This window comes from Symphalangus syndactylus, chromosome X, assembly GCF_028878055.3.
Source record: "Symphalangus syndactylus isolate Jambi chromosome X, NHGRI_mSymSyn1-v2.1_pri, whole genome shotgun sequence".
Taxonomy (NCBI): domain Eukaryota; kingdom Metazoa; phylum Chordata; class Mammalia; order Primates; family Hylobatidae; genus Symphalangus; species Symphalangus syndactylus.
This window is the reverse complement of record NC_072447.2, coordinates 2,771,632-2,915,810: the sequence shown is the minus strand read 5'-3', so window position 1 is coordinate 2,915,810 and position 144,179 is coordinate 2,771,632.

Genomic DNA, 144,179 nt, shown 5'->3' with positions numbered 1-144,179 from the left:
GCGCTAAGTGGGTAATAGTGGAAAAAAGAATATGTTCAAATATAAACTACACAGAAGCATTGTATGAAACTTCTTTCTGTTCTGTGCATTCAACTAACAGAGTTGAACCTTACTTTTGATTGAGCCGTTCTGAAACACTCTTTCTGTAGAAACTGCAATTGGACATTTTGAGCGCTAGGAGGCCTATGTTGGGAAAAAGAATGTCTACAAATAAAAACTACACAGAAGAATTGTGTGAAACTTCTTTCTGTTCTGTTTGTTCAACTAAAAGAGTTGAACCTTAGTTTTCATTGAGCCGTTCTGAAACACTCTTTCTGTAGAAAATGCAAGTGGAGATTCGGAGCGCTAAGAGGGTAATAGTGGAAAAAGGAATGTCTCCAAATATAAACTACACAGAATCATTCTGTGAAACTTCTTTCTGATCTTTGCATTCAGCTAACAGAGTTAAACCATACTTTTGATTGAGCAGATCTGAAGACTCTTTCTGTAGAAAATGCAACTGGACATTTGGAGGGCTAAGAGAGTAGTAGTGGAAAAAGGAATATATTCAAATATAAACTACACAGAAGCATTCTGTGAAACTTCTTTCTGATCTGAGCATTCAGCTAACAGAGTTAAACCATACTTTTGATTGAGCAGTTTTGAAACACTCTGTCTGTAGAAAATGCAACTGGACATTCGTAGCGCTAAGTGGGTAATAGTGGAAAAAAGAATATGTTCAAATATAAACTACACAGAAGCATTGTATGAAACTTCTTTCTGTTCTGTGCATTCAACTAACAGAGTTGAACCTTACTTTTGATTGAGCCTTTCTGAAACACTCTTTCTGTAGAAACTGCAATTGGACATTCTGAGCGCTAAGAGGCCTCTATTGGGAAAAATAGTATCTTCAAATAAAAACTACACAGAAGCATTGTGTGAAACTTATATCTGATATGTTCATTAAGCTAACAGAGTTAAACCATACTTTTTATTGCGCAGTTCTGAACACTCTTTCTGTAGAAAATGCAAGTGGACATTCGGAGCGCTAAGCGGGTAATAGTGGAAAAAGGAATATATTCAAATATAAACTACACAGTAGCATTCTGTGAAAATTCTTTCTGTTCTGTGCATTCAACTAACAGAGTTGAACCTTACTTTTGATTCAGCCGTTCTGAAACACTCTTTCTGTAGAAACTGCAATTGGACATGCTAAGCGCTAAGAGGCCTACATGGGGAAAAAGAATATCTTCAAATAAAAACTACACAGATGCATTCTGTGAAACTTATTTCTGATCTGTAAATTCAGTTAACAGAGATAAAGCATATTTTTGATTGAGCAGTTATGAAACACTCTTTTTGTAGAAAATGCAAGTGGAGATTCGGAGCGCTAAGAGGATAATAGTGGAAAAAGGAATGTCTTCAAATATAAACTACACAGAATCATTCGGTGAAACTTCTTTCTGATCTGTGCATTCAGCTAACAGAGTTAAACCATACTTTTGATTGAGCAGATCTGAACACTCTTTCTGTAGAAAATGCAACTGGACATTTGGAGCGCTAAGAGCGTAGTAGTGGAAAAAGGAATATATTCAAATATAAACTACACAGAAGCATTCTGTGAAACTTCTTTCTGATCTGAGCATTCAGCTAACAGAGTTAAACCACACTTTTGATTGAGCAGTTTTGAAACACTCTGTCTGTAGGAAATGCAACTGGACATTCGTAGCGCTAAGTGGGTATAGTGGAAAAAAGAATATGTTCAAATATAAACTACACAGAAGCATTGTATGAAACTTCTTTCTGTTCTGTGCATTCAACTAACAGAGTTGAACCTTACTTTTGATTGAGCCGTTCTGAAACACTCTTTCTGTAGAAACTGCAATTGGACATTCTGAGCGCTAAGAGGCCTATATTGGGAAAAAGAATGTCTACAAATAAAAACTACACAGCAGCATTGTGTGAAACTTATTTCTGATATGTTCATTAAGCTAACAGAGTTAAACCATACTTTTGATTGCACAGTTCTGAACACTCTTTCTGTAGAAAATGCAAGTGGACATTCGGAGCGCTAAGAGGGTAATAGTGGAAAAAGGAATATATTCAAATATAAACTACACAGTAGCATTCTGTGAAAATTCTTTCTGTTCTGTGCATTCAACTAACAGAGTTAAACCTTACTTTTGATTGAGCCGTTCTGAAACACTCTTTCTGTAGAAACTGCAATTGGACATGCTAAGCGCTAAGAGGCCTACATTGGGAAAAAGAATATCTTCAAATAAAAACTACACAGATGCATTCTGTGAAACTTATTTCTGATCTGTAAATTCAGTTAACAGAGATAAAACATATTTTTGATTGAGCAGATATGAAACACTCTTTTTGTAGAAAATGCAAGTGGAGATTCGGAGCGCTAAGAGGGTAATAGTGGAAAAAGGAATGTCTTCAAATATAAACTACACAGAATCATTCGGTGAAACTTCTTTCTGATCTGTGCATTCAGCTAACAGAGTTAAACCATACTTTTGATTGAGCAGATCTGAACACTCTTTCTGTAGAAAATGCAACTGGACATTTGGAGCGCTAAGAGCGTAGTAGTGGAAAAAGGAATATATTCAAATATAAACTACACAGAAGCATTCTGTGAAACTTCTTTCTGATCTGAGAATTCAGCTAACAGAGTTAAACCATACTTTTGATTGAGCAGTTTTGAAACACTCTGTCTGTAGAAAATGCAACTGGACATTTGGAGCGCTAAGAGCGTAGTAGTGGAAAAAGGAATATATTCAAATATAAACTACACAGAAGCATTTTGTGAAACTTCTTTCTGATCTGAGCATTCAGCTAACAGAGTTAAACCATACTTTTGATTGAGCAGTTTTGAAACACTCTGTCTGTAGAAAATGCAACTGGACATTCGTAGCGCTAAGTGGGTAATAGTGGAAAAAAGAATATGTTCAAATATGAACTACACAGAAGCATTGTATGAAACTTCTTTCTGTTCTGTGCATTCAACTAACAGAGTTGAACCTTACTTTTGATTGAGCCGTTCTGAAACACTCTTTCTGTAGAAACTGCAATTGGACATTCTGAGCGCTAAGAGGCTTATATTGGGAAAAAGAATGTCTACAAATAAAAACTACACAGAAGAATTGTGTGAAACTTCTTTCTGTTCTGTTTGATCAACTAAAAGTGTTGAACCTTAGTTTTGATTGAGCCGTTCTGAAACACTCTTTCTGTAGAAAATGCAAGTGGAGATTCGGAGCGCTAAGAAGATAATAGTGGAAAAGGGAATGTCTTCAAATATAAACTACACAGAATCATTCGGTGAAACTTCTTTCTGATCTGTGCATTCAGCTAACAGAGTTAAACCATACTTTTGATTGAGCAGATCTGAACACTCTTTCTGTAGAAAATGCAACTGGACATTTGGAGCGCTAAGAGCGTAGTAGTGGAAAAAGGAATATATTCAAATATAAACTACACAGAAGCATTCTGTGAAACTAATTTCTGATCTGAGCATTCAGCTAACAGAAGTAAACCATACTTTTGATTGAGCAGTTTTGAAACACTCTGTCTGTAGAAAATGCAACTGGACATTCGTAGCGCTAAGTGGGTAATAGTGGAAAAAAGAATATGTTCAAATATAAACTACACAGAAGCATTGTATGAAATTTCTTTCTGTTCTGTGCATTCATCTAACAGAGTTGAACCTTACTTTTGATTGAGCCGTTCTGAAACACTCTTTCTGTAGAAACTGCAATTGGACATTCTGAGCGCTAAGAGGCCTATATTGGGAAAAAGAATGTCTACAAATAAAAACTACACAGAAGAATTGTGTGAAACATCTTTCTGTTCTGTTTGTTCAACTAAAAGAGTTGAACCTTATTTTGATTGAGCCGTTCTGAAACACTCTTTCTGTAGAAAATGCAAGTGGAGATTCGGAGCGCTAAGAGGGTAATAGTGGAAAAAGGAATGTCTCCAAATATAAACTACACTGAATCATTCTGTGAAACTTCTTTCTGATCTGTGCATTCAGCTAACAGAATTAAACCATACTTTTGATTGAGCACATCTGAACACTATTTCTGTAGAAAATGCAACTGGACATTTGGAGCGCTAAGAGAGTAGTAGTGGAAAAAGGAATATATTCAAATATAAACTACACAGAAGCATTCTGTGAAACTTCTTTCTGATCTGAGCATTCAGCTAACAGAATTAAACCATACTTTTGATTGAGCAGTTTTGAAACACTCTGTCTGTAGAAAATGCAACTGGACATTCGTAGCGCTAAGTGGGTAATAGTGGAAAAAAGAATATGTTCAAATATAAACTACACAGAAGCATTGTATGAAACTTCTTTCTGTTCTGTGCATTCAACTAACAGAGTTGAACCTTACTTTTGATTGAGCCTTTCTGAAACACTCTTTCTTTAGAAACTGCAATTGGACATTCTGAGCGCTAAGAGGCCTCTATTGGGAAAAATAATATCTTCAAATAAAAACTACACAGAAGCATTGTGTGAAACTTATTTCTGATATGTTCATTAAGCTAACAGAGTTATACCATACTTTGGATTGCGCAGTTCTGAAAACTCTTTCTGTAGAAAATGCAAGTGGACATTCGGAGCGCTAAGAGGGTAATAGTGGAAAAAGGAATATATTCAAATATAAACTACACAGTAGCATTCTGTGAAAATTCTTTCTGTTCTGTGCATTCAGCTAACAGAGTTGAACCTTACTTTTGATTGAGCCGTTCTGAAACACTCTTTCTGTAGAAACTGCAATTGGACATGCTAAGCGCTAAGAGGCCTACATTGGGAAAAAGAATATCTTCAAATAAAAACTACACAGATGCATTCTGTGAAACTTATTTCTGATCTGTAAATTCAGTTAACAGAGATAAAACATATTTTTGATTGAGCAGTTATGAAACACTCTTTTTGTAGAAAATGCAAGTGGAGATTCGGAGCGCTAAGGGGGTAATAGTGGAAAAAGGAATGTCTTCAAATATAAACTACACAGAATAATTCGGTTAAACTTCTTTCTGATCTGTGCATTCAGCTAACAGAGTTAAACCATACTTTTGATTGAGCAGATCTGAACACTCTTTCTGTAGAAAATGCAACTGGACATTTGGAGCGCTAAGAGCGTAGTAGTGGAAAAAGGAATATATTCAAATAGAAACTACACAGAAGCATTCTGTGAAACTTCTTTCTGATCTGAGCATTCAGCTAACAGAGTTAAACCATACTTTTGATTGAGCAGTTTTGAAACACTCTGTCTGTAGAAAATGCAACTGGACATTCGTAGCGCTAAGTGGGTAATAGTGGAAAAAAGAATATGTTCAAATATAAACTACACAGAAGCATTGTATGAAACATCTTTCTGTTCTGTGCATTCAACTAACAGAGTTGAACTTTACTTTTGATTGAGCCGTTCTGAAACACTCTTTCTGTAGAAACTGCAATTGGACATTCTGAGCGCTAAGAGGCCTATATTGGGAAAAAGAATGTCTACAAATAAAAACTACACAGAAGAATTGTGTGAAACTTCTTTCTGTTCTGTTTGTTCAACTAAAAGAGTTGAACCTTAGTTTTGATTGAGCCGTTCTGAAACACTCTTTCTGTAGAAAATGCAAGTGGAGATTCGGAGCGCTAAGAGTGTAATAGTGGAAAAAGGAATGTCTCCAAATATAAACTACACAGAATCATTCTGTGAAACTTCTTTCTGATCTGTGCATTCAGCTAACAGAGTTAAACCATACTTTTGATTGAGCAGATCTGAACACTCTTTCTGTAGAAAATGCAACTGGACATTTGGAGCGCCAAGAGAGTAGTAGTGGAAAAAGTAATATATTCAAATATAAACTACACAGAAGCATTCTGTGAAACTTCTTTCTGATCTGAGCATTCAGCTAACAGAGTTAAACCATACTTTTGATTGAGCAGTTTTGAAACATTCTGTCTGTAGAAAATGCAACTGGACATTCGTAGCGCTAAGTGGGTAATAGTGGAAAAAAGAATATGTTCAAATATAAACTACACAGAAGCATTGTATGAAACTTCTTTCTGTTCTGTGCATTCAACTAACAGAGTTGAACCATACTTTTGATTGAGCCTTTCTGAAACACTCTTTCTGTAGAAACTGCAATTGGACATTCTGAGCGCTAAGAGGCCTCTATTGGGAAAAATAATATTTTCAAATAAAAACTTCACAGAAGCATTGTGTGAAACTTATTTCTGATATGTTCATTAAGCTAACAAATTTAAACCATACTTTTGATTGCGCAGTTCTGAACACTCTTTCTGTAGAAAATGCAAGTGGACATTCGGAGCGCTAAGAGGGTAATAGTGGAAAAAGGAATATATTCAAATATAAACTACACAGTAGCATTCTGTGAAAATCCTTTCTGTTCTGTGCATTCAACTAACAGAGTTGAACCTTACTTTTGATTGAGCCGTTCTGAAACACTCTTTCTGTAGAAACTGCAATTGGACATGCTAAGCGCTAAGAGGCCTACATTGGGATAAAGAATATCTTCAAATAAAAACTACACAGATGCATTCTGTGAAACTTATTCCTGATCTGTAAATTCAGTTAACAGAGATAAAACATATTTTTGATTGAGCAGTTATGAAACACTCTTTTTGTAGAAAATGCAAGTGGAGATTCGGAGCGCTAAGAGGGTAATAGTGGAAAAAGGAATGTCTTCAAATATAAACTACACAGAATCATTCGGTGAAACTTCTTTCTGATCTGTGCATTCAGCTAACAGAGTTGAACCATACTTTTGATTGAGCAGATCTGAACACTCTTTCTGTAGAAAATGCAACTGGACAATTGGAGCGCTAAGAGCGTAGTAGTGGAAAAAGGAATATATTCAAATATAAACTACACAGAAGCATTCTGTGAAACTTCTTTCTGATCTGAGCATTCAGCTAACAGAGTTAAACCATACTTTTGATTGAGCAGTTTTGAAATACTCTGTCTGTAGAAAATGCAACTGGACATTCGTAGCGCTAAGTGGGTAATAGTGGAAAAAAGAATATGTTCAAGTATGAACTACACAGAAGCATTGTATGAGACTTCTTTCTGTTCCGTGCATTCAACTAACAGAGTTGAACCTTACTTTTGATTGAGCCGTTCTGAAACACTCTTTCTGTAGAAACTGCTATTGGACATTCTGAGCGCTAAGAGGCCTATATTGGGAAAAAGAATGTCTACAAATAAAAACTACACAGAAGAATTGTGTGAAACTTCTTTCTGTTCTGTTTGTTCAACTAAAAGAGTTGAACCTTAGTTTTGATTGAGCCGTTCTGAAACACTCTTTCTGTAGAAAATGCAAGTGGAGATTCGGAGCGCTAAGAGGGTAATAGTGGAAAAAGGAATGTCTCCAAATATAAACTACACAGAATCATTCTGTGAAACTTCTTTCTGATCTGTGCATTCAGCTAACAGAGTTAAACCATACTTTTGATTGAGCAGATCTGAACACTCTTTCTGTAGAAAATGCAACTGGACATTTGGAGCGCTAAGAGAGTAGTAGTGGAAAAAGGAATATATTCAAATATAAACTACACAGAAGCATTCTGTGAAACTTATTTCTGATCTGAGCATTCAGCTAACAGAGTTAAACGATACTTTGGTTGAGCAGTTTTGAAACACTCTGTCTGTAGAAAATGCAACTGGACATTCGTTGCGCTAAGTGGGAAATAGTGGAAAAAAGAATATGTTCAAATATAAACTACACAGAAGCATTGTATGAAAATTCTTTCTGTTCTGTGCATTCAACTAACAGAGTTGAACCTTTCTTTTGATTGAGCCTTTCTGAAACACTCTTTCTGTAGAAACTGCAATTGGACATTCTGAGCGCTAAGAGGCCTCTATTGGGAAAAATAATATCTTCAGATAAAAACTACACAGAAGCATTGTGTGAAACTTATTTCTGATATGTTCATTAAGCTAACAGAGTTAAACCATACTTTTGATTGCGCAGTTTTGAACACTCTTTCTGTAGAAAATGCAAGTGGACATTCGGAGCGCTAAGAGGGTAATAGTGGAAAAAGGAATATATTCAAATATAAACTACACAGTAGCATTCTGTGAAAATTCTTTCTGTTCTGTGCATTCAACTAACAGAGTTGAACCTTACTTTTGATTGAGCCGTTCTGAAACACTCTTTCTGTAGAAACTGCAATTGGACATGCTAAGCGCTAAGAGGCCTACATTGGGAAAAAGAATATCTTCAAATAAAAACTACACAGATGCATTCTGTGAAACTTATTTCTGATCTGTAAATTCAGTTAACAGAGATAAAACATATTTTTGATTGAGCAGTTATGAAACACTCTTTTTGTAGAAAATGCAAGTGGAGATTCGGAGCTCTAAGAGGGTAATAGTGGAAAAAGGAATGTCTTCAAATATAAACTACACAGAATCATTCGGTGAAACTTCTTTCTGATCTGTGCATTCAGCTAACAGCGTTAAACCATACTTTTGATTGAGCAGATCTGAACACTCTTTCTGTAGAAAATGCAACTGTACATTTGGAGCGCTAAGAGCGTATTAGTGGAAAAAGGAATATATTCAAATATAAACTACACAGAAGCATTCTGTGAAACTTCTTTCTGATCTGAGCATTCAGCTAACAGAGTTAAACCATACTTTTGATTGAGCAGTTTTGAAACACTCTGTCTGTAGAAAATGCAACTGGACATTCGTAGCGCTAAGTGGGTAATAGTGGAAAAAAGAATATGTTCAAATATAAACTACACAGAAGCATTGTATGAAACTTCTTTCTATTCTGTGCATTCAACTAACAGAGTTGAACCTTACTTTTGATTGAGCCGTTCTGAAACACTCTTTCTGTAGAAACTGCAATTGGACATTCTGAGCGCTAAGAGGCCTATATTGGGAAAAAGAATGTCTACAAATAAAAACTACACAGAAGAATTGTGTGAAACTTCTTTCTGTTCTGTTTGTTCAACTAAAAGAGTTGAACCTTAGATTTGATTGAGCCGTTCTGAAACACTCTTTCTGTAGAAAATGCAAGTGGAGATTCGGAGCGCTAAGAGGGTAATAGTGGAAAAAGGAATGTCTCCAAATATAAACTACACAGAATCATTCTGTGAAACTTCTTTCTGATCTGTGCATTCAGCTAACAGAGTTAAACCATACTTTTGATTGAGCAGATCTGAACACTCTTTCTGTAGAAAATGCAACTGGACATTTGGAGCGCTAAGAGAGTAGTAGTGGAAAAAGGAATATATTCAAATATAAACTACACAGAAGCATTCTGTGAAACTTCTTTCTGATCTGAGCATTCAGCTAACAGAGTTAAACCATACTTTTGATTGAGCAGTTTTGAAACACTCTGTCTGTAGAAAATGCAACTGGACATTCGTAGCGCTAAGTGGGTAATAGTGGAAAAAAGAATATGTTCAAATATAAACTACACAGAAGCATTGTATGAAACTTCTTTCTGTTCTGTGCATTCAACTAACAGAGTTGAACCTTACTTTTGATTGAGCCTTTCTGAAACACTCTTTCTGTAGAAACTGCAATTGGACATTCTGAGCGCTAAGAGGCCTCTATTGGGAAAAGTAATATCTTCAAATAAAAACTACACAGAAGCATTGTGTGAAACTTATTTCTGATATATTCATTAATCTAACAGAGTTAAACCATACTTTGGATTGCGCAGTTCTGAACACTCTTTCTGTAGAAAATGCAAGTGGACATTCGGAGCGCTAAGAGGGTAATAGTGGAAAAAGGAATATATTCAAATATAAACTACACAGTAGCATTCTGTGAAAATTCTTTCCGTTCTGTACATTCAACTAACAGAGTTGAACCTTACTTTTGATTGAGCCGTTCTGAAACACTCTTTCTGTAGAAACTGCAATTGGACATGCTAAGCGCTAAGAGGCCTACATTGGGAAAAATAATATCTTCAAATAAAAACTACACAGATGCATTCTGTGAAACTTATTTCTGATCTGTAAATTCAGTTAACAGAGATAAAACATATTTTTGATTGAGCAGTTATGAAACACTCTTTTTGTAGAAAATGCAAGTGGAGATTCGGAGCGCTAAGAGGGTAATAGTGGAAAAAGGAATGTCTTCAAATATAAACTACACAGAATCATTCGGTGAAACTTCTTTCTGATCTGTGCATTCAGCTAACAGAGTTAAACCATACTTTTTATTGAGCAGATCTGAACACTCTTTCTGTAGAAAATGCAACTGGACATTTGGAGCGCTAAGAGCGTAGTAGTGGAAAAAGGAATATATTCAAATATAAACTACACAGAAGCATTCTGTGAAACTTCTTTCTAATCTGAGCATTCAGCTAACAGAGTTAAACCATACTTTTGATTGAGCAGTTTTGAAACACTCTGTCTGTAGAAAATGCAACTGGACATTCGTAGCGCTAAGTGGGTAATAGTGGAAAAAAGAATATGTTCAAATATGAACTACACAGAAGCATTGTATGAAACTTCTTTCTGTTCTGTGCATTCAACTAACAGAGTTGAACCTTACTTTTGATTAAGCCGTTCTGAAACACTCTTTCTGTAGAAACTGCAATTGGACATTCTGAGCGCTAAGAGGCCTAAATTGGGAAAAAGAATGTCTACAAATAAAAACTACACAGAAGAATTGTGTGAAACTTCTGTCTGTTCTGTTTGTTCAACTAAAAGAGTTGAACCTTAGTTTTGATTGAGCCGTTCTGAAACACTCTTTCTGTAGAAAATGCAAGTGGAGATTCGGAGCGCTAAGAGGGTAATAGTGGAAAAAGGAATGTCTTCAAATATAAACTACACAGAATCATTCGGTGAAACTTCTTTCTGATCTGTGCATTCAGCTAACAGAGTTAAACCATACTTTTGATTGAGCAGATCTGAACACTCTTTCTGTAGAAAATGCAACTGGACATTTGGAGCGCTAAGAGCGTAGTAGTGGAAAAAGGAATATATTCAAATATAAACTACACAGAAGCATTCTGTGAAACTTCTTTCTGATCTGAGCATTCACCTAACAGAGTTAAACCATACTTTTGATTGAGCAGTTTTGAAACACTCTGTCTGTAGAAAATGCAACTGGACATTCGTAGCGCTAAGTGGGTAATAGTGGAAAAAAGAATATGTTCAAATATAAACTACACAGAAGCATTGTATGAAACTTCTTTCTGTTCTGTGCATTCAACTAACAGAGTTGAACCTTACTTTTGATTGAGCCGTTCTGAAACACTCTTTCTGTAGAAACTGCAATTGGACATTCTGAGCGCTAAGAGGCCTATATTGGGAAAAAGAATGTCTACAAATAAAAACTACACAGAAGAATTGTGTGAAACTTCTTTCTGTTCTGTTTGTTCAACTAAAAGAGTTGAAACTTAGTTTTGATTGAGCCGTTCTGAAACACTGTTTCTGTAGAAAATGCAAGTGGAGTTTCGGAGCGCTAAGAGGGTAATAGTGGAAAAAGGAATGTCTCCAAATATAAACTACACAGAATCATTCTGTGAAACTTCTTTCTGATCTGTGCATTCAGCTAACAGAGTTAAACCATACTTTTGATTGAGCAGATCTGAACACTCTTTCTGTAGAAAATGCAACTGGACATTTGGAGCGCTAAGAGAGTAGTAGTGGAAAAAGGAATATATTCAAATATAAACTACACAGAAGCATTCTGTGAAACTTCTTTCTGATCTGAGCATTCAGCTAACAGAGTTAAACCATACTTTTGATTGAGCAGTTTTGAAACACTCTGTCTGTAGAAAATGCAACTGGACATTCGTAGCGCTAAGTGGGTAATAGTGGAAAAAAGTATATGTTCATATATAAGCTACACAGAAGCATTGTATGAAACTTCTTTCTGTTCTGTGCATTCAACTAACAGAGTTGAACCTTACTTTTGATTGAGCCTTTCTGAAACACTCTTTCTGTAGAAACTGCAATTGGACATTCTGAGCGCTAAGAGGCCTCTATTGGGAAAAATAATATCTTCAGATAAAAACTACACAGAAGCATTGTGTGAAACTTATTTCTGATATGTTCATTAAGCTAACAGAGTTAAACCATACTTTTGATTGCGCAGTTCTGAACACTCTTTCTGTAGAAAATGCAAGTGGACATTCGGATCGCTAAGAGGGTAATAGTGGAAAAAGTAATATATTCAAATATAAACTACACAGTAGCATTCTGTGAAAATTCCTTCTGTTCTGTGCATTCAACTAAGAGAGTTGAACCTTACTTTTGATTGAGCCGTTCTGAAACACTCCTTCTGTAGAAACTGCAATTGGACATGCTAAGCGCTAAGAGGCCTACATTGGGAAAAAGAATACCTTCAAATAAAAACTACACAGATGCATTCTGCAAAACTTATTTCTGATCTGTAAATTCAGTTAACAGAGATAAAACATATTTTTGATTGAGCAGTTATGAAACACTCTTTTTGTAGAAAATGCAAGTGGAGATTCGGAGCGCTAAGAGGGTAATAGTGGAAAAAGGAATGTCTTCAAATATAAACTACACAGAATCATTCGGTGAAACTTCTTTCTGATCTGTGCATTCAGCTAACAGAGTTAAACCATACTTTTGATTGAGCAGATCTGAACACTCTTTCTGTAGAAAATGCAACTGGACATTTGGAGCGCTAAGAGCGTAGTAGTGGAAAAAGGAATATATTCAAATATAAACTACACAGAAGCATTCTGTGAAACTTTTTTCTGATCTGAGCATTCAGCTAACAGAGATAAACCATACTTTTGATTGAGCAGTTTTGAAACACTCTGTCTGTAGAAAATGCAACTGGACATTCGTAGCGCTAAGTGGGTAATAGTGGAAAAAAGAATATGTTCAAATATAAACTACACAGAAGCATTGTATGAAACTTCTTTCTGTTCTGTGCATTCAACTAACAGAGTTGAACCTTACTTTTGATTGAGCCGTTCTGAAACACTCTTTCTGTAGTAACTGCAATTGGACATTCTGAGCGCTAAGAGGCCTATATTGGGAAAAAGAATGTCTACAAATAAAAACTACACAGAAGAATTGTGTGAAACTTCTTTCTGTTCTGTTTGTTCAACTAAAAGAGTTGAACCTTAGTTTTGATTGAGCCGTTCTGAAACACTCTTTCTGTAGAAAATGCAAGTGGAGATTCGGAGCGCTAAGAGGGTAATAGTGGAAAAAGGAATGTCTCCAAATATAAACTACACAGAATCATTCTGTGAAACTTCTTTCTGATCTGTGCATTCAGCTAACAGAGTTAAACCATACTTTTGATTGAGCAGATCTGAACACTCTTTCTGTAGAAAATGCAACTGGACATTTGGAGCGCTAAGAGAGTAGTAGTGGAAAAAGGAATATATTCAAATATAAACTACACAGAAGCATTCTGTGAAACTTCTTTCTGATCTGAGCATTCAGCTAACATAGTTAAACCATACTTTTGATTGAGCAGTTTTGAAACACTCTGTCTGTAGAAAATGCAACTGGACATTCGTAGCGCTAAGTGGGTAATAGTGGAAAAAAGAATATGTTCAAATATAAACTACACAGAAGCATTGTATGAAACTTCTTTCTGTTCTGTGCATTCAACTAACAGAGTTGAACCTTACTTTTCATTGAGCCTTTCTGAAACACTCTTTCTGTAGAAACTGCAATTGGACATTCTGAGCGCTAAGAGGCCTCTATTGGGAAAAGTAATATCTTCAAATAAAAACTACACAGAAGCATTGTGTGAAACTTATTTCTGATATATTCATTAATCTAACAGAGTTAAACCATACTTTGGATTGCGCAGTTCTGAACACTCTTTCTGTAGAAAATGCAAGTGGACATTCGGAGCGCTAAGAGGGTAATAGTGGAAAAAGGAATATATTCAAATATAAACTACACAGTAGCATTCTGTGAAAATTCTTTCTGTTCTGTGCATTCAACTAACAGAGTTGAACCTTACTTTTGATTGAGCCGTTCTGAAACACTCTTTCTGTAGAAACTGCAATTGGACATGCTAAGCGCTAAGAGGCCTACATTGGGAAAAATAATATCTTCAAATAAAAACTACACAGATGCATTCTGTGAAACTTATTTCTGATCTGTAAATTCAGTTAACAGAGATAAAACATATTTTTGATTGAGCAGTTATGAAACACTCTTTTTGTAGAAAATGCAAGTGGAGATTCGGAGCGCTAAGAGGGTAATAGTGGAAAAAGGAATGTCTTCAAATATAAACTACACAGAATCATTCGGTGAAACTTCTTTCTGATCTGTGCATTCAGCTAACAGAGTTAAACCATACTTTTGATTGAGCAGATCTGAACACTCTTTCTGTAGAAAATGCAACTGGACATTTGGAGCGCTAAGAGCGTAGTAGTGGAAAAAGGAATATATTCAAATATAAACTACACAGAAGCATTCTGTGAAACTTCTTTCTAATCTGAGCATTCAGCTAACAGAGTTAAACCATACTTTTGATTGAGCAGTTTTGAAACACTCTGTCTGTAGAAAATGCAACTGGACATTCGTAGCGCTAAGTGGGTAATAGTGGAAAAAAGAATATGTTCAAATATGAACTACACAGAAGCATTGTATGAAACTTCTTTCTGTTCTGTGCATTCAACTAACAGAGTTGAACCTTACTTTTGATTGAGCCGTTCTGAAACACTCTTTCTGTAGAAACTGCAATTGGACATTCTGAGCGCTAAGAGGCCTAAATTGGGAAAAAGAATGTCTACAAATAAAAACTACAAAGAAGAATTGTGTGAAACTTCTTTCTGTTCTGTTTGTTCAACTAAAAGAGTTGAACCTTAGTTTTGATTGAGCCGTTCTGAAACACTCTTTCTGTAGAAAATGCAAGTGGAGATTCGGAGCGCTAAGAGGGTAATAGTGGAAAAAGGAATGTCTTCAAATATAAACTACACAGAATCATTCGGTGAAACTTCTTTCTGATCTGTGCATTCAGCTAACAGAGTTAAACCATACTTTTGATTGAGCAGATCTGAACACTCTTTCTGTAGAAAATGCAACTGGACATTTGGAGCGCTAAGAGCGTAGTAGTGGAAAAAGGAATATATTCAAATATAAACTACACAGAAGCATTCTGTGAAACTTCTTTCTGATCTGAGCATTCACCTAACAGAGTTAAACCATACCTTTGATTGAGCAGTTTTGAAACACTCTGTCTGTAGAAAATGCAACTGGACATTCGTAGCGCTAAGTGGGTAATAGTGGAAAAAAGAATATGTTCAAATATAAACTACACAGAAGCATTGTATGAAACTTCTTTCTGTTCTGTGCATTCAACTAACAGAGTTGAACCTTACTTTTGATTGAGCCGTTCTGAAACACTCTTTCTGTAGAAACTGCAATTGGACATTCTGAGCGCTAAGAGGCCTATATTGGGAAAAAGAATGTCTACACATAAAAACTACACAGAAGAATTGTGTGAAACTTCTTTCTGTTCTGTTTGTTCAACTAAAAGAGTTGAAACTTAGTTTTGATTGAGCCGTTCTGAAACACTGTTTCTGTAGAAAATGCAAGTGGAGTTTCGGAGCGCTAAGAGGGTAATAGTGGAAAAAGGAATGTCTCCAAATATAAACTACACAGAATCATTCTGTGAAACTTCTTTCTGATCTGTGCATTCAGCTAACAGAGTTAAACCATACTTTTGATTGAGCAGATCTGAACACTCTTTCTGTAGAAAATGCAACTGGACATTTGGAGCGCTAAGAGAGTAGTAGTGGAAAAAGGAATATATTCAAATATAAACTACACAGAAGCATTCTGTGAAACTTCTTTCTGATCTGAGCATTCAGCTAACAGAGTTAAACCATACTTTTGATTGAGCAGTTTTGAAACACTCTGTCTGTAGAAAATGCAACTGGACATTCGTAGCGCTAAGTGGGTAATAGTGGAAAAAAGTATATGTTCATATATAAGCTACACAGAAGCATTGTATGAAACTTCTTTCTGTTCTGTGCATTCAACTAACAGAGTTGAACCTTACTTTTGATTGAGCCTTTCTGAAACACTCTTTCTGTAGAAACTGCAATTGGACATTCTGAGCGCTAAGAGGCCTCTATTGGGAAAAATAATATCTTCAGATAAAAACTACACAGAAGCATTGTGTGAAACTTATTTCTGATATGTTCATTAAGCTAACAGAGTTAAACCATACTTTTGATTGCGCAATTCTGAACACTCTTTCTGTAGAAAATGCAAGTGGACATTCGGAGCGCTAAGAGGGTAATAGTGGAAAAAGGAATATAATCAAATATAAACTACACAGTACCATTCTGTGAAAATTCCTTCTGTTCTGTGCATTCAACTAACAGAGTTGAACCTTACTTTTGATTGAGCCGTTCTGAAACACTCCTTCTGTAGAAACTGCAATTGGACATGCTAAGCGCTAAGAGGCCTATATTGGGAAAAAGAATACCTTCAAATAAAAACTACACAGATGCATTCTGCAAAACTTATTTCTGATCTGTAAATTCAGTTAACAGAGATAAAACATATTTTTGATTGAGCAGTTATGAAACACTCTTTTTGTAGAAAATGCAAGTGGAGATTCGGAGCGCTAAGAGGGTAATAGTGGAAAAAGGAATGTCTTCAAATATAAACTACACAGAATCATTCGGTGAAACTTCTTTCTGATCTGTGCATTCAGCTAACAGAGTTAAACCATACTTTTGATTGAGCAGATCTGAACACTCTTTCTGTAGAAAATGCAAATGGACATTTGGAGCGCTAAGAGCGTAGTAGTGGAAAAAGGAATATATTCAAATATAAACTACACAGAAGCATTCTGTGAAACTTTTTTCTGATCTGAGCATTCAGCTAACAGAGATAAACCATACTTTTGATTGAGCAGTTTTGAAACACTCTGTCTGTAGAAAATGCAACTGGACATTCGTAGCGCTAAGTGGGTAATAGTGGAAAAAAGAATATGTTCAAATATAAACTACACAGAAGCATTGTATGAAACTTCTTTCTGTTCTGTACATTCAACTAACAGAGTTGAACCTTACTTTTGATTGAGCCGTTCTGAAACACTCTTTCTGTAGAAACTGCAATTGGACATTCTGAGCGCTAAGAGGCCTATATTGGGAAAAAGAATTTCTACAAATAAAAACTACACAGAAGAATTGTGCGAAACTTCTTTCTGTTCTGTTTGTTCAACTAAAAGAGTTGAACCTTAGTTTTGATTGAGCCGTTCTGAAACACTCTTTCTGTAGAAAATGCAAGTGGAGATTCGGAGCGCTAAGAGGGTAATAGTGGAAAAAGGAATGTCTCCAAATATAAACTACACAGAATCATTCTGTGAAACTTCTTTCTGATCTGTGCATTCAGCTAACAGAGTTAAACCATACTTTTGATTGAGCAGATCTGAACACTCTTTCTGTAGAAAATGCAACAGGACATTTGGAGCGCTAAGAGAGTAGTAGTGGAAAAAGGAATATATTCAAATATAAACTACACAGAAGCATTCTGTGAAACTTCTTTCTGATCTGAGCATTCAGCTAACAGAGTTAAACCATACTATTGATTGAGCAGTTTTGAAACACTCTGTCTGTAGAAAATGCAACTGGACATTCGTAGCGCTAAGTGGGTAATAGTGGAAAAAAGAATATGTTCAAATATGAACTACACAGAAGCATTGTATGAAACTTCTTTCTGTTCTGTGCATTCAACTAACAGAGTTGAACCTTACTATTGATTGAGCCGTTCTGAAACACTCTTTCTGTAGAAACTGCTATTGGACATCCTGAGCGCTAAGAGGCCTATATTGGGAAAAAGAATGTCTACAAATAAAAACTACACAGAAGAATTGTGTGAAACTCCTTTCTGTTCTGTTTGTTCAACTAAAAGAGTTGAACCTTAGTTTTGATTGAGCCGTTCTGAAATACTCTTTCTGTAGAAAATGCAAGTGGAGATTCGGAGCGCTAAGAGGGTAATAGTGGAAAAAGGAATGTCTTCAAATATAAACTACACAGAATCATTCGGTGAAACTTCTTTCTGATCTGCGCATTCAGCTAACAGATTTAAACCATACTTTTGATTGAGCAGATCTGAACACTCTTTCTGTAGAAAATGCAACTGGACATTTGGAGCGCTAAGAGCGTAGTAGTGGAAAAAGGAATATATTCAAATATAAACTACACAGAAGCATTCTGTGAAACTTCTTTCTGATCTGAGCATTCAGATAACAGAGTTAAACCATACTTTTGATTGAGCAGTTTTGAAACACTCTGTCTGTAGAAAATGCAACTGGACATTCGTAGCGCTAAGTGGGTAATAGTGGAAAAAAGAATATGTTCAAATATGAACTACACAGAAGCATTGTATGAAACTTCTTTCTGTTCTGTGCATTCAACTAACAGAGTTGAACCTTACTTTTGATTGAGCCGTTCTGAAACACTCTTTCTGTAGAAACTGCTATTGGACATCCTGAGCGCTAAGAGGCCTATATTGGGAAAAAGAATGTCTACAAATAAAAACTACACAGAAGAATTGTGTGAAACTTCTTTCTGTTCTGTTTGTTCAACTAAAAGAGTTGAACCTTAGTTTTGATTGAGCCGTTCTGAAATACTCTTTCTGTAGAAAATGCAAGTGGAGATTCGGAGCGCTAAGAGGGTAATAGTGGAAAAAGGAATGTCTTCAAATATAAACTACACAGAATCATTCGGTGAAACTTCTTTCTGATCTGCGCATTCAGCTAACAGAGTTAAACCATACTTTTGATTGAGCAGATCTGAACACTCTTTCTGTAGAAAATGCAACTGGACATGTGGAGCGCTAAGAGCGTAGTAGTGGAAAAAGGAATATATTCAAATATAAACTACACAGAAGCATTCTGTGAAACTTCTTTCTGATCTGAGCATTCAGCTAACAGAGTTAAACCATACTTTTGATTGAGCAGTTTTGAAACACTCTGTCTGTAGAAAATGCAACTGGACATTCGTAGCGCTAAGTGGGTAATAGTGGAAAAAAGAATATGTTCAAATATAAACTACACAGAAGCATTGTATGAAACTTCTTTCTGTTCTGTGCATTCAACTAACAGAGTTGAACCTTACTTTTGATTGAGCCGTTCTGAAACACTGTTTCTGTAGAAACTGCAATTGGACATTCTCAGCGCTAAGAGGCCTATATTGGGAAAAAGAATGTCTACAAATAAAAACTACACAGAAGAATTGTGTGAAACTACTTTCTGTTCTGTTTGTTCAACTAAAAGAGTTGAACCTTAGTTTTGATTGAGCCGTTCTGAAACACTGTTTCTGTAGAAAATGCAAGTGGAGATTCGGAGCGCTAAGAGGGTAATAGTGGAAAAAGGAATGTCTCCAAATATAAACTACACAGAATCATTCTGTGAAACTTCTTTCTGATCTGTGCATTCAGCTAACAGAGTTAAACCATACTTTTGATTTAGCAGATCTGAACACTCTTTCTGTAGAAAATGCAACTGGACATTTGGAGCGCTAAGAGAGTAGTAGTGGAAAAAGGAATATATTCAAATATAAACTACACAGAAGCATTCTGTGAAACTTCTTTCTGATCTGAGCATTCAGCTAACAGAATTAAACCATACTTTTGATTGAGCAGTTTTGAAACACTCTGTCTGTAGAAAATGCAACTGGACATTCGTAGCGCTAAGTGGGTAATAGTGGAAAAAAGAATATGTTCAAATATAAACTACACAGAAGCATTGTATGAAACTTCTTTCTGTTCTGTGCATTCAACTAACAGAGTTGAACCTTTCTTTTGATTGAGCCTTTCTGAAACACTCTTTCTGTAGAAACTGCAATTGGACATTCTGAGCGCTAAGAGGCCTCTATTGGGAAAAATAATATCTTCAGATAAAAACTACACAGAAGCATTGTGTGAAACTTATTTCTGATATGTTCATTAAGCTAACAGAGTTAAACCATACTTTTGATTGCGCACTTCTGAACACTCTTTCTGTAGAAAATGCAAGTGGACATTCGGAGCGCTAAGAGGGTAATAGTGGAAAAAGGAATATACTCAAATATAAACTACACAGTAGCATTCTGTGAAAATACTTTCTGTTCTGTGCATTCAACTAACAGATTTGAACCTTACTTTTGATTGAGCCGTTCTGAAACACTCTTTCTGTAGAAACTGCAATTGGACAATCTGAGCGCTAAGAGGCCTATATTGGGAAAAAGAATGTCTACAAATAAAAACTACACAGAAGAATTGTGTGAAACTTCTTTCTGTTCTGTTTGTTCAACTAAAAGAGTTGGACCTTAGTTTTGATTGAGCCGTTCTGAAACACTCTTTCTGTAGAAAATGCAAGTGGAGATTCGGAGCGCTAAGAGGGTAATAGTGGAAAAAGGAATGTCTCCAAATATAAACTACACATAATCATTCTGTGAAACTTCTTTCTGATCTGTGCATTCAGCTAACAGAGTTAAACCATACTTTTGATTGAGCAGATCTGAACACTCTTCCTGTAGAAAATGCAACTGGACATTTGGAGCGCTAAGAGAGTAGTAGTGGAAAAAGGAATATATTCAAATATAAACTACACAGAAGCATTCTGTGAAACTTCTTTCTGATCTGAGCATTCAGCTAACAGAATTAAACCATACTTTTGATTGAGCAGTTTTGAAACACTCTGTCTGTAGAAAATGCAACTGGACATTCGTAGCGCTAAGTGGGTAATAGTGGAAAAAAGAATATGTTCAAATATGAACTACACAGAAGCATTGTATGAAACTTCTTTCTGTTCTGTGCATTCAACTAACAGAGTTGAACCTTACTTTTGATTGAGCCGTTCTGAAACACTCTTTCTGTAGAAACTGCAATTGGACATTCTGAGCGCTAAGAGGCCTATATTGGGAAAAAGAATGTCTACAAATAAAAACTACACAGAAGAATTGTGTGAAACTTGTTTCTGTTCTGTTTGTTCAACTAAAAGAGTTGAACCTTAGTTTTGATTGAGCCGTTCTGAAACACTCTTTCTGTAGAAAATGCAAGTGGAGATTCGGAGCGCTAAGAGGGTAATAGTGGAAAAAGGAATGTCTTCAAATATAAACTACACAGAATCATTCGGTGAAACTTCTTTCTGATCTGTGCATTCAGCTAACAGAGTTAAACCATACTTTTGATTGAGCAGATCTGAACACTCTTTCTGTAGAAAATGCAACTGGACATTTGGAGCGCTAAGAGCGTAGTAGTGGAAAAAGGAATATATTCAAATATAAACTACACAGAAGCATTCTGTGAAACTTCTTTCTGATCTGAGCATTCAGCTAACAGAGTTAAACCATACTTTTGATTGAGCAGTTTTGAAACACTCTGTCTGTAGAAAATGCAACTGGACATTCGTAGCGCTAAGTGGGTAATAGTGGAAAAAAGAATATGTTCAAATATAAACTACACAGAAGCATTGTATGAAACTTCTTTCTGTTCTGTGCATTCAACTAACAGAGTTGAACCTTACTTTTGATTGAGCCGTTCTGAAACACTCTTTCTGTAGAAACTGCAATTGGACATTCTGAGCGCTAAGAGGCCTCTATTGGGAAAAAGAATGTCTACAAATAAAAACTACACAGAAGAATTGTGTGAAACTTCTTTCTGTTCAGTTTGTTCAACTAAAAGAGTTGAACCTTAGTTTTGATTGAGCCGTTCTGAAACACTCTTTCTGTAGAAAATGCAAGTGGAGACTCGGAGCGCTAAGAGGGTAATAGTGGAAAAAGGAATGTCTCCAAATATAAACTACACAGAATCATTCTGTGAAACTTATTTCTGATCTGTGCATTCAGCTAACAGAGTTAAACCATACTTTTGATTGAGCAGATCTGAACACTCTTTCTGTAGAAAATGCAACTGGACATTTGGAGCGCTAAGAGAGTAGTAGTGGAAAAAGGAATATATTCAAATATAAACTACACAGAAGCATTCTGTGAAACTTCTTTCTGATCTGAGCATTCAGCTAACAGAGTTAAACCATACTTTTGATTGAGCAGTTTTGAAACACTCTGTCTGTAGAAAATGCAACTGGACATTCGTAGCGCTAAGTGGGTAATAGTGGAAAAAAGAATATATTCAAATATAAGCTACACAGAAGCATTGTATGAAACTTCTTTCTGTTCTGTGCATTCAACTAACAGAGTTGAACCTTACTTTTGATTGAGCCTTTCTGAAACACTCCTTCTGTAGAAACTGCAATTGGACATTCTGAGCGCTAAGAGGCCTATATTGGGAAAAAGAATGTCTACAAATAAAAACTACACAGAAGAATTGTGTGAAACTACTTTCTGTTCTGTTTGTTCAACTAAAAGAGTTGAACCTTAGTTTTGATTGAGCCATTCTGAAACACTCTTTCTGTAGAAAATTCAAGTGGAGATTCGGAGCGCTAAGAGGGTAATAGTGGAAAAAGGAATGTCTTCAAATATAAACTACACAGAATCATTCGGTGAAACTTCTTTCTGATCTGTGCATTCAGCTAACAGAGTTAAACCATACTTTTGATTGAGCAGATCTGAACACTCTTTCTGTAGAAAATGCAACTGGACATTTGGAGCGCTAAGAGCGTAGTAGTGGAAAAAGGAATATATTCAAATATAAACTACACAGAAGCATTCTGTGAAACTTCTTTCTGATCTGAGCATTCAGCTAAGAGAGTTAAACCATACTTTTGATTGAGCAGTTTTGAAACACTCTGTCTGTAGAAAATGCAACTGGACATTCGTAGCGCTAAGTGGGTAATAGTGGAAAAAAGAATATGTTCAAATATAAACTACACAGAAGCATTGTATGAAACTTCTTTCTGTTCTGTGCATTCAACTAACAGAGTTGAACCTTACTTTTGATTGAGCCGTTCTGAAACACTCTTTCTGTAGAAACTGCAATTGGATATTCTGAGCGCTAAGAGGCCTATATTGGGAAAAAGTATGTCTACAAATAAAAACTACAGAGAAGAATTGTGTGAAACTTCTTTCTGTTCAGTTTGTTCAACTAAAAGAGTTGAACCTTAGTTTTGATTGAGCCGTTCTGAAACACTCCTTCTGTAGAAAATGCAAGTGGAGATTCGGAGCGCTAAGAGGGTAATAGTGGAAAAAGGAATGTCTCCAAATATAAACTACACAGAATCATTCTGTGAAACTTCTTTCTGATCTGTGCATTCAGCTAACAGTGTTAAACCATACTTTTGATTGAGCAGATCTGAACACTCTTTCTGTAGAAAATGCAACTGGACATTTGGAGCGCTAAGAGAGTAGCAGTGGAAAAAGGAATATATTCAAATATAAACTACACAGAAGCATTCTGTGAAACTTCTTTCTGATCTGAGCATTCAGCTAACAGAGTTAAACCATACCTTTGATTGAGCAGTTTTGAAACACTCTGTCTGTAGAAAATGCAACTGGACATTCGTAGCGCTAAGTGGGTAATAGTGGAAAAAAGAATATGTTCAAATATAAGCTACACAGAAGCATTGTATGAAACTTCTTTCTGTTCTGTGCATTCAACTAACAGAGTTGAACCTTACTTTTGATTGAGCCTTTCTGAAACACTCTTTCTGTAGAAACTGCAATTGGACATTCTGAGCGCTAAGAGGCCTCTATTGGGAAAAATAATATCTTCAAATAAAAACTACACAGAAGCATTGTGTGAAACTTATTTCTGATATATTCATTAAGCTAACAGAGTTAAACCATACTTTTGATTGCGCAGTTCTGAACACTCTTTCTGTAGAAAATGCAAGTGGACATTCGGAGCGCTAAGAGGGTAATAGTGGAAAAAGGAATATATTCAAATATAAACTACACAGTAGCATTCTGTGAAAATTCTTTCTGTTCTGTGCATTCAACTAACAGAGTTGAACCCTACTTTTGATTGAGCCGTTCTGAAACACTCTTTCTGTAGAAACTGCAATTGGACATGCTAAGCGCTAAGAGGCCTACATTGGGAAAAAGAATATCTTCAAATAAAAACTACACAGATGCATTCTGTGAAACTTATTTCTGATCTGTAAATTCAGTTAACAGAGATAAAACATATTTTTGATTGAGCAGTTATGAAACACTCTTTTTGTAGAAAATGCAAGTGGAGATTCGGAGCGCTAAGAGGGTAATAGTGGAAAAAGGAATGTCTTCAAATATAAACTACACAGAATCATTCGGTGAAACTTCTTTCTGATCTGTGCATTCAGCTAACAGAGTTAAACCATACTTTTGATTGAGCAGATCTGAACACTCTTTCTGTAGAAAATGCAACTGGACATTTGGAGCGCTAAGAGAGCAGTAGTGGAAAAAGGAATATATTCAAATATAAACTACACAGAAGCATTCTGTGAAACTTCTTTCTGATCTGAGCATTCAGCTAACAGAGTTAAACCATACTTTTGATTGAGCAGTTTTGAAACACTCTGTCTGTAGAAAATGCAACTGGACATTCGTAGCGCTAAGTGGGTAATAGTGGAAAAAAGAATATGTTCTAATATGAACTACACAGAAGCACTGTATGAAACTTCTTTCTGTTCTGTGCATTCAACTAACAGAGTTGAACCTTACTTTTGATTGAGCCGTTCTGAAACACTCTTTCTGTAGAAACTGCAATTGGACATTCTGAGCGCTAAGAGGACTATATTGGGAAAAAGAATGTCTACAAGTAAAAACTACACAGAAGAATTGTGTGAAACGTCTTTCTGTTCTGTTTGTTCAACTAAAAGGGTTGAACCTTAGTTTTGATTGAGCCGTTCTGAAACACTCTTTCTGTAGAAAATGCAAGTGGAGATTCGGAGCGCTAAGAGGGTAATAGTGGAAAAAGGAATGTCTCCAAATATAAACTACACAGAATCATTCTGTGAAACTTCTTTCTGATCTGTGCATTCAGCTAACAGAGTTAAACCATACTTTTGATTGAGCAGATCTGAACACGCTTTCTGTAGAAAATGCAACTGGACATTTGGAGCGCTAAGAGAGTAGTAGTGGAAAAAGGAATATATTCAAATATAAACTACACAGAAGCATTCTGTGAAACTTCTTTCTGATCTGAGCATTCAGCTAACAGAGTTAAACCATACTTTTGATTGAGCAGTTCTGAAACACTCTGTCTGTAGAAAATGCAACTGGACATTCGTAGCGCTAAGTGGGTAATAGTGGAAAAAAGAATATGTTCAAATATAAGCTACACAGAAGCATTGTATGAAACAACTTTCTGTTCTGTGCATTCAACTAACAGAGTTGAACCTTACTTTTGATTGAGCCTTTCTGAAACACTCTTTCTGTAGAAACTGCAATTGGACATTCTGAGCGCTAAGAGGCCTCTATTGGGAAAAATAATATCTTCAAATAAAAACTACACAGAAGCATTGTGTGAAACTTATTTCTGATATGTTCATTAAGCTAACAGAGTTAAACCATACTTTTGATTGCGCAGTTCTGAACACTCTTTCTGTAGAAAATGCAAGTGGACATTCGGAGCGCTAAGAGGGTAATAGTGGAAAAAGGAATATATTCAAATATAAACTACACAGTAGCATTCTGTGAAAATTCTTTCTGTTCTGTGCATTCAACTAACAGAGTTGAACCCTACTTTTGATTGAGCCGTTCTGAAACACTCTTTCTGTAGAAACTGCAATTGGACATGCTAAGCGCTAAGAGGCCTGCATTGGGAAAAAGAATATCTTCAAATAAAAACTACACAGATGCATTCTGTGAAACTTATTTCTGATCTGTAAATTCAGTTAACAGAGATAAAACATATTTTTGATTGAGCAGTTATGAAACACTCTTTTTGTAGAAAATGCAAGCGGAGATTCGGAGCGCTAAGAGGGTAATAGTGGAAAAAGGAATGTCTTCAAATATAAACTACACAGAATCATTCGGTGAAACTTCTTTCTGATCTGTGCATTCAGCTAACAGAGTTAAACCATACTTTTGATTGAGCAGATCTGAACACTCTTTCTGTAGAAAATGCAACTGGACATTTGGAGCGCTAAGAGCGTAGTAGTGGAAAAAGGAATATATTCAAATATAAACTACACAGAAGCATTCTGTGAAACTTCTTTCTGATCTGAGAATTCAGCTAACAGAGTTAAACCATACTTTTGATTGAGCAGTTTTGAAACACTCTGTCTGTAGAAAATGCAACTGGACATTCGTAGCGCTAAGTGGGTAATAGTGGAAAAAAGAATATGTTCAAATATAAGCTACACAGAAGCATTGTATGAAACTTCTTTCTGTTCTGTGCATTCAACTAACAGAGTTGAACCTTACTTTTGATTGAGCCGTTCTGAAACACTCTTTCTGTAGAAACTGCAATTGGACATTCTGAGCGCTAAGAGGACTATATTGGGAAAAAGAATGTCTACAAGTAAAAACTACACAGAAGAATTGTGTGAAACGTCTTTCTGTTCTGTTTGTTCAACTAAAAGGGTTGAACCTTAGTTTTGATTGAGCCGTTCTGAAACACTCTTTCTGTAGAAAATGCAAGTGGAGATTCGGAGCGCTAAGAGGGTAATAGTGGAAAAAGGAATGTCTCCAAATATAAACTACACAGAATCATTCTGTGAAACTTCTTTCTGATCTGTGCATTCAGCTAACAGAGTTAAACCATACTTTTGATTGAGCAGATCTGAACACGCTTTCTGTAGAAAATGCAACTGGACATTTGGAGCGCTAAGAGAGTAGTAGTGGAAAAAGGAATATATTCAAATATAAACTACACAGAAGCATTCTGTGAAACTTCTTTCTGATCTGAGCATTCAGCTAACAGAGTTAAACCATACTTTTGATTGAGCAGTTCTGAAACACTCTGTCTGTAGAAAATGCAACTGGACATTCGTAGCGCTAAGTGGGTAATAGTGGAAAAAAGAATATGTTCAAATATAAGCTACACAGAAGCATTGTATGAAACAACTTTCTGTTCTGTGCATTCAACTAACAGAGTTGAACCTTACTTTTGATTGAGCCTTTCTGAAACACTCTTTCTGTAGAAACTGCAATTGGACATTCTGAGCGCTAAGAGGCCTCTATTGGGAAAAATAATATCTTCAAATAAAAACTACACAGAAGCATTGTGTGAAACTTATTTCTGATATGTTCATTAAGCTAACAGAGTTAAACCATACTTTTGATTGCGCAGTTCTGAACACTCTTTCTGTAGAAAATGCAAGTGGACATTCGGAGCGCTAAGAGGGTAATAGTGGAAAAAGGAATATATTCAAATATAAACTACACAGTAGCATTCTGTGAAAATTCTTTCTGTTCTGTGCATTCAACTAACAGAGTTGAACCCTACTTTTGATTGAGCCGTTCTGAAACACTCTTTCTGTAGAAACTGCAATTGGACATGCTAAGCGCTAAGAGGCCTGCATTGGGAAAAAGAATATCTTCAAATAAAAACTACACAGATGCATTCTGTGAAACTTATTTCTGATCTGTAAATTCAGTTAACAGAGATAAAACATATTTTTGATTGAGCAGTTATGAAACACTCTTTTTGTAGAAAATGCAAGCGGAGATTCGGAGCGCTAAGAGGGTAATAGTGGAAAAAGGAATGTCTTCAAATATAAACTACACAGAATCATTCGGTGAAACTTCTTTCTGATCTGTGCATTCAGCTAACAGAGTTAAACCATACTTTTGATTGAGCAGATCTGAACACTCTTTCTGTAGAAAATGCAACTGGACATTTGGAGCGCTAAGAGCGTAGTAGTGGAAAAAGGAATATATTCAAATATAAACTACACAGAAGCATTCTGTGAAACTTCTTTCTGATCTGAGAATTCAGCTAACAGAGTTAAACCATACTTTTGATTGAGCAGTTTTGAAACACTCTGTCTGTAGAAAATGCAACTGGACATTCGTAGCGCTAAGTGGGTAATAGTGGAAAAAAGAATATGTTCAAATATAAGCTACACAGAAGCATTGTATGAAACTTCTTTCTGTTCTGTGCATTCAACTAACAGAGTTGAACCTTACTTTTGATTGAGCCGTTCTGAAACACTCTTTCTGTAGAAACTGCAATTGGACATTCTGAGCGCTAAGAGGCCTATATTGGGAAAAAGAATGTCTACAAATAAAAAATACACAGAAGAATTGTGTGAAACTTCTTTCTGTTCTGTTTGTTCAACTAAAAGAGTTGAACTTTAGTTTTGATTGAGCCGTTCTGAAACACTCTTTCTGTAGAAAATGCAAGTGGAGATTCGTTGCGCTAAGAGGGTATTAGTGGAAAAAGGAATGTCTCCAAATATAAACTACACAGAATCATTCTGTGAAACTTCTTTCTGATCTGTGCATTCAGCTAACAGAGTTAAACCATAATTTTGATTGAGCAGATCTGAACACTCTTTCTGTAGAAAATGCAACTGGACATTTGGAGCGCTAAGAGAGTAGTAGTGGAAAAAGGAATATATTCAAATATAAACTACACAGAAGCATTCTGTGAAACTTCTTTCTGATCTGAGCATTCAGCTAACAGAGTTAAACCATACTTTTGATTGAGCAGTTTTGAAACACTCTGTCTGTAGAAAATGCAACTGGACATTCGTAGCGCTAAGTGGGTAATAGTGGAAAAAAGAATATGTTCAAATATAAACTACACAGAAGCATTGTATGAAACTTCTTTCTGTTCTGTGCATTCAACTAACAGAGTTGAACCTTACTTTTGATTGAGCCTTTCTGAAACACTCTTTCTGTAGAAACTGCAATTGGACATTCTGAGCGCTAAGAGGCCTCTATTGGGAAAAATAATAACTTCAGATAAAAACTACACAGAAGCATTGTGTGAAACTTATTTCTGATATGTTCATTAAGCTAACAGAGTTAAACCATACTTTGGATTGCGCAGTTCTGAACACTCTTTCTATAGAAAATGCAAGTGGACATTCGGAGCGCTAAGAGGGTAATAGTGGAAAAAGGAATATATTCAAATATAAACTACACAGTAGCATTCTGTGAAAATTCTTTCTGTTCTGTGCATTCAACTAACAGTGTTGAACCTTACTTTTGATTGAGCCGTTCTGAAACACTCTTTCTGTAGAAACTGCAATTGGACATGCTAAGCGCTAAGAGGCCTACATTGGGAAAAAGAATATCTTCAAATAAAAACTACACAGATGCATTCTGTGAAACTTATTTCTGATCTGTAAATTCAGTTAACAGAGATAAAACATATTTTTGATTGAGCAGTTATGAAACACTCTTTTTGTAGAAAATGCAAGTGGAGATTCGGAGCGCTAAGAGGGTAATAGTGGAAAAAGAATGTCTTCAAATATAAACTACACAGAATCATTCGGTGAAACTTCTTTCTGATCTGTGCATTCAGCTAACAGAGTTAAACCATACTTTTGATTGAGCAGATCTGAACACTCTTTCTGTAGAAAATGCAACTGGACATTTGGAGCGCTAAGAGCGTAGTAATGGAAAAAGGAATATATTCAAATATAAACTACCCAGAAGCATTCTGTGAAACTCCTCTCATCTGAGCATTCAGCTAACAGAGTTAAACCATACTTTTGATTGAGCAGTTTTGAAACACTCTGTCTGTAGAAAATGCAACTGGACATTCGTAGCGCTAAGTGGGTAATAGTGGAAAAAAGAATATGTTCAAATATAAACTACACAGAAGCATTGTATGAAACTTCTTTCTGTTCTGTGCATTCAACTAACAGAGTTGAACCTTACTTTTGATTGAGCCGTTCTGAACCTCTCTTTCTGTAGAAACTGCAATTGGACATTCTGAGCGCTAAGAGGCCTATATTGGGAAAAAGAATGTCTCCAAATAAAAACTACACAGAAGAATTGTGTGAAACTTCTTTCTGTTCTGTTTGTTCAACTAAAAGATTTGAACATTAGTTTTGATTGAGCCGTTCTGAAACACTCTTTCTGTAGAAAATGCAAGTGGAGATTCGGAGCGCTAAGAGGGTAATAGTGGAAAAAGGAATGTCTCCATATATAAACTACACAGAATCATTCTGTGAAACTTCTTTCCGATCTGTGCATTCAGCTAACAGAGTAAAACCATACTTTTGATTGAGCAGATCTGAACACTCTTTCTGTAGAAAATGCAACTGGACATTTGGAGCGCTAAGAGAGTAGTAGTGGAAAAAGGAATATATTCAAATATAAACTACACAGAAGCATTCTGTGAAACTTCTTTCTGATCTGAGCATTCAGCTAACAGGAGTTAAACCATACTTTTGATTGAGCAGTTTTGAAATACTCTGTCTGTAGAAAATGCAACTGGACATTCGTAGCGCTAAGTGGGTAATAGTGGAAAAAAGAATATGTTCAAATATAAACTACACAAAAGCATTGTATGAAACTTCTTTCTGTTCTGTGCATTCAACTAACAGAGTTGAACCTTACTTTTGATTGAGCCTTTCTGAAACACTCTTTCTGTAGAAACTGCAATTGGACATTCTGAGCGCTAACAGGCCTCTATTGGGAAAAATAATATCTTCAAATAAAAATTACACAGCAGCATTGTGTGAAACTTATTTCTGATATGTTCATTAAGCTAACAGAGTTAAACCATACTTTTGATTGCGCAGTTCTGAACACTCTTTCTGTAGAAAATGCAAGGGGACATTCGGAGCCCTAAGAGGGTAATAGTGGAAAAAGGAATATATTCAAATATAAACTACACAGTAGCATTCTGTGAAAATTCTTTCTGTTCTGTGCATTCAACTAACAGAGTAGAACCTTACTTTTGATTGAGCCGTTCTGAAACACTCTTTCTGTAGAAACTGCAATTGGACATGCTAAGCGCTAAGAGGCCTACATAGGGAAAAACAATATGTTCAAATAAAAACTACACAGATGCATTCTGTGAAACTTATTTCTGATCTGTAAATTCAGTTAACAGAGATAAAACATATTTTTGATTGAGCAGTTATGAAACACTCTTTTTGTAGAAAATGCAAGTGGAGATTCGGAGCGCTAAGAGGGTAATAGTGGAAAAAGGAATGTCTTCAAATATAAACTACACAGAATCATTCGGTGAAACTTCTTTCTGATCTGTGCATTCAGCTAACAGAGTTAAACCATACTTTTGATTGAGCAGATCTGAACACTCTTTCTGTAGAAAATGCAACTGGACATTTGGAGCGCTAAGAGCGTAGTAGTGGAAAAAGGAAAATATTCAAATATAAACTACACAGAAGCATTCTGTGAAACTTCTTTCTGATCTGAGCATTCAGCTAACAGAGTTAAACCATACTTTTGATTGAGCAGTTTTGAAACACTCTGTCTGTAGAAAATGCAACTGGACATTCGTAGCGCTAAGTGGGTAATAGTGGAAAAAAGAATATGTTCAAATATAAACTACACAGAAGCATTGTATGAAACTTCTTTCTGTTCTGTGCATTCAACTAACAGAGTTGAACCTTACTTTTGATTGAGCCGTTCTGAAACACTCTTTCTGTAGAAACTGCAATTGGACATTCTGAGCGCTAAGAGGACTATATTGGGAAAAAGAATGTCTACAAGTAAAAACTACACAGAAGAATTGTGTGAAACGTCTTTCTGTTCTGTTTGTTCAACTAAAAGAGTTGAACCTTAGTTTTGATTGAGCCGTTCTGAAACACTCTTTCTGTAGAAAATGCAAGTGGAGATTCGGAGCGCTAAGAGGGTAATAGTGGAAAAAGGAATGTCTCCAAATATAAACTACACAGAATCATTCTGTGAAACTTCTTTCTGATCTGTGCATTCAGCTAACAGAGTTAAACCATACTTTTGATTGAGCAGATCTGAACACGCTTTCTGTAGAAAATGCAACTGGACATTTGGAGCGCTAAGAGAGTAGTAGTGGAAAAAGGAATATATTCAAATATAAACTACACAGAAGCATTCTGTGAAACTTCTTTCTGATCTGAGCATTCAGCTAACAGAGTTAAACCATACTTTTGATTGAGCAGTTTTGAAACACTCTGTCTGTAGAAAATGCAACTGGACATTCGTAGCGCTAAGTGGGTAATAGTGGAAAAAAGAATATGTTCAAATATAAACTACACAGAAGCATTGTATGAAACTTCTTTCTGTTCTGTGCATTCAACTAACAGAGTTGAACCTTACTTTTGATTGAGCCTTTCTGAAACACTCTTTCTGTAGAAACTGCAATTGGACATTCTGAGCGCTAAGAGGCCTCTATTGGGAAAAATAATAACTTCAGATAAAAACTACACAGAAGCATTGTGTGAAACTTATTTCTGATATGTTCATTAAGCTAACAGAGTTAAACCATACTTTGGATTGCGCAGTTCTGAACACTCTTTCTATAGAAAATGCAAGTGGACATTCGGAGCGCTAAGAGGGTAATAGTGGAAAAAGGAATATATTCAAATATAAACTACACAGTAGCATTCTGTGAAAATTCTTTCTGTTCTGTGCATTCAACTAACAGTGTTGAACCTTACTTTTGATTGAGCCGTTCTGAAACACTCTTTCTGTAGAAACTGCAATTGGACATGCTAAGCGCTAAGAGGCCTACATTGGGAAAAAGAATATCTTCAAATAAAAACTACACAGATGCATTCTGTGAAACTTATTTCTGATCTGTAAATTCAGTTAACAGAGATAAAACATATTTTTGATTGAGCAGTTATGAAACACTCTTTTTGTAGAAAATGCAAGTGGAGATTCGGAGCGCTAAGAGGGTAATAGTGGAAAAAGAATGTCTTCAAATATAAACTACACAGAATCATTCGGTGAAACTTCTTTCTGATCTGTGCATTCAGCTAACAGAGTTAAACCATACTTTTGATTGAGCAGATCTGAACACTCTTTCTGTAGAAAATGCAACTGGACATTTGGAGCGCTAAGAGCGTAGTAATGGAAAAAGGAATATATTCAAATATAAACTACCCAGAAGCATTCTGTGAAACTCCTCTCATCTGAGCATTCAGCTAACAGAGTTAAACCATACTTTTGATTGAGCAGTTTTGAAACACTCTGTCTGTAGAAAATGCAACTGGACATTCGTAGCGCTAAGTGGGTAATAGTGGAAAAAAGAATATGTTCAAATATAAACTACACAGAAGCATTGTATGAAACTTCTTTCTGTTCTGTGCATTCAACTAACAGAGTTGAACCTTACTTTTGATTGAGCCGTTCTGAACCTCTCTTTCTGTAGAAACTGCAATTGGACATTCTGAGCGCTAAGAGGCCTATATTGGGAAAAAGAATGTCTCCAAATAAAAACTACACAGAAGAATTGTGTGAAACTTCTTTCTGTTCTGTTTGTTCAACTAAAAGATTTGAACATTAGTTTTGATTGAGCCGTTCTGAAACACTCTTTCTGTAGAAAATGCAAGTGGAGATTCGGAGCGCTAAGAGGGTAATAGTGGAAAAAGGAATGTCTCCATATATAAACTACACAGAATCATTCTGTGAAACTTCTTTCCGATCTGTGCATTCAGCTAACAGAGTAAAACCATACTTTTGATTGAGCAGATCTGAACACTCTTTCTGTAGAAAATGCAACTGGACATTTGGAGCGCTAAGAGAGTAGTAGTGGAAAAAGGAATATATTCAAATATAAACTACACAGAAGCATTCTGTGAAACTTCTTTCTGATCTGAGCATTCAGCTAACAGGAGTTAAACCATACTTTTGATTGAGCAGTTTTGAAACACTCTGTCTGTAGAAAATGCAACTGGACATTCGTAGCGCTAAGTGGGTAATAGTGGAAAAAAGAATATGTTCAAATATAAACTACACAAAAGCATTGTATGAAACTTCTTTCTGTTCTGTGCATTCAACTAACAGAGTTGAACCTTACTTTTGATTGAGCCTTTCTGAAACACTCTTTCTGTAGAAACTGCAATTGGACATTCTGAGCGCTAACAGGCCTCTATTGGGAAAAATAATATCTTCAAATAAAAATTACACAGCAGCATTGTGTGAAACTTATTTCTGATATGTTCATTAAGCTAACAGAGTTAAACCATACTTTTGATTGCGCAGTTCTGAACACTCTTTCTGTAGAAAATGCAAGGGGACATTCGGAGCCCTAAGAGGGTAATAGTGGAAAAAGGAATATATTCAAATATAAACTACACAGTAGCATTCTGTGAAAATTCTTTCTGTTCTGTGCATTCAACTAACAGAGTAGAACCTTACTTTTGATTGAGCCGTTCTGAAACACTCTTTCTGTAGAAACTGCAATTGGACATGCTAAGCGCTAAGAGGCCTACATAGGGAAAAACAATATGTTCAAATAAAAACTACACAGATGCATTCTGTGAAACTTATTTCTGATCTGTAAATTCAGTTAACAGAGATAAAACATATTTTTGATTGAGCAGTTATGAAACACTCTTTTTGTAGAAAATGCAAGTGGAGATTCGGAGCGCTAAGAGGGTAATAGTGGAAAAAGGAATGTCTTCAAATATAAACTACACAGAATCATTCGGTGAAACTTCTTTCTGATCTGTGCATTCAGCTAACAGAGTTAAACCATACTTTTGATTGAGCAGATCTGAACACTCTTTCTGTAGAAAATGCAACTGGACATTTGGAGCGCTAAGAGCGTAGTAGTGGAAAAAGGAAAATATTCAAATATAAACTACACAGAAGCATTCTGTGAAACTTCTTTCTGATCTGAGCATTCAGCTAACAGAGTTAAACCATACTTTTGATTGAGCAGTTTTGAAACACTCTGTCTGTAGAAAATGCAACTGGACATTCGTAGCGCTAAGTGGGTAATAGTGGAAAAAAGAATATGTTCAAATATAAACTACACAGAAGCATTGTATGAAACTTCTTTCTGTTCTGTGCATTCAACTAACAGAGTTGAACCTTACTTTTGATTGAGCCGTTCTGAAACACTCTTTCTGTAGAAACTGCAATTGGACATTCTGAGCGCTAAGAGGACTATATTGGGAAAAAGAATGTCTACAAGTAAAAACTACACAGAAGAATTGTGTGAAACGTCTTTCTGTTCTGTTTGTTCAACTAAAAGAGTTGAACCTTAGTTTTGATTGAGCCGTTCTGAAACACTCTTTCTGTAGAAAATGCAAGTGGAGATTCGGAGCGCTAAGAGGGTAATAGTGGAAAAAGGAATGTCTCCAAATATAAACTACACAGAATCATTCTGTGAAACTTCTTTCTGATCTGTGCATTCAGCTAACAGAGTTAAACCATACTTTTGATTGAGCAGATCTGAACACGCTTTCTGTAGAAAATGCAACTGGACATTTGGAGCGCTAAGAGAGTAGTAGTGGAAAAAGGAATATATTCAAATATAAACTACACAGAAGCATTCTGTGAAACTTCTTTCTGATCTGAGCATTCAGCTAACAGAGTTAAACCATACTTTTGATTGAGCAGTTCTGAAACACTCTGTCTGTAGAAAATGCAACTGGACATTCGTAGCGCTAAGTGGGTAATAGTGGAAAAAAGAATATGTTCAAATATAAGCTACACAGAAGCATTGTATGAAACAACTTTCTGTTCTGTGCATTCAACTAACAGAGTTGAACCTTACTTTTGATTGAGCCTTTCTGAAACACTCTTTCTGTAGAAACTGCAATTGGACATTCTGAGCGCTAAGAGGCCTCTATTGGGAAAAATAATATCTTCAAATAAAAACTACACAGAAGCATTGTGTGAAACTTATTTCTGATATGTTCATTAAGCTAACAGAGTTAAACCATACTTTTGATTGCGCAGTTCTGAACACTCTTTCTGTAGAAAATGCAAGTGGACATTCGGAGCGCTAAGAGGGTAATAGTGGAAAAAGGAATATATTCAAATATAAACTACACAGTAGCATTCTGTGAAAATTCTTTCTGTTCTGTGCATTCAACTAACAGAGTTGAACCCTACTTTTGATTGAGCCGTTCTGAAACACTCTTTCTGTAGAAACTGCAATTGGACATGCTAAGCGCTAAGAGGCCTGCATTGGGAAAAAGAATATCTTCAAATAAAAACTACACAGATGCATTCTGTGAAACTTATTTCTGATCTGTAAATTCAGTTAACAGAGATAAAACATATTTTTGATTGAGCAGTTATGAAACACTCTTTTTGTAGAAAATGCAAGCGGAGATTCGGAGCGCTAAGAGGGTAATAGTGGAAAAAGGAATGTCTTCAAATATACACTACACAGAATCATTCGGTGAAACTTCTTTCTGATCTGTGCATTCAGCTAACAGAGTTAAACCATACTTTTGATTGAGCAGATCTGAACACTCTTTCTGTAGAAAATGCAACTGGACATTTGGAGCGCTAAGAGCGTAGTAGTGGAAAAAGGAATATATTCAAATATAAACTACACAGAAGCATTCTGTGAAACTTCTTTCTGATCTGAGAATTCAGCTAACAGAGTTAAACCATACTTTTGATTGAGCAGTTTTGAAACACTCTGTCTGTAGAAAATGCAACTGGACATTCGTAGCGCTAAGTGGGTAATAGTGGAAAAAAGAATATGTTCAAATATAAGCTACACAGAAGCATTGTATGAAACTTCTTTCTGTTCTGTGCATTCAACTAACAGAGTTGAACCTTACTTTTGATTGAGCCGTTCTGAAACACTCTTTCTGTAGAAACTGCAATTGGACATTCTGAGCGCTAAGAGGCCTATATTGGGAAAAAGAATGTCTACAAATAAAAACTACACAGAAGAATTGTGTGAAACTTCTTTCTGTTCTGTTTGTTCAACTAAAAGAGTTGAACTTTAGTTTTGATTGAGCCGTTCTGAAACACTCTTTCTGTAGAAAATGCAAGTGGAGATTCGTTGCGCTAAGAGGGTATTAGTGGAAAAAGGAATGTCTCCAAATATAAACTACACAGAATCATTCTGTGAAACTTCTTTCTGATCTGTGCATTCAGCTAACAGAGTTAAACCATAATTTTGATTGAGCAGATCTGAACACTCTTTCTGTAGAAAATGCAACTGGACATTTGGAGCGCTAAGAGAGTAGTAGTGGAAAAAGGAATATATTCAAATATAAACTACACAGAAGCATTCTGTGAAACTTCTTTCTGATCTGAGCATTCAGCTAACAGAGTTAAACCATACTTTTGATTGAGCAGTTTTGAAACACTCTGTCTGTAGAAAATGCAACTGGACATTCGTAGCGCTAAGTGGGTAATAGTGGAAAAAAGAATATGTTCAAATATAAACTACACAGAAGCATTGTATGAAACTTCTTTCTGTTCTGTGCATTCAACTAACAGAGTTGAACCTTACTTTTGATTGAGCCTTTCTGAAACACTCTTTCTGTAGAAACTGCAATTGGACATTCTGAGCGCTAAGAGGCCTCTATTGGGAAAAATAATAACTTCAGATAAAAACTACACAGAAGCATTGTGTGAAACTTATTTCTGATATGTTCATTAAGCTAACAGAGTTAAACCATACTTTGGATTGCGCAGTTCTGAACACTCTTTCTATAGAAAATGCAAGTGGACATTCGGAGCGCTAAGAGGGTAATAGTGGAAAAAGGAATATATTCAAATATAAACTACACAGTAGCATTCTGTGAAAATTCTTTCTGTTCTGTGCATTCAACTAACAGTGTTGAACCTTACTTTTGATTGAGCCGTTCTGAAACACTCTTTCTGTAGAAACTGCAATTGGACATGCTAAGCGCTAAGAGGCCTACATTGGGAAAAAGAATATCTTCAAATAAAAACTACACAGATGCATTCTGTGAAACTTATTTCTGATCTGTAAATTCAGTTAACAGAGATAAAACATATTTTTGATTGAGCAGTTATGAAACACTCTTTTTGTAGAAAATGCAAGTGGAGATTCGGAGCGCTAAGAGGGTAATAGTGGAAAAAGAATGTCTTCAAATATAAACTACACAGAATCATTCGGTGAAACTTCTTTCTGATCTGTGCATTCAGCTAACAGAGTTAAACCATACTTTTGATTGAGCAGATCTGAACACTCTTTCTGTAGAAAATGCAACTGGACATTTGGAGCGCTAAGAGCGTAGTAATGGAAAAAGGAATATATTCAAATATAAACTACCCAGAAGCATTCTGTGAAACTCCTCTCATCTGAGCATTCAGCTAACAGAGTTAAACCATACTTTTGATTGAGCAGTTTTGAAACACTCTGTCTGTAGAAAATGCAACTGGACATTCGTAGCGCTAAGTGGGTAATAGTGGAAAAAAGAATATGTTCAAATATAAACTACACAGAAGCATTGTATGAAACTTCTTTCTGTTCTGTGCATTCAACTAACAGAGTTGAACCTTACTTTTGATTGAGCCGTTCTGAACCTCTCTTTCTGTAGAAACTGCAATTGGACATTCTGAGCGCTAAGAGGCCTATATTGGGAAAAAGAATGTCTCCAAATAAAAACTACACAGAAGAATTGTGTGAAACTTCTTTCTGTTCTGTTTGTTCAACTAAAAGATTTGAACATTAGTTTTGATTGAGCCGTTCTGAAACACTCTTTCTGTAGAAAATGCAAGTGGAGATTCGGAGCGCTAAGAGGGTAATAGTGGAAAAAGGAATGTCTCCATATATAAACTACACAGAATCATTCTGTGAAACTTCTTTCCGATCTGTGCATTCAGCTAACAGAGTAAAACCATACTTTTGATTGAGCAGATCTGAACACTCTTTCTGTAGAAAATGCAACTGGACATTTGGAGCACTAAGAGAGTAGTAGTGGAAAAAGGAATATATTCAAATATAAACTACACAGAAGCATTCTGTGAAACTTCTTTCTGATCTGAGCATTCAGCTAACAGAGTTAAACCATACTTTTGATTGAGCAGTTTTGAAACACTCTGTCTGTAGAAAATGCAACTGGACATTCGTAGCGCTAAGTGGGTAATAGTGGAAAAAAGAATATGTTCAAATATAAACTACACAAAAGCATTGTATGAAACTTCTTTCTGTTCTGTGCATTCAACTAACAGAGTTGAACCTTACTTTTGATTGAGCCTTTCTGAAACACTCTTTCTGTAGAAACTGCAATTGGACATTCTGAGCGCTAACAGGCCTCTATTGGGAAAAATAATATCTTCAAATAAAAATTACACAGCAGCATTGTGTGAAACTTATTTCTGATATGTTCATTAAGCTAACAGAGTTAAACCATACTTTTGATTGCGCAGTTCTGAACATTCTTTCTGTAGAAAATGCAAGGGGACATTCGGAGCCCTAAGAGGGTAATAGTGGAAAAAGGAATATATTAAAATATAAACTACACAGTAGCATTCTGTGAAAATTCTTTCTGTTCTGTGCATTCAACTAACAGAGTAGAACCTTACTTTTGATTGAGCCGTTCTGAAACACTCTTTCTGTAGAAACTGCAATTGGACATGCTAAGCGCTAAGAGGCCTACATAGGGAAAAAGAATATGTTCAAATAAAAACTACACAGATGCATTCTGTGAAACTTATTTCTGATCTGTAAATTCAGTTAACAGAGATAAAACATATTTTTGATTGAGCAGTTATGAAACACTCTTTTTGTAGAAAATGCAAGTGGAGATTCGGAGCGCTAAGAGGGTAATAGTGGAAAAAGGAATGTCTTCAAATATAAACTACACAGAATCATTCGGTGAAACTTCTTTCTGATCTGTGCATTCAGCTAACAGAGTTAAACCATACTTTTGATTGAGCAGATCTGAACACTCTTTCTGTAGAAAATGCAACTGGACATTTGGAGCGCTAAGAGCGTAGTAGTGGAAAAAGGAAAATATTCAAATATAAACTACACAGAAGCATTCTGTGAAACTTCTTTCTGATCTGAGCATTCAGCTAACAGAGTTAAACCATACTTTTGATTGAGCAGTTTTGAAACACTCTGTCTGTAGAAAATGCAACTGGACATTCGTAGCGCTAAGTGGGTAATAGTGGAAAAAAGAATATGTTCAAATATAAACTACACAGAAGCATTGTATGAAACTTCTTTCTGTTCTGTGCATTCAACTAACAGAGTTGAACCTTACTTTTGATTGAGCCGTTCTGAAACACTCTTTCTGTAGAAACTGCAATTGGACATTCTGAGCGCTAAGAGGCCTATATTGGGAAAAAGAATGTCTACAAATAAAAACTACACAGAAGAATTGTGTGAAACTTCTTTCTGTTCAGTTTGTTCAACTAAAAGAGTTGAACCTTAGTTTTGATTGAGCCGTTCTGAAACACTCTTTCTGTAGAAAATGCAAGTGGAGACTCGGAGCGCTAAGAGGGTAATAGTGGAAAAAGGAATGTCTCCAAATATAAACTACACAGAATCATTCTGTGAAACTTATTTCTGATCTGTGCATTCAGCTAACAGAGTTAAACCATACTTTTGATTGAGCAGATCTGAACACTCTTTCTGTAGATAATGCAACTGGACAATTGGAGCGCTAAGAGAGTAGTAGTGGAAAAAGGAATATATTCAAATATAAACTACACAGAAGCATTCTGTGAAACTTCTTTCTGATCTGAGCATTCAGCTAACAGAGTTAAACCATACTTTTGATTGAGCAGTTTTGAAACACTCTGTCTGTAGAAAATGCAACTGGACATTCGTAGCGCTAAGTGGGTAATAGTGGAAAAAAGAATATATTCAAATATAAGCTACACAGAAGCATTGTATGAAACTTCTTTCTGTTCTGTGCATTCAACTAACAGAGTTGAACCTTACTTTTGATTGAGCCTTTCTGAAACACTCCTTCTGTAGAAACTGCAATTGGACATTCTGAGCGCTAAGAGGCCTATATTGGGAAAAAGAATATCTACAAATAAAAACTACACAGAAGAATTGTGTGAAACTACTTTCTGTTCTGTTTGTTCAACTAAAAGAGTTGAACCTTAGTTTTGATTGAGCCATTCTGAAACACTCTTTCTGTAGAAAATTCAAGTGGAGATTCGGAGCGCTAAGAGGGTAATAGTGGAAAAAGGAATGTCTTCAAATATAAACTACACAGAATCATTCGGTGAAACTTCTTTCTGATCTGTGCATTCAGCTAACAGAGTTAAACCATACTTTTGATTGAGCAGATCTGAACACTCTTTCTGTAGAAAATGCAACTGGACATTTGGAGCGCTAAGAGCGTAGTAGTGGAAAAAGGAATATATTCAAATATAAACTACACAGAAGCATTCTGTGAAACTTCTTTCTGATCTGAGCATTCAGCTAAGAGAGTTAAACCATACTTTTGATTGAGCAGTTTTGAAACACTCTGTCTGTAGAAAATGCAACTGGACATTCGTAGCGCTAAGTGGGTAATAGTGGAAAAAAGAATATGTTCAAATATAAACTACACAGAAGCATTGTATGAAACTTCTTTCTGTTCTGTGCATTCAACTAACAGAGTTGAACCTTACTTTTGATTGAGCCGTTCTGAAACACTCTTTCTGTAGAAACTGCAATTGGTTATTCTGAGCGCTAAGAGGCCTATATTGGGAAAAAGTATGTCTACAAATAAAAACTACAAAGAAGAATTGTGTGAAACTTCTTTCTGTTCTGTTTGTTCAACTAAAAGAGTTGAACCTTAGTTTTGATTGAGCCGTTCTGAAACACTCCTTCTGTAGAAAATGCAAGTGGAGATTCGGAGCGCTAAGAGGGTAATAGTGGAAAAAGGAATGTCTACAAATATAAACTACACAGAATCATTCTGTGAAACTTCTTTCTGATCTGTGCATTCAGCTAACAGTGTTAAACCATACTTTTGATTGAGCAGATCTGAACACTCTTTCTGTAGAAAATGCAACTGGACATTTGGAGCGCTAAGAGATTAGCAGTGGAAAAAGGAATATATTCAAATATAAACTACACAGAAGCATTCTGTGAAACTTCTTTCTGATCTGAGTATTCAGCTAACAGAGTTAAACCATACCTTTGATTGAGCAGTTTTGAAACACTCTGTCTGTAGAAAATGCAACTGGACATTCGTAGCGCTAAGTGGGTAATAGTGGAAAAAAGAATATGTTCAAATATAAGCTACACAGAAGCATTGTATGAAACTACTTTCTGTTCTGTGCATTCAACTAACAGAGTTGAACCTTACTTTTGATTGAGCCTTTCTGAAAGACTCTTTCTGTAGAAACTGCAATTGGACATTCTGAGCGCTAAGAGGCCTCTATTGGGAAAAATAATAACTTCAGATAAAAACTACACAGAAGCATTGTGTGAAACTTATTTCTGATATGTTCATTAAGCTAACAGAGTTAAACCATACTTTGGATTGCGCAGTTCTGAACACTCTTTCTATAGAAAATGCAAGTGGACATTCGGAGCGCTAAGAGGGTAATAGTGGAAAAAGGAATATATTCAAATATAAACTACACAGTAGCATTCTGTGAAAATTCTTTCTGTTCTGTGCATTCAACTAACAGTGTTGAACCTTACTTTTGATTGAGCCGTTCTGAAACACTCTTTCTGTAGAAACTGCAATTGGACATGCTAAGCGCTAAGAGGCCTACATTGGGAAAAAGAATATCTTCAAATAAAAACTACACAGATGCATTCTGTGAAACTTATTTCTGATCTGTAAATTCAGTTAACAGAGATAAAACATATTTTTGATTGAGCAGTTATGAAACACTCTTTTTGTAGAAAATGCAAGTGGAGATTCGGAGCGCTAAGAGGGTAATAGTGGAAAAAGAATGTCTTCAAATATAAACTACACAGAATCATTCGGTGAAACTTCTTTCTGATCTGTGCATTCAGCTAACAGAGTTAAACCATACTTTTGATTGAGCAGATCTGAACACTCTTTCTGTAGAAAATGCAACTGGACATTTGGAGCGCTAAGAGCGTAGTAATGGAAAAAGGAATATATTCAAATATAAACTACCCAGAAGCATTCTGTGAAACTCCTCTCATCTGAGCATTCAGCTAACAGAGTTAAACCATACTTTTGATTGAGCAGTTTTGAAACACTCTGTCTGTAGAAAATGCAACTGGACATTCGTAGCGCTAAGTGGGTAATAGTGGAAAAAAGAATATGTTCAAATATAAACTACACAGAAGCATTGTATGAAACTTCTTTCTGTTCTGTGCATTCAACTAACAGAGTTGAACCTTACTTTTGATTGAGCCGTTCTGAACCTCTCTTTCTGTAGAAACTGCAATTGGACATTCTGAGCGCTAAGAGGCCTATATTGGGAAAAAGAATGTCTCCAAATAAAAACTACACAGAAGAATTGTGTGAAACTTCTTTCTGTTCTGTTTGTTCAACTAAAAGATTTGAACATTAGTTTTGATTGAGCCGTTCTGAAACACTCTTTCTGTAGAAAATGCAAGTGGAGATTCTGAGCGCTAAGAGGGTAATAGTGGAAAAAGGAATGTCTCCATATATAAACTACACAGAATCATTCTGTGAAACTTCTTTCCGATCTGTGCATTCAGCTAACAGAGTAAAACCATACTTTTGATTGAGCAGATCTGAACACTCTTTCTGTAGAAAATGCAACTGGACATTTGCAGCGCTAAGAGAGTAGTAGTGGAAAAAGGAATATATTCAAATATAAACTACACAGAAGCATTCTGTGAAACTTCTTTCTGATCTGAGCATTCAGCTAACAGAGTTAAACCATACTTTTGATTGAGCAGTTTTGAAACACTCTGTCTGTAGAAAATGCAACTGGACATTCGTAGCGCTAAGTGGGTAATAGTGGAAAAAAGAATATGTTCAAATATAAACTACACAAAAGCATTGTATGAAACTTCTTTCTGTTCTGTGCATTCAACTAACAGAGTTGAACCTTAATTTTGATTGAGCCTTTCTGAAACACTCTTTCTGTAGAAACTGCAATTGGACATTCTGAGCGCTAACAGGCCTCTATTGGGAAAAATAATATCTTCAAATAAAAATTACACAGCAGCATTGTGTGAAACTTATTTCTGATATGTTCATTAAGCTAACAGAGTTAAACCATACTTTTGATTGCGCAGTTCTGAACACTCTTTCTGTAGAAAATGCAAGGGGACATTCGGAGCCCTAAGAGGGTAATAGTGGAAAAAGGAATATATTCAAATATAAACTACACAGTAGCATTCTGTGAAAATTCTTTCTGTTCTGTGCATTCAACTAACAGAGTAGAACCTTACTTTTGATTGAGCCGTTCTGAAACACTCTTTCTGTAGAAACTGCAATTGGACATGCTAAGCGCTAAGAGGCCTACATAGGGAAAAAGAATATGTTCAAATAAAAACTACACAGATGCATTCTGTGAAACTTATTTCTGATCTGTAAATTCAGTTAACAGAGATAAAACATATTTTTGATTGAGCAGTTATGAAACACTCTTTTTGTAGAAAATGCAAGTGGAGATTCGGAGCGCTAAGAGGGTAATAGTGGAAAAAGGAATGTCTTCAAATATAAACTACACAGAATCATTCGGTGAAACTTATTTCTGATCTGTGCATTCAGCTAACAGAGTTAAAACATACTTTTGATTGAGCAGATCTGAACACTCTTTCTGTAGAAAATGCAACTGGACATTTGGAGCGCTAAGAGCGTAGTAGTGGAAAAAGGAAAATATTCAAATATAAACTACACAGAAGCATTCTGTGAAACTTCTTTCTGATCTGAGCATTCAGCTAACAGAGTTAAACCATACTTTTGATTGAGCAGTTTTGAAACACTCTGTCTGTAGAAAATGCAACTGGACATTCGTAGCGCTAAGTGGGTAATAGTGGAAAAAAGAATATGTTCAAATATAAACTACACAGAAGCATTGTATGAAACTTCTTTCTGTTCTGTGCATTCAACTAACAGAGTTGAACCTTACTTTTGATTGAGCCGTTCTGAAACACTCTTTCTGTAGAAACTGCAATTGGACATTCTGAGCGCTAAGAGGCCTATATTGGGAAAAAGAATGTCTACAAATAAAAACTACACAGAAGCATTGTGTGAAACTTCTTTCTGTTCTGTTTGTTCAACTAAAAGAGTTGAACCTTAGTTTTGATTGCGCAGTTCTGAACACTCTTTCTGTAGAAAATGCAAGTGGACATTCGGAGCGCTAAGAGGGTAATAGTGGAAAATGGAATATATTCAAATATAAACTACACAGTAGCATTCTGTGAAAATTCTTCCTGTTCTGTGCATTCAACTAACAGAGTTGAACCTTACTTTTGATTGAGCCGTTCTGAAACACTCTTTCTGTAGAAACTGCAATTGGACATGCTAAGCGCTAAGAGGCCTACATTGGGAAAAAGAATATCTTCAAATAAAAACTACACAGATGCATTCTGTGCAACTTATTTCTGATCTGTAAATTCAGTTAACAGAGATAAAACATATTTTTGATTGAGCAGTTATGAAACACTCTTTTTGTAGAAAATGCAAGTGGAGATTCGGAGCGCTAAGAGGGTAATAGTGGAAAAAGGAATGTCTCCAAATATAAACTACACAGAATCATTCTGTGAAACTTCTTTCTGATCTGTGCATTCAGCTAACAGAGTTAAACCATACTTTTGATTGAGCAGACCTGAACACTCTTTCTGTAGAAAATGCAACTGGACATTTGGAGCGCTAAGAGAGTAGTAGTGGAAAAAGGAATATATTCAAATATAAACTACACAGAAGCATTCTGTGAAACTTCTTTCTGATCTGAGCATTCAGCTAACAGAGTTAAACCATACTTTTGATTGAGCAGTTTTGAAACACTCTGTCTGTAGAAAATGCAACTGGACATTCGTAGCGCTAAGTGGGTAATAGTGGAAAAAAGAATATGTTCAAATATAAACTACACAAAAGCATTGTATGAAACTTCTTTCTGTTCTGTGCATTCAACTAACAGAGTTGAACCTTAATTTTGATTGAGCCTTTCTGAAACACTCTTTCTGTAGAAACTGCAATTGGACATTCTGAGCGCTAACAGGCCTCTATTGGGAAAAATAATATCTTCAAATAAAAATTACACAGCAGCATTGTGTGAAACTTATTTCTGATATGTTCATTAAGCTAACAGAGTTAAACCATACTTTTGATTGCGCAGTTCTGAACACTCTTTCTGTAGAAAATGCAAGGGGACATTCGGAGCCCTAAGAGGGTAATAGTGGAAAAAGGAATATATTCAAATATAAACTACACAGTAGCATTCTGTGAAAATTCTTTCTGTTCTGTGCATTCAACTAACAGAGTAGAACCTTACTTTTGATTGAGCCGTTCTGAAACACTCTTTCTGTAGAAACTGCAATTGGACATGCTAAGCGCTAAGAGGCCTACATAGGGAAAAAGAATATGTTCAAATAAAAACTACACAGATGCATTCTGTGAAACTTATTTCTGATCTGTAAATTCAGTTAACAGAGATAAAACATATTTTTGATTGAGCAGTTATGAAACACTCTTTTTGTAGAAAATGCAAGTGGAGATTCGGAGCGCTAAGAGGGTAATAGTGGAAAAAGGAATGTCTTCAAATATAAACTACACAGAATCATTCGGTGAAACTTATTTCTGATCTGTGCATTCAGCTAACAGAGTTAAACCATACTTTTGATTGAGCAGATCTGAACACTCTTTCTGTAGAAAATGCAACTGGACATTTGGAGCGCTAAGAGCGTAGTAGTGGAAAAAGGAAAATATTCAAATATAAACTACACAGAAGCATTCTGTGAAACTTCTTTCTGATCTGAGCATTCAGCTAACAGAGTTAAACCATACTTTTGATTGAGCAGTTTTGAAACACTCTGTCTGTAGAAAATGCAACTGGACATTCGTAGCGCTAAGTGGGTAATAGTGGAAAAAAGAATATGTTCAAATATAAACTACACAGAAGCATTGTATGAAACTTCTTTCTGTTCTGTGCATTCAACTAACAGAGTTGAACCTTACTTTTGATTGAGCCGTTCTGAAACACTCTTTCTGTAGAAACTGCAATTGGACATTCTGAGCGCTAAGAGGCCTATATTGGGAAAAAGAATGTCTACAAATAAAAACTACACAGAAGCATTGTGTGAAACTTCTTTCTGTTCTGTTTGTTCAACTAAAAGAGTTGAACCTTAGTTTTGATTGCGCAGTTCTGAACACTCTTTCTGTAGAAAATGCAAGTGGACATTCGGAGCGCTAAGAGGGTAATAGTGGAAAATGGAATATATTCAAATATAAACTACACAGTAGCATTCTGTGAAAATTCTTCCTGTTCTGTGCATTCAACTAACAGAGTTGAACCTTACTTTTGATTGAGCCGTTCTGAAACACTCTTTCTGTAGAAACTGCAATTGGACATGCTAAGCGCTAAGAGGCCTACATTGGGAAAAAGAATATCTTCAAATAAAAACTACACAGATGCATTCTGTGCAACTTATTTCTGATCTGTAAATTCAGTTAACAGAGATAAAACATATTTTTGATTGAGCAGTTATGAAACACTCTTTTTGTAGAAAATGCAAGTGGAGATTCGGAGCGCTAAGAGGGTAATAGTGGAAAAAGGAATGTCTCCAAATATAAACTACACAGAATCATTCTGTGAAACTTCTTTCTGATCTGTGCATTCAGCTAACAGAGTTAAACCATACTTTTGATTGAGCAGACCTGAACACTCTTTCTGTAGAAAATGCAACTGGACATTTGGAGCGCTAAGAGAGTAGTAGTGGAAAAAGGAATATATTCAAATATAAACTACACAGAAGCATTCTGTGAAACTTCTTTCTGATCTGAGCATTCAGCTAACAGAGTTAAACCATACTTTTGATTGAGCAGGTTTGAAAGACTCTGTCTGTAGAAAATGCAACTGGACATTCGTAGCGCTAAGTGGGTAATAGTGGAAAAAAGAATATGTTCAAATATAAACTACACAGAAGCATTGTATGAAACTTCTTTCTGTTCTGTGCATTCAACTAACAGAGTTGAACCTTACTTTTGATTGAGCCGTTCTGAAACACTCTTTCTTTAGAAACTGCAATTGGACATTCTGAGCGCTAAGAGGCCTATATTGGGAAAAAGAATGTCTACAAATAAAAACTACACAGAAGAATTGTGTGAAACTTCTTTCTGTTCTGTTTGTTCAACTAAAAGAGTTGGACCTTAGTTTTGATTGAGCCGTTCTGAAACACTCTTTCTGTAGAAAATGCAAGTGGAGATTCGGAGCGCTAAGAGGGTAATAGTGGAAAAAGGAATGTCTCCAAATATAAACTACACAGAATCATTCTGTGAAACTTCTTTCTGATCTGTGCATTCAGCTAACAGATTTAAACCATACTTTTGATTGAGCAGATCTGAACACTCTTTCTGTAGAAAATGCAACTGGACATTTGGAGCGCTAAGAGAGTAGTAGTGGAAAAAGGAATATATTCAAATATAAACTACACAGAAGCATTCTGTGAAACTTCATTCTGATCTGAGCATTCAGCTAACAGAGTTAAACCATACTTATGATTGAGCAGTTTTGAAACACTCTGTCTGTAGAAAATGCAACTGGACATTCGTAGCGCTAAGTGGGTAATAGTGGAAAAAAGAATATGTTCAAATATAAACTGCACAGAAGCATTGTATGAAACTTCTTTCTGTTCTGTGCATTCAACTAACAGAGTTGAACCTTACTTTGATTGAGCCTTTCTGAAACACTATTTCTGTAGAAACTGCAATTGGACATTCTGAGCGCTAAGAGGCCTATATTGGGAAAAATAATATCTTCAAATAAAAACTACACAGAAGCATTGTGTGAAACTTATTTCTGATATGTTCATTAAGCTAAAAGAGTTAAACCATACTTTTGATTGCGCAGTTCTGAACACTCTTTCTGTAGAAAATGCAAGTGGACATTCGGAGCGCTAAGAGGGTAATAGTGGAAAAAGGAATATATTCAAATATAAACTACACAGTAGCATTCTGTGAAAATTCTTTCTGTTCTGTGCATTCAACTAACAGAGTTGAACCTTACTTTTGATTGAGCCGTTCTGAAACACTCTTTCTGTAGAAACTGCAATTGGACATGATAAGCGCTATGAGGCCTACATTGGGAATAAGAATATCTTCAAATAAAAACTACACAGATGCATTCTGTGAAACTTATTTCTGATCTGTAAATTCAGTTAACAGAGATAAAACATATTTTTGATTGAGCAGTTATGAAACACTCTTTTTGTAGAAAATGCAACTGGACATTCGTAGCGCTAAGTGGGTAATAGTGGAAAAAAGAATATGTTCAAATATAAACTACACAGAAGCATTGTATGAAACTTCTTTCTGTTCTGTGCATTCAACTAACAGAGTTGAACCTTACTTTTGATTGAGCCGTTCTGAAACACTCTTTCTGTAGAAACTGCAATTGGACATTCTGAGCGCTAAGAGGCCTATATTGGGAAAAAGAATGTCTACAAATAAAAACTACACAGAAGAATTGTGTGAAACTTCTTTCTGTTCTGTTTGTTCAACTAAAAGAGTTGAACCTTAGTTTTGATTGAGCCGTTCAGAAACACTCTTTCTGTAGAAAATGCAAGTGGAGATTCGGAGCGCTAAGAGGGTATTAGTGGAAAAAGGAATGTCTCCAAATATAAACTACACAGAATCATTCTGTGAAACTTCTTTCTGATCTGTGCATTCAGCTAACAGAGTTAAACCATACTTTTGATTGAGCAGATCTGAACACTCTTTCTGTAGAAAATGCAACTGGACATTTGGAGCGCTAAGAGAGTAGTAGTGGAAAAAGGAATATATTCAAATATAAACTACACAGAAGCATTCTGTGAAACTTCTTTCTGATCTGAGCATTCAGCTAACAGAGTTAAACCATACTTATGATTGAGCAGTTTTGAAATACTCTGTCTGTAGAAAATGCAACTGGACATTCGTAGCGCTAAGTGGGTAATAGTGGAAAAAAGAATATGTTCAAATATAAACTACACAGAAGCATTGTATGAAACTTCTTTCTGTTCTGTGCATTCAACTAACAGAGTTGAACCTTACTTTTGATTGAGCCTTTCTGAAACACTCTTTCTGTAGAAACTGCAATTGGACATTCTGAGCGCTAAGAGGCCTATATTGGGAAAAATAATATCTTCAAATAAAAACTACACAGAAGCATTGTGTGAAACTTATTTCTGATATGTTCATTAAGCTAACAGAGTTAAACCATACTTTTGATTGCGCAGTTCTGAACACTCTTTCTGTAGAAAATTCAAGTGGACATTCGGAGCGCTAAGAGGGTAATAGTGGAAAAAGGAATATATTCAAATATAAACTACACAGTAGCATTCTGTGAAAATTCTTTCTGTTCTGTGCATTCAACTAACAGAGTTGAACCTTACTTTTGATTGAGCCGTTCTGAAACACTCTTTCTGTAGAAACTGCAATTGGACATGCTAAGCGCTAAGAAGCCTACATAGGGAAAAGGAATATCTTCAAATAAAAACTACACAGATGCATTCTGTGAAACTTATTTCTGATCTGTAAATTCAGTTAACAGAGATAAAACATATTTTTGATTGAGCAGTTATGAAACACTCTTTTTGTAGAAAATGCAAGTGGAGATTCGGAGCGCTAAGAGGGTAATAGTGGAAAAAGGAATGTCTTCAAATATAAACTACACAGAATCATTCGATGAAACTTCTTTCTGATCTGTGCATTCAGCTAACAGAGTTAAACCATACTTTTGATTGAGCAGATCTGAACACTCTTTCTGTAGAAAATGCAACTGGACATTTGGAGCGCTAAGAGCGTAGTAGTGGAAAAAGGAATATATTCAAATATAAACTACACAGAAGCATTCTGTGAAACTTCTTTCTGATCTGAGCATTCAGCTAACAGAGTTAAACCATACTTTTGATTGAGCAGTTTTGAAGCACTCTGTCTGTAGAAAATGCAACTGGACATTCGTAGCGCTAAGTGGGTAATAGTGGAAAAAAGAATATGTTCAAATATAAACTACACAGAAGCATTTTATGAAACTTCTTTCTGTTCTGTGCATTCAACTAACAGAGTTGAACCTTACTTTTGATTGAGCCGTTCTGAAACACTCTTTCTTTAGAAACTGCAATTGGACATTCTGAGCGCTAAGAGGCCTATATTGGGAAAAAGAATGTCTACAAATAAAAACTACACAGAAGAATTGTGTGAAACTTCTTTCTGTTCTGTTTGTTCAACTAAAAGATTTGAACCTTAGTTTTGATTGAGCCGTTCTGAAACACTCTTTCTGTAGAAAATGCAAGTGGAGATTCGGAGCGCTAAGAGGGTAATAGTGGAAAAAGGAATGTCTCCAAATATAAACTACACAGAATCATTCTGTGAAACTTCTTTCTGATCTGTGCATTCAGCTAACAGAGTTAAACCATACTTTTGATTGAGCAGATCTGAACACTCTTTCTGTAGAAAATGCAACTGGACATTTGGAGCGCTAAGAGAGTAGTAGTGGAAAAAGGAATATATTCAAATATAAACTACACAGAAGCATTCTGTGAAACTTCTTTCTGATCTGAGCATTCAGCTAACAGAGTTAAACCATACTTTTGATTGAGCAGGTTTGAAAGACTCTGTCTGTAGAAAATGCAACTGGACATTCGTAGCGCTAAGTGGGTAATAGTGGAAAAAAGAATATGTTCAAATATAAACTACACAGAAGCATTGTATGAAACTTCTTTCTGTTCTGTGCATTCAACTAACAGAGTTGAACCTTACTTTTGATTGAGCCGTTCTGAAACACTCTTTCTTTAGAAACTGCAATTGGACATTCTGAGCGCTAAGAGGCCTATATTGGGAAAAAGAATGTCTACAAATAAAAACTACACAGAAGAATTGTGTGAAACTTCTTCTGTTCTGTTTGTTCAACTAAAAGAGTTGAACCTTAGTTTTGATTGAGCCGTTCTGAAACACTCTTTCTGTAGAAAATGCAAGTGGAGATTCGGAGCGCTAAGAGGGTAATAGTGGAAAAAGGAATGTCTCCAAATATAAACTACACAGAATCATTCTGTGAAACTTCTTTCTGATCTGTGCATTCAGCTAACAGAGTTAAACCATACTTTTGATTGAGCAGATCTGAACACTCTTTCTGTAGAAAATGCAACTGGACATTTGGAGCGCTAAGAGAGTAGTAGTGGAAAAAGGAATATATTCAAATATAAACTACACAGAAGCATTCTGTGAAACTTCTTTCTGATCTGAGCATTCAGCTAACAGAGTTAAACCATACTTATGATTGAGCAGTTTTGAAACACTCTGTCTGTAGAAAATGCAACTGGACATTCGTAGCGCTAAGTGGGTAATAGTGGAAAAAAGAATATGTTCAAATATAAACTACACAGAAGCATTGTATGAAACTTATTTCTGTTCTGTGCATTCAACTAACAGAGTTGAACCTTACTTTTGATTGAGCCGTTCTGAAACACTCTTTCTGTAGAAACTGCAATAGGACATTCTGAGCGCTAAGAGGCCTATATTGGGAAAAAGAATGTCTACAAATAAGAACTACACAGAAGAATTGTGTGAAACTTCTTTCTGTTCTGTTTGTTCAACTAAAAGAGTTGAACCTTAGTTTTGATTGAGCCGTTCTGAAACACTCTTTCTGTAGAAAATGCAAGTGGAGATTCGGAGCGCTAAGAGGGTAATAGTGGAAAAAGGAATGTCTCCAAATATAAACTACACAGAATCATTCTGTGAAACTTCTTTCTGATCTGTGCATTCAGCTAACAGAGTTAAACCATACTTTTGATTGAGCAGATCTGAACACTCTTTCTGTAGAAAATGCAACTGGACATTTGGAGCGCTAAGAGAGTAGTAGTGGAAAAAGGAATATATTCAAATATAAACTACACAGAAGCATTCTGTGAAACTTCATTCTGATCTGAGCATTCAGCTAACAGAGTTAAACCATACTTATGATTGAGCAGTTTTGAAACACTCTGTCTGTAGATAATGCAACTGGACATTCGTAGCGCTAAGTGGGTAATAGTGGAAAAAAGAATATGTTCAAATATAAACTACACAGAAGCATTGTATGAAACTTCTTTCTGTTCTGTGCATTCAACTAACAGAGTTGAACCTTACTTTGATTGAGCCTTTCTGAAACACTATTTCTGTAGAAACTGCAATTGGACATTCTGAGCGCTAAGAGGCCTATATTGGGAAATATAATATCTTCAAATAAAAACTACACAGAAGCATTGTGTGAAACTTATTTCTGATATGTTCATTAAGCTAAAAGAGTTAAACCATACTTTTGATTGCGCAGTTCTGAACACTCTTTCTGTAGAAAATGCAAGTGGACATTCGGAGCGCTAAGAGGGTAATAGTGGAAAAAGGAATATATTCAAATATAAACTACACAGTAGCATTCTGTGAAAATTCTTTCTGTTCTGTGCATTCAACTAACAGAGTTGAACCTTACTTTTGATTGAGCCGTTCTGAAACACTCTTTCTGTAGAAACTGCAATTGGACATGATAAGCGCTATGAGGCCTACATTGGGAATAAGAATATCTTCAAATAAAAACTACACAGATGCATTCTGTGAAACTTATTTCTGATCAGTAAATTCAGTTAACAGAGATAAAACATATTTTTGATTGAGCAGTTATGAAACACTCTTTTTGTAGAAAATGCAACTGGACATTCGTAGCGCTAAGTGGGTAATAGTGGAAAAAAGAATATGTTCAAATATAAACTACACAGAAGCATTGTATGAAACTTCTTTCTGTTCTGTGCATTCAATTAACAGAGTTGAACCTTACTTTTGATTGAGCCGTTCTGAAACACTCTTTCTGTAGAAACTGCAATTGGACATTCTGAGCGCTAAGAGGCCTATATTGGGAAAAAGAATGTCTACAAATAAAAACTACACAGAAGAATTGTGTGAAACTTCTTTCTGTTCTGTTTGTTCAACTAAAAGAGTTGAACCTTAGCTTTGATTGAGCCGTTCAGAAACACTCTTTCTGTAGAAAATGCAAGTGGAGATTCGGAGCGCTAAGAGGGTATTAGTGGAAAAAGGAATGTTTCCAAATATAAACTACACAGAATCATTCTGTGAAACTTCTTTCTGATCTGTGCATTCAGCTAACAGAGTTAAACCATACTTTTGATTGAGCAGATCTGAACACTCTTTCTGTAGAAAATGCAACTGGACATTTGGAGCGCTAAGAGAGTAGTAGTGGAAAAAGGAATATATTCAAATATAAACTACACAGAAGCATTCTGTGAAACTTCTTCCTGATCTGAGCATTCAGCTAACAGAGTTAAACCATACTTATGATTGAGCAGTTTTGAAATACTCTGTCTGTAGAAAATGCAACTGGACATTCGTAGCGTTAAGTGGGTAATAGTGGAAAAAAGAATATGTTCAAATATAAACTACACAGAAGCATTTTATGAAACTTCTTTCTGTTCTGCGCATTCAACTAACAGAGTTGAACCTTACTTTTGATTGAGCCTTTCTGAAACACTCTTTCTGTAGAAACTGCAATTGGACATTCTGAGCGTTAAGAGGCCTATATTGGGAAAAATAATATCTTCAAATAAAAACTACACAGAAGCATTGTGTGAAACTTATTTCTGATAAGTTCATTAAGCTAACAGAGTTAAACCATACTTTTGATTGCGCAGTTCTGAACACTCTTTCTGTAGAAAATGCAAGTGGACATTCGGAGCGCTAAGAGGGTAATAGTGGAAAAAGAATATATTCAAATATAAACTACACAGTAGCATTCTGTGAAAATTCTTTCTGTTCTGTGCATTCAACTAACAGAGTTGAACCTTACTTTTGATTGAGCCGTTCTGAAACACTCCTTCTGTAGAAACTGCAATTGGACATGCTAAGCGCTAAGAGGCCTACATTGGGAAAAAGAATATCTTCAAATAAAAACTACACAGATGCATTCTGTGAAACTTATTTCTGATCTGTAAATTCAGTTAACAGAGATAAAACATATTTTTGATTGAGCAGTTATGAAACCCTCTTTTTGTAGAAAATGCAAGTGGAGATTCGGAGCGCTAAGAGGGTAATAGTGGAAAAAGGAATGTCTTCAAATATAAACTAAACAGAATCATTCGGTGAAACTTCTTTCTGATCTGTGCATTCAGCTAACAGAGTTAAACCATACTTTTGATTGAGCAGATCTGAACACTCTTTCTGTTGAAAATGCAACTGGACATTTGGAGCGCTAAGAGCGTAGTAGTGGAAAAAGGAATATATTCAAATATAAACTACACAGAAGCATTCTGTGAAACTTCTTTCTGATCTGAGCATTCAGCTAACAGAGTTAAACCATACTTTTGATTGAGCAGTTTTGAAACACTCTGTCTGTAGAAAATGCAACTGGACATTCGTAGCGCTAAGTGGGTAATAGTGGAAAAAAGAATATGTTCAAATATAAACTACACAGAAGCATTGTATGAAACTTCTTTCTGTTCTGTGCATTCAACTAACAGAGTTGAACCTTACTTTTGATTGAGCCTTTCTGAAACACTCTTTCTGTAGAAACTGCAATTGGACATTCTGAGCGCTAAGAGGCCTCTATTGGGAAAAATAATATCTTCAAATAAAAACTACACAGAAGCATTGTGTGAAACTTATTTCTGATATGTTCATTAAGCTAACAGAGTTAAACCATACTTTTGATTGCGCAGTTCTGAACACTCTTTCTGTAGAAAATGCAAGTGGACATTCGGAGCGCTAAGAGGGTAATAGTGGAAAAAGGAATATATTCAAATATAAACTACACAGTAGCATTCTGTGAAAATTCTTTCTGTTCTGTGCATTCAACTAACAGAGTTGAACCTTACTTTTGATTGAGCCGTTCTGAAACACTCTTTCTGTAGAAACTGCAATTGGACATGCAAAGCGCTAAGAGGCCTACATTGGGAAAAAGAATATCTTCAAATAAAAACTACACAGATGCATTCTGTGAAACTTATTTCTGATCTGTAAATTCAGTTAACAGAGATAAAACATATTTTTGATTGAGCAGTTATGAAACACTCTTTTTGTAGAAAATGCAAGTGGAGATTCGGAGCGCTAAGAGGGTAATAGTGGAAAAAGGAATGTCTTCAAATATAAACTACACAGAATCATTCGGTGAAACTTCTTTCTGATCTGTGCATTCAGCTAACAGAGTTAAACCATACTTTTGATTGAGCAGATCTGAACACTCTTTCTGTTGAAAATGCAACTGTTCATTTGGAGCGCTAAGAGCGTATAAGTGGAAAAAGGAATATATTCAAATATAAACTACACAGAAGCATTCTGTGAAACGTCTTTCTGATCTGAGCATACAGCTAACAGAGTTAAACCATACTTTTGATTGAGCAGTTTTGAAACACTCTGTCTGTAGAAAATGCAACTGGACATTCGTAGCGCTAAGTGGGTAATAGTGGAAAAGAGAATATGTTCAAATATAAACTACACAGAAGCATTGTATGAAACTTCTTTCTGTTCTGTGCATTCAACTAACAGAGTTGAACCTTACTTTTGATTGAGCCTTTCTGAAACACTCTTTCTGTAGAAACTGCAATTGGACATTCTGAGCGCTAAGAGGCCTCTATTGGGAAAAATAATATCTTCAAATAAAAACTACACAGAAGCATTGTGTGAAACTTATTTCTGATATATTCATTAAGCTAACAGAGTTAAACCATACTTTTGATTGCGCAGTTCTGAACACTCTTTCTGTAGAAAATGCAAGTGGACATTCGGAGCGCTAAGAGGGTAATAGTGGAAAAAGGAATATATTCAAATATAAACTACACAGTAGCATTCTGTGAAAATTCTTTCTGTTCTGTGCATTCAACTAACAGAGTTGAACCTTACTTTTGATTGAGCCGTTCTGAAACACTCTTTCTGTAGAAACTGCAATTGGACATGCAAAGCGCTAAGAGGCCTACATTGGGAAAAAGAATATCTTCAAATAAAAACTACACAGATGCATTCTGTGAAACTTATTTCTGATCTGTAAATTCAGTTAACAGAGATAAAACATATTTTTGATTGAGCAGTTATGAAACACTCTTTTTGTAGAAAATGCAAGTGGAGATTCGGAGCGCTAAGAGGGTAATAGTGGAAAAAGGAATGTCTTCAAATATAAACTACACAGAATCATTCGGTGAAACTTCTTTCTGATCTGTGCATTCAGCTAACAGAGTTAAACCATACTTTTGATTGAGCAGATCTGAACACTCTTTCTGTTGAAAATGCAACTGTTCATTTTGAGCGCTAAGAGCGTATAAGTGGAAAAAGGAATATATTCAAATATAAACTACACAGAAGCATTCTGTGAAACGTCTTTCTGATCTGAGCATACAGCTAACAGAGTTAAACCATACTTTTGATTGAGCAGTTTTGAAACACTCTGTCTGTAGAAAATGCAACTGGACATTCGTAGCGCTAAGTGGGTAATAGTGGAAAAGAGAATATGTTCAAATATAAACTACACAGAAGCATTGTATGAAACTTCTTTCTGTTCTGTGCATTCAACTAACAGAGTTGAACCTTACTTTTGATTGAGCCGTTCTGAAACACTCTTTCTGTAGAAACTGCAATTGGACATTCTGAGCGCTAAGAGGCCTATATTTGGAAAAAGAACGTCTACAAATAAAAACTACACAGAAGAATTGTGTGAAACTTCTTTCTGTTCTATTTGTTCAACTAAAAGAGTTGAACCTTAGTTTTGATTGAGCCGTTCTGAAACACTGTTTCTGTAGAAAATGCAAGTGGAGATTCGGAGCGCTAAGAGGGTAATAGTGGAAAAAGGAATGTCTCCAAATATAAACTACACAGAATCATTCTGTGAAACTTCTTTCTGATCTGTGCATTCAGCTAACAGAGTTAAACCATACTTTTGATTGAGCAGATCTGAACACTCTTTCTGTAGAAAATGCAACTGGACATTTGGAGCGCTAAGAGAGTAGTAGTGGAAAAAGGAATATATTCAAATATAAACTACACAGAAGCATTCTGTGAAACTTCTTTCTGATCTGAGCATTCAGCTAACAGAGTTAAACCATACTTATGATTGAGCAGTTTTGAAATACTGTGTCTGTAGAAAATGCAACTGGACATTCGTAGCGCTAAGTGGGTAATAGTGGAAAAAAGAATATGTTCAAATATAAACTACACAGAAGCATTGTATGAAACTTCTTTCTGTTCTGTGCATTCAACTAACAGAGTTGAACCTTACTTTTGATTGAGCCTTTCTGAAACACTCTTTCTGTAGAAACTGCAATTGGACATTCTGAGCGCTAAGAGGCCTCTATTGGGAAAAATAATATCTTCAAATAAAAACTACACAGAAGCATTGTTTGAAACATATTTCTGATATGTTCATTAAGCTAACAGAGTTAAACCATACTTTTGATTGCGCAGTTCTGAACACTCTTTCTGTAGAAAATGCAAGTGGACATTCGGAGCGCTAAGAGGGTAATAGTGGAAAAAGGAATATATTCAAATATAAACTACACAGTAGCATTCTGTGAAAATTATTTCTGTTCTGTGCATTCAACTAACAGAGTTGAACCTTACTTTTGATTCAGCCGTTCTGAAATACTCTTTCTGTAGAAACTGCAATTGGACATGCTAAGCGCTAAGAGGCCTACATTGGGAAAAAGAATATCTTCAAATAAAAACTACACAGATGCATTCTGTGAAACTTATTTCTGATCTGTAAATTCAGTTAACAGAGATAAAACATATTTTTGATTGAGCAGTTATGAAACACTCTTTTTGTAGAAAATGCAAGTGGAGATTCGGAGCGCTAAGAGGGTAATAGTGGAAAAAGGAATGTCTTCAAATATGAACTACACAGAATCATTCGGTGAAACTTCTTTCTGATCTGTGCATTCAGCTAACAGAGTTAAAACATATTTTTGATTGAGCAGATTTGAACACTCTTTCTGTTGAAAATGCAACTGTTCATTTGGAGCGCTAAGAGCGTAGTAGTGGAAAAAGGAATATATTCAAATATAAACTACACAGAAGCATTCTGTGAAACGTCTTTCTGATCTGAGCATACAGCTAACAGAGTTAAACCATACTTTTGATTGAGCAGATTTGAAACACTCTGTCTGTAGAAAATGCAACTGGACATTCGTAGCGCTAAGTGGGTAATAGTGGAAAAGAGAATATGTTCAAATATAAACTACACAGAAGCATTGTATGAAACTCCTTTCTGTTCTGTGCATTCATCTAACAGAGTTGAACCTTACTTTTGATTGAGCCGTTCTGAAACACTCTTTCTGTAGAAACTGCAATTGGACATTCTGAGCGCTAAGAGGCCTATATTTGGAAAAAGAACGTCTACAAATAAAAACCACACAGAAGAATTGTGTGAAACTTCTTTCTGTTCTGTTTGTTCAACTAAAAGATTTGAACCTTAGTTTTGATTGAGCCGTTCTGAAACACTCTTTCTGTAGAAAATGCAAGTGGAGATTCGGAGCGCTAAGAGGGTAATAGTGGAAAAAGGAATGTCTCCAAATATAAACTACACAGAATCATTCTGTGAAACTTCTTTCTGATCTGTGCATTCAGCTAACAGGGTTAAACCATACTTTTGATTTAGCAGATCTGAACACTCTTTCTGTAGAAAATGCAACTGGACATTTGGAGCGTTAAGAGAGTAGTAGTGGAAAAAGGAATATATTCAAATATAAACTACACAGAAGCATTCTGTGAAACTTCTTTCTGATCTGAGCATTCAGCTAACAGAGTTAAACCATACTTTTGATTGAGCAGTTTTGAAACACTCTGTCTGTAGAAAATGCAACTGGTCATTCGTAGCGCTAAGTGGGTAATAGTGGAAAAAATATATGTTCAAATATAAACTACACAGAAGCATTGTATGAAACTTCTTTCTGTTCTGTGCATTCAACTAACAGAGTTGAACCTTACTTTTGATTGAGCCTTTCTGAAACACTCTTTCTGTAGAATCTGCAATTGGACATTCTGAGCGCTAAGAGGCCTATATTGGGAAAAATAATATCTTCAAATAAAAACTACACAGAAGCATTGTGTGAAACTTCTTTCTGATATGTTCATTAAGCTAACAGAGTTAAACCATACTTTTGATTGCGCAGTTCTGGACACTCTTTCTGTAGAAAATGCAAGTGGACATTCGGAGCGCTAAGAGGGTAATAGTGGAAAAAGGAATATATTCAAATATAAACTACACAGTAGCATTCTGTGAAAATTCTTTCTGTTCTGTGCATTCAGCTAACAGAGCTGAACCTTACTTTTGATTGAGCCGTTCTGAAACTCTCTTTCTGTAGAAACTGCAATTGGACATGCTAAGCGCTAAGAGGCCTACATTGGGAAAAAGAATATCTTCAAATAAAAACTACACAGATGCATTCTGTGAATCTTATTTCTGATCTGTAAATTCAGTTAACAGAGATAAAACATATTTTTGATTGAGCACTTATGAAACACTCTTTTTGTAGAAAATGCAAGTGGAGATTCGGAGCGCTAAGAGGGTAATAGTGGAAAAAGAATGTCTTCAAATATAAACTACACAGAATCATTCGGTGAAACTTCTTTCTGATCTGTGCATTCAGCTAACAGAGTTAAACCATACTTTTGATTGAGCAGATCTGAACACTCTTTCTGTAGAAAATGCAACTGGACATTTGGAGCGCTAAGAGCGTAGTAGTGAAAAAAGGAATATATTCAAATATAAACTACACAGAAGCATTCTGTGAAACTTCTTTCTGATCTGAGCGTTCAGCTAACAGAGTTAAACCATACTTTTGATTGAGCAGTTTTGAAACACTCTGTCTGTAGAAAATGCAACTGGACATTCGTAGCGCTAAGTGGGTAATAGTGGAAAAGAGAATATGTTCAAATATAAACTACACAGAAGCATTGTATGAAACTTCTTTCTGTTCTGTGCATTCAACTAACAGAGTTGAACCTTACTTTTGATTGAGCCTTTCTGAAACACTCTTTCTGTAGAAACTGCAATTGGACATTCTGAGCGCTAAGAGGCCTCTATTGGGAAAAATAATATCTTCAAATAAAAACTACACAGAAGCATTGTGTGAAACTTATTTCTGATATATTCATTAAGCTAACAGAGTTAAACCATACTTTTGATTGCGCAGTTCTGAACACTCTTTCTGTAGAAAATGCAAGTGGACATTCGGAGCGCTAAGAGGGTAATAGTGGAAAAAGGAATATATTCAAATATAAACTACACAGTAGCATTCTGTGAAAATTCTTTCTGTTCTGTGCATTCAACTAACAGAGTTGAACCTTACTTTTGATTGAGCCGTTCTGAAACACTCTTTCTGTAGAAACTGCAATTGGACATGCAAAGCGCTAAGAGGCCTACATTGGGAAAAAGAATATCTTCAAATAAAAACTACACAGATGCATTCTGTGAAACTTATTTCTGATCTGTAAATTCAGTTAACAGAGATAAAACATATTTTTGATTGAGCAGTTATGAAACACTCTTTTTGTAGAAAATGCAAGTGGAGATTCGGAGCGCTAAGAGGGTAATAGTGGAAAAAGGAATGTCTTCAAATATAAACTACACAGAATCATTCGGTGAAACTTCTTTCTGATCTGTGCATTCAGCTAACAGAGTTAAACCATACTTTTGATTGAGCAGATCTGAACACTCTTTCTGTTGAAAATGCAACTGTTCATTTTGAGCGCTAAGAGCGTATAAGTGGAAAAAGGAATATATTCAAATATAAACTACACAGAAGCATTCTGTGAAACGTCTTTCTGATCTGAGCATACAGCTAACAGAGTTAAACCATACTTTTGATTGAGCAGTTTTGAAACACTCTGTCTGTAGAAAATGCAACTGGACATTCGTAGCGCTAAGTGGGTAATAGTGGAAAAGAGAATATGTTCAAATATAAACTACACAGAAGCATTGTATGAAACTTCTTTCTGTTCTGTGCATTCAACTAACAGAGTTGAACCTTACTTTTGATTGAGCCGTTCTGAAACACTCTTTCTGTAGAAACTGCAATTGGACATTCTGAGCGCTAAGAGGCCTATATTTGGAAAAAGAACGTCTACAAATAAAAACTACACAGAAGAATTGTGTGAAACTTCTTTCTGTTCTATTTGTTCAACTAAAAGAGTTGAACCTTAGTTTTGATTGAGCCGTTCTGAAACACTGTTTCTGTAGAAAATGCAAGTGGAGATTCGGAGCGCTAAGAGGGTAATAGTGGAAAAAGGAATGTCTCCAAATATAAACTACACAGAATCATTCTGTGAAACTTCTTTCTGATCTGTGCATTCAGCTAACAGAGTTAAACCATACTTTTGATTGAGCAGATCTGAACACTCTTTCTGTAGAAAATGCAACTGGACATTTGGAGCGCTAAGAGAGTAGTAGTGGAAAAAGGAATATATTCAAATATAAACTACACAGAAGCATTCTGTGAAACTTCTTTCTGATCTGAGCATTCAGCTAACAGAGTTAAACCATACTTATGATTGAGCAGTTTTGAAATACTGTGTCTGTAGAAAATGCAACTGGACATTCGTAGCGCTAAGTGGGTAATAGTGGAAAAAAGAATATGTTCAAATATAAACTACACAGAAGCATTGTATGAAACTTCTTTCTGTTCTGTGCATTCAACTAACAGAGTTGAACCTTACTTTTGATTGAGCCTTTCTGAAACACTCTTTCTGTAGAAACTGCAATTGGACATTCTGAGCGCTAAGAGGCCTCTATTGGGAAAAATAATATCTTCAAATAAAAACTACACAGAAGCATTGTTTGAAACATATTTCTGATATGTTCATTAAGCTAACAGAGTTAAACCATACTTTTGATTGCGCAGTTCTGAACACTCTTTCTGTAGAAAATGCAAGTGGACATTCGGAGCGCTAAGAGGGTAATAGTGGAAAAAGGAATATATTCAAATATAAACTACACAGTAGCATTCTGTGAAAATTATTTCTGTTCTGTGCATTCAACTAACAGAGTTGAACCTTACTTTTGATTCAGCCGTTCTGAAATACTCTTTCTGTAGAAACTGCAATTGGACATGCTAAGCGCTAAGAGGCCTACATTGGGAAAAAGAATATCTTCAAATAAAAACTACACAGATGCATTCTGTGAAACTTATTTCTGATCTGTAAATTCAGTTAACAGAGATAAAACATATTTTTGATTGAGCAGTTATGAAACACTCTTTTTGTAGAAAATGCAAGTGGAGATTCGGAGCGCTAAGAGGGTAATAGTGGAAAAAGGAATGTCTTCAAATATGAACTACACAGAATCATTCGGTGAAACTTCTTTCTGATCTGTGCATTCAGCTAACAGAGTTAAAACATATTTTTGATTGAGCAGATTTGAACACTCTTTCTGTTGAAAATGCAACTGTTCATTTGGAGCGCTAAGAGCGTAGTAGTGGAAAAAGGAATATATTCAAATATAAACTACACAGAAGCATTCTGTGAAACGTCTTTCTGATCTGAGCATACAGCTAACAGAGTTAAACCATACTTTTGATTGAGCAGATTTGAAACACTCTGTCTGTAGAAAATGCAACTGGACATTCGTAGCGCTAAGTGGGTAATAGTGGAAAAGAGAATATGTTCAAATATAAACTACACAGAAGCATTGTATGAAACTCCTTTCTGTTCTGTGCATTCATCTAACAGAGTTGAACCTTACTTTTGATTGAGCCGTTCTGAAACACTCTTTCTGTAGAAACTGCAATTGGACATTCTGAGCGCTAAGAGGCCTATATTTGGAAAAAGAACGTCTACAAATAAAAACCACACAGAAGAATTGTGTGAAACTTCTTTCTGTTCTGTTTGTTCAACTAAAAGATTTGAACCTTAGTTTTGATTGAGCCGTTCTGAAACACTCTTTCTGTAGAAAATGCAAGTGGAGATTCGGAGCGCTAAGAGGGTAATAGTGGAAAAAGGAATGTCTCCAAATATAAACTACACAGAATCATTCTGTGAAACTTCTTTCTGATCTGTGCATTCAGCTAACAGGGTTAAACCATACTTTTGATTTAGCAGATCTGAACACTCTTTCTGTAGAAAATGCAACTGGACATTTGGAGCGTTAAGAGAGTAGTAGTGGAAAAAGGAATATATTCAAATATAAACTACACAGAAGCATTCTGTGAAACTTCTTTCTGATCTGAGCATTCAGCTAACAGAGTTAAACCATACTTTTGATTGAGCAGTTTTGAAACACTCTGTCTGTAGAAAATGCAACTGGTCATTCGTAGCGCTAAGTGGGTAATAGTGGAAAAAATATATGTTCAAATATAAACTACACAGAAGCATTGTATGAAACTTCTTTCTGTTCTGTGCATTCAACTAACAGAGTTGAACCTTACTTTTGATTGAGCCTTTCTGAAACACTCTTTCTGTAGAATCTGCAATTGGACATTCTGAGCGCTAAGAGGCCTATATTGGGAAAAATAATATCTTCAAATAAAAACTACACAGAAGCATTGTGTGAAACTTCTTTCTGATATGTTCATTAAGCTAACAGAGTTAAACCATACTTTTGATTGCGCAGTTCTGGACACTCTTTCTGTAGAAAATGCAAGTGGACATTCGGAGCGCTAAGAGGGTAATAGTGGAAAAAGGAATATATTCAAATATAAACTACACAGTAGCATTCTGTGAAAATTCTTTCTGTTCTGTGCATTCAGCTAACAGAGCTGAACCTTACTTTTGATTGAGCCGTTCTGAAACTCTCTTTCTGTAGAAACTGCAATTGGACATGCTAAGCGCTAAGAGGCCTACATTGGGAAAAAGAATATCTTCAAATAAAAACTACACAGATGCATTCTGTGAATCTTATTTCTGATCTGTAAATTCAGTTAACAGAGATAAAACATATTTTTGATTGAGCACTTATGAAACACTCTTTTTGTAGAAAATGCAAGTGGAGATTCGGAGCGCTAAGAGGGTAATAGTGGAAAAAGAATGTCTTCAAATATAAACTACACAGAATCATTCGGTGAAACTTCTTTCTGATCTGTGCATTCAGCTAACAGAGTTAAACCATACTTTTGATTGAGCAGATCTGAACACTCTTTCTGTAGAAAATGCAACTGGACATTTGGAGCGCTAAGAGCGTAGTAGTGAAAAAAGGAATATATTCAAATATAAACTACACAGAAGCATTCTGTGAAACTTCTTTCTGATCTGAGCGTTCAGCTAACAGAGTTAAACCATACTTTTGATTGAGCAGTTTTGAAACACTCTGTCTGTAGAAAATGCAACTGGACATTCGTAGCGCTAAGTGGGTAATAGTGGAAAAAAGAATATGTTCAAATATAAACTACACAGAAGCATTGTATGAAACTTCTTTCTGTTCTGTGCATTCAACTAACAGAGTTGAACCTTACTTTTGATTGAGCCGTTCTGAAACACTCTTTCTGTAGAAACTGCAATTGGACATTCTGAGCGCTAAGAGGCCTCTATTGGGAAAAAGAATGTCTGCAAATAAAAACTACACAGAAGCATTGTGTGAAACTTATTTCTGATATGTTCATTAAGCTAACAGAGTTAAACCATACTTTTGATTGCGCAGTTCTGAACAATCTTTCTGTAGAAAATGCAAGTGGACATTCGGAGCGCTAAGAGGGTAATAGTGGAAAAAGGAATATGTTCAAATATAAAATACACAGAAGCATTCTGTGAAACTTCTTTCTGTTCTGTGCATTCAACTAACAGAGTTGAACCTTACTTTTGATTGAGCCGTTCTGAAACACTCTTTCTGTAGAAACTGCAATTGGACATTCTGAGAGCTAAGAGGCCTATATTGGGAAAAAAATGGTCTGCAAATAAAAACTACACAGAAGAATTGTGTGAAACTTCTTTCTGTTCTGTTTGTTCAACTAAAAGAGTTGAACCTTAGTTTTGATTGAGCCGTTCTGAAACACTCCTTCTGTAGAAAATGCAAGTGGAGATTCGGAGCGCTAAGAGGGTAATAGTGGAAAAAGGAATGTCTCCAAATATAAACAACACAGAATCATTCTGTGAAACTTCTTTCTGATCTGTGCATTCAGCTAACAGAGTTAAACCATACTTTTGATTGAGCAGATCTGAACACTCTTTCTGTAGAAAATGCAACTGGACATTTGGAGCGCTAAGAGAGTAGTAGTAGAAAAAGGAATATATTCAAATATAAACTACACAGAAGCATTCTGTGAAACTTCTTTCTGATCTGAGCATTCAGCTAACAGAGTTAAACCATACTTATGATTGAGCAGTTTTGAAACACTCTGTCTGTAGAAAATGCAACTGGACATTCGTAGCGCTAAGTGGGTAATAGTGGAAAAAAGAATATGTTCAAATATAAACTACACAGAAGCATTGTATGAAACTTCTTTCTGTTCTGTGCATTCAACTAACAGAGTTGAACCTTACTTTTGATTGAGCCTTTCTGAAACACTCTTTCTGTAGAAACTGCAATTGGACATTCCGAGCGCTAAGAGGCCTATATTGGGAAAAATAATATCTTCAAATAAAAACTACACAGAAGCATTGTGTGAAACTTATTTCTGATATGTTCATTAAGTTAACAGAGTTAAAGCATACTTTTGATTGCGCAGTTCTGAACACTCTTTCTGTAGAAAATGCAAGTGGACATTCGGAGCGCTAAGAGGGTAATAGTGGAAAAAGGAATATATTCAAATATAAACTACACAGTAGCATTCTGTGAAAATACTTTCTGTTCTGTGCATTCAACTAACAGAGTTGAACCTTACTTTTGATTGAGCCGTTCTGAAACACTCTTTCTGTAGAAACTGCAATTGGACATGCTAAGCGCTAAGAGGCCTACATTGGGAAAAAGAATATCTTCAAATAAAAACTACACAGATGCATTCTGTGAAACTTATTTCTGATCTGTAAATTCAGTTAACAGAGATAAAACATATTTTTGATTGAGCAGTTATGAAACACTCTTTTTGTAGAAAATGCAAGTGGAGATTCGGAGCGCTAAGAGGGTAATAGTGGAAAAAGGAATGTCTTCAAATATAAACTACACAGAATCATTCGGTGAAACTTCTTTCTGATCTGAGCATTCAGCTAACAGAGTTAAACCATACTTTTGATTGAGCAGTTTTGAAACACTCTGTCTGTAGAAAATGCAACTGGACATTCGTAGCACTAAGTGGGTAATAGTGGAAAAAAGAATATGTTCAAATATAAACTACACAGAAGCATTGTATGAAACTTCTTTCTGTTCTGTGCATTCAACTAACAGAGTTGAACCTTACTTTTGATTGAGCCTTTCTGAAACACTCTTTCTGTAGAAACTGCAATTGGACATTCTGAGCGCTAAGAGGCCTATATTGGGAAAAAGAATGTCTACAAATAAAAACTACACAGAATAATAGTGTGAAACTTCTTTCTGTTCTGTTTGTTCAACTAAAAGAGTTGAACCTTAGTTTTGATTGAGGCGTTCTGAAACACTCTTTCTGTAGAAAATGCAAGTGGAGATTCGGAGCGCTAAGAGGGTAATAGTAGAAAAAGGAATGTCTCCAAATATAAACTACACAGAATCATTCTGTGAAACTTCTTTCTGATCTGTGCATTCAGCTAACAGAGTTAAAACATACTTTTGATTCAGCAGATCTGAACACTCTTTCTGTAGAAAATGCAACTGGACATTTGGAACGCTAAGAGAGTAGTAGTGGAAAAAGGAATATATTCAAATATAAACTACACAGAAGCATTCTGTGAAACTTCTTTCTGATCTGAGCATTCAGCTAACAGAGTTAAACCATATTTTTGATTGAGCAGTTTTGAAACACTCTGTCTGTAGAAAATGTAACTGGACATTCGTAGCTCTAAGTGGGTAATAGTGGAAAAAAGAATATGTTCAAATATAAACTACACAGAAGCATTGTATGAAACTTCTTTCTGTTCTGTGCATTCAACTAACAGAGTTGAACCTTACTTTTGATTGAGCCTTTCTGAAACACTCTTTCTGTAGGAACTGGAATTGGACATTCTGAGCGCTAAGAGGCCTCTATTCGGAAAAATAATATCTTCAAATAAAAACTACACAGAAGCATTGTTTGAAACATATTTCTGATATGTTCATTAAGCTAACAGAGTTAAACCATACTTTTGATTGCGCAGTTCTGAACACTCTTTCTGTAGAAAATGCAAGTGGACATTCGGAGCGCTAAGAGGGTAATAGTGGAAAAAGGAATATATTCAAATATAAACTACACAGTGGCATTCTGTGAAAATTATTTCTGTTCTGTGCATTCAACTAACAGAGTTGAACCTTACTTTTGATTCAGCCGTTCTGAAATACTCTTTCTGTAGAAACTGCAATTGGACATGCTAAGCGCTAAGAGGCCTACATTGGGAAAAAGAATATCTTCAAATAAAAACTACACAGATGCATTCTGTGAAACTTATTTCTGATCTGTAAATTCAGTTAACAGAGATAAAACATATTTTTGATTGAGCAGTTATGAAACACTCTTTTTGTAGAAAATGCAAGTGGAGATTCGGAGCGCTAAGAGGGTAATAGTGGAAAAAGGAATGTCTTCAAATATGAACTACACAGAATCATTCGGTGAAATTTCTTTCTGATCTGTGCATTCAGCTAACAGAGTTAAACCATACTTTTGATTGAGCAGATCTGAACACACTTTCTGTAGAAAATGCAACTGGACATTTGGAGCGCTAAGAGCGTAGTAGTGGAAAAAGGAATATATTCAAATATAAACTACACAGAAGCATTCTGTGAAACTTCTTTCTGATCTGAGCATTCAGCTAACAGAGTTAAACCATACTTTTGATTGAGCAGTTTTGAAACACTCTGTCTGTAGAAAATGCAACTGGACATTCGTAGCGCTAAGTGGGTAATAGTGGAAAAAAGAATATGTTCAAATATAAACTACACAGAAGCATTCTGTGAAACTTCTTGCTGTTCTGTGCATTCAACTAACAGAGTTGAACCTTACTTTTGATTGAGCCGTTCTGAAACACTCTTTCTGTAGAAACTGCAATTGGACATTCTGAGCGCTAAGAGGCCTATATTGGGAAAAAGAATGTCTACAAATAAAAACTACACAGAATAATTGTGTGAAACTTCTTTCTGTTCTGTTTGTTCAACTAAAAGAGTTGAACCTTAGTTTTGATTGAGCCGTTCTGAAACACTCTTTCTGTAGAAAATGCAAGTGGAGATTCGGAGCGCTAAGAGGGTAATAGTGGAAAAAGGAATGTCTCCAAATATAAACTACACAGAATCATTCTGTGAAACTTCTTTCTGATCTGTGCATTCAGCTAACAGAGTTAAAACATACTTTTGATTCAGCAGATCTGAACACTCTTTCTGTAGAAAATGCAACTGGACATTTGGAGCGCTAAGAGAGTAGTAGTGGAAAAAGGAATATATTCAAATATAAACTACACAGAAGCATTCTGTGAAACTTCTTTCTGATCTGAGCATTCAGCTAACAGAGTTAAACCATATTTTTGATTGAGCAGTTTTGAAACACTCTGTCTGTAGAAAATGCAACTGGACATTCGTAGCTCTAAGTGGGTAATAGTGGAAAAAAGAATATGTTCAAATATAAACTACACAGAAGCATTGTATGAAACTTCTTTCTGTTCTGTGCATTCAACTAACAGAGTTGAACCTTACTTTTGATTGAGCCTTTCTGAAACACTCTTTCTGTAGAAACTGCAATTGGACATTCTGAGCGCTAAGAGGCCTATATTGGGAAAAATAATATCTTCAAATAAAAACTACACAGAAGCATTGTGTGAAACTTATTTCTGATATGTTCATTAAGCTAACAGAGTTAAACCATACTTTTGATTGCGCAGTTCTGAACACTCTTTCTGTAGAAAATGCAAGTGGACATTCGGAGCGCTAAGAGGGTAATAGTGGAAAAAGGAATATATTCAAATATAAACTACACAGTAGCATTCTGTGAAAATTCTTTCTGTTCTGTGCATTCAACAAACAGAGTTGAACCTTACTTTTGATTGAGCCGTTCTGAAACACTCTTTCTGTAGAAACTGCAATTGGACATGCTAAGCGCTAAGAGGCCTACATTGGGAAAAAGAATATCTTCAAATAAAAACTACACAGATGCATTCTGTGAAACTTATTTCTGATCTGCAAATTCAGTTAACAGAGATAAAACATGTTTTGATTGAGCAGTTAAGAAACACTCTTTTTGTAGAAAATGCAAGTGGAGATTCGGAGCGCTAAGAGGGTAATAGTGGAAAAAGGAATGTCTTCAAATATAAACTACACAGAATCATTCGGTGAAACTTCTTTCTGATCTGTGCATTCAGCTAACAGAGTTAAACCATACTTTTGATTGAGCAGATCTGAACACACTTTCTGTTGAAAATGCAACTGGACATTTGGAGCGCTAAGAGCGTAGTAGTGGAAAAAGGAATATATTCAAATATAAACTACACAGAAGCATTCTGTGAAACTTCTTTCTGATCTGAGCATACAGCTAACAGAGTTAAACCATACTTTTGATTGAGCAGTTTTGAAACACTCTGTCTGTAGAAAATGCAACTGGACATTCGTAGCGCTAAGTGGGTAATAGTGGAAAAAAGAATATGTTCAAATATAAACTACACAGAAGCATTGTATGAAATTTCTTGCTGTTCTGTGCATTCAACTAATAGAGTTGAACCATATTTTGATTGAGCCGTTCTGAAACACTCTTTCTGTAGAAACTGCAATTGGACATTCTGAGCGTTAAGAGGCCTATATTGGGAAAAAGAATGTCTACAAATAAAAACTACACAGAAGAATTGTGTGAAACTTCTTTCTGTTCTGTTTGTTCAACTAAAAGAGTTGAACCTTAGTTTTGATTGAGCCGTTCTGAAACACTCTTTCTGTAGAAAATGCAAGTGGAGATTCGGAGCGCTAAGAGGGTAATAGTGGAAAAAGGAATGTCTCCAAATATAAACTACACAGAATCATTCTGCGAAACTTCTTTCTGATCTGTGCATTCAGCTAACAGAGTTAAACCATACTTTTGATTGAGCAGATCTGAACACTCTTTCTGTAGAAAATGCAACTGGACATTTGGAGCGCTAAGAGAGTAGCAGTGCAAAAAGGAATATATTCAAATATAAACTACACAGAAGCATTCTGTGAAACTTCTTTCTGATCTGAGCATTCAGCTAACAGAGTTAAACCATACTTTTGATTGCGCAGTTCTGAACACTCTTTCTGTAGAAAATGCAAGTGGACATTCGGAGCGCTAAGACGGTAATAGTGGAAAAAGGAATATATTCAAATATAAACTACACAGTAGCATTCTGTGAAAATTCTTTCTGTTCTGTGCATTCAACTAACAGAGTTGAACCTTACTGTTGATTGAGCCGTTCTGAAACACTCTTTCTGTAGAAACTGCAATTGGACATGCTAAGCACTAAGAGGCCTACATTGGGAAAAAGAATATCTTCAAATAAAAACTACACAGATGCATTCTGTGAAACTTATTTCTGATCTGTAAATTCAGTTAACAGAGATAAAACATATTTTTGGTTGACCAGTTATGAAACACTCTTTTTGTAGAAAATGCAAGTGGAGATTCGGAGCGATAAGTGGGTAATAGTGGAAAAAGGAATGTCTTCAAATATAAACTACACAGAATCATTCGGTGAAACTTCTTTCTGATCTGTGCATTCAGCTAACAGAGTTAAACCATACTTTTGATTGAGCAGATCTGAACACTCTTTCTGTTGAAAACGCAACTGGACATTTGGAGCGCTAAGAGCGTATTAGTGGAAAAAGGAACATATTCAAATATAAACTACACAGAAGCATTCTGTGAAACTTCTTTCTGATCTGAGCATTCAGCTAACAGAGTTAAACCATACTTTTGATTGAGCAGTTTTGAAACACTCTGTCTGTAGAAAATGCAACTGGACATTCGTAGCGCTAAGTGGGTAATAGTGGAAAAAAGAATATGTTCAAATATAAACTACACAGAAGCATTGTATGAAACTACTTTCTGTTCTGTGCATTCAACTAACAGAGTTGAACCTTACTTTTGATTGAGCCGTTCTGAAACACTCTTTCTGTAGAAACTGCAATTGAACATTCTGAGCGCTAAGAGGCCTATATTGGGAAAAAGAATGTCTACAAATAAAAACTACACAGAAGAATTGTGTGAAACTACTTTCTGTTCTGTTTGTTCAACTAAAAGGGTTGAACCTTAGTTTTGATTGAGCCGTTCTGAAACACTCTTTCTGTAGAAAATGCAAGTGGAGATTCGGAGCGCTAAGAGGGTAATAGTGGAAAAAGGAATGTCTCCAAATATAAACTACACAGAATCATTCTGTGAAACTACTTTCTGATCTGTGCATTCAGCTAACAGGGTTAAACCATACTTTTGATTGAGCAGATCTGAACACTCTTTCTGTAGAAAATGCAACTGGACATTTGGAGCGCTAAGAGAGTAGTAGTGGAAAAAGGAATATAATCAAATATAAACTACACAGAAGCATTCTGTGAAACTTCTTTCTGATCTGAGCATTCAGCTAACAGAGTTAAACCATACTTTTGATTGAGCAGTTTTGAAACACTCTGTCTGTAGAAAATGCAACTGGACATTCGTAGCGCTAAGTGGGTAATAGTGGAAAAAAGAATATGTTCAAATATAAACTACACAGAAGCATTGTATGAAACATCTTTCTGTTCTGTGCATTCAACTAACAGAGTTGAACCTTACATTTGATTGAGCCTTTCTGAAACACTCTTTCTGTAGAATCTGCAATTGGACATTCTGAGCGATAAGAGGCCTATATTGGGAAAAATAATATCTTCAAATAAAAACTACACAGAAGCATTGTGTGAAACTTATTTCTGACATGTTCATTAAGCTAACAGAGTTAAAACATACTTTTGATTGCGCAGTTCTGAACACTCTTTCTGTAGAAAATGCAAGTGGACATTCCGAGCGCTAAGAGGGTAATAGTGGAAAAAGGAATATATTCAAATATAAACTACACAGTAGCATTCTGTGAAAATACTTTCTGTTCTGTGCATTCAACTAACAGAGTTGAACCTTACTTTTGATTGAGCCGTTCTGAAACACTCTTTCTGTAGAAACTGCAATTGGACATTCTGAGCGCTAAGAGGCCTATATTGGGAAAAATAATATCTTCAAATAAAAACTACACAGAAGCATTCTGTGAAACTTATTTCTGACATGTTCATTAAGCTAACAGAGTTAAAACATACTTTTGATTGCGCAGTTCTGAACACTCTTTCTGTAGAAAATGCAAGTGGACATTCGGAGCGCTAAGACGGTAATAGTGGAAAAAGGAATATATTCAAATATAAACTACACAGTAGCATTCTGTGAAAATTCTTTCTGTTCTGTGCATTCAACTAACAGAGTTGAACCTTACTTTTGATTGAGCCGTTCTGAAACACTCTTTCTGTAGAAACTGCAATTGGACATGCTAAGCGCTAAGAGGCCTACATTGGGAAAAAGAATATCTTCAAATAAAAACTACACAGATGCATTCTGTGAAACTTATTTCTGATCTGCAAATTCAGTTAACAGAGATAAAACATATTTTTGATTGAGCAGTTAAGAAACACTCTTTTTGTAGAAAATGCAAGTGGAGATTCGGAGCGCTAAAAGGGTAATAGTGGAAAAAGGAATGTCTTCAAATATAAACTACACAGAATCATTCGGTGAAACTTCTTTCTGATCTGTGCATTCAGCTAACAGAGTTAAACCATACTTTTGATTGAGCAGATCTGAACACTCTTTCTGTTGAAAATGCAACTGGACATTTGGAGCGCTAAGAGCGTATTAGTGGAAAAAGGAATATATTCAAATATAAACTACACAGAAGCATTCTGTGAAACTTCTTTCTGATCTGAGCATACAGCTAACAGAGTTAAACCATACTTTTGATTGAGCAGTTTTGAAACACTCTGTCTGTAGAAAATGCAACTGGACATTCGTAGCGCTAAGTGGGTAATAGTGGAAAAAAGAATATGTTCAAATATAAACTACACAGAAGCATTGTATGAAATTTCTTGCTGTTCTGTGCATTCAACTAACAGAGTTGAACCTTATTTTGATTGAGCCGTTCTGAAACACTCTTTCTGTAGAAACTGCAATTGGACATTCTGAGCGTTAAGAGGCCTATGTTGGGAAAAAGAATGTCTACAAATAAAAACTACACAGAAGAATTGTGTGAAACTTCTTTCTGTTCTCTTTGTTCAACTAAAAGTGTTGAACCTTAGTTTTGATTGAGCCGTTCTGAAACACTCTTTCTGTAGAAAATGCAAGTGGAGATTCGGAGCGCTAAGAGGGTAATAGTGGAAAAAGGAATGTCTCCAAATATAAACTACACAGAATCATTCTGCGAAACCTCTTTCTGATCTGTGCATTCAGCTAACAGAGTTAAACCATACTTTTGATTGAGCAGATCTGAACACTCTTTCTGTAGAAAATGCAACTGGACATTTGGAGCGCTAAGAGAGTAGCAGTGCAAAAAGGAATATATTCAAATATAAACTACACAGAAGCATTCTGTGAAACTTCTTTCTGATCTGAGCATTCAGCTAACAGAGTTAAACCATACTTTTGATTGAGCAGTTTTGAAACACTCTGTCTGTAGAAAATGCAACTGGACATTCGTAGCGCTCAGTGGGTAATAGTGGAAAAAAGAATATGTTCAAATATAAACTACACAGAAGCATTGTATGAAACTTCTTTCTGTTCTGTGCATTCAACTAACAGAATTGAACCTTACTTTTGATTGAGCCTTTCTGAAACACTCTTTCTGTAGAATCTGCAATTGGACATTCTGAGCGCTAAGAGGCCTATATTGGGAAAAATAATATCTTCAAATAAAAACTACACAGAAGCATTGTGTGAAACTTATTTCTGATAGGTTCATTAAGCTAACAGAGTTAAACCATACTTTTGATTGCGCAGTTCTGAACACTCTTTCTGTAGAAAATGCAAGTGGACATTCGGAGCGCTAAGAGGGTAATAGTGGAAAAAGGAATATATTCAAATATAAACTACACAGTAGCATTCTGTGAAAATACTTTCTGTTCTGTGCATTCAACTAACAGAGTTGAACCTTACTTTTGATTGAGCCGTTCTGAGACACTCTTTCTGTAGAAACTGCAATTGGACATGCTAAGCGCTAAGAGGCCTACATTGGGAAAAAGAATATCTTCAAATAAAAACTACACAGATGCATTCTGTGAAACTTATTTCTGATCTGTAAATTCAGTTAACAGAGATAAAACATATTTTGATTGAGCAGTTATGAAACACTCTTTTTGTAGAAAATGCAAGTGGAGATTCGGAGAGCTAAGAGGGTAATAGTGGAAAAAGGAATGTCTTCAAATATAAACTACACAGAATAATTCGGTGAAACTTCTTTCTGATCTGTGCATTGAGCTAACAGAGTTAAAACATACTTTTGATTGAGCAGATCTGAACACTCTTTCTGTTGAAAATGCAACTGGACATTTGGAGCGCTAAGAGCGTAGTAGTGGAAAAAGGAATATATTCAAATATAAACTACACAGAAGCATTCTGTGAAACTTCTTTCTGATCTGAGCATTCAGCTAACAGAGTTAAACCATACTTTTGATTGAGCAGTTTTGAAACACTCTGTCTGTAGAAAATGCAACTGGACATTCGTAGCGCTAAGTGGGTAATAGTGGAAAAGAGAATATGTTCAAATATAAACTACACAGAAGCATTGTATGAAACTTCTTTCTGTTCTGTGCATTCAACTAACAGAGTTGAACCTTACTTTTGATTGAGCCGTTCTGAAACACTCTTTCTGTAGAAACTGCAATTGGACATTCTGAGCGCTAAGAGGCCTATATTGGGAAAAAGAATGTCTACAAATAAAAACTACACAGAAGAATTGTGTGAAACTTCTTTCTGTTCTGTTTGTTCAACTAAAAGTGTTGAACCTTAGTTTTGATTGAGCCGTTCTGAAACACTCTTTCTGTAGAAAATGCAAGTGGAGATTCGGAGCGCTAACAGGGTAATAGTGGAAAAAGGAATGTCTCCAAATATAAACTACACAGAATCATTCTGTGAAACTTCTTTCTGATCTGTGCATTCAGCTAACAGTGTTAAACCATACTTTTGATTGAGCAGATCTGAACACTCTTTCTGTAGAAAATGCAACTGGACATTTGGAGCGCTAAGAGAGTAGTAGTGGAAAAAGGAATATAATCAAATATAAACTACACAGAAGCATTCTGTGAAACTTCTTTCTGATCTGAGCATTCAGCTAACAGAGTTAAACCATACTTTTGATTGAGCAGTTTTGAAACACTCTGTCTGTAGATAATGCAACTGGACATTCGTAGCGCTAAGTGGGTAATAGTGGAAAAAAGAATATGTTCAAATATAAACTACACAGAAGCATTGTATGAAACTTTTTTCTGTTCTGTGCATTCAACTAACAGAGTTGAACCTTACTTTTGATTGAGCCTTTCTGAAACACTCTTTCTGTAGAATCTGCAATTGGACATTCTGAGCGATAAGAGGCCTATATTGGGAAAAATAATATCTTCAAATAAAAACTACACAGAAGCATTGTGTGAAACTTCTTTCTGACATGTTCATTAAGCTAACAGAGTTAAAACATACTTTTGATTGCGCAGTTCTGAACACTCTTTCTGTAGAAAATGCAAGTGGACATTCGGAGCGCTAAGACGGTAATAGTGGAAAAAGGAATATATTCAAATATAAACTACACAGTAGCATTCTGTGAAAATTCTTTCTGTTCTGTGCATTCAACTAACAGAGTTGAACCTTACTTTTGATTGAGCCGTTCTGAAACACTCTTTCTGTAGAAACTGCAATTGGACATGCTAAGCGCTAAGAGGCCTACATTGGGAAAAAGAATATCTTCAAATAAAAACTACACAGATGCATTCTGTGAAACTTATTTCTGATCTGTAAATTCAGTTAACAGAGATAAAACATATTTTTGGTTGACCAGTTATGAAACACTCTTTTTGTAGAAAATGCAAGTGGAGATTCGGAGCGATAAGTGGGTAATAGTGGAAAAAGGAATGTCTTCAAATATAAACTACACAGAATCATTCGGTGAAACTTCTTTCTGATCTGTGCATTCAGCTAACAGAGTTAAACCATACTTTTGATTGAGCAGATCTGAACACTCTTTCTGTTGAAAATGCAACTGGACATTTGGAGCGCTAAGAGCGTATTAGTGGAAAAAGGAATATATTCAAATATAAACTACACAGAAGCATTCTGTGAAACTTCTTTCTGATCTGAGCATTCAGCTAACAGAGTTAAACCATACTTTTGATTGAGCCGTTCTGAAACACTCTTTCTGTAGAAACTGCAATTGAACATTCTGAGCGCTAAGAGGCCTATATTGGGAAAAAGAATGTCTACAAATAAAAACTACACAGAAGAATTGTGTGAAACTACTTTCTGTTCTGTTTGTTCAACTAAAAGACTTGAACCTTAGTTTTGATTGAGCCGTTCTGAAACACTCTTTCTGTAGAAAATGCAAGTGGAGATTCGGAGCGCTAAGAGGGTAATAGTGGAAAAAGGAATGTCTCCAAATATAAACTACACAGAATCATTCTGTGAAACTTCTTTCTGATCTGTGCATTCAGCTAACAGAGTTAAACCATACTTTTGATTCAGCAGATCTGAACACTCTTTCTGTAGAAAATGCAACTGGACATTTGGAGCGCTAAGAGAGTAGTAGTGGAAAAAGGAATATATTGAAATATAAACTACACAGAAGCATTCTGTGAAACTTCTTTCTGATCTGAGCATTCAGCTAACAGAGTTAAACCATATTTTTGATTGAGCAGTTTTGAAACCCTCTGTCTGTAGAAAATGCAACTGGACATTCGTAGCTCTAAGTGGGTAATAGTGGAAAAAAGAATATGTTCAAATATAAACTACACAGAAGCATTGTATGAAACTTCTTTCTGTTCTGTGCATTCAACTAACAGAGTTGAACCTTACTTTTGATTGAGCCTTTCTGAAACACTCTTTCTGTAGAAACTGCAATTGGACATTCTGAGCGCTAAGAGGCCTCTATTGGGAAAAATAATATCTTCAAATAAAAACTACACAGAAGCATTTTTTGAAACATATTTCTGATATGTTCATTAAGCTAACAGAGTTAAACCATACTTTTGATTGCGCAGTTCTGAACACTCTTTCTGTAGAAAATGCAAGTGGACATTCGGAGCGCCAAGAGTGTAATAGTGGAAAAAGGAATATATTCAAATATAAACTACACAGTAGCATTCTGTGAAAATTCTTTCTGTTCTTTGCATTCAACTAACAGAGTTGAACCTTACTTTTGATTGAGCTGTTCTGAAACACTCTTTCTGTAGAAACTGCAATTGGACATGCTAAGCGCTAAGAGGCCTACATTGGGAAAAAGAATATCTTCATATAAAAACTACACAGACGCATTCTGTGAAACTTATTTCTGATCTGTAAATTCAGTTAACAGAGATAAAACATATTTTTGATTGAGCAGTTATGAAACACTCTTTTTGTAGAAAATGCAAGTGGAGATTCGGAGCGCTAAGTGGGTAATAGTGGAAAAAGCAATGTCTTCAAATATGAACTACACAGAATCATTCGGTGAAACTTCTTTCTGATCTGTGCATTCAGCTAACAGAGTTAAACCATACTTTTGATTGAGCAGATCTGAACACTCGTTCTGTAGAAAATGCAACTGGACATTTGGAGCGCTAAGAGCGTAGTAGTGGAAAAAGGAATATATTCAAATATAAACTACACAGAAGCATTCTGTGAAACATCTTTCTGATCTTAGCATTCAGCTAACAGAGTTAAACCATACTTTTGATTGAGCAGTTTTGAAACACTCTGTCTGTAGAAAATGCAACTGGACATTCGTAGCGCTAAGTGGGTAATAGTGGAAAAAAGAATATGTTCAAATATAAACTACACAGAAGCATTGTATGAAACTTCTTTCTGTTCTGTGCATTCAACTAACAGAGTTGAACCTTACTTTTGATTGAGCCGTTCTGAAACACTCTTTCTGTAGAAACTGCAATTGGACATTCTGAGCGCTAAGAGGCCTATATTGGGAAAAAGAATGTCTACAAATAAAAACTACACAGAAGAATTGTGTGAAACTTCTTTCTGTTCTGTTTGTTCAACTAAAAGAGTTGAACCTTAGTTTTGATTGAGCCGTTCTGAAACACTCTTTCTGTAGAAAATGCAAGTGGAGATTCGGAGCGCTAAGAGGGTAATAGTGGAAAAAGGAATGACTCCAAATATAAACTACACAGAATCATTCTGTGAAACTTATTTCTGATCTGTGCATTCAGCTAACAGAGTTAAACCATACTTTTGATTGAGCAGATCTGAACACTCTTTCTGTAGAAAATGCAACTGGACATTTGGAGCGCTAAGAGAGTAGTAGTGGAAAAGGGAATATATTCAAATATAAACTACACAGAAGCATTCTGTGAAACTTCTTTCTGATCTGAGCATTCAGCTAACAGAGTTAAACCATACTTATGATTGAGCAGTTTTGAAACACTCTGTCTGTAGAAAATGCAACTGGACATTCGTAGCGCTAAGTGGGTAATAGTGGAAAAAAGAATATGTTCAAATATAAACTACACAGAAGCATTGTATGAAACTTCTTTCTGTTCTGTGCATTCAAATAACAGAGTTGAACCTTACTTTTGATTGAGCCTTTCTGAAACACTCTTTCTGTAGAAACTGCAATTGGACATTCTGAGCGCTAAGAGGCGTATATTGGGAAAAAAAATATCTTCAAATAAAAACTACACAGAAGCCTTGTTTGAAACTTATTTCTGATATGTTCATTAAGCTAACAGAGTTAAACCATACTTTTGATTGCGCAGTTCTGAACACTCTTTCTGTAGAAAATGCAAGTGTACATTCGGAGCGCTAAGAGGGTAATAGTGGAAAAAGGAATATATTCAAATATAAACTACACAGTAGCATTCTGTGAAAATTCTTTCTGTTCTGTGCATTCAACTAACAGAGTTGAACCTTACCTTTGATTGAGCCGTTCTGAAACACTCTTTCTGTAGAAACTGCAATTGGACATGCTAAGCGCTAAGAGGCCTACATTGGGAAAAAGAATATCTTCAAATAAAAACTACACAGATGCATTCTGTGAAACTTATTTCTGATCTGTAAATTCAGTTAACAGAGATAAAACATATTTTTGATTGAGCAGTTATGAAACACTCTTTTTGTAGAAAATGCAAGTGGAGATTCGGAGCGCTAAGAGGGTAATAGTGGAAAAAGGAATGTCTTCAAATATAAACTACACAGAATCATTCGGTGAAACTTCTTTCTGATCTGTGCATTCAGCTAACAGAGTTAAACCATACTTTTGATTGAGCAGATCTGAACACTCTTTCTGTTGAAAATGCAACTGGACATTTGGAGCGCTAAGAGCGTAGTAGTGGAAAAAGGAATATATTCAAATATAAACTACACAGAAGCATTCCGTGAAACTTCTTTCTGATCTGAGCATTCAGCTAACAGAGTTAAACCATACTTTTGATTGAGCAGTTTTGAAACACTCTGTCTGTAGAAAATGCAACTGGACATTCGTAGGGCTAAGTGGGTAATAGTGGAAAAAAGAATATGTTCAAATATAAACTACACAGAAGCATTGTATGAAACTTCTTTCTGTTCTGTGCATTCAACTAACAGAGTTGAACCTTACTTTTGATTGAGACTTTCTGAAACACTCTTTCTGTAGAAACTGCAATTGGACATTCTGAGCGCTAAGAGGCCTATATTGGGAAAAATAATATCTTCAAATAAAAACTACACAGAAGCATTGTGTGAAACTTATTTCTGACATGTTCATTAAGCTAACAGAGTTAAAACATACTTTTGATTGCGCAGTTCTGAACACTCTTTCTGTAGAAAATGCAAGTGGACATTCGGAGCGCTAAGAGGGTAATAGTGGAAAAAGGAATATATTCAAATATAAACTACACAGTAGTATTCTGTGAAAATTCTTTCTGTTCTGTGCATTCAACTAACAGAGTTGAACCTTACTTTTGATTGAGCCGTTCTGAAACACTCTTTCTGTAGAAACTGCAATTGGACATGCTAAGCGCTAAGAGGCCTACATTGGAAAAAAGAATATCTTCAAATAAAAACTACACAGATGCATTCTGTGAAACTTATTTCTGATCTGTAAATTCAGTTAACAGAGATAAAACATATTTTTGATTGAGCAGTTATGAAACACTCTTTTTGTAGAAAATGCAAGTGGAGATTCGGAGCGCTAAGAGGGTAATAGTGGAAAAAGGAATGTCTTCAAATATAAACTACACAGAATCATTCGGTGAAACTTCTTTCTGATCTGTGCATTCAGCTAACAGAGTTAAACCATACTTTTGATTGAGCAGATCTGAACACTCTTTCTGTTGAAAATGCAACTGGACATTTGGAGCGCTAAGAGCGTAGTAGTGGAAAAAGGAATATATTCAAATATAAACTACACAGAATCATTCCGTGAAACTTCTTTCTGATCTGAGCATTCAGCTAACAGAGTTAAACCATGCTTTTGATTGAGCAGTTTTGAAACACTCTGTCTGTAGAAAATGCAACTGGACATTCGTAGCGCTAAGTGGGTAATAGTGGAAAAAAGAATATGTTCAAATATAAACTACACAGAAGCATTGTATGAAACTTCTTTCTGTTCTGTGCATTCAACTAACAGAGTTGAACCTTACTTTTGATTGAGACTTTCTGAAACACTCTTTCTGTAGAAACTGCAATTGGACATTCTGAGCGCTAAGAGGCCTATATTGGGAAAAATAATACCTTCAAATAAAAACTACACAGAAGCATTGTGTGAAACTTATTTCTGATATGTTCATTAAGCTAACAGAGTTAAACCATACTTTTGATTGCGCAGTTCTGAACACTCTTTCTGTAGAAAATGCAAGTGAACATTCGGAGCGCTAAGAGGGTAATAGTGGAAAAAGGAATATATTCAAATATAAACCACACAGTAGCATTCTGTGAAAATGCTTTCTGTTCTGTGCATTCAACTAACAGAGTTGAACCTTACTTTTGATTGAGCCGTTCTGAAACACTCTTTCTGTAGAAACTGCAATTGGACATGCTAAGCGCTAAGAGGCCTACATTGGGAAAAAGAATATCTTCAAATAAAAACTACACAGATGCATTCTGTGAAACTTATTTCTGATCTGTAAATTCAGTTAACAGAGATAAAACATATTTTTGATTGAGCAGTTATGAAACACTCTTTTTGTAGAAAATGCAAGTGGAGATTCGGAGCGCTAAGAGGGTAATAGTGGAAAAAGGAATGTTTTCAAATATAAACTACACAGAATCATTCGGTGAAACTTCTTTCTGGTCTGTGCATTCAGCTAACAGAGTTAAACCATACTTTTGATTGAGCAGATCTGAACACTCTTTCTGTTGAAAATGCAACTGGACATTTGGAGCGCTAAGAGCGTAGTAGTGGAAAAAGGAATATATTCAAATATAAACTACACAGAAGCATTCTGTGAAACTTCTTTCTGATCTGAGCATACAGCTAACAGAGTTAAACCATACTTTTGATTGAGCAGGTTTGAAACACTCTATCTGTAGAAAATGCAACTGGACATTCGTAGCGCTAAGTGGGTCATAGTGGAAAAAAGAATATGTTCAAATATAAACTACACAGAAGCATTGTATGAAACTTCTTTCTGTTCTGTGCATTCAACTAACAGAGTTGAACCTTACTTTTGATTGAGCCGTTCTGAAACACTCTTTCTGTAGAAACTGCAATTGGACATTTTGAGCGTTAAGTGGCCTATATTGGGAAAAAGAATGTCTACAAATGAAAACTACACAGAAGAATTGTGTGAAACTTCTTTCTGTTCTGTTTGTTCAACTAAAAGAGTTGAAACTTAGTTTTGATTGAGCCGTTCTGAAACACTATTTCTGTAGAATATGCAAGTGGAGATTCGGAGCGCTAAGAGGGTAATAGTGGAAAAAGGAATGTCTCCAAATATAAACTACACAGAATCATTCTGTGAAACTTATTTCTGATCTGTGCATGCAGCTAACAGAGTTAAACCATACTTTTGATTGAGCAGATCTGAACACTCTTTCTGTAGAAAATGCAACTGGACATTTTGAGCGCTAAGAGAGTAGTAGTGGAAAAAGGAATATATTCAAATATAAACTACACAGAAGCATTCTGTGAAACTTCTTTCTGATCTGAGCATTCAGCTAACAGAGTTAAACCATACTTTTGATTGAGCAGTTTTGAAACACTCTGTCTGTAGAAAATGCAACTGGACATTCGTAGCGCTCAGTGGGTAATAGTGGAAAAAAGAATATGTTCAAATATAAACTACACAGAAGCATTGTATGAAACTTCTTTCTGTTCTGTGCATTCAACTAACAGAGTTGAACCTTACTTTTGATTGAGCCTTTCTGAAACACTCTTTCTGTAGAATCTGCAATTGGACATTCTGGGCGCTAAGAGGCCTATAATGGGAAAAATAATATCTTCAAATAAAAACTACACAGAAGCATTGTGTGAAACTTATTTCTGATATGTTCATTAAGCTAACAGAGTTAAACCATACTTTTGATTGCGCAGTTCTGAACACTCTTTCTGTAGAAAATGCAAGTGGACATTCGGAGCGCTAAGAGGGTAATAGTGGAAAAAGGAATATATTCAAATATAAACTACACAGTAGCATTCCGTGAAAATTCTTTCTGTTCTGTGCATTCAACTAACAGAGTTGAACCTTACTTTTGATTGAGCCGTTCTGAAACACTCTTTCTGTAGAAACTGCAATTGGACATGCTAAGCGCTAAGAGGCCTACATTGGGAAAAAGAGTATCTTCAAATAAAAAATACACAGATGCACTCTGTGAAATTATTTCTGATCTGTAAATTCAATTAACAGAGATAAAACATATTTTTGATTGAGCAGTTATGAAACACTCTTTTTGTAGAAAATGCAAGTGGAGATTTGGAGCGCTAAGAGGGTAATAGTGGAAAAAGGAATGTCTTCAAATATAAACTACACAGAATCATTCGGTGAAACTTCTTTCTGATCTGGGCATTCAGCTAACAGAGTTAAAACATACTTTTGATTGAGCAGATCTGAACACTCTTTCTGTTGAAAATGCAACTGGACATTTGGAGCGCTAAGAGCGTAGTAGTGGAAAAAGGAATATATTCAAATATAAACTACACAGAAGCATTCTGTGAAACTTCTTTCTGATCTGAGCATACAGCTAACAGAGTTAAACCATACATTTGATAGAGCAGTTTTGAAACACTCTGTCTGTAGAAAATGCAACTGGACATTCGTAGCGCTAAGTGGGTAAGAGTGGAAAAGAGAATATGTTCAAATATAAACTACACAGAAGCATTGTATGAAACTTCTTTCTGTTCTGTGCATTCAACTAACAGAGTTGAACCTTACTTTTGATTGAGCCGTTCTGAAACACTCTTTCTGTAGAAACTGCAATTGGACATTCTGAGCGCTAAGAGGCCTATATTGGGAAAAAGAATGTCTACAAATAAAAACTACACAGAAGAATTGTGTGAAACTTCTTTCTGTTCTGTTTGTTCAACTAAAAGAGTTGAACCTTAGTTTTGATTGAGCCGTTCTGAAACACTCTTTCTGTAGAAAATGCAAGTGGAGATTCGGAGCGCTAAGTGGGTCATAGTGGAAAAAGGAATGTCTCCAAATATAAACTACACAGAATCATTCTGTGAAACTTCTTTCTGATCTGTGCATACAGCTAACAGAGTTAAACCATACTTTTGATTGAGCAGATCTGAACACTCTTTCTGTAGAAAATGCAACTGGACATTTGGAGCGCTAAGAGAGTAGTAGTGGGAAAAGTAATATATTCAAATATAAACTACACAGAAGCATTCTGTGAAACTTCTTTCTGATCTGAGCATTCAGCTAACAGAGTTAAACCATACTTTTGATTGAGCAGTTTTGAAACACTCTGTCTGTAGAAAATGCAACTGGACATTCGTAGCGCTAAGTGGGTAATAGTGGAAAAAATAATATGTTCAAATATAAACTACACAGAAGCATTGTATGAAACATCTTTCTGTTCTGTGCATTCAACTAACAGAGTTGAACCTTACTTTTGATTGAGCCTTTCTGAAACACTCTTTCTGTAGAAACTGCAATTGGACATTCTGAGCGCTAAGAGGCCTCTATTGGGAAAAATAATATCTTCAAATAAAAACTACACAGAAGCATTGTGTGAAACTTATTTCTGATATGTTCATTAAGCTAACAGAGTTAAACCATACTTTTGATTGCGCAGTTCTGAACACTCTTTCTGTAGAAAATGCAAGTGGACATTCGGAGCGCTAAGAGGGTAATAGTGGAAAAAGGAATATATTCAAATATAAACTACACAGTAGCATTCTGTGAAAATTCTTTCTGTTCTGTGCATTCAACTAACAGAGTTGAACCTTACTTTTGATTGAGCCGTTCTGAAACACTCTTTCTGTAGAAACTGCAATTGGACATGCTAAGCGCTAAGAGGCCTACATTGGGAAAAAGAATATCTTCAAATAAAAACTACACAGATGCATTCTGTGAAACTTATTTCTGATCTGTAAATTCAGTTAACAGAGATAAAACATATTTTTGATTGAGCAGTTATGAAACACACTTTTTGTAGAAAATGCAAGTGGAGATTCGGAGCGCTAAGAGGGTAATAGTGGAAAAAGGAATGTCTTCAAATATAAACTACACAGAATCATTCGGTGAAACTTCGTTCTGATCTGTGCATTCAGCTAACAGAGTTAAACCATACTTTTGATTGAGCAGATCTGAACACTCTTTCTGTAGAAAATGCAACTGGACATTTGGAGCGCTAAGAGCGTAGTAGTGGAAAAAGGAATATATTCAAATATAAACTACACAGAAGCATTCTGTGAAACTTCTTTCTGATCTGAGCATTCAGCTAACAGAGTTAAACCATACTTTTGATTGAGCAGTTTTGAAACACTCTGTCTGTAGAAAATGCAACTGGACATTCGTAGCGCTAAGTGGGTAATAGTGGAAAAAAGAATATGTTCAAATATAAACTACACAGAAGCATTGTATGAAACTTCTTTCTGTTCTGTGCATTCAACTAACAGAGTTGAACCTTACTTTTGATTGAGCCGTTCTGAAACACTCTTTCTGTAGAAACTGCAATTGGACATTCTGAGCGCTAAGAGGCCTATATTGGGAAAAAGAATGTCTACAAATAAAAACTACACAGAAGAATTGTGTGAAACTTCTTTCTGTTCTGTTTGTTCAACTAAAAGAGTTGAACCTTAGTTTTGATTGAGCCGTTTTGAAACACTCTTTCTGTAGAAAATGCAAGTGGAGATTCGGAGCGCTAAGAGGGTAATAGTGGAAAAAGGAATGTCTCCAAATATAAACTACACAGAATCATTCTGTGAAACTTCTTTCTGATCTGTGCATTCAGCTAACAGAGTTAAACCATACTTTTGATTGAGCAGATCTGAACACTCTTTCTGTAGAAAATGCAACTGGACATTTGGAGCGCTAAGAGATTAGTAGTGGAAAAAGGAATATATTCAAATATAAACTACACAGAAGCATTCTGTGAAACTTCTTTCTGATCTGAGCATTCAGCTAACAGAGTTAAACCATACTTTTGATTGAGCAGTTTTGAAATACTCTGTCTGTAGAAAATGCAACTGGACATTCGTAGCGCTAAGTGGGTAATAGTGGAAAAAAGAATATGTTCAAATATAAACTACACAGAAGCATTGTATGAAACTTCTTTCTGTTCTGTGCATTCAACTAACAGAGTTGAACCTTACTTTTGATTGAGCCTTTCTGAAACATTCTTTCTGTAGAAACTGCAATTGGACATTCTCAGCGCTAAGAGGCCTCTATTGGGAAAAATAATATCTTCAAATAAAAACTACACAGAAGCATTGTGTGAAACTTATTTCTGATATGTTCATTAAGCTAACAGAGTTAAACCATACTTTTGATTGCGCAGTTCTGAACACTCTTTCTGTAGAAAATGCAAGTGAACATTCGGAGCGCTAAGAGGGTAAGAGTGGAAAAAGGAATATATTCAAATATAAACTACACAGTAGCATTCTGTGAAAATTCTTTCTGTTCTGTGCATTCAACTAACAGAGTTGAACCTTACTTTTGATTGAGCCGTTCTGAAACACTCTGTAGAAACTGCAATTGGACATGCTAAGCGCTAAGAGGCCTACATTGGGAAAAAGAATATCTTCAAATAAAAACTACACAGATGCATTCCGTGAAACTTATTTCTGATCTGTAAATTCAGTTAACAGAGATAAAACATATTTTTGATTGAGCAGTTATGAAACACTCTTTTTGTAGAAAATGCAAGTGGAGATTCGGAGCGCTAAGAGGGTAATAGTGGAAAAAGGAATGTCTTCAAATATAAACTACACAGAATCATTTGGTGAAACTTCTTTCTGATCTGTGCATTCAGCTAACAGAGTTAAACCATACTTTTGATTGAGCAGATCTGAACACTCTTTCTGTTGAAAATGCAACTGGACATTTGGAGCGCTAAGAGCGTATTAGTGCAAAAAGAATATATTCAAATATAACTACACAGAAGCATTCTGTGAAACTTCTTTCTGATCTGAGCATTCAGCTAACAGAGTTAAACCATACTTTTGATTGAGCTGTTTTGAAACACTCTGTCTGTAGAAAATGCAACTGGACATTCGTAGCGCTAAGTGGGTCATAGTGGAAAAAAGAATATGTTCAAATATAAACTACACAGAAGCATTGTATGAAACTTCTTTCTGTTCTGTGCATTCAACTAACAGAGTTGAACCTTACTTTTGATTGAGCCGTTCTGAAACACTCTTTCTGTAGAAACTGCAATTGGACATTCTCAGCGCTAAGAGGCCTATATTGGGAAAAAGAATGTCTACAAATAAAATCTACACAGAAGAATTGTGTGAAACTTCTTTCTGTTCTGTTTGTTCAACTAAATGAGTTGAACCTTAGTTTTGATTGAGCCGTTCTGAAACACTCTTTCTGTAGAAAATGCAAGTGGAGATTCGGAGCGCTAAGAGGGTAATAGTGGAAAAAGGAATGTCTCCAAATATAAACTACACAGAATCATTCTGTGAAACTTCTTTCTGATCTGTGCATTCAGCTAACAGAGTTAAACCATACTTTTGATTGTGCGGATCTGAACACTCTTTCTGTAGAAAATGCAACTGGACATTTGGAGCGCTAAGAGAGTAGTAGTGGAAAAAGGAATATATTCAAATATAAACTACACAGAAGCATTCTGTGAAACTTCTTTCTGATCTGAGGATTCAGCTAACAGATTTAAACCATACTTTTGATTGAGCAGTTTTGAAACACTCTGTCTGTAGAAAATGCAACTGGACATTCGTAGCGCTAAGTGGGTAATAGTGGAAAAAAGAATATGTTCAAATATAAACTACACAGAAGCATTGTATGAAACTTCTTTCTGTTCTGTGCATTCAACTAACAGAGTTGAACCTTACTTTTGATTGAGCCTTTCTGAAACACTCTTTCTGTAGAAACCGCAATTGTACATTCTGAGCGCTAAGAGGCCTCTATTGGGAAAAATAATATCTTCAAATAAGAACTACACAGAAGCATTGTGTGAAACTTATTTCTGATATGTTCATTAAGCTAACATAGTTAAACCATACTTTTGATTGCGCAGTTCTGAACACACTTTCTGTAGAAAATGCAAGTGGACATTCGGAGCGCTAAGAGGGTAATAGTGGAAAAAGGAATATATTCAAATATAAACTACACAGTAGCATTCTGTGAAAATTCTTTCTGTTCTGTGCATTCAACTAACAGAGTTGAACCTTACTTTTGATTGAGCCGTTCTGAAACACTCTTTCTGTAGAAACTGCAATTGGACATTCTGAGCGCTAAGAGGCCTATATTGGGAAAAAGAATGTCTACAAATAAAAACTACACAGAAGAATTGTGTGAAACTTCTTTCTGTTCTGTTTGTTCAACTAAAAGAGTTGAACCTTAGTTTTGATTGAGCCGTTCTGAAACACTCTTTCTGTAGAAAATGCAAGTGGAGATTCGGAGCGCTAAGAGGGTAATAGTGGAAAAAGGAATGTCTCCAACTATAAACTACACAGAATCATTCTGTGAAACTTCTTTCTGATCTGTGCATTCAGCTAACAGAGTTAAACCATACTTTTGATTGAGCAGATCTGAACACTCTTTCTGTAGAAAATGCAACTGGACATTTGGAGCGCTAAGAGAGTAGTAGTGGAAAAAGGAATATATTCAAATATAAAATACACAGAAGCATTCTGTGAAACTTCTTTCTGATCTGAGCATTCAGCTAACAGAGTTAAACCATACTTTTGATTGAGCAGTTTTGAAACACTCTGTCTGTAGAAAATGCAACTGGACATTCGTAGCGCTAAGTGGGTAATAGTGGAAAAAAGAATATGTTCAAATATAAACTACACAGAAGCATTGTATGAAACTTCTTTCTGTTCTGTGCATTCAACTAACAGAGTTGAACCTTACTTTTGATTGAGCCATTCTGAAACACTCTTTCTGTAGAAACTGCAATTGGACATTCTGAGCGCTAAGAGGCCTCTATTGGGAAAAATAATATCTTCAAATAAAAACTACACAGAAGCATTGTGTGAAACTTATTTCTGATATGTTCATTAAGCTAACAGAGTTAAACCATACTTTTGATTGCGCAGTTCTGAACACTCTTTCTGTAGAAAATGCAAGTGGACATTCGGAGCGCTAAGAGGGTAATAGTGGAAAAAGGAATATATTCAAATATAAACTACACTGTAGCATTCTGTGAAAATTCTTTCTGTTCTGTGCATTCAACTAACAGAGTTGAACCTTACTTTTGATTGAGCCGTTCTGAAACACTCTTTCTGTAGAAACTGCAATTGGACATGCTAAGCGCTAAGAGGCCTACATTGGGAAAAAGAATATCTTCAAATAAAAACTACACAGATGCATTCTGTGAAACTTATTTCTGATCTGTAAATTCAGTTAACAGAGATAAAACATATTTTTGATTGAGCAGTTATGAAACACTCTTTTTGTAGAAAATGCAAGTGGAGATTCGGAGCGCTAAGAGGGTAATAGTGGAAAAAGGAATGTCTTCAAATATAAACTACACAGAATCATTCGGTGAAACTTCGTTCTGATCTGTGCATTCAGCTAACAGAGTTAAACCATACTTTTGATTGAGCAGATCTGAACACTCTTTCTGTAGAAAATGCAACTGGACATTTGGAGCGCTAAGAGCGTAGTAGTGGAAAAAGGAATATATTCAAATATAAACTACACAGAAGCATTCTGTGAAACTTCTTTCTGATCTGAGCATTCAGCTAACAGATTTAAACCATACATTTGATTGAGCAGTTTTGAAACACTCTGTCTGTAGAAAATGCAACTGGACATTCGTAGCGCTAAGTGGGTAATAGTGGAAAAAAGAATATGTTCAAATATAAACTACACAGAAGCATTGTATGAAACTTCTTTCTGTTCTGTGCATTCTACTATCAGAGTTGAACCTTACTTTTGATTGAGCCGTTCTGAAACACTCTTTCTGTAGAAACTGCAATTGGACATTCTGAGCGCTAAGAGGCCTATATTGGGAAAAAGAATGTCTACAAATAAAAACTACACAGAAGAATTGTGTGAAACTTCTTTCTGTTCTGTTTGTTCAACTAAAAGAGTTGAACCTTAGTTTTGATTGAGCCGTTTTGAAACACTCTTTCTGTAGAAAATGCAAGTGGAGATTCGGAGCGCTAAGAGGGTAATAGTGGAAAAAGGAATGACTCCAAATATAAACTACACAGAATCATTCGGTGAAACTTCTTTCTGATCTGTGCATTCAGCTAACAGAGTTAAACCATACTTTTGATTGAGCAGATCTGAACACTCTTTCTGTAGAAAATGCAACTGGACATTTGGAGCGCTAAGAGATTAGTAGTGGAAAAAGGAATATATTCAAATATAAACTACACAGAAGCATTCTGTGAAACTTCTTTCTGATCTGAGCATTCAGCTAACAGAGTTAAACCATACTTTTGATTGAGCAGTTTTGAAACACTCTGTCTGTAGAAAATGCAAATGGACATTCGTAGCGCTAAGTGGGTAATAGTGGAAAAAAGAATATGTTCAAATATAAACTACACAGAAGCATTGTATGAAACTTCTTTCTGTTCTGTGCATTCAACTAACAGAGTTGAACCTTACTTTTGATTGAGCCATTCTGAAACACTCTTTCTGTAGAAACTGCAATTGGACATTCTGAGCGCTAAGAGGCCTCTATTGGGAAAAATAATATCTTCAAATAAAAACTACACAGAAGCATTGTGTGAAACTTATTTCTGATATGTTCATTAAGCTAACAGAGTTAAACCATACTTTTGTTTGCGCAGTTCTGAACACTCTTTCTGTAGAAAATGCAAGTGGACATTCGGAGCGCTAAGAGGGTAATAGTGGAAAAAGGAATATATTCAAATATAAACTACACAGTAGCATTCTGTGAAAATTCTTTCTGTTCTGTGCATTCAACTAACAGAGTTGAACCTTACTTTTGATTGAGCCGTTCTGAAACACTCTTTCTGTAGAAACTGCAATTGGACATGCTAAGCGCTAAGAGGCCTACATTGGGAAAAAGAATATCTTCAAATAAAAACTACACAGATGCATTCTGTGAAACTTATTTCTGATCTGTAAATTCAGTTAACAGAGATAAAACATATTTTTGATTGAGCAGTTATGAAACACTCTTTTTGTAGAAAATGCAAGTGGAGATTCGGAGCGCTAAGAGGGTAATAGTGGAAAAAGGAATGTCTTCAAATATAAACTACACAGAATCATTCGGTGAAACTTCGTTCTGATCTGTGCATTCAGCTAACAGAGTTAAACCATACTTTTGATTGAGCAGATCTGAACACTCTTTCTGTAGAAAATGCAACTGGACATTTGGAGCGCTAAGAGCGTAGTAGTGGAAAAAGGAATATATTCAAATATAAACTACACAGAAGCATTCTGTGAAACTTCTTTCTGATCTGAGCATTCAGCTAACAGAGTTAAACCATACTTTTGATTGAGCAGTTTTGAAACACACTGTCTGTAGAAAATGCAACTGGACATTCGTAGCGCTAAGTGGGTAATAGTGGAAAAAAGAATATGTTCAAATATAAACTACACAGAAGCATTGTATGAAACTACTTTCTGTTCTGTGCATTCAACTATCAGAGTTGAACCTTACTTTTGATTGAGCCGTTCTGAAACACTCTTTCTGTAGAAACTGCAATTGGACATTCTGAGCGCTAAGAGGCCTATATTGGGAAAAAGAATGTCTACAAATAAAAACTACACAGAAGAATTGTGTGAAACTTCTTTCTGTTCTGTTTGTTCAACTAAAAGAGTTGAACCTTAGTTTTGATTGAGCCGTTTTGAAACACTCTTTCTGTAGAAAATGCAAGTGGAGATTCGGAGCGCTAAGAGGGTAATAGTGGAAAAAGGAATGTCTCCAAATATAAACTACACAGAATCATTCGGTGAAACTTCTTTCTGATCTGTGCATTCAGCTAACAGAGTTAAACCATACTTTTGATTGAGCAGATCTGAACACTCTTTCTGTAGAAAATGCAACTGGACATTTGGAGCGCTAAGAGATTAGTAGTGGAAAAAGGAATATATTCAAATATAAACTACACAGAAGCATTCTGTGAAACTTCTTTCTGATCTGAGCATTCAGCTATCAGAGTTAAACCATACTTTTGATTGAGCAGTTTTGAAACACTCTGTCTGTAGAAAATGCAACTGGACATTCGTAGCGCTAAGTGGGTAATAGTGGAAAAAAGAATATGTTCAAATATAAACTACACAGAAGCATTGTATGAAACTCCTTTCTGTACTGTGCATTCAACTAACAGAGTTGAACCTTACTTTTTATTGAGCCTTTCTGAAACACTCTTTCTGTAGAAACTGCAATTGGACATTCTCAGCGCTAAGAGGCCTCTATTGGGAAAAATAATATCTTCAAAAAAAAACTACACAGAAGCATTGTGTGAAACTTATTTCTGATATGTTCATTAAGCTAACAGAGTTAAACCTTACTTTTGATTGCGCAGTTCTGAACACACTTTCTGTAGAAAATGCAAGTGGACATTCGGAGCGCTAAGAGGGTAAGAGTGGAAAAATTAATATATTCAAATATAAACTACACAGTAGCATTCTGTGAAAATTCTTTCTGTTCTGTGCATTCAACTAACAGAGTTGAACCTTACTTTTGATTGAGCCGTTCTGAAACACTCTGTAGAAACTGCAATTGGACATGCTAAGCGCTAAGAGGCCTACATTGGGAAAAAGAATATCTTCAAATAAAAACTACACAGTTGCATTCCGTGAAACTTATTTCTGATCTGTAAATTCAGTTAACAGAGATAAAACATATTTTTGATTGAGCAGTTATGAAACACTCTTTTTGTAGAAAATGCAAGTGGAGATTCGGAGCGCTAAGAGGGTAATAGTGGAAAAAGGAATGTCTTCAAATATAAACTACACAGAATCATTCGGTGAAACTTCTTTCTGATCTGTGCATTCAGCTAACAGAGTTAAACCATACTTTTGATTGAGCAGATCTGAACACTCTTTCTGTTGAAAATGCAACTGGACATTTGGAGCGCTAAGAGCGTATTAGTGGAAAAAGGAATATATTCAAATATAAACTACACAGAAGCATTCTGTGAAACTTCTTTCTGATCTGAGCATTCAGCTAACAGAGTTAAAACATACTTTTGATTGAGCAGTTTTGAAACACTCTGTCTGTAGAAAGTGCAACTGGACATTCGTAGCGCTAAGTGGGTAATAGTGGAAAAAAGAATATGTTCAAATATAAACTACACAGAAGCATTGTATGAAAATTCTTTCTGTTCTGTGCATTCAACTAACAGAGTAGAACCTTACTTTTGATTGAGCCTTTCTGAAACACTCTTTCTGTAGAAACTGCAATTGGACATTCTCAGCGCTAAGAGGCCTCTATTGGGAAAAATAATATCTTCAAATAAAAACTACACAGAAGCATTGTGTGAAACTTATTTCTGATATGTTCATTAAGCTAACAGAGTTAAACCATACTTTTGATTGCGCAGTTCTGAGCACTCTTTCTGTAGAAAATGCAAGTGGACATTCGGAGCGCTAAGAGGGAAAGAGTGGAAAAAGGAATATATTCAAATATAAACTCACAGTAGCATTCTGTGAAAATTCTTTCTGTTCTGTGCATTCAACTAACAGAGTTGAACCTTACTTTTGATTGAGCTGTTCTGAAACACTCTGTATAAACTGCAATTGGACATGCTAAGCGCTAAGAGGCCTACATTGGGAAAAAGAATATCTTCAAATAAAAACTACACAGATGCATTCCGTGAAACTTATTTCTGATCTGTAAATTCAGTTAACAGAGATAAAACATATTTTTGATTGAGCAGTTATGAAACACTCTTTTTGTAGAAAATGCAAGTGGAGATTCGGAGCGCTAAGAAGGTAATAGTGGAAAAAGGAATGTCTTCAAATATAAACTACACAGAATCATTCGGTGAAACTTATTTCTGATCTGTGCATTCAGCTAACAGAGTTAAACCATACTTTTGATTGAGCAGATCTGAACACTCTTTCTGTTGAAAATGCAACTGGACATTTGGAGCGCTAAGAGCGTATTAGTGGAAAAAGTAATATATTCAAATATAAACTACACAGAAGCATTCTGTGAAACTTCTTTCTGATCTGAGCATTCAGCTAACAGAGTTAAACCATACTTTTGATTGAGCAGTTTTGAAACACTCTGTCTGTAGAAAATGCAACTGGACATTCGTAGCGCTAAGTGGGTAATAGTGGAAAAAAGAATATGTTCAAATATAAACTACACAGAAGCATTGTATGAAACTTCTTTCTGTTCTGTGCATTCAACTAACAGAGTTGAACCTTACTTTTGATTGAGCCGTTCTGAAACACTCTTTCTGTAAAAACTGCAATTGGACATTCTGAGCGCTAAGAGGCCTATATTGGGAAAAAGAATGTCTACAAATAAAATCTACACAGAAGAATTGTGTGAAACTTCTTTCTGTTCTGTTTGTTCAACTAAAAGAGTTGAACCTTAGTTTTGATTGAGCCATTCTGAAACACACTTTCTGTAGAAAATGCAAGTGGAGATTCGGAGCGCTAAGAGGGTAATAGTGGAAAAAGGAATGTCTCCAAATATAAACTACACAGAATCATTCTGTGAAACTTCTTTCTGATCTGTGCATTCAGCTAAAAGAGTTAAACCATACTTTTGATTGAGCAGATCTGAACACTCTTTCTGTAGAAAATGCAACTGGACATTTTGAGCGCTAAGAGAGTAGTAGTGGAAAAAGGAATATATTCAAATATAAAATACACAGAAGCATTCTGTGAAACTTCTTTCTGATCTGAGCATTCAGCTAACAGAGTTAAACCATACTTTTGATTGACCAGTTTTGAAACACTCTGTCTGTAGAAAATGCAACTGGACATTCGTAGCGCTAAGTGGGTAATAGTGGAAAAAAGAATATGTTCAAATATAAACTACACAGAAGCATTGTATGAAACTTCTTTCTGTTCTGTGCATTCAACTAACAGAGTTGAACCTTACTTTTGATTGAGCCATTCTGAAACACTCTTTCTGTAGAAACTGCAATTGGACATTCTGAGCGCTAAGAGTCCTCTATGGGGAAAAACAATATCTTCAAATAAAAACTACACAGCAGCATTGTGTGAAACTTATTTCTGATATGTTCATTAAGCTAACAGAGTTAAACCATACTTTTGATTGCGCAGTTCTGAACACTCTTTCTGTAGAAAATGCAAGTGGACATTCGGAGCGCTAAGAGGGTAATAGTGGAAAAAGGAATATATTCAAATATAAACTACACAGTAGCATTCTGTGAAAATTCTTTCTGTTCTGTGCATTCAACTAACAGAGTTGAACCTTACTTTTGATTGAGCCGTTCTGAAACACTCTGTAGAAACTGCAATTGGACATGCTAAGCGCTAAGAGGCCTACATTGGGAAAAAGAATATCTTCAAATAAAAACTACACAGTTGCATTCCGTGAAACTTATTTCTGATCTGTAAATTCAGTTAACAGAGATAAAACATATTTTTGATTGAGCAGTTATGAAACACTCTTTTTGTAGAAAATGCAAGTGGAGATTCGGAGCGCTAAGAGGGTAATAGTGGAAAAAGGAATGTCTTCAAATATAAACTACACAGAATCATTCGGTGAAACTTCTTTCTGATCTGTGCATTCAGCTAACAGAGTTAAACCATACTTTTGATTGAGCAGATCTGAACACTCTTTCTGTTGAAAATGCAACTGGACATTTGGAGCGCTAAGAGCGTATTAGTGGAAAAAGGAATATATTCAAATATAAACTACACAGAAGCATTCTGTGAAACTTCTTTCTGATCTGAGCATTCAGCTAACAGAGTTAAACCATACTTTTGATTGAGCAGTTTTGAAACACTCTGTCTGTAGAAAATGCAACTGGACATTCGTAGCGCTAAGTGGGTAATAGTGGAAAAAAGAATATTTTCAAATATAAACTACACAGAAGCATTGTATGAAACTTCTTTCTGTTCTGTGCATTCAACTAACAGAGTTGAACCTTACTTTTGATTGAGCCGTTCTGAAACACTCTTTCTGTAGAAACTGCAATTGGACATTCTGAGCGCTAAGAGGCCTATATTGGGAAAAAGAATGTCTACAAATAAAATCTACACAGAAGAATTGTGTGAAACTTCTTTCTGTTCTGTTTGTTCAACTAAAAGAGTTGAACCTTAGTTTTGATTGAGCCGTTCTGAAACACTCTTTCTGTAGAAAATGCAAGTGGAGATTCGGAGCGCTAAGAGGGTAATAGTGGAAAAAGGAATGTCTCCAAATATAAACTACACAGAATCATTCTGTGAAACTTCTTTCTGATCTGTGCATTCAGCTAACAGAGTTAAACCATACTTTTGATTGAGCAGATCTGAACACTCTTTCTGTAGAAAATGCAACTGGACATTTGGAGCGCTAAGAGAGTAGTAGTGGAAAAAGGAATATATTCAAATATAAAATACACAGAAGCATTCTGTGAAACTTCTTTCTGATCTGAGCATTCAGCTAACAGAGTTAAACCATACTTTTGATTGAGCAGTTTTGAAACACTCTGTCTGTAGAAAATGCAACTGGACATTCGTAGCGCTAAGTGGGTAATAGTGGAAAAAAGAATATGTTCAAATATAAACTACACAGAAGCATTGTATGAAACTTCTTTCTGTTCTGTGCATTCAACTAACAGAGTTGAACCTTACTTTTGATTGAGCCATTCTGAAACACTCTTTCTGTAGAAACTGCAATTGGACATTCTGAGCGCTAAGAGTCCTCTATTGGGAAAAATAATATCTTCAAATAAAAACTACACAGAAGCATTGTGTGAAACTTATTTCTGATATGTTCATTAAGCTAACAGAGTTAAACCATACTTTTGATTGCGCAGTTCTTAACACTCTTTCTGTAGAAAATGCAAGTGGACATTCGGAGCGCTAAGAGGGTAATAGTGGAAAAAGGAATATATTCAAATATAAACTACACAGTAGCATTCTGTGAAAATTCTTTCTGTTCTGTGCATTCAACTAACAGAGTTGAACCTTACTTTTGATTGAGCCGTTCTGAAACACTCTGTAGAAAATGCAATTGGACATGCTAAGCGCTAAGAGGCCTACATTGGGAAAAAGAATATCTTCAAATAAAAACTACACAGATGCATTCCGTGAAACTTATTTCTGATCTGTAAATTCAGTTAACAGAGATAAAACATATTTTTGATTGAGCAGTTATGAAACACTCTTTTTGTAGAAAATGCAAGTGGAGATTCGGAGCGCTAAGAGGGTAATAGTGGAAAAAGGAATGTCTTCAAATATAAACTACACAGAATCATTCGGTGAAACTTCTTTCTGATCTGTGCATTCAGCTAACAGAGTTAAACCATACTTTTGATTGAGCAGATCTGAACACTCTTTCTGTTGAAAATGCAACTGGACATTTGGAGCGCTAAGAGCGTATTAGTGCAAAAAGGAATATATTCAAATATAACTACACAGAAGCATTCTGTGAAACTTCTTTCTGATCTGAGCATTCAGCTAACAGAGTTAAACCATACTTTTGATTGAGCAGTTTTGAAACACTCTGTCTGTAGAAAATGCAACTGGACATTCGTAGCGCTAAGTGGGTAATAGTGGAAAAAAGAATATGTTCAAATATAAACTACACAGAAGCATTGTATGAAACTTCTTTCTGTTCTGTGCATTCAACTAACAGAGTTGAACCTTACTTTTGATTGAGCCGTTCTGAAACACTCTTTCTGTAGAAACTGCAATTGGACATTCTCAGCGCTAAGAGGCCTATATTGGGAAAAAGAATGTCTACAAATAAAATCTACACAGAAGAATTGTGTGAAACTTCTTTCTGTTCTGTTTGTTCAACTAAAAGAGTTGAACCTTAGTTTTGATTGAGCCGTTCTGAAACACTCTTTCTGTAGAAAATGCAAGTGGAGATTCGGAGCGCTAAGAGGGTAATAGTGGAAAAAGGAATGTCTCCAAATATAAACTACACAGAATCATTCTGTGAAACTTCTTTCTGATCTGTGCATTCAGCTAACAGAGTTAAACCATACTTTTGATTGTGCAGATCTGAACACTCTTTCTGTAGAAAATGCAACTGGACATTTGGAGCGCTAAGAGAGTAGTAGTGGAAAAAGGAATATATTCAAATATAAACTACACAGAAGCATTCTGTGAAACTTCTTTCTGATCTGAGGATTCAGCTAACAGATTTAAACCATACTTTTGATTGAGCAGTTTTGAAACACTCTGTCTGTAGAAAATGCAACTGGACATTCGTAGCGCTAAGTGGGTAATAGTGGAAAAAAGAATATGTTCAAATATAAACTACACAGAAGCATTGTATGAAACTTCTTTCTGTTCTGTGCATTCAACTAACAGAGTTGAACCTTACTTTTGATTGAGCCTTTCTGAAACACTCTTTCTGTAGAAACTGCAATTGGACATTCTGAGCGCTAAGAGGCCTCTATTGGGAAAAATAATATCTTCAAATAAGAACTACACAGAAGCATTGTGTGAAACTTATTTCTGATATGTTCATTAAGCTAACAGAGTTAAACCATACTTTTGATTGCGCAGTTCTGAACACACTTTCTGTAGAAAATGCAAGTGGACATTCGGAGCGCTAAGAGGGTAATAGTGGAAAAAGGAATATATTCAAATATAAACTACACAGTAGCATTCTGTGAAAATTCTTTCTGTTCTGTGCATTCAACTAACAGAGTTGAACCTTACTTTTGATTGAGCCGTTCTGAAACACTCTTTCTGTAGAAACTGCCTTTGGACATGCTAAGCGCTAAGAGGCCTACATTGGGAAAAAGAATATCTTCAAATAAAAACTACACAGATGCATTCTGTGAAACTTATTTCTGATCTGTAAATTCAGTTAACAGAGATAAAACATATTTTTGATTGAGCAGTTATGAAACACTCTTTTTGTAGAAAATGCAAGTGGAGATTCAGAGCGCTAAGAGGGTAATAGTGGAAAAAGGAATGTCTTCAAATATAAACTACACAGAATCATTCGGTGAAACTTCGTTCTGATCTGTGCATTCAGCTAACAGAGTTAAACCATACTTTTGATTGAGCAGATCTGAACACTCTTTCTGTAGAAAATGCAACTGGACATTTGGAGCGCTAAGAGCGTAGTAGTGGAAAAAGGAATATATTCAAATATAAACTACACAGAAGCATTCTGTGAAACTTCTTTCTGATCTGAGCATTCAGCTAACAGAGTTAAACCATACTTTTGATTGAGCAGTTTTGAAACACTCTGTCTGTAGAAAATGCAACTGGACATTCGTAGCGCTAAGTGGGTAATAGTGGAAAAAAAATATGTTCAAATATAAACTACACAGAAGCATTGTATGAAACTTCTTTCTGTTCTGTGCATTCAACTAACAGAGTTGAACCTTACTTTTGATTGAGCCGCTCTGAAACACTCTTTCTGTAGAAACTGCAATTGGACATTCTGAGCGCTAAGAGGCCTATATTGGGAAAAAGAATGTCTACAAATAAAAACTACATAGAAGAATTGTGTGAAACTTCTTTCTGTTCTGTTTGTTCAACTAAAAGAGTTGAACCTTAGTTTTGATTGAGCCGTTTTGAAACACTCTTTCTGTAGAAAATGCAAGTGGAGATTCGGAGCGCTAAGAGGGTAATAGTGGAAAAAGGAATGTCTCCAAATATAAACTACACAGAATCATTCTGTGAAACTTCTTTCTGATCTGTGCATTCAGCTAACAGAGTTAAACCATACTTTTGATTGAGCAGATCTGAACACCCTTTCTGTAGAAAATGCAACTGGACATTTGGAGCGCTAAGAGATTAGTAGTGGAAAAAGGAATATATTCAAATATAAACTACACAGAAGCATTCTGTGAAACTTCTTTCTGATCTGAGCATTCAGCTAACAGAGTTAAACCATACTTTTGATTGAGCAGTTTTGAAACACTCTGTCTGTAGAAAATGCAACTGGACATTCGTATCGCTAAGTGGGTAATAGTGGAAAAAAGAATATGTTCAAATATAAACTACACAGAAGCATTGTATGAAACTTCTTTCTGTTCTGTGCATTCAACTAACAGAGTTGAACCTTACTTTTGATTGAGCGTTTCTGAAACACTCTTTCTGTAGAAACTGCAATTGGACATTCTCAGCGCTAAGAGGCCTCTATTGGGAAAAATAATATCTTCAAATAAAAACTACACAGAAGCATTGTGTGAAACTTATTTCTGATATGTTCATTAAGCTAACAGAGTTAAACCATACTTTTGATTGCGCAGTTCTGAACACTCTTTCTGTAGAAAATGCAAGTGGACATTCGGAGCGCTAAGAGGGTAAGAGTGGAAAAAGGAATATTTTCAAATATAAACTACACAGTAGCATTCTGTGAAAATTCTTTCTGTTCTGTGCATTCAACTAACAGAGTTGAACCTTACTTTTGATTGAGCCGTTCTGAAACACTCTGTAGAAACTGCAATTGGACATGCTAAGCGCTAAGAGGCCTACATTGGGAAAAAGAATATCTTCAAATAAAAACTACACAGTTGCATTCCGTGAAACTTATTTCTGATCTGTAAATTCAGTTAACAGAGATAAAACATATTTTTGATTGAGCAGTTATGAAACACTCTTTTTGTAGAAAATGCAAGTGGAGATTCGGAGCGCTAAGAGGGTAATAGTGGAAAAAGGAATGTCTTCAAATATAAACTACACAGAATCATTCGGTGAAACTTCTTTCTGATCTGTGCATTCAGCTAACAGAGTTAAACCATACTTTTGATTGAGCAGATCTGAACACTCTTTCTGTTGAAAATGCAACTGGACATTTGGAGCGCTAAGAGCGTATTAGTGGAAAAAGGAATATATTCAAATATAAACTACACAGAAGCATTCTGTGAAACTTCTTTCTGATCTGAGCATTCAGCTAACAGAGTTAAACCATACTTTTGATTGAGCAGTTTTGAAACACTCTGTCTGTAGAAAATGCAACTGGACATTCGTAGCGCTAAGTGGGTAATAGTGGAAAAAAGAATATTTTCAAATATAAACTACACAGAAGCATTGTATGAAACTTCTTTCTGTTCTGTGCATTCAACTAACAGAGTTGAACCTTACTTTTGATTGAGCCCTTCTGAAACACTCTTTCTGTAGAAACTGCAATTGGACATTCTGAGCGCTAAGAGGCCTATATTGGGAAAAAGAATGTCTACAAATAAAATCTACACAGAAGAATTGTGTGAAACTTCTTTCTGTTCTGTTTGTTCAACTAAAAGAGTTGAACCTTAGTTTTGATTGAGCCGTTCTGAAACACTCTTTCTGTAGAAAATGCAAGTGGAGATTCGGAGCGCTAAGAGGGTAATAGTGGAAAAAGGAATGTCTCCAAATATAAACTACACAGAATCATTCTGTGAAACTTCTTTCTGATCTGTGCATTCAGCTAACAGAGTTAAAACATACTTTTGATTGAGCAGATCTGAACACTCTTTCTGTAGAAAATGCAACTGGACATTTGGAGCGCTAAGAGAGTAGTAGTGGAAAAAGGAATATATTCAAATATAAAATACACAGAAGCATTCTGTGAAACTTCTTTCTGATCTGAGCATTCAGCTAACAGAGTTAAACCATACTTTTGATTGAGCAGTTTTGAAACACTCTGTCTGTAGAAAATGCAACTGGACATTCGTAGCGCTAAGTGGGTAATAGTGGAAAAAAGAATATGTTCAAATATAAACTACACAGAAGCATTGTATGAAACTTCTTTCTGTTCTGTGCATTCAACTAACAGAGTTGAACCTTACTTTTGATTGAGCCATTCTGAAACACTCTTTCTGTAGAAACTGCAATTGGACATTCTGAGCGCTAAGAGTCCTCTATTGGGAAAAATAATATCTTCAAATAAAAACTACACAGAAGCATTGTGTGAAACTTATTTCTGATATGTTCATTAAGCTAACAGAGTTAAACCATACTTTTGATTGCGCAGTTCTTAACACTCTTTCTGTAGAAAATGCAAGTGGACATTCGGAGCGCTAAGAGGGTAATAGTGGAAAAAGGAATATATTCAAATATAAACTACACAGTAGCATTCTGTGAAAATTCTTTCTGTTCTGTGCATTCAACTAACAGAGTTGAACCTTACTTTTGATTGAGCCGTTCTGAAACACTCTGTAGAAACTGCAATTGGACATGCTAAGCGCTAAGAGGCCTACATTGGGAAAAAGAATATCTTCAAATAAAAACTACACAGATGCATTCCGTGAAACTTATTTCTGATCTGTAAATTCAGTTAACAGAGATAAAACATATTTTTGATTGAGCAGTTATGAAACACTCTTTTTGTAGAAAATGCAAGTGGAGATTCGGAGCGCTAAGAGGGTAATAGTGGAAAAAGGAATGTCTTCAAATATAAACTACACAGAATCATTCGGTGAAACTTCTTTCTGATCTGTGCATTCAGCTAACAGAGTTAAACCATACTTTTGATTGAGCAGATCTGAACACTCTTTCTGTTGAAAATGCAACTGGACATTTGGAGCGCTAAGAGCGTATTAGTGCAAAAAGGAATATATTCAAATATAACTACACAGAAGCATTCTGTGAAACTTCTTTCTGATCTGAGCATTCAGCTAACAGAGTTAAACCATACTTTTGATTGAGCAGTTTTGAAACACTCTGTCTGTAGAAAATGCAACTGGACATTCGTAGCGCTAAGTGGGTAATAGTGGAAAAAAGAATATGTTCAAATATAAACTACACAGAAGCATTGTATGAAACTTCTTTCTGTTCTGTGCATTCAACTAACAGAGTTGAACCTTACTTTTGATTGAGCCGTTCTGAAACACTCTTTCTGTAGAAACTGCAATTGGACATTCTCAGCGCTAAGAGGCCTATATTGGGAAAAAGAATGTCTACAAATAAAATCTACACAGAAGAATTGTGTGAAACTTCTTTCTGTTCTGTTTGTTCAACTAAAAGAGTTGAACCTTAGTTTTGATTGAGCCGTTCTGAAACACTCTTTCTGTAGAAAATGCAAGTGGAGATTCGGAGCGCTAAGAGGGTAATAGTGGAAAAAGGAATGTCTCCAAATATAAACTACACAGAATCATTCTGTGAAACTTCTTTCTGATCTGTGCATTCAGCTAACAGAGTTAAACCATACTTTTGATTGAGCAGATCTGAACACTCTTTCTGTAGAAAATGCAACTGGACATTTGGAGCGCTAAGAGAGTAGTAGTGGAAAAAGGAATATATTCAAATATAAACTACACAGAAGCATTCTGTGAAACTTCTTTCTGATCTGAGGATTCAGCTAACAGATTTAAACCATACTTTTGATTGAGCAGTTTTGAAACACTCTGTCTGTAGAAAATGCAACTGGACATTCGTAGCGCTAAGTGGGTAATAGTGGAAAAAAGAATATGTTCAAATATAAACTACACAGAAGCATTGTATGAAACTTCTTTCTGTTCTGTGCATTCAACTAACAGAGTTGAACCTTACTTTTGATTGAGCCTTTCTGAAACACTCTTTCTGTAGAAACTGCAATTGGACATTCTGAGCGCTAAGAGGCCTCTATTGGGAAAAATAATATCTTCAAATAAGAACTACACAGAAGCATTGTGTGAAACTTATTTCTGATATGTTCATTAAGCTAACAGAGTTAAACCATACTTTTGATTGCGCAGTTCTGAACACACTTTCTGTAGAAAATGCAAGTGGACATTCGGAGCGCTAAGAGGGTAATAGTGGAAAAAGGAATATATTCAAATATAAACTACACAGTAGCATTCTGTGAAAATTCTTTCTGTTCTGTGCATTCAACTAACAGAGTTGAACCTTACTTTTGATTGAGCCGTTCTGAAACACTCTTTCTGTAGAAACTGCCTTTGGACATGCTAAGCGCTAAGAGGCCTACATTGGGAAAAAGAATATCTTCAAATAAAAACTACACAGATGCATTCTGTGAAACTTATTTCTGATCTGTAAATTCAGTTAACAGAGATAAAACATATTTTTGATTGAGCAGTTATGAAACACTCTTTTTGTAGAAAATGCAAGTGGAGATTCAGAGCGCTAAGAGGGTAATAGTGGAAAAAGGAATGTCTTCAAATATAAACTACACAGAATCATTCGGTGAAACTTCGTTCTGATCTGTGCATTCAGCTAACAGAGTTAAAACATACTTTTGATTGAGCAGATCTGAACACTCTTTCTGTAGAAAATGCAACTGGACATTTGGAGCGCTAAGAGCGTAGTAGTGGAAAAAGGAATATATTCAAATATAAACTACACAGAAGCATTCTGTGAAACTTCTTTCTGATCTGAGCATTCAGCTAACAGAGTTAAACCATACTTTTGATTGAGCAGTTTTGAAACACTCTGTCTGTAGAAAATGCAACTGGACATTCGTAGCGCTAAGTGGGTAATAGTGGAAAAAAAATATGTTCAAATATAAACTACACAGAAGCATTGTATGAAACTTCTTTCTGTTCTGTGCATTCAACTAACAGAGTTGAACCTTACTTTTGATTGAGCCGTTCTGAAACACTCTTTCTGTAGAAACTGCAATTGGACATTCTGAGCGCTAAGAGGCCTATATTGGGAAAAAGAATGTCTACAAATAAAATCTACACAGAAGAATTGTGTGAAACTTCTTTCTGTTCTGTTTGTTCAACTAAAAGAGTTGAACCTTAGTTTTGATTGAGCCGTTCTGAAACACTCTTTCTGTAGAAAATGCAATGGAGATTCGGAGCGCTAAGAGGGTAATAGTGGAAAAAGGAATATATTCAAATATAAACTACACAGTAGCATTCTGTGAAAATTCTTTCTGTTCTGTGCATTCAACTAACAGAGTTGAACCTTACTTTTGATTGAGCCGTTCTGAAACACTCTGTAGAAACTGCAATTGGACATGCTAAGCGCTAAGAGGCCTACATTGGGAAAAAGAATATCTTCAAATAAAAACTACACAGATGCATTCCGTGAAACTTATTTCTGATCTGTAAATTCAGTTAACAGAGATAAAACATATTTTTGATTGAGCAGTTATGAAACACTCTTTTTGTAGAAAATGCAAGTGGAGATTCGGAGCGCTAAGAGGGTAATAGTGGAAAAAGGAATGTCTTCAAATATAAACTACACAGAATCATTCGGTGAAACTTCTTTCTGATCTGTGCATTCAGCTAACAGAGTTAAACCATACTTTTGATTGAGCAGATCTGAACACTCTTTCTGTTGAAAATGCAACTGGACATTTGGAGCGCTAAGAGCGTATTAGTGCAAAAAGGAATATATTCAAATATAACTACACAGAAGCATTCTGTGAAACTTCTTTCTGATCTGAGCATTCAGGTAACAGAGTTAAACCATACTTTTGATTGAGCAGTTTTGAAACACTCTGTCTGTAGAAAATGCAACTGGACATTCGTAGCGCTAAGTGGGTAATAGTGGAAAAAAGAATATGTTCAAATATAAACTACACAGAAGCATTGTATGAAACTTCTTTCTGTTCTGTGCATTCAACTAACAGAGTTGAACCTTACTTTTGATTGAGCCGTTCTGAAACACTCTTTCTGTAGAAACTGCAATTGGACATTCTGAGCGCTAAGAGTCCTCTATTGGGAAAAATAATATCTTCAAATAAAAACTACACAGAAGCATTGTGTGAAACTTATTTCTGATATGTTCATTAAGCTAACAGAGTTAAACCATACTTTTGATTGCGCAGTTCTTAACACTCTTTCTGTAGAAAATGCAAGTGGACATTCGGAGCGCTAAGAGGGTAATAGTGGAAAAAGGAATATATTCAAATATAAACTACACAGTAGCATTCTGTGTAAATTCTTTCTGTTCTGTGCATTCAACTAACAGAGTTGAACCTTACTTTTGATTGAGCCGTTCTGAAACACTCTGTAGAAACTGCAATTGGACATGCTAAGCGCTAAGCGGCCTACATTGGGAAAAAGAATATCTTCAAATAAAAACTACACAGATGCATTCCGTGAAACTTATTTCTGATCTGTAAATTCAGTTAACAGAGATAAAACATATTTTTGATTGAGCAGTTATGAAACACTCTTTTTGTAGAAAATGCAAGTGGAGATTCGGAGCGCTAAGAGGGTAATAGTGGAAAAAGGAATGTCTTCAAATATAAACTACACAGAATCATTCGGTGAAACTTCTTTCTGATCTGTGCATTCAGCTAACAGAGTTAAACCATACTTTTGATTGAGCAGATCTGAACACTCTTTCTGTTGAAAATGCAACTGGACATTTGGAGCGCTAAGAGCGTATTAGTGCAAAAAGGAATATATTCAAATATAACTACACAGAAGCATTCTGTGAAACTTCTTTCTGATCTGAGCATTCAGCTAACAGAGTTAAACCATACTTTTGATTGAGCAGTTTTGAAACACTCTGTCTGTAGAAAATGCAACTGGACATTCGTAGCGCTAAGTGGGTAATAGTGGAAAAAAGAATATGTTCAAATATAAACTACACAGAAGCATTGTATGAAACTTCTTTCTGTTCTGTGCATTCAACTAACAGAGTTGAACCTTACTTTTGATTGAGCCGTTCTGAAACACTCTTTCTGTAGAAACTGCAATTGGACATTCTCAGCGCTAAGAGGCCTATATTGGGAAAAAGAATGTCTACAAATAAAATCTACACAGAAGAATTGTGTGAAACTTCTTTCTGTTCTGTTTGTTCAACTAAAAGAGTTGAACCTTAGTTTTGATTGAGCCGTTCTGAAACACTCTTTCTGTAGAAAATGCAAGTGGAGATTCGGAGCGCTAAGAGGGTAATAGTGGAAAAAGGAATGTCTCCAAATATAAACTACACAGAATCATTCTGTGAAACTTCTTTCTGATCTGTGCATTCAGCTAACAGAGTTAAACCATACTTTTGATTGTGCAGATCTGAACACTCTTTCTGTAGAAAATGCAACTGGACATTTGGAGCGCTAAGAGAGTAGTAGTGGAAAAAGGAATATATTCAAATATAAACTACACAGAAGCATTCTGTGAAACTTCTTTCTGATCTGAGGATTCAGCTAACAGATTTAAACCATACTTTTGATTGAGCAGTTTTGAAACACTCTGTCTGTAGAAAATGCAACTGGACATTCGTAGCGCTAAGTGGGTAATAGTGGAAAAAAGAATATGTTCAAATATAAACTACACAGAAGCATTGTATGAAACTTCTTTCTGTTCTGTGCATTCAACTAACAGAGTTGAACCTTACTTTTGATTGAGCCTTTCTGAAACACTCTTTCTGTAGAAACTGCAATTGGACATTCTCAGCGCTAAGAGGCCTCTATTGGGAAAAATAATATCTTCAAATAAGAACTACACAGAAGCATTGTGTGAAACTTATTTCTGATATGTTCATTAAGCTAACAGAGTTAAACCATACTTTTGATTGCGCAGTTCTGAACACACTTTCTGTAGAAAATGCAAGTGGACATTCGGAGCGCTAAGAGGGTAATAGTGGAAAAAGGAATATATTCAAATATAAACTACACAGTAGCATTCTGTGAAAATTCTTTCTGTTCTGTGCATTCAACTAACAGAGTTGAACCTTACTTTTGATTGAGCCGTTCTGAAACACTCTTTCTGTAGAAACTGCCTTTGGACATGCTAAGCGCTAAGAGGCCTACATTGGGAAAAAGAATATCTTCAAATAAAAACTACACAGATGCATTCTGTGAAACTTATTTCTGATCTGTAAATTCAGTTAACAGAGATAAAACATATTTTTGATTGAGCAGTTATGAAACACTCTTTTTGTAGAAAATGCAAGTGGAGATTCGGAGCGCTAAGAGGGTAATAGTGGAAAAAGGAATGTCTTCAAATATAAACTACACAGAATCATTCGGTGAAACTTCGTTCTGATCTGTGCATTCAGCTAACAGAGTTAAACCATACTTTTGATTGAGCAGATCTGAACACTCTTTCTGTAGAAAATGCAACTGGACATTTGGAGCGCTAAGAGCGTAGTAGTGGAAAAAGGAATATATTCAAATATAAACTACACAGAAGCATTCTGTGAAACTTCTTTCTGATCTGAGCATTCAGCTAACAGAGTTAAACCATACTTTTGATTGAGCAGTTTTGAAACACTCTGTCTGTAGAAAATGCAACTGGACATTCGTAGCGCTAAGTGGGTAATAGTGGAAAAAAGAATATGTTCAAATATAAACTACACAGAAGCATTGTATTAAACTTCTTTCTGTTCTGTGCATTCAACTAACAGAGTTGAACCTTACTTTTGATTGAGCCGTTCTGAAACACTCTTTCTGTAGAAACTGCAATTGGACATTCTGAGCGCTAAGAGGCCTATATTGGGAAAAAGAATGTCTACAAATAAAATCTACACAGAAGAATTGTGTGAAACTTCTTTCTGTTCTGTTTGTTCAACTAAAAGAGTTGAACCTTAGTTTTGATTGAGCCGTTCTGAAACACTCTTTCTGTAGAAAATGCAAGTGGAGATTCGGAGCGCTAAGAGGGTAATAGTGGAAAAAGGAATGTCTCCAAATATAAACTACACAGAATCATTCTGTGAAACTTCGTTCTGATCTGTGCATTCAGCTAACAGAGTTAAACCATACTTTTGATTGAGCAGATCTGAACACTCTTTCTGTAGAAAATGCAACTGGACATTTGGAGCGCTAAGAGAGTAGTAGTGGAAAAAGGAATATATTCAAATATAAAATACACAGAAGCATTCTGTGAAACTTCTTTCTGATCTGAGCATTCAGCTAACAGAGTTAAACCATACTTTTGATTGAGCAGTTTTGAAACACTCTGTCTGTAGAAAATGCAACTGGATATTCGTAGCGCTAAGTGGGTAATAGTGGAAAAAAGAATATGTTCAAATATAAACTACACAGAAGCATTGTATGAAACTTCTTTCTGTTCTGTGCATTCAACTAACAGAGTTGAACCTTACTTTTGATTGAGCCATTCTGAAACACTCTTTCTGTAGAAACTGCAATTGGACATTCTGAGCGCTAAGAGTCCTCTATTGGGAAAAATAATATCTTCAAATAAAAACTACACAGAAGCATTGTGTGAAACTTATTTCTGATATGTTCATTAAGCTAACAGAGTTAAACCATACTTTTGATTGCGCAGTTCTTAACACTCTTTCTGTAGAAAATGCAAGTGGACATTCGGAGCGCTAAGAGGGTAATAGTGGAAAAAGGAATATATTCAAATATAAACTACACAGTAGCATTCTGTGAAAATTCTTTCTGTTCTGTGCATTCAACTAACAGAGTTGAACCTTACTTTTGATTGAGCCGTTCTGAAACACTCTGTAGAAACTGCAATTGGACATGCTAAGCGCTAAGAGGCCTACATTGGGAAAAAGAATATCTTCAAATAAAAACTACACAGATGCATTCTGTGAAACTTATTTCTGATCTGTAAATTCAGTTAACAGAGATAAAACATATTTTTGATTGAGCAGTTATGAAACACTCTTTTTGTAGAAAATGCAAGTGGAGATTCGGAGCGCTAAGTGGGTAATAGTGGAAAAAGGAATGTCTTCAAATATAAACTACACAGAATCATTCGGTGAAACTTCGTTCTGATCTGTGCATTCAGCTAACAGAGTTAAACCATACTTTTGATTGAGCAGATCTGAACACTCTTTCTGTAGAAAATGCAACTGGACATTTGGAGCGCTAAGAGCGTAGTAGTGGAAAAAGGAATATATTCAAATATAAACTACACAGAAGCATTCTGTGAAACATCTTTCTGATCTGAGCATTCAGCTAACAGAGTTAAACCATACTTTTGATTGAGCAGTTTTGAAACACTCTGTCTGTAGAAAATGCAACTGGACATTCGTAGCGCTAAGTGGGTAATAGTGGAAAAAAGAATATGTTCAAATATAAACTACACAGAAGCATTGTATGAAACTTCTTTCTGTTCTGTGCATTCAACTATCAGAGTTGAAACTTACTTTTGATTGAGCCGTTCTGAAACACTCTTTCTGTAGAAACTGCAATTGGACATTCTGAGCGCTAAGAGGCCTATATTGGGAAAAAGAATGTCTACAAATAAAAACTACACAGAAGAATTGTGTGAAACTTCTTTCTGTTCTGTTTGTTCAACTAAAAGAGTTGAACCTTAGTTTTGATTGAGCCGTTTTGAAACACTCTTTCTGTAGAAAATGCAAGTGGAGATTCGGAGCGCTAAGAGGGTAATAGTGGAAAAAGGAATGTCTCCAAATATAAACTACACAGAATCATTCGGTGAAACTTCTTTCTGATCTGTGCATTCAGCTAACAGAGTTAAAACATACTTTTGATTGAGCAGATCTGAACACTCTTTCTGTAGAAAATGCAACTGGACATTTGGAGCGCTAAGAGATTAGTAGTGGAAAAAGGAATATATTCAAATATAAACTACACAGAAGCATTCTGTGAAACTTCTTTCTGATCTGAGCATTCAGCTAACAGAGTTAAACCATACTTTTGATTGAGCAGTTTTGAAACACTCTGTCTGTAGAAAATGCAACTGGACATTCGTAGCGCTAAGTGGGTAATAGTGGAAAAAAGAATATGTTCAAATATAAACTACACAGAAGCATTGTATGAAAATTCTTTCTGTTCTGTGCATTCAACTAACAGAGTTGAACCTTACTTTTGATTGAGCCTTTCTGAAACACTCTTTCTGTAGAAACTGCAATTGGACATTCTCAGCGCTAAGAGGCCTCTATTGGGAAAAATAATATCTTCAAATAAAAACTACACAGAAGCATTGTGTGAAACTTATTTCTGATATGTTCATTAAGCTAACAGAGTTAAACCATACTTTTGATTGCGCAGTTCTGAACACTCTTTCTGTAGAAAATGCAAGTGGACATTCGGAGCGCTAAGAGGGTAAGAGTGGAAAAAGGAATATATTCAAATATAAACTCACAGTAGCATTCTGTGAAAATTCTTTCTGTTCTGTGCATTCAACTAACAGAGTTGAACCTTACTTTTGATTGAGCTGTTCTGAAACACTCTGTATAAACTGCAATTGGACATGCTAAGCGCTAAGAGGCCTACATTGGGAAAAAGAATATCTTCAAATAAAAACTACACAGATGCATTCCGTGAAACTTATTTCTGATCTGTAAATTCAGTTAACAGAGATAAAACATATTTTTGATTTAGCAGTTATGAAACACTCTTTTTGTAGAAAATGCAAGTGGAGATTCGGAGCGCTAAGAGGGTAATAGTGGAAAAAGGAATGTCTTCAAATATAAACTACACAGAATCATTCGGTGAAACTTCTTTCTGATCTGTGCATTCAGCTAACAGAGTTAAACCATACTTTTGATTGAGCAGATCTGAACACTCTTTCTGTTGAAAATGCAACTGGACATTTGGAGCGCTAAGAGCGTATTAGTGGAAAAAGGAATATATTCAAATATAAACTACACAGAAGCATTCTGTGAAACTTCTTTCTGATCTGAGCATTCAGCTAACAGAGTTAAATCATACTTTTGATTGAGCAGTTTTGAAACACTCTGTCTGTAGAAAATGCAACTGGACATTCGTAGCGCTAAGTGGGTAATAGTGGAAAAAAGAATATGTTCAAATATAAACTACACAGAAGCATTGTATGAAACTTCTTTCTGTTCTGTGCATTCAACTAACAGAGTTGAACCTTACTTTTGATTGAGCCGTTCTGAAACACTCTTTCTGTAGAAACTGCAATTGGACATTCTGAGCGCTAAGAGGCCTATATTGGGAAAAAGAATGTCTACAAATAAAATCTACACAGAAGAATTGTGTGAAACTTCTTTCTGTTCTGTTTGTTCAACTAAAAGAGTTGAACCTTAGTTTTGATTGAGCCGTTCTGAAACACTCTTTCTGTAAAAAATGCAAGTGGAGATTCGGAGCGCTAAGAGGGTAATAGTGGAAAAAGGAATGTCTCCAAATATAAACTACACAGAATCATTCTGTGAAACTTCTTTCTGATCTGTGCATTCAGCTAACAGAGTTAAACCATACTTTTGATTGAGCAGATCAGAACACTCTTTCTGTAGAAAATGCAACTGGACATTTGGAGCGCTAAGAGAGTAGTAGTGGAAAAAGGAATATATTCAAATATAAAATACACAGAAGCATTCTGTGAAACTTCTTTCTGATCTGAGCATTCAGCTAACAGAGTTAAACCATACTTTTGATTGAGCAGTTTTGAAACACTCTGTCTGTAGAAAATGCAACTGGACATTCGTAGCGCTAAGTGGGTAATAGTGGAAAAAAGAATATGTTCAAATATAAACTACACAGAAGCATTGTATGAAACTTCTTTCTGTTCTGTGCATTCAACTAACAGAGTTGAACCTTACTTTTGATTGAGCCTTTCTGAAACACTCTTTCTGTAGAAACTGCAATTGGACATTCTCAGCGCTAAGAGGCCTCTATTGGGAAAAACAATATCTTCAAATAAGAACTACACAGAAGCATTGTGTGAAACTTATTTCTGATATGTTCATTAAGCTAACAGAGTTAAACCATACTTTTGATTGCGCAGTTCTGAACACACTTTCTGTAGAAAATGCAAGTGGACATTCGGAGCGCTAAGAGGGTAATAGTGGAAAAAGGAATATATTCAAATATAAACTACACAGTAGCATTCTGTGAAAATTCTTTCTCTTCTGTGCATTCAACTAACAGAGTTGAACCTTACTTTTGATTGAGCCGTTCTGAAACACTCTTTCTGTAGAAACTGCCTTTGGACATGCTAAGCGCTAAGAGGCCTACATTGGGAAAAAGAATATCTTCAAATAAAAACTACACAGATGCATTCTGTGAAACTTATTTCTGATCTGTAAATTCAGTTAACAGAGATAAAACATATTTTTGATTGAGCAGTTATGAAACACTCTTTTTGTAGAAAATGCAAGTGGAGATTCGGAGCGCTAAGAGGGTAATAGTGGAAAAAGGAATGTCTTCAAATATAAACTACACAGAATCATTCGGTGAAACTTCGTTCTGATCTGTGCATTCAGCTAACAGAGTTAAACCATACTTTTGATTGAGCAGATCTGAACACTCTTTCTGTAGAAAATGCAACTGGACATTTGGAGCGCTAAGAGCGTAGTAGTGGAAAAAGGAATATATTCAAATATAAACTACACAGAAGCATTCTGTGAAACTTCTTTCTGATCTGAGCATTCAGCTAACAGAGTTAAACCATACTTTTGATTGAGCAGTTTTGAAACACTCTGTCTGTAGAAAATGCAACTGGACATTCGTAGCGCTAAGTGGGTAATAGTGGAAAAAAGAATATGTTCAAATATAAACTACACAGAAGCATTGTATGAAACTTCTTTCTGTTCTGTGCATTCAACTAACAGAGTTGAACCTTACTTTTGATTGAGCCGTTCTGAAACACTCTTTCTGTAGAAACTGCAATTGGACATTCTGAGCGCTAAGAGGCCTATATTGGGAAAAAGAATGTCTACAAATAAAATCTACACAGAAGAATTGTGTGAAACTTCTTTCTGTTCTGTTTGTTCAACTAAAAGAGTTGAACCTTAGTTTTGATTGAGCCGTTCTGAAACACTCTTTCTGTAGAAAATGCAAGTGGAGATTCGGAGCGCTAAGAGGGTAATAGTGGAAAAAGGAATGTCTCCAAATATAAACTACACAGAATCATTCTGTGAAACTTCTTTCTGATCTGTGCATTCAGCTAACAGAGTTAAACCATACTTTTGATTGAGCAGATCTGAACACTCTTTCTGTAGAAAATGCAACTGGACATTTGGAGCGCTAAGAGAGTAGTAGTGGAAAAAGGAATATATTCAAATATAAAATACACAGAAGCATTCTGTGAAACTTCTTTCTGATCTGAGCATTCAGCTAACAGAGTTAAACCATACTTTTGATTGAGCAGTTTTGAAACACTCTGTCTGTAGAAAATGCAACTGGATATTCGTAGCGCTAAGTGGGTAATAGTGGAAAAAAGAATATGTTCAAATATAAACTACACAGAAGCATTGTATGAAACTTCTTTCTGTTCTGTGCATTCAACTAACAGAGTTGAACCTTACTTTTGATTGAGCCATTCTGAAACACTCTTTCTGTAGAAACTGCAATTGGACATTCTGAGCGCTAAGAGTCCTCTATTGGGAAAAATAATATCTTCAAATAAAAACTACACAGAAGCATTGTGTGAAACTTATTTCTGATATGTTCATTAAGCTAACAGAGTTAAACCATACTTTTGATTGCGCAGTTCTTAACACTCTTTCTGTAGAAAATGCAAGTGGACATTCGGAGCGCTAAGAGGGTAATAGTGGAAAAAGGAATATATTCAAATATAAACTACACAGTAGCATTCTGTGAAAATTCTTTCTGTTCTGTGCATTCAACTAACAGAGTTGAACCTTACTTTTGATTGAGCCGTTCTGAAACACTCTGTAGAAACTGCAATTGGACATGCTAAGCGCTAAGAGGCCTACATTGGGAAAAAGAATATCTTCAAATAAAAACTACACAGATGCATTCTGTGAAACTTATTTCTGATCTTTAAATTCAGTTAACAGAGATAAAACATATTTTTGATTGAGCAGTTATGAAACACTCTTTTTGTAGAAAATGCAAGTGGAGATTCGGAGCGCTAAGAGGGTAATAGTGGAAAAAGGAATGTCTTCAAATATAAACTACACAGAATCATTCGGTGAAACTTCGTTCTGATCTGTGCATTCAGCTAACAGAGTTAAACCATACTTTTGATTGAGCAGATCTGAACACTCTTTCTGTAGAAAATGCAACTGGACATTTGGAGCGCTAAGAGCGTAGTAGTGGAAAAAGGAATATATTCAAATATAAACTACACAGAAGCATTCTGTGAAACTTCTTTCTGATCTGAGCATTCAGCTAACAGAGTTAAACCATACTTTTGATTGAGCAGTTTTGAAACACTCTGTCTGTAGAAAATGCAACTGGACATTCGTAGCGCTAAGTGGGTAATAGTGGAAAAAAGAATATGTTCAAATATAAACTACACAGAAGCATTGTATGAAACTTCTTTCTGTTCTGTGCATTCAACTATCAGAGTTGAAACTTACTTTTGATTGAGCCGTTCTGAAACACTCTTTCTGTAGAAACTGCAATTGGACATTCTGAGCGCTAAGAGGCCTATATTGGGAAAAAGAATGTCTACAAATAAAAACTACACAGAAGAATTGTGTGAAACTTCTTTCTGTTCTGTTTGTTCAACTAAAAGTGTTGAACCTTAGTTTTGATTGAGCCGTTTTGAAACACTCTTTCTGTAGAAAATGCAAGTGGAGATTCGGAGCGCTAAGAGGGTAATAGTGGAAAAAGGAATGTCTCCAAATATAAACTACACAGAATCATTCGGTGAAATTTCTTTCTGATCTGTGCATTCAGCTAACAGAGTTAAAACATACTTTTGATTGAGCAGATCTGAACACTCTTTCTGTAGAAAATGCAACTGGACATTTGGAGCGCTAAGAGATTAGTAGTGGAAAAAGGAATATATTCAAATATAAACTACACAGAAGCATTCTGTGAAACTTCTTTCTGATCTGAGCATTCAGCTAACAGAGTTAAACCATACTTTTGATTGAGCAGTTTTGAAACACTCTGTCTGTAGAAAATGCAACTGGACATTCGTAGCGCTAAGTGGGTAATAGTGGAAAAAAGAATATGTTCAAATATAAACTACACAGAAGCATTGTATGAAAATTCTTTCTGTTCTGTGCATTCAACTAACAGAGTTGAACCTTACTTTTGATTGAGCCTTTCTGAAACACTCTTTCTGTAGAAACTGCAATTGGACATTCTCAGCGCTAAGAGGCCTCTATTGGGAAAAATAATATCTTCAAATAAAAACTACACAGAAGCATTGTGTGAAACTTATTTCTGATATGTTCATTAAGCTAACAGAGTTAAACCATACTTTTGATTGCGCAGTTCTGAACACTCTTTCTGTAGAAAATGCAAGTGGACATTCGGAGCGCTAAGAGGGTAAGAGTGGAAAAAGGAATATATTCAAATATAAACTCACAGTAGCATTCTGTGAAAATTCTTTCTGTTCTGTGCATTCAACTAACAGAGTTGAACCTTACTTTTGATTGAGCTGTTCTGAAACACTCTGTATAAACTGCAATTGGACATGCTAAGCGCTAAGAGGCCTACATTGGGAAAAAGAATATCTTCAAATAAAAACTACACAGATGCATTCCGTGAAACTTATTTCTGATCTGTAAATTCAGTTAACAGAGATAAAACATATTTTTGATTGAGCAGTTATGAAACACTCTTTTTGTAGAAAATGCAAGTGGAGATTCGGAGCGCTAAGAGGGTAATAGTGGAAAAAGGAATGTCTTCAAATATAAACTACACAGAATCATTCGGTGAAACTTCTTTCTGATCTGTGCATTCAGCTAACAGAGTTAAACCATACTTTTGATTGAGCAGATCTGAACACTCTTTCTGTTGAAAATGCAACTGGACATTTGGAGCGCTAAGAGCGTATTAGTGGAAAAAGGAATATATTCAAATATAAACTACACAGAAGCATTCTGTGAAACTTCTTTCTGATCTGAGCATTCAGCTAACAGAGTTAAACCATACTTTTGATTGAGCAGTTTTGAAACACTCTGTCTGTAGAAAATGCAACTGGACATTCGTAGCGCTAAGTGGGTAATAGTGGAAAAAAGAATATGTTCAAATATAAACTACACAGAAGCATTGTATGAAACTTCTTTCTGTTCTGTGCATTCAACTAACAGAGTTGAACCTTACTTTTGATTGAGCCGTTCTGAAACACTCTTTCTGTAGAAACTGCAATTGGACATTCTGAGCGCTAAGAGGCCTATATTGGGAAAAAGAATGTCTACAAATAAAATCTACACAGAAGAATTGTGTGAAACTTCTTTCTGTTCTGTTTGTTCAACTAAAAGAGTTGAACCTTAGTTTTGATTGAGCCGTTCTGAAACACTCTTTCTGTACAAAATGCAAGTGGAGATTCGGAGCGCTAAGAGGGTAATAGTGGAAAAAGGAATGTCTCCAAATATAAACTACACAGAATCATTCTGTGAAACTTCTTTCTGATCTGTGCATTCAGCTAACAGAGTTAAACCATACTTTTGATTGAGCAGATCTGAACACTCTTTCTGTAGAAAATGCAACTGGACATTTGGAGCGCTAAGAGAGTAGTAGTGGAAAAAGGAATATATTCAAATATAAAATACACAGAAGCATTCTGTGAAACTTCTTTCTGATCTGAGCATTCAGCTAACAGAGTTAAACCATACTTTTGATTGAGCAGTTTTGAAACACTCTGTCTGTAGAAAATGCAACTGGACATTCGTAGCGCTAAGTGGGTAATAGTGGAAAAAAGAATATGTTCAAATATAAACTACACAGAAGCATTGTATGAAACTTCTTTCTGTTCTGTGCATTCAACTAACAGAGTTGAACCTTACTTTTGATTGAGCCTTTCTGAAACACTCTTTCTGTAGAAACTGCAATTGGACATTCTCAGCGCTAAGAGGCCTCTATTGGGAAAAATAATATCTTCAAATAAGAACTACACAGAAGCATTGTGTGAAACTTATTTCTGATATGTTCATTAAGCTAACAGAGTTAAACCATACTTTTGATTGCGCAGTTCTGAACACACTTTCTGTAGAAAATGCAAGTGGACATTCGGAGCGCTAAGAGGGTAATAGTGGAAAAAGGAATATATTCAAATATAAACTACACAGTAGCATTCTGTGAAAATTCTTTCTGTTCTGTGCATTCAACTAACAGAGTTGAACCTTACTTTTGATTGAGCCGTTCTGAAACACTCTTTCTGTAGAAACTGCCTTTGGACATGCTAAGCGCTAAGAGGCCTACATTGGGAAAAAGAATATCTTCAAATAAAAACTACACAGATGCATTCTGTGAAACTTATTTCTGATCTGTAAATTCAGTTAACAGAGATAAAACATATTTTTGATTGAGCAGTTATGAAACACTCTTTTTGTAGAAAATGCAAGTGGAGATTCGGAGCGCTAAGAGGGTAATAGTGGAAAAAGGAATGTCTTCAAATATAAACTACACAGAATCATTCGGTGAAACTTCTTTCTGATATGTGCATTCAGCTAACAGAGTTAAACCATACTTTTGATTGACCAGATCTGAACACTCTTTCTGTTGAAAATGCAACTGGACATTTGGAGCGCTAAGAGCGTAGTAGTGGAAAAAGGAATATATTCAAATATAAACTACACAGAAGCATTCTGTGAAACTTCTTTCTGATCTGAGCATACAGCTAACAGAGTTAAACCATACTTTTGATTGAGCAGTTTTGAAACACTCTGTCTGTAGAAAATGCAACTGGACATTCGTAGCGCTAAGTGGGTAATAGTGGAAAAAAGAATATGTTCAAATATAAACTACACAGAAGCATTGTATGAAACTTCTTTCTGTTCTGTGCATTCAACTAACAGAGTTGAACCTTACTTTTGATTGAGCCGTTCTGAAACACTCTTTCTGTAGAAACTGCAATTGGACATTCTGAGCGCTAAGAGGCCTATATTGGGAAAAAGAATGTCTACAAATAAAAACTACACAGAAGAATTGTGTGAAACTTCTTTCTGTTCTGTTTGTTCAACTAAAAGACTTGAACCTTAGTTTTGATTGAGCCGTTCTGAAACACTCTTTCTGTAGAAAATGCAAGTGGAGATTCGGAGCGCTAAGAGGGTAATAGTGGAAAAAGGAATGTCTCCAAATATAAACTACACAGAATCATTCTGTGAAACTTCTTTCTGATCTGTGCATTCAGCTAACAGAGTTAAACCATACTTTTGATTGAGCAGATCTGAACACTCTTTCTGTAGAAAATGCAACTGGACATTTCTAGCGCTAAGAGAGTAGTAGTGGAAAAAGGAATATATTCAAATATAAAATACACAGAAGCATTCTGTGAAACTTCTTTCTGATCTGAGCATTCAGCTAACAGAGTTAAACCATACTTTTGATTGAGCAGTTTTGAAACACTCTGTCTGTAGAAAATGCAACTGGACATTCGTAGCGCTAAGTGGGTAATAGTGGAAAAAAGAATATGTTCAAATATAAACTACACAGAAGCATTGTATGAAACTACTTTCTGTTCTGTGCATTCAACTAACAGAGTTGAACCTTACTTTTGATTGAGCCATTCTGAAACACTCTTTCTGTAGAAACTGCAATTGGACATTCTGAGCGCTAAGAGTCCTCTATTGGGAAAAATAATATCTTCAAATAAAAACTACACAGAAGCATTGTGTGAAACTTATTTCTGATATGTTCATTAAGCTAACAGAGTTAAACCATACTTTTGATTGCGCAGTTCTGAACACTCTTTCTGTAGAAAATGCAAGTGGACATTCGGAGCGCTAAGAGGGTAATAGTGGAAAAAGGAATATATTCAAATATAAACTACACAGTAGCATTCTGTGAAAATTCTTTCTGTTCTGTGCATTCAACTAACAGAGTTGAACCTTACTTTTGATTGAGCCGTTCTGAAACACTCTTTCTGTAGAAACTGCAATTGGACATGCTAAGCGCTAAGAGGCCTACATTGGGAAAAAGAATATCTTCAAATAAAAACTACACAGATGCATTCTGTGAAACTTATTTCTGATCTGTAAATTCAGTTAACAGAGATAAAACATATTTTTGATTGAGCAGTTATGAAACACTCTTTTTGTAGAAAATGCAAGTGGAGATTCGGAGCGCTAAGAGGGTAATAGTGGAAAAAGGAATGTCTTCAAATATAAACTACACAGAATCATTCGGTGAAACTTCGTTCTGATCTGTGCATTCAGCTAACAGATTTAAACCATACTTTTGATTGAGCAGATCTGAACACTCTTTCTGTAGAAAATGCAACTGGACATTTGGAGCGCTAAGAGCGTAGTAGTGGAAAAAGGAATATATTCAAATATAAACTACACAGAAGCATTCTGTGAAACATCTTTCTGATCTGAGCATTCAGCTAACAGAGTTAAACCATACTTTTGATTGAGCAGTTTTGAAACACTCTGTCTGTAGAAAATGCAACTGGACATTCGTAGCGCTAAGTGGGTAATAGTGGAAAAAAGAATATGTTCAAATATAAACTACACAGAAGCATTGTATGAAACTTCTTTCTGTTCTGTGCATTCAACTATCAGAGTTGAAACTTACTTTTGATTGAGCCGTTCTGAAACACTCTTTCTGTAGAAACTGCAATTGGACATTCTGAGCGCTAAGAGGCCTATATTGGGAAAAAGAATGTCTACAAATAAAAACTACACAGAAGAATTGTGTGAAACTTCTTTCTCTTCTGTTTGTTCAACTAAAAGAGTTGAACCTTAGTTTTGATTGAGCCGTTTTGAAACACTATTTCTGTAGAAAATGCAAGTGGAGATTCGGAGCGCTAAGAGGGTAATAGTGGAAAAAGGAATGTCTCCAAATATAAACTACACAGAATCATTCGGTGAAACTTCTTTCTGATCTGTGCATTCAGCTAACAAAGTTAAAACATACTTTTGATTGAGCAGATCTGAACACTCTTTCTGTAGAAAATGCAACTGGACATTTGGAGCGCTAAGAGATTAGTAGTGGAAAAAGGAATATATTCAAATATAAACTACACAGAAGCATTCTGTGAAACTTATTTCTGATCTGAGCATTCAGCTAACAGAGTTAAACCATACTTTTGATTGAGCAGTTTTGAAACACTCTGTCTGTAGAAAATGCAACTGGACATTCGTAGCGCTAAGTGGGTAATAGTGGAAAAAAGAATATGTTCAAATATAAACTACACAGAAGCATTGTATGAAAATTCTTTCTGTTCTGTGCATTCAACTAACAGAGTTGAACCTTACTTTTGATTGAGCCTTTCTGAAACACTCTTTCTGTAGAAACTGCAATTGGACATTCTCAGCGCTAAGAGGCCTCTATTGGGAAAAATAATATCTTCAAATAAAAACTACACAGAAGCATTGTGTGAAACTTATTTCTGATATGTTCATTAAGCTAACAGAGTTAAACCATACTTTTGATTGCGCAGTTCTGAACACTCTTTCTGTAGAAAATGCAAGTGGACATTCGGAGCGCTAAGAGGGTAAGAGTGGAAAAAGGAATATATTCAAATATAAACTCACAGTAGCATTCTGTGAAAATTCTTTCTGTTCTGTGCATTCAACTAACAGAGTTGAACCTTACTTTTGATTGAGCTGTTCTGAAACACTCTTTATAAACTGCAATTGGACATGCTAGGCGCTAAGAGGCCTACATTGGGAAAAAGAATATCTTCAAATAAAAACTACACAGATGCATTCCGTGAAACTTATTTCTGATCTGTAAATTCAGTTAACAGAGATAAAACATATTTTTGATTGAGCAGTTATGAAACACTCTTTTTGTAGAAAATGCAAGTGGAGATTCGGAGCGCTAAGAGGGTAATAGTGGAAAAAGGAATGTCTTCAAATATAAACTACACAGAATCATTCGGTGAAACTTCTTTCTGATCTGTGCATTCAGCTAACAGAGTTAAACCATACTTTTGATTGAGCAGATCTGAACACTCTTTCTGTTGAAAATGCAACTGGACATTTGGAGCGCTAAGAGCGTATTAGTGGAAAAAGGAATATATTCAAATATAAACTACATAGAAGCATTCTGTGAAACTTCTTTCTGATCTGAGCATTCAGCTAACAGAGTTAAACCATACTTTTGATTGAGCAGTTTTGAAACACTCTGTCTGTAGAAAATGCAACTGGACATTCGTAGCGCTAAGTGGGTAATAGTGGAAAAAAGAATATGTTCAAATATAAACTACACAGAAGCATTGTATGAAACTTCTTTCTGTTCTGTGCATTCAACTAACAGAGTTGAACCTTACTTTTGATTGAGCCGTTCTGAAACACTCTTTCTGTAGAAACTGCAATTGGACATTCTGAGCGCTAAGAGGCCTATATTGGGAAAAAGAATGTCTACAAATAAAATCTACACAGAAGAATTGTGTGAAACTTCTTTCTGTTCTGTTTGTTCAACTAAAAGAGTTGAACCTTAGTTTTGATTGAGCCGTTCTGAAACACTCTTTCTGTAGAAAATGCAAGTGGAGATTCGGAGCGCTAAGAGGGTAATAGTGGAAAAAGGAATGTCTCCAAATATAAACTACACAGAATCATTCTGTGAAACTTCTTTCTGATCTGTGCATTCAGCTAACAGAGTTAAACCATACTTTTGATTGAGCAGATCTGAACACTCTTTCTGTAGAAAATGCAACTGGACATTTGGAGCGCTAAGAGAGTAGTAGTGGAAAAAGGAATATATTCAAATATAAAATACACAGAAGCATTCTGTGAAACTTCTTTCTGATCTGAGCATTCAGCTAACAGAGTTAAACCATACTTTTGATTGAGCAGTTTTGAAACACTCTGTCTGTAGAAAATGCAACTGGACATTCGTAGCGCTAAGTGGGTAATAGTGGAAAAAAGAATATGTTCAAATATAAACTACACAGAAGCATTGTATGAAACTTCTTTCTGTTCTGTGCATTCAACTAACAGAGTTGAACCTTACTTTTGATTGAGCCTTTCTGAAACACTCTTTCTGTAGAAACTGCAATTGGACATTCTGAGCGCTAAGAGGCCTCTATTGGGAAAAATAATATCTTCAAATAAGAACTACACAGAAGCATTGTGTGAAACTTATTTCTGATATGTTCATTAAGCTAACAGAGTTAAACCATACTTTTGATTGCGCAGTTCTGAACACACTTTCTGTAGAAAATGCAAGTGGACATTCGGAGCGCTAAGAGGGTAATAGTGGAAAAAGGAATATATTCAAATATAAACTACACAGTAGCATTCTGTGAAAATTCTTTCTGTTCTGTGCATTCAACTAACAGAGTTGAACCTTACTTTTGATTGAGCCCTTCTGAAACACTCTTTCTGTAGAAACTGCCTTTGGACATGCTAAGCGCTAAGAGGCCTACATTCGGAAAAATAATATCTTCAAATAAAAACTACACAGATGCATTCTGTGAAACTTATTTCTGATCTGTAAATTCAGTTAACAGAGATAAAACATATTTTTGATTGAGCAGTTATGAAACACTCTTTTTGTAGAAAATGCAAGTGGAGATTCGGAGCGCTAAGAGGGTAATAGTGGAAAAAGGAATGTCTTCAAATATAAACTACACAGAATCATTCGGTGAAACTTCTTTCTGATATGTGCATTCAGCTAACAGAGTTAAACCATACTTTTGATTGACCAGATCTGAACACTCTTTCTGTTGAAAATGCAACTGGACATTTGGAGCGCTAAGAGCGTAGTAGTGGAAAAAGGAATATATTCAAATATAAACTACACAGAAGCATTCTGTGAAACTTCTTTCTGATCTGAGCATACAGCTAACAGAGTTAAACCATACTTTTGATTGAGCAGTTTTGAAACACTCTGTCTGTAGAAAATGCAACTGGATATTCGTAGCGCTAAGTGGGTAATAGTGGAAAAAAGAATATGTTCAAATATAAACTACACAGAAGCATTGTATGAAACTACTTTCTGTTCTGTGCATTCAACTAACAGAGTTGAACCTTACTTTTGATTGAGCCATTCTGAAACACTCTTTCTGTAGAAACTGCAATTGGACATTCTGAGCGCTAAGAGTCCTCTATTGGGAAAAATAACATCTTCAAATAAAAACTACACAGAAGCATTGTGTGAAACTTATTTCTGATATGTTCATTAAGCTAACAGAGTTAAACCATACTTTTGATTGCGCAGTTCTGAACACTCTTTCTGTAGAAAATGCAAGTGGACATTCGGAGCGCTAAGAGGGTAATAGTGGAAAAAGGAATATATTCAAATATAAACTACACAGTAGCATTCTGTGAAAATTCTTTCTGTTCTGTGCATTCAACTAACAGAGTTGAACCTTACTTTTGATTGAGCCGTTCTGAAACACTCTTTCTGTAGAAACTGCAATTGGACATGCTAAGCGCTAAGAGGCCTACATTGGGAAAAAGAATATCTTCAAATAAAAACTACACAGATGCATTCTGTGAAACTTATTTCTGATCTGTAAATTCAGTTAACAGAGATAAAACATATTTTTGATTGAGCAGTTATGAAACACTCTTTTTGTAGAAAATGCAAGTGGAGATTCGGAGCGCTAAGAGGGTAATAGTGGAAAAAGGAATGTCTTCAAATATAAACTACACAGAATCATTCGGTGAAACTTCGTTCTGATCTGTGCATTCAGCTAACAGATTTAAACCATACTTTTGATTGAGCAGATCTGAACACTCTTTCTGTAGAAAATGCAACTGGACATTTGGAGCGCTAAGAGCGTAGTAGTGGAAAAAGGAATATATTCAAATATAAACTACACAGAAGCATTCTGTGAAACATCTTTCTGATCTGAGCATTCAGCTAACAGAGTTAAACCATACTTTTGATTGAGCAGTTTTGAAACACTCTGTCTGTAGAAAATGCAACTGGACATTCGTAGCGCTAAGTGGGTAATAGTGGAAAAAAGAATATGTTCAAATATAAACTACACAGAAGCATTGTATGAAACTTCTTTCTGTTCTGTGCATTCAACTATCAGAGTTGAAACTTACTTTTGATTGAGCCGTTCTGAAACACTCTTTCTGTAGAAACTGCAATTGGACATTCTGAGCGCTAAGAGGCCTATATTGGGAAAAAGAATGTCTACAAATAAAAACTACACAGAAGAATTGTGTGAAACTTCTTTCTCTTCTGTTTGTTCAACTAAAAGAGTTGAACCTTAGTTTTGATTGAGCCGTTTTGAAACACTCTTTCTGTAGAAAATGCAAGTGGAGATTCGGAGTGCTAAGAGGGTAATAGTGGAAAAAGGAATGTCTCCAAATATAAACTACACAGAATCATTCGGTGAAACTTCTTTCTGATCTGTGCATTCAGCTAACAGAGTTAAACCATACTTTTGATTGAGCAGATCTGAACACTCTTTCTGTAGAAAATGCAACTGGACATTTGGAGCGCTAAGAGATTAGTAGTGGAAAAAGGAATATATTCAAATATAAACTACACAGAAGCATTCTGTGAAACTTCTTTCTGATCTGAGCATTCAGCTAACAGAGTTAAACCATACTTTTGATTGAGCAGTTTTGAAACACTCTGTCTGTAGAAAATGCAACTGGACATTCGTAGCGCTAAGTGGGTAATAGTGGAAAAAAGAATATGTTCAAATATAAACTACACAGAAGCATTGTATGAAAATTCTTTCTGTTCTGTGCATTCAACTAACAGAGTTGAACCTTACTTTTGATTGAGCCTTTCTGAAACACTCTTTCTGTAGAAACTGCAATTGGACATTCTCAGCGCTAAGAGGCCTCTATTGGGAAAAATAATATCTTCAAATAAAAACTACACAGAAGCATTGTGTGAAACTTATTTCTGATATGTTCATTAAGCTAACAGAGTTAAACCATACTTTTGATTGCGCAGTTCTGAACACTCTTTCTGTAGAAAATGCAAGTGGACATTCGGAGCGCTAAGAGGGTAAGAGTGGAAAAAGGAATATATTCAAATATAAACTCACAGTAGCATTCTGTGAAAATTCTTTCTGTTCTGTGCATTCAACTAACAGAGTTGAACCTTACTTTTGATTGAGCTGTTCTGAAACACTCTGTATAAACTGCAATTGGACATGCTAAGCGCTAAGAGGCCTACATTGGGAAAAAGAATATCTTCAAATAAAAACTACACAGATGCATTCCGTGAAACTTATTTCTGATCTGTAAATTCAGTTAACAGAGATAAAACATATTTTTGATTGAGCAGTTATGAAACACTCTTTTTGTAGAAAATGCAAGTGGAGATTCGGAGCGCTAAGAGGGTAATAGTGGAAAAAGGAATGTCTTCAAATATAAACTACACAGAATCATTCGGTGAAACTTCTTTCTGATCTGTGCATTCAGCTAACAGAGTTAAACCATACTTTTGATTGAGCAGATCTGAACACTCTTTCTGTTGAAAATGCAACTGGACATTTGGAGCGCTAAGAGCGTATTAGTGGAAAAAGGAATATATTCAAATATAAACTACACAGAAGCATTCTGTGAAACTTCTTTCTGATCTGAGCATTCAGCTAACAGAGTTAAACCATACTTTTGATTGAGCAGTTTTGAAACACTCTGTCTGTAGAAAATGCAACTGGACATTCGTAGCGCTAAGTGGGTAATAGTGGAAAAAAGAATATGTTCAAATATAAACTACAGAGAAGCATTGTATGAAACTTCTTTCTGTTCTGTGCATTCAACTAACAGAGTTGAACCTTACTTTTGATTGAGCCGTTCTGAAACACTCTTTCTGTAGAAACTGCAATTGGACATTCTGAGCGCTAAGAGGCCTATATTGGGAAAAAGAATGTCTACAAATAAAATCTACACAGAAGAATTGTGTGAAACTTCTTTCTGTTCTGTTTGTTCAACTAAAAGAGTTGAACCTTAGTTTTGATTGAGCCGTTCTGAAACACTCTTTCTGTAGAAAATGCAAGTGGAGATTCGGAGCGCTAAGAGGGTAATAGTGGAAAAAGGAATGTCTCCAAATATAAACTACACAGAATCATTCTGTGAAACTTCTTTCTGATCTGTGCATTCAGCTAACAGAGTTAAACCATACTTTTGATTGAGCAGATCTGAACACTCTTTCTGTAGAAAATGCAACTGGACATTTGGAGCGCTAAGAGAGTAGTAGTGGAAAAAGGAATATATTCAAATATAAAATACACAGAAGCATTCTGTGAAACTTCTTTCTGATCTGAGCATTCAGCTAACAGAGTTAAACCATACTTTTGATTGAGCAGTTTTGAAACACTCTGTCTGTAGAAAATGCAACTGGACATTCGTAGCGCTAAGTGGGTAATAGTGGAAAAAAGAATATGTTCAAATATAAACTACACAGAAGCATTGTATGAAACTTCTTTCTGTTCTGTGCATTCAACTAACAGAGTTGAACCTTACTTTTGATTGAGCCTTTCTGAAACACTCTTTCTGTAGAAACTGCAATTGGACATTCTGAGCGCTAAGAGGCCTCTATTGGGAAAAATAATATCTTCAAATAAGAACTACACAGAAGCATTGTGTGAAACTTATTTCTGATATGTTCATTAAGCTAACAGAGTTAAACCATACTTTTGATTGCGCAGTTCTGAACACACTTTCTGTAGAAAATGCAAGTGGACATTCGGAGCGCTAAGAGGGTAATAGTGGAAAAAGGAATATATTCAAATATAAACTACACAGTAGCATTCTGTGAAAATTCTTTCTGTTCTGTGCATTCAACTAACAGAGTTGAACCTTACTTTTGATTGAGCCCTTCTGAAACACTCTTTCTGTAGAAACTGCCTTTGGACATGCTAAGCGCTAAGAGGCCTACATTCGGAAAAAGAATATCTTCAAATAAAAACTACACAGATGCATTCTGTGAAACTTATTTCTGATCTGTAAATTCAGTTAACAGAGATAAAACCTATTTTTGATTGAGCAGTTATGAAACACTCTTTTTGTAGAAAATGCAAGTGGAGATTCGGAGCGCTAAGAAGGTAATAGTGGAAAAAGGAATGTCTTCAAATATAAACTACACAGAATCATTCGGTGAAACTTCTTTCTGATATGTGCATTCAGCTAACAGAGTTAAACCATACTTTTGATTGACCAGATCTGAACACTCTTTCTGTTGAAAATGCAACTGGACATTTGGAGCGCTAAGAGCGTAGTAGTGGAAAAAGGAATATATTCAAATATAAACTACACAGAAGCATTCTGTGAAACTTCTTTCTGATCTGAGCATACAGCTAACAGAGTTAAACCATACTTTTGATTGAGCAGTTTTGAAACACTCTGTCTGTAGAAAATGCAACTGGACATTCGTAGCGCTAAGTGGGTAATAGTGGAAAAAAGAATATGTTCAAATATAAACTACACAGAAGCATTGTATGAAACTTCTTTCTGTTCTGTGCATTCAACTAACAGAGTTGAACCTTACTTTTGATTGAGCCGTTCTGAAACACTCTTTCTGTAGAAACTGCAATTGGACATTCTGAGCGCTAAGAGGCCTATATTGGGAAAAAGAATGTCTACAAATAAAAACTACACAGAAGAATTGTGTGAAACTTCTTTCTGTTCTGTTTGTTCAACTAAAAGACTTGAACCTTAGTTTTGATTGAGCCGTTCTGAAACACTCTTTCTGTAGAAAATGCAAGTGGAGATTCGGAGCGCTAAGAGGGTAATAGTGGAAAAAGGAATGTCTCCAAATATAAACTACACAGAATCATTCTGTGAAACTTCTTTCTGATCTGTGCATTCAGCTAACAGAGTTAAACCATACTTTTGATTGAGCAGATCTGAACACTCTTTCTGTAGAAAATGCAACTGGAGATTTGGAGCGCTAAGAGAGTAGTAGTGGAAAAAGGAATATATTCAAATATAAAATACACAGAAGCATTCTGTGAAACTTCTTTCTGATCTGAGCATTCAGCTAACAGAGTTAAACCATACTTTTGATTGAGCAGTTTTGAAACACTCTATCTGTAGAAAATGCAACTGGACATTCGTAGCGCTAAGTGGGTAATAGTGGAAAAAAGAATATGTTCAAATATAAACTACACAGAAGCATTGTATGAAACTTCTTTCTGTTCTGTGCATTCAACTAACAGAGTTGAACCTTACTTTTGATTGAGCCATTCTGAAACACTCTTTCTGTAGAAACTGCAATTGGACATTCTGAGCGCTAAGAGTCCTCTATTGGGAAAAATAATATCTTCAAATAAAAACTACACAGAAGCATTGTGTGAAACTTATTTCTGATATGTTCATTAAGCTAACAGAGTTAAACCATACTTTTGATTGCTCAGTTCTGAACACTCTTTCTGTAGAAAATGCAAGTGGACATTCGGAGCGCTAAGAGGGTAATAGTGGAAAAAGGAATATATTCAAATATAAACTACACAGTAGCATTCTGTGAAAATTCTTTCTGTTCTGTGCATTCAACTAACAGAGTTGAACCTTACTTTTGATTGAGCCGTTCTGAAACACTCTTTCTGTAGAAACTGCAATTGGACATTCTGAGCGCTAGGAGGCCTATATTGGGAAAAAGAATGTCTACAAATAAAAACTACACAGAAGAATTGTGTGAAACTTCTTTCTGTTCTGTTTGTTCAACTAAAAGACTTGAACCTTAGTTTTGATTGAGCCGTTCTGAAACACTCTTTCTGTAGAAAATGCAAGTGGAGATTCGGAGCGCTAAGAGGGTAATAGTGGAAAAAGGAATGTCTCCAAATATAAACTACACAGAATCATTCTGTGAAACTTCTTTCTGATCTGTGCATTCAGCTAACAGAGTTAAACCATACTTTTGATTGAGCAGATCTGAACACTCTTTCTGTAGAAAATGCAACTGGAGATTTGGAGCGCTAAGAGAGTAGTAGTGGAAAAAGGAATATATTCAAATATAAAATACACAGAATCATTCTGTGAAACTTCTTTCTGATCTGAGCATTCAGCTAACAGAGTTAAACCATACTTTTGATTGAGCAGTTTTGAAACACTCTATCTGTAGAAAATGCAACTGGACATTCGTAGCGCTAAGTGGGTAATAGTGGAAAAAAGAATATGTTCAAATATAAACTACACAGAAGCATTGTATGAAACTTCTTTCTGTTCTGTGCATTCAACTAACAGAGTTGAACCTTACTTTTGATTGAGCCATTCTGAAACACTCTTTCTGTAGAAACTGCAATTGGACATTCTGAGCGCTAAGAGTCCTCTATTGGGAAAAATAATATCTTCAAATAAAAACTACACAGAAGCATTGTGTGAAACTTATTTCTGATATGTTCATTAAGCTAACAGAGTTAAACCATACTTTTGATTGCTCAGTTCTGAACACTCTTTCTGTAGAAAATGCAAGTGGACATTCGGAGCGCTAAGAGGGTAATAGTGGAAAAAGGAATATATTCAAATATAAACTACACAGTAGCATTCTGTGAAAATTCTTTCTGTTCTGTGCATTCAACTAACAGAGTTGAAGCTTACTTTTGATTTAGCCGTTCTGAAACACTCTGTAGAAACTGCAATTGGACATGCTAAGCGCTAAGAGGCCTACATTGGGAAAAAGAATATCTTCAAATAAAAACTACACAGATGCATTCCGTGAAACTTATTTCTGATCTGTAAATTCAGTTAACAGAGATAAAACATATTTTTGATTGAGCAGTTATGAAACACTCTTTTTGTAGAAAATGCAAGTGGAGATTCGGAGCGCTAAGAGGGTAATAGTGGAAAAAGGAATGTCTTCAAATATAAACTACACAGAATCATTCGGTGAAACTTCTTTCTGATCTGTGCATTCAGCTAACAGAGTTAAACCATACTTTTGATTGAGCAGATCTGAACACTCTTTCTGTTGAAAATGCAACTGGACATTTGGAGCGCTAAGAGCGTAATAGTGGAAAAAGTAATATATTCAAATATAAACTACACAGAAGCATTCTGTGAAACTTCTTTCTGATCTGAGCATTCAGCTAACAGAGTTAAACCATACTTTTGATTGAGCAGTTTTGAAACACTCTGTCTGTAGAAAATGCAACTGGACATTCGTAGCGCTAAGTGGGTAATAGTGGAAAAAAGAATATGTTCAAATATAAACTACACAGAAGCATTGTATGAAACTTCTTTCTGTTCTGTGCATTCAACTAACAGAGTTGAACCTTACTTTTGATTGAGCCTTTCTGAAACACTCTTTCTGTAGAAACTGCAATTGGACATTCTGAGCGCTAAGAGGCCTATATTGGGAAAAAGAATGTCTACAAATAAAATCTACACAGAAGAATTGTGTGAAACTACTTTCTGTTCTGTTTGTTCAACTAAAAGAGTTGAACCTTAGTTTTGATTGAGCCGTTCTGAAACACTCTTTCTGTAGAAAATGCAAGTGGAGATTCGGAGCGCTAAGAGGGTAATAGTGGAAAAAGGAATGTCTCCAAATATAAACTACACAGAATCATTCTGTGAAACTTCTTTCTGATCTGTGCATTCAGCTAACAGAGTTAAACCATACTTTTGATTGAGCAGATCTGAACACTCTTTCTGTAGAAAATGCAACTGGACATTTGGAGCGCTAAGAGAGTAGTAGTGGAAAAAGGAATATATTCAAATATAAAATACACAGAAGCATTCTGTGAAACTTCTTTCTGATCTGAGCATTCAGCTAACAGAGTTAAACCATACTTTTGATTGAGCAGTTTTGAAACACTCTGTCTGTAGAAAATGCAACTGGACATTCGTAGCGCTAAGTGGGTAATAGTGGAAAAAAGAATATGTTCAAATATAAACTACACAGAAGCATTGTATGAAACTTCTTTCTGTTCTGTGCATTCAACTAACAGAGTTGAACCTTACTTTTGATTGAGCCATTCTGAAACACTCTTTCTGTAGAAACTGCAATTGGACATTCTGAGCGCTAAGAGTCCTCTATTGGGAAAAATAATATCTTCAAATAAAAACTACACAGAAGCATTGTGTGAAACTTATTTCTGATATGTTCATTAAGCTAACAGAGTTAAACCATACTTTTGATTGCGCAGTTCTGAACACTCTTTCTGTAGAAAATGCAAGTGGACATTCGGAGCGCTAAGAGGGTAATAGTGGAAAAAGGAATATATTCAAATATAAACTACACAGTAGCATTCTGTGAAAATTCTTTCTGTTCTGTGCATTCAACTAACAGAGTTGAACCTTACTTTTGATTGAGCCGTTCTGAAACACTCTTTCTGTAGAAACTGCAATTGGACATGCTAAGCGCTAAGAGGCCTACATTGGGAAAAAGAATATCTTCAAATAAAAACTACACAGATGCATTCTGTGAAACTTATTTCTGATCTGTAAATTCAGTTAACAGAGATAAAACATATTTTTGATTGAGCAGTTATGAAACACTCTTTTTGTAGAAAATGCAAGTGGAGATTCGGAGCGCTAAGAGGGTAATAGTGGAAAAAGGAATGTCTTCATATATAAACTACACAGAATCATTCGGTGAAACTTCGTTCTGATCTGTGCATTCAGCTAACAGAGTTAAAACATACTTTTGATTGAGCAGATCTGAACACTCTTTCTGTAGAAAATGCAACTGGACATTTGGAGCGCTAAGAGCGTAGTAGTGGAAAAAGGAATATATTCAAATATAAACTACACAGAAGCATTCTGTGAAACTTCTTTCTGATCTGAGCATTCAGCTAACAGAGTTAAACCATACTTTTGATTGAGCAGTTTTGAAACACTCTGTCTGTAGAAAATGCAACTGGACATTCGTAGCGCTAAGTGGGTAATAGTGGAAAAAAGAATATGTTCAAATATAAACTATACAGAAGCATTGTATGAAACTTCTTTCTGTTCTGTGCATTCAACTAACAGAGTTGAACCTTACTTTTGATTGAGCCTTTCTGAAACACTCTTTCTGTAGAAACTGCAATTGGACATTCTCAGCACTAAGAGGCCTCTATTGGGAAAAATAATATCTTCAAATAAAAACTACACAGAAGCATTGTGTGAAACTTATTTCTGATATGTTCATTAAGCTAACAGAGTTAAACCATACTTTTGATTGCGCAGTTCTGAACACTCTTTCTGTAGAAAATGCAAGTGGACATTCGGAGCGCTAAGAGGGTAATAGTGGAAAAAGGAATATATTCAAATATAAACTACACAGTAGCATTCTGTGAAAATTCTTTCTGTTCTGTGCATTCAACTAACAGAGTTGAACCTTACTTTTGATTGAGCCGTTCTGAAACACTCTTTCTGTAGAAACTGCCTTTGGACATGCTAAGCGCTAAGAGGCCTACATTGGGAAAAAGAATATCTTCAAATAAAAACTACACAGATGCATTCTGTGAAACTTATTTCTGATCTGTAAATTCAGTTAACAGAGATAAAACATATTTTTGATTGAGCAGTTATGAAACACTCTTTTTGTAGAAAATGCAAGTGGAGATTCGGAGCGCTAAGAGGGTAATAGTGGAAAAAGGAATGTCTTCAAATATAAACTACACAGAATCATTCGGTGAAACTTCTTTCTGATATGTGCATTCAGCTAACAGAGTTAAACCATACTTTTGATTGACCAGATCTGAACACTCTTTCTGTTGAAAATGCAACTGGACATTTGGAGCGCTAAGAGCGTAGTAGTGGAAAAAGGAATATATTCAAATATAAACTACACAGAAGCATTCTGTGAAACTTCTTTCTGATCTGAGCATACAGCTAACAGAGTTAAACCATACTTTTGATTGAGCAGTTTTGAAACACTCTGTCTGTAGAAAATGCAACTGGACATTCGTAGCGCTAAGTGGGTAATAGTGGAAAAAAGAATATGTTCAAATATAAACTACACAGAAGCATTGTATGAAACTTCTTTCTGTTCTGTGCATTCAACTAAAAGAGTTGAACCTTACTTTTGATTGAGCCGTTCTGAAACACTCTTTCTGTAGAAACTTCAATTGGACATTCTGAGCGCTAAGAGGCCTATATTGGGAAAAAGAATGTCTACAAATAAAAACTACACAGAAGAATTGTGTGAAACTTCTTTCTGTTCTGTTTGTTCAACTAAAAGACTTGAACCTTAGTTTTGATTGAGCCGTTCTGAAACACTCTTTCTGTAGAAAATGCAAGTGGAGATTCGGAGCGCTAAGAGGGTAATAGTGGAAAAAGGAATGTCTGCAAATATAAACTACACAGAATCATTCTGTGAAACTTCTTTCTGATCTGTGCATTCAGCTAACAGAGTTAAACCATACTTTTGATTGAGCAGATCTGAACACTCTTTCTGTAGAAAATGCAACTGGACATTTGGAGCGCTAAGAGAGTAGTAGTGGAAAAAGGAATATATTCAAATATAAAATACACAGAAGCATTCTGTGAAACTTCTTTCTGATCTGAGCATTCAGCTAACAGAGTTAAACCATACTTTTGATTGAGCAGTTTTGAAACACTCTGTCTGTAGAAAATGCAACTGGACATTCGTAGCGCTAAGTGGGTAATAGTGGAAAAAAGAATATGTTCAAATATAAACTACACAGAAGCATTGTATGAAACTTCTTTCTGTTCTGTGCATTCAACTAACAGAGTTGAACCTTACTTTTGATTGAGCCATTCTGAAACACTCTTTCTGTAGAAACTGCAATTGGACATTCTGAGCGCTAAGAGTCCTCTATTGGGAAAAATAATATCTTCAAATAAAAACTACACAGAAGCATTGTGTGAAACTTATTTCTGATATGTTCATTAAGCTAACAGAGTTAAACCATACTTTTGATTGCGCAGTTCTGAACACTCTTTCTGTAGAAAATGCAAGTGGACATTCGGAGCGCTAAGAGGGTAATAGTGGAAAAAGGAATATATTCAAATATAAACTACACAGTAGCATTCTGTGAAAATTCTTTCTGTTCTGTGCATTCAACTAACAGAGTTGAACCTTACTTTTGATTGAGCCGTTCTGAAACACTCTTTCTGTAGAAACTGCCTTTGGACATGCTAAGCGCTAAGAGGCCTACATTGGGAAAAAGAATATCTTCAAATAAAAACTACACAGATGCATTCTGTGAAACTTATTTCTGATCTGTAAATTCAGTTAACAGAGATAAAACATATTTTTGATTGAGCAGTTATGAAACACTCTTTTTGTAGAAAATGCAAGTGGAGATTCGGAGCGCTAAGAGGGTAATAGTGGAAAAAGGAATGTCTTCAAATATAAACTACACAGAATCATTCGGTGAAACTTCTTTCTGATATGTGCATTCAGCTAACAGAGTTAAACCATACTTTTGATTGACCAGATCTGAACACTCTTTCTGTTGAAAATGCAACTGGACATTTGGAGCGCTAAGAGCGTAGTAGTGGAAAAAGGAATATATTCAAATATAAACTACACAGAAGCATTCTGTGAAACTTCTTTCTGATCTGAGCATACAGCTAACAGAGTTAAACCATACTTTTGATTGAGCAGTTTTGAAACACTCTGTCTGTAGAAAATGCAACTGGACATTCGTAGCGCTAAGTGGGTAATAGTGGAAAAAAGAATATGTTCAAATATAAACTACACAGAAGCATTGTATGAAACTTCTTTCTGTTCTGTGCATTCAACTAAAAGAGTTGAACCTTACTTTTGATTGAGCCGTTCTGAAACACTCTTTCTGTAGAAACTTCAATTGGACATTCTGAGCGCTAAGAGGCCTATATTGGGAAAAAGAATGTCTACAAATAAAAACTACACAGAAGAATTGTGTGAAACTTCTTTCTGTTCTGTTTGTTCAACTAAAAGACTTGAACCTTAGTTTTGATTGAGCCGTTCTGAAACACTCTTTCTGTAGAAAATGCAAGTGGAGATTCGGAGCGCTAAGAGGGTAATAGTGGAAAAAGGAATGTCTCCAAATATAAACTACACAGAATCATTCTGTGAAACTTCTTTCTGATCTGTGCATTCAGCTAACAGAGTTAAACCATACTTTTGATTGAGCAGATCTGAACACTCTTTCTGTAGAAAATGCAACTGGACATTTGGAGCGCTAAGAGAGTAGTAGTGGAAAAAGGAATATATTCAAATATAAAATACACAGAAGCATTCTGTGAAACTTCTTTCTGATCTGAGCATTCAGCTAACAGAGTTAAACCATACTTTTGATTGAGCAGTTTTGAAACACTCTGTCTGTAGAAAATGCAACTGGACATTCGAAGCGCTAAGTGGGTAATAGTGGAAAAAAGAATATGTTCAAATATAAACTACACAGAAGCATTGTATGAAACTTCTTTCTGTTCTGTGCATTCAACTAACAGAGTTGAACCTTACTTTTGATTGAGCCATTCTGAAACACTCTTTCTGTAGAAACTGCAATTGGACATTCTGAGCGCTAAGAGTCCTCTATTGGGAAAAATAATATCTTCAAATAAAAACTACACAGAAGCATTGTGTGAAACTTATTTCTGATATGTTCATTAAGCTAACAGAGTTAAACCATACTTTTGATTGCGCAGTTCTGAACACTCTTTCTGTAGAAAATGCAAGTGGACATTCGGAGCGCTAAGAGGGTAATAGTGGAAAAAGGAATATATTCAAATATAAACTACACAGTAGCATTCTGTGAAAATTCTTTCTGTTCTGTGCATTCAACTAACAGAGTTGAACCTTACTTTTGATTGAGCCGTTCTGAAACACTCTTTCTGTAGAAACTGCAATTGGACATGCTAAGCGCTAAGAGGCCTACATTGGGAAAAAGAATATCTTCAAATAAAAACTACACAGATGCATTCTGTGAAACTTATTTCTGATCTGTAAATTCAGTTAACAGAGATAAAACATATTTTTGATTGAGCAGTTATGAAACACTCTTTTTGTAGAAAATGCAAGTGGAGATTCGGAGCGCTAAGAGGGTAATAGTGGAAAAAGGAATGTCTTCAAATATAAACTACACAGAATCATTCGGTGAAACTTCGTTCTGATCTGTGCATTCAGCTAACAGAGTTAAACCATACTTTTGATTGAGCAGATCTGAACACTCTTTCTGTATAAAATGCAACTGGACATTTGGAGCGCTAAGAGCGTAGTAGTGGAAAAAGGAATATATTCAAATATAAACTACACAGAAGCATTCTGTGAAACTTCTTTCTGATCTGAGCATTCAGCTAACAGAGTTAAACCATACTTTTGATTGAGCAGTTTTGAAACACTCTGTCTGTAGAAAATGCAACTGGACATTCGTAGCGCTAAGTGGGTAATAGTGGAAAAAAGAATATGTTCAAATATAAACTATACAGAAGCATTGTATGAAACTTCTTTCTGTTCTGTGCATTCAACTAACAGAGTTGAACCTTACTTTTGATTGAGCCTTTCTGAAACACTCTTTCTGTAGAAACTGCAATTGGACATTCTCAGCACTAAGAGGCCTCTATTGGGAAAAATAATATCTTCAAATAAAAACTACACAGAAGCATTGTGTGAAACTTATTTCTGATATGTTCATTAAGCTAACAGAGTTAAACCATACTTTTGATTGCGCAGTTCTGAACACTCTTTCTGTAGAAAATGCAAGTGGACATTCGGAGCGCTAAGAGGGTAATAGTGGAAAAAGGAATATATTCAAATATAAACTACACAGTAGCATTCTGTGAAAATTCTTTCTGTTCTGTGCATTCAACTAACAGAGTTGAACCTTACTTTTGATTGAGCCGTTCTGAAACACTCTTTCTGTAGAAACTGCCTTTGGACATGCTAAGCGCTAAGAGGCCTACATTGGGAAAAAGAATATCTTCAAATAAAAACTACACAGATGCATTCTGTGAAACTTATTTCTGATCTGTAAATTCAGTTAACAGAGATAAAACATATTTTTGATTGAGCAGTTATGAAACACTCTTTTTGTAGAAAATGCAAGTGGAGATTCGGAGCGCTAAGAGGGTAATAGTGGAAAAAGGAATGTCTTCAAATATAAACTACACAGAATCATTCGGTGAAACTTCTTTCTGATATGTGCATTCAGCTAACAGAGTTAAACCATACTTTTGATTGACCAGATCTGAACACTCTTTCTGTTGAAAATGCAACTGGACATTTGGAGCGCTAAGAGCGTAGTAGTGGAAAAAGGAATATATTCAAATATAAACTACACAGAAGCATTCTGTGAAACTTCTTTCTGATCTGAGCATACAGCTAACAGAGTTAAACCATACTTTTGATTGAGCAGTTTTGAAACACTCTGTCTGTAGAAAATGCAACTGGACATTCGTAGCGCTAAGTGGGTAATAGTGGAAAAAAGAATATGTTCAAATATAAACTACACAGAAGCATTGTATGAAACTTCTTTCTGTTCTGTGCATTCAACTAAAAGAGTTGAACCTTACTTTTGATTGAGCCGTTCTGAAACACTCTTTCTGTAGAAACTTCAATTGGACATTCTGAGCGCTAAGAGGCCTATATTGGGAAAAAGAATGTCTACAAATAAAAACTACACAGAAGAATTGTGTGAAACTTCTTTCTGTTCTGTTTGTTCAACTAAAAGACTTGAACCTTAGTTTTGATTGAGCCGTTCTGAAACACTCTTTCTGTAGAAAATGCAAGTGGAGATTCGGAGCGCTAAGAGGGTAATAGTGGAAAAAGGAATGTCTCCAAATATAAACTACACAGAATCATTCTGTGAAACTTCTTTCTGATCTGTGCATTCAGCTAACAGAGTTAAACCATACTTTTGATTGAGCAGATCTGAACACTCTTTCTGTAGAAAATGCAACTGGACATTTGGAGCGCTAAGAGAGTAGTAGTGGAAAAAGGAATATATTCAAATATAAAATACACAGAAGCATTCTGTGAAACTTCTTTCTGATCTGAGCATTCAGCTAACAGAGTTAAACCATACTTTTGATTGAGCAGTTTTGAAACACTCTGTCTGTAGAAAATGCAACTGGACATTCGTAGCGCTAAGTGGGTAATAGTGGAAAAAAGAATATGTTCAAATATAAACTACACAGAAGCATTGTATGAAACTTCTTTCTGTTCTGTGCATTCAACTAACAGAGTTGAACCTTACTTTTGATTGAGCCATTCTGAAACACTCTTTCTGTAGAAACTGCAATTGGACATTCTGAGCGCTAAGAGTCCTCTATTGGGAAAAATAATATCTTCAAATAAAAACTACACAGAAGCATTGTGTGAAACTTATTTCTGATATGTTCATTAAGCTAACAGAGTTAAACCATACTTTTGATTGCGCAGTTCTGAACACTCTTTCTGTAGAAAATGCAAGTGGACATTCGGAGCGCTAAGAGGGTAATAGTGGAAAAAGGAATATATTCAAATATAAACTACACAGTAGCATTCTGTGAAAATTCTTTCTGTTCTGTGCATTCAACTAACAGAGTTGAACCTTACTTTTGATTGAGCCGATCTGAAACACTCTTTCTGTAGAAACTGCAATTGGACATGCTAAGCGCTAAGAGGCCTACATTGGGAAAAAGAATATCTTCAAATAAAAACTACACAGATGCATTCTGTGAAACTTATTTCTGATCTGTAAATTCAGTTAACAGAGATAAAACATATTTTTGATTGAGCAGTTATGAAACACTCTTTTTGTAGAAAATGCAAGTGGAGATTCGGAGCGCTAAGAGGGTAATAGTGGAAAAAGGAATGTCTTCAAATATAAACTACACAGAATCATTCGGTGAAACTTCGTTCTGATCTGTGCATTCAGCTAACAGAGTTAAACCATACTTTTGATTGAGCAGATCTGAACACTCTTTCTGTAGAAAATGCAACTGGACATTTGGAGCGCTAAGAGCGTAGTAGTGGAAAAAGGAATATATTCAAATATAAACTACACAGAAGCATTCTGTGAAACTTCTTTCTGATCTGAGCATTCAGCTAACAGAGTTAAACCATACTTTTGATTGAGCAGTTTTGAAACACTCTGTCTGTAGAAAATGCAACTGGACATTCGTAGCGCTAAGTGGGTAATAGTGGAAAAAAGAATATGTTCAAATATAAACTACACAGAAGCATTGTATGAAACTTCTTTCTGTTCTGTGCATTCAACTAAAAGAGTTGAACCTTACTTTTGATTGAGCCGTTCTGAAACACTCTTTCTGTAGAAACTGCAATTGGACATTCTGAGCGCTAAGAGGCCTATATTGGGAAAAAGAATGTCTACAAATAAAAACTACACAGAAGAATTGTGTGAAACTTCTTTCTGTTCTGTTTGTTCAACTAAAAGACTTGAACCTTAGTTTTGATTGAGCCGTTCTGAAACACTCTTTCTGTAGAAAATGCAAGTGGAGATTCGGAGCGCTAAGAGGGTAATAGTGGAAAAAGGAATGTCTCCAAATATAAACTACACAGAATCATTCTGTGAAACTTCTTTCTGATCTGTGCATTCAGCTAACAGAGTTAAACCATACTTTTGATTGAGCAGATCTGAACACTCTTTCTGTAGAAAATGCAACTGGACATTTGGAGCGCTAAGAGAGTAGTAGTGGAAAAAGGAATATATTCAAATATAAAATACACAGAAGCATTCTGTGAAACTTCTTTCTGATCTGAGCATTCAGCTAACAGAGTTAAACCATACTTTTGATTGAGCAGTTTTGAAACACTCTGTCTGTAGAAAATGCAACTGGACATTCGAAGCGCTAAGTGGGTAATAGTGGAAAAAAGAATATGTTCAAATATAAACTACACAGAAGCATTGTATGAAACTTCTTTCTGTTCTGTGCATTCAACTAACAGAGTTGAACCTTACTTTTGATTGAGCCATTCTGAAACACTCTTTCTGTAGAAACTGCAATTGGACATTCTGAGCGCTAAGAGTCCTCTATTGGGAAAAATAATATCTTCAAATAAAAACTACACAGAAGCATTGTGTGAAACTTATTTCTGATATGTTCATTAAGCTAACAGAGTTAAACCATACTTTTGATTGCGCAGTTCTGAACACTCTTTCTGTAGAAAATGCAAGTGGACATTCGGAGCGCTAAGAGGGTAATAGTGGAAAAAGGAATATATTCAAATATAAACTACACAGTAGCATTCTGTGAAAATTCTTTCTGTTCTGTGCATTCAACTAACAGAGTTGAACCTTACTTTTGATTGAGCCGATCTGAAACACTCTTTCTGTAGAAACTGCAATTGGACATGCTAAGCGCTAAGAGGCCTACATTGGGAAAAAGAATATCTTCAAATAAAAACTACACAGATGCATTCTGTGAAACTTATTTCTGATCTGTAAATTCAGTTAACAGAGATAAAACATATTTTTGATTGAGCAGTTATGAAACACTCTTTTTGTAGAAAATGCAAGTGGAGATTCAGAGCGCTAAGAGGGTAATAGTGGAAAAAGGAATGTCTTCAAATATAAACTACACAGAATCATTCGGTGAAACTTCGTTCTGATCTGTGCATTCAGCTAACAGAGTTAAACCATACTTTTGATTGAGCAGATCTGAACACTCTTTCTGTAGAAAATGCAACTGGACATTTGGAGCGCTAAGTGCGTAGTAGTGGAAAAAGGAATATATTCAAATATAAACTACACAGAAGCATTCTGTGAAACTTCTTTCTGATCTGAGCATTCAGCTAACAGAGTTAAACCATACTTTTGATTGAGCAGTTTTGAAACACTCTGTCTGTAGAAAATGCAACTGGACATTCGTAGCGCTAAGTGGGTAATAGTGGAAAAAAGAATATGTTCAAATATAAACTACACAGAAGCATTGTATGAAACTTCTTTCTGTTCTGTGCATTCAACTATCAGAGTTGAAACTTACTTTTGATTGAGCCGTTCTGAAACACTCTTTCTGTAGAAACTGCAATTGGACATTCTGAGCGCTAAGAGGCCTATATTGGGAAAAAGAATGTCTACAAATAAAAACTACACAGAAGAATTGTGTGAAACTTCTTTCTGTTCTGTTTGTTCAACTAAAAGAGTTGAACCTTAGTTTTGATTGAGCCGTTTTGAAACACTCTTTCTGTAGAAAATGCAAGTGGAGATTCGGAGCGCTAAGAGGGTAATAGTGGAAAAAGGAATGTCTCCAAATATAAACTACACAGAATCATTCGGTGAAACTTCTTTCTGATCTGTGCATTCAGCTAACAGAGTTAAACCATACTTTTGATTGAGCAGATCTGAACACTCTTTCTATAGAAAATGCAACTGGACATTTGTAGCTCTAAGAGATTAGTAGTGGAAAAAGGAATATATTCAAATATAAACTACACAGAAGCATTCTGTGAAACTTCTTTCTGATCTGAGCATTCAGCTAACAGAGTTAAACCATACTTTTGATTGAGCAGTTTTGAAACACTCTGTCTGTAGAAAATGCAACTGGACATTCGTAGCGCTAAGTGGGTAATAGTGGAAAAAAGAATATGTTCAAATATAAACTACACAGAAGCATTGTATGAAAATTCTTTCTGTTCTGTGCATTCAACTAACAGAGTTGAACCTTACTTTTGATTGAGCCTTTCTGAAACACTCTTTCTGTAGAAACTGCAATTGGACATTCTCAGCGCTAAGAGGCCTCTATTGGGAAAAATAATATCTTCAAATAAAAACTACACAGAAGCATTGTGTGAAACTTATTTCTGATATGTTCATTAAGCTAACAGAGTTAAACCATACTTTTGATTGCGCAGTTCTGAACACTCTTTCTGTAGAAAATGCAAGTGGACATTCGGAGCGCTAAGAGGGTAAGAGTGGAAAAAGGAATATATTCAAATATAAACTCACAGTAGCATTCTGTGAAAATTCTTTCTGTTCTGTGCATTCAACTAACAGAGTTGAACCTTACTTTTGATTGAGCTGTTCTGAAACACTCTGTATAAACTGCAATTGGACATGCTAAGCGCTAAGAGGCCTACATTGGGAAAAAGAATATCTTCAAATAAAAACTACACAGATGCATTCCGTGAAACTTATTTCTGATCTGTAAATTCAGTTAACAGAGATAAAACATATTTTTGATTGAGCAGTTATGAAACACTCTTTTTGTAGAAAATGCAAGTGGAGATTCGGAGCGCTAAGAGGGTAATAGTGGAAAAAGTAATGTCTTCAAATATAAACTACACAGAATCATTCGGTGAAACTTCTTTCTGATCTGTGCATTCAGCTAACAGAGTTAAACCATACTTTTGATTGAGCAGATCTGAACACTCTTTCTGTTGAAAATGCAACTGGACATTTGGAGCGCTAAGAGCGTATTAGTGGAAAAAGGAATATATTCAAATATAAACTACACAGAAGCATTCTGTGAAACTTCTTTCTGATCTGAGCATTCAGCTAACAGAGTTAAACCATACTTTTGATTGAGCAGTTTTGAAACACTCTGTCTGTAGAAAATGCAACTGGACATTCGTAGCGCTAAGTGGGTAATAGTGGAAAAAAGAATATGTTCAAATATAAACTACACAGAAGCATTGTATGAAACTTCTTTCTGTTCTGTGCATTCAACTAACAGAGTTGAACCTTACTTTTGATTGAGCCGTTCTGAAACACTCTTTCTGTAGAAACTGCAATTGGACATTCTGAGCGCTAAGAGGCCTATATTGGGAAAAAGAATGTCTACAAATAAAATCTACACAGAAGAATTGTGTGAAACTTCTTTCTGTTCTGTTTGTTCAACTAAAAGAGTTGAACCTTAGTTTTGATTGAGCCGTTCTGAAACACTCTTTCTGTAGAAAATGCAAGTGGAGATTCGGAGCGCTAAGAGGGTAATAGTGGAAAAAGGAATGTCTCCAAATATAAACTACACAGAATCATTCTGTGAAACTTCTTTCTGATCTGTGCATTCAGCTAACAGAGTTAAACCATACTTTTGATTGAGCAGATCTGAACACTCTTTCTGTAGAAAATGCAACTGGACATTTGGAGCGCTAAGAGAATAGTAGTTGAAAAAGGAATATATTCAAATATAAAATACACAGAAGCATTCTGTGAAACTTCTTTCTGATCTGAGCATTCAGCTAACAGAGTTAAACCATACTTTTGATTGAGCAGTTTTGAAACACTCTGTCTGTAGAAAATGCAACTGGACATTCGTAGCGCTAAGTGGGTAATAGTGGAAAAAAGAATATGTTCAAATATAAA